The sequence below is a fragment of the Arachis hypogaea genome, chromosome 16, assembly GCF_003086295.3.
Source record: "Arachis hypogaea cultivar Tifrunner chromosome 16, arahy.Tifrunner.gnm2.J5K5, whole genome shotgun sequence".
In the NCBI taxonomy this organism is placed as follows: Eukaryota; Viridiplantae; Streptophyta; class Magnoliopsida; order Fabales; family Fabaceae; genus Arachis; species Arachis hypogaea.
In genome coordinates, this window is record NC_092051.1 from 104,587,420 (window position 1) to 104,731,598 (window position 144,179).

General features: G+C 37.0%; 1 protein-coding gene, 1 long non-coding RNA gene, 3 other non-coding genes and 1 pseudogene across 21 annotated transcripts; 2 read left to right on the plus strand and 4 right to left on the minus strand.

Moving 5' to 3' along the window:
• Positions 1-18,888: 18,888 nt before the first annotated feature.
• Positions 18,889-107,715, minus strand: LOC112754590 (cytokinin riboside 5'-monophosphate phosphoribohydrolase LOG7-like; annotated as a pseudogene).
• Positions 19,497-20,113, minus strand: LOC140180357 (uncharacterized). Its single transcript, XR_011874410.1, has 2 exons — positions 19,937-20,113; positions 19,497-19,827 (listed from the first exon to the last, which is right to left on the minus strand). It is a non-coding gene; the product is annotated as an uncharacterized lncRNA (long non-coding RNA).
• On the minus strand, positions 21,067-25,526 carry LOC112754591 (bifunctional aspartate aminotransferase and glutamate/aspartate-prephenate aminotransferase-like). Of its 17 annotated transcripts, none has more exons than XR_011874408.1 (8): positions 25,148-25,521; positions 24,794-24,890; positions 24,397-24,592; positions 24,236-24,298; positions 24,001-24,114; positions 23,741-23,920; positions 22,117-22,221; positions 21,244-21,458 (listed from the first exon to the last, which is right to left on the minus strand). XR_011874408.1 is itself a non-coding variant. In XM_072220912.1 (4 exons), the coding sequence occupies exons 2-4, from the start codon at positions 24,139-24,141 to the stop codon at positions 21,453-21,455; spliced, it is 252 nt and encodes an 83-aa protein (XP_072077013.1). In that variant the 5' UTR covers positions 24,142-24,298; positions 24,397-25,526; the 3' UTR covers positions 21,244-21,452. The 17 variants fall into 17 exon arrangements, 1 of the variants encoding a protein (XP_072077013.1); XR_011874406.1 differs by having other exon boundaries at positions 24,397-24,644; XR_011874401.1 differs by having other exon boundaries at positions 24,397-24,660; positions 25,148-25,520.
• LOC112760299 (small nucleolar RNA R71) lies at positions 95,716-95,823 on the minus strand. Its single transcript, XR_003180747.1, has one exon. It is a non-coding gene; the product is annotated as a small nucleolar RNA R71 (small nucleolar RNA).
• An 18,773-nt stretch (positions 107,716-126,488) lies between the features above and the next one.
• Positions 126,489-126,596, plus strand: LOC112761385 (small nucleolar RNA R71). Its single transcript, XR_003181782.1, has one exon. It is a non-coding gene; the product is annotated as a small nucleolar RNA R71 (small nucleolar RNA).
• A 10,965-nt stretch (positions 126,597-137,561) lies between these two features.
• On the plus strand, positions 137,562-137,665 carry LOC112760058 (small nucleolar RNA R71). The gene has a single exon (XR_003180515.1). It is a non-coding gene; the product is annotated as a small nucleolar RNA R71 (small nucleolar RNA).
• Positions 137,666-144,179: the final 6,514 nt, after the last annotated feature.

Here is a 144,179-nt window from a genome sequence, read left to right on the forward strand (position 1 = left end):
CAGTGCTAGTGGCACTATAATCATCTCATACAAGGTAATATGTCTCTCTATGACTCATGCATGATAATTCTAGTTGTCCCGAGATAACCACACACTCTGCAGCATCCTCCGAACATGATACACTGAACTCTCTCTGATAGGTTGAATTCATCACTATCCTGATATCGGAAAATTAAATACATACATGAAGCAACTGTTAGATGTTCATAACCTACGAATATGTGCAACATGGATAGAAAACATATTTACGGACTTACATTTGCTTCAACCATATCATCCTCCTCCTAGACCACATCCATGTTCTGCCAATCTGAGGTGGCCGCTGAGGCATCCTGGCTGCCATCAACAAACAAACTGCTGCACTTGCAAGAGTTGTGCCCAGAATTGCCACACTTTTCCCTGGACATCACTGCACGTTGACCGCATCCTTTGTGCCTTGCGCGTAAAGGATCTCTAATACCAAGCTTTTCACCCACGTCGACAGTCTCGGCTCGTAAGTGATGCTTCTCTCTTAAAGCTGCCCTTTCATTTGCAATCTTAGTCTTCAGCTCAAAATAATCTTCAAAGTATCAACATGACAATCTAATTAGGTCTCTGCAATCGTCAAGCATTGCTGCATGCATGCTCATGTAAGCAGCGTCCAGAATCTCTCCCACACGTGTAACAATGTTTAGCGTCGGTTGTTTAGCTCTCGTTGATCACCTTTCCATTATGAGCTTAGCAGGGATAATGGTAATGTTTAGATACACCAAAAAACCTACTATGTGAATGCATGGAATGCCAAAAGACTCCATGCGCAAGCATGAGCAAGTAAATTCCTCTTCCATTTCCTCCCAAGCAACATTCCAACAACTTTGCTGGCAGTACATCGCAACTTCTAGTGTTTAAATATGGAAGAATTGATGAATCCATATTTGACGATAATTTTTTATTAGAATTGAGTGGATTTCATCATATAAACCTACACTTATTCCCTTAAATAGCATGCTTTTGAGTTTTCCTCCTAAATTATGCTTGATTATGAAAACATGCTCTTTTATGCTTAATTTAATCAAGTTTATCCAATTTGCATTCCATTCGATACCTTGATGTTGTTTGTGAGTGATTTCAGATGTAAAAGGTAGGAATGACTTGGTGAGAATGGAAGAAGAGCATGCAAGAGGGAGGAAGCATGAAGAAACAAAAGAGAAAAGCATTGAGAAGTGTGCGTACGCACAGCCTAAGAATTCGGCCAAGTGTGCGTAAGCACACACCTGTGCGTACGCACAGGTACCAGCGCGTGACTTCATTAAAAAGTCACGTGGCTTGCGTTTTGGGGCTTTTGGAGGCCCAAATATGATGGCTAGAGCTCATATTGGAGAGGCAACACTTGGAGAAACATAAGATATCATTAGAAGTAGTTTTTAGATAGTAGTAAGAGGCTTTAGGTTTAGTTTTTATTTAAGTTTTCTCTCAACTCTATTAGGGTTTCCATTAGGGTTTACATTTCAAGTGCTATTTCCATTTTTTATCTTGGATTTTTGCTTGCCTCCATTGTAAGTATTTCTTAATTACTTCCTTTTATAGCTACAATTTTGATACTCTTTTTGTAGTTAAAATATATATATATACTTCTTTGCAATTTTGATTTCTTGTTGATGATTTTGATGATTGATGATTGTTATATGCTTGTTTGAGTTGGTATTGTTGATTTTGATCATTTGTTGCTCATAGTTTCAAGCATTTTCTTAATTTTCCCATGTTTAATGTTTATGCCCACCAAGTGTTTGTGGAAATGTCAATTTTGATTATGGGCCAAATTTTCACCTCTTGACTTAGGGAAAATGAGCTCATGGGCTACTAGAGTTGTAATATCTAACATTTAGTGATAATTCATGGATTGTTAATTGCTCTTGTTTCCACTAATGCTAACATTTTGTTAAGGCAATTAGCAAATGAGTTAGGATTTGTGGATTAGGAACACTTATGCTCACTTGACTTACTCTTCGATGCTAAGAGTTGACTATGTGAGATTAATCCATCATAATTGTCATAGTTGTGGTTACAAGAAGGAAAGAATCACATAGCTCATCCCAAGCCAAGATTCCACTTATGCTTTGAGTCACATACACACATACGTCAATCACTTTCATATCTTACTTGTTCATATTACATAGCTAGTTCTTTAATTCCTTCATTAGTTTATTAATTACAATTTTGGATTGTTCGTTTGTTCTTTAATTTCTTGTTTCTTTATTGAAAATACTCTTTCCTTTCACAACCGAAATCGTACACTTGTGGTCGCTAATCCTTGGGAGACGACTCGGGATCCTACTCTCGGAATTAATTGGTTTAAATTGTGACACATCTACTCTAAACTTTGGTTGTGAGTCGCCTTATCGGTTGGAACTATACATGCAACGTTAAATTCCATCTTTCCTCCCCTTTTTGGAAGAAAGAGATTTCCTAACCGACGATCCAGGGAGCACCAACCTCTAACCAAATTCTTTTTCAAAAGTTTAGAAATTTGAAACATGCTAGCATGTCCCAATTTCTTATGTCATAACCATTTTTTAGATTCAATGGAAGTAAAACAAGCTACATTTTGTTCTTTCAGTTCCTCCAAGGTGAGTCTATACACATTATTGCATCTTTTAACTACAAACAAAGTTTCACCAAAATTTTCACACACAATTATGCATTCCAATTTTTTGAAAATAACTAAATAACCTAAATCATATAATTGGTTAATGCTTAGAAGATTATGTTTCAATCCATCAACCAAGAAAACAACATTAATGAAGGTGGAGAAACTCTTACCAACCTTACCTATGGCCACAATATTTTTCCTTTCCATTGTCACCGAAAGTCATAAAGCCTCCTTCATATTTGTCAAGCTTGATAAAGAATGTGGACTTTCCGGTCATGTACCTAGAGCATCCACTATCAAAGTACCACATGTCATTCTTCTTCTTGGATGCTAGGCAAAACTGCACAATATTTTTAAGTGATCTTAGGTATCTAAATCATTTTGGATCCTTTAATGTTAAACCTTCTTGGTTACCCAAGAACATTGTACTTGCCAATTACTTTGTAAACACTATCACCAAAAATCTTTTTTCAAAAATGAAACATTGAATGGGCAAATGACCAAACCAATTGTATGAATGACAGAAATTTTTGCTTGCTGATTTTTCAAATTGATTTAAGTTTTGAAAGATTTTGTTTTTGGAAGTTGAGGCCTCATTTTCAAAACATGATTTTTCAAAAATAGATTCAGATTTTTCTTGATACCCTAACCCATCCTTCACAAAAAAGAGGTCTTTGACTAGCTAATAATTTATCTAAATTTTCATAACTTTGAGCAAATTTAGCTATGTCTTGATTTAGACCCTTAATCACTTTACGCAACCTTTCATTCTTTTCAATGCAATTCAAATAGGCAACAACAGAATGCTTTCCTTCAAGATTTTTAATTTCAGATCTAAGCCTTTTGTTTTCTTTAATAAGATTAACATTACATTCGGCTTCTTTCATTTTTTCTTTGAGGAAAGTATTTTCAGCCTTTAAAATGTCATTTCAGATTCAAGTTTATGGCATTGATTCAAGAAATTTATGAATTTCTTCGGTAAGATCATCAGTCATAAGATGAAGTTCTTCATTAAAGGGTTGAAGAAAAATTACTGTGGTCATCCATTAAGCATGCTTGAGAATTGTTATCTGACTCTTCATCCTCTTCAGTGTCATTTTTCAAATCTTCCCAAGAAGTCATAAGCCCCTTCTTCTTGTTCTTCCGAGACTTGTCTTCTCTCTTAAGCTTAGGACGATCAAATTTGAAATGTCCAGCTTCTCTGTAGTTGTGACAAATGACCTTGCTTAAGTCCTTCTTTGATTCCTTTAAGTTGCCTCTTCTGCTTCTTCCTTTTAGTACAAACTCATCATCTGATAAACAGTCATTAGATTCATCATCTAATGATTTAGTACAAGATTTAAGAGCCACTCCTTTCTTTTTTGTATCATTTTTATGTGAGTGATTTTATAAGCTAGTTACTTTTCTCCCAGCTCATCATAAGTCATTTGACTCAGGTTACTACTTTCAGAGATAACAGTAACCTAATACCAGGGCATCTTGGCTAGTTTCACAAGCCATTTTTAGTTTGTTTTAGATTAGTTTCATGTATTTCTTAGGCAATAAGTAAGTATTTAGATGAGAATTTCATGCACACCTTGATTCATGCAAACTTGGTTATTTATGTGCTTTTCATAAGATTTTATGCAACTTATGTTTGATGATTTAATGATGCAAAGATCTTGTGAATTATAGCAAACTTTGATGCAAATGTTTGGTTGATGATAGGTGGAAAGGAAGCTAAGAAAAGGAAAGGCAAATAGGCAAAAAGAAGGCCATAAAAGGAGGCAAAGGGAAGCAACGTTGGAGCCAAAGTTGGTGCTCCAACGTTGCTGGAAACGTCGCTCCCCACAGCCTGAAGGGGTAAACTTCCAACAAGAAAAACATGAGCTACAGAGCTCCAAATGAGGTGAATTCAAAAGCATTGGAAGGTAGGAATCGAGAGCTTTCCAAGAATATATGGCACTACATAGTGGACACTAAAATTAAGGGAGAAAACTACCTCGAAAAGTGCATAAACGAACATGGTACCAACCTGTAGTAAGGCCAGCTGACCTCTACATCTTCGATGGAATATAACTCGAGCTGTGGAGCTCCAAATGATGCGCTTCTAACGGAATTGGAAAGTAGACATTCAGAGATTTCCAACAATATATAATAGTATGGGGGTGGACAGCACGTTTGAGCTTCCGAATCTGACAATGTTCCCAACGTTGGTGTGCCAACATTGCCTCCAACGTTGCACACCGACGCCAGCAACCCTATCCCCTTCAAAGGAGTATAACATAAGTTGCAGATGTCCAATTGAGGTAATTCCAGTTGGGTTAGAAAGCTGACATTTAGATCTTTCCAACCATATATAATAGTCTATCGTGGGCATCAAATTGGCAATGTTGACAAGAGGACAAAGTGACATCTCAAGGCTTGATGTGCAACATTCAGATTTGGAATTTGAGAATTTAGCATCCACGTGCACGCGTAGGTGACGCGCACGTGTGGATGTGTGAACGTTGGAGGTCCAACGTTGCCTCTAGCGTCTGTGATAAGATTTCAGAAATGGGAGTTGGGAATTTTGTGTCGACGCGTACACGTGAACATACTTTTTCAGCCCAACCACACGCACGCGTGAAATAGCAAATTTGACCATTCACGCGTATGCGTAGGTCACGCGTATGCGTGAATAGAAAAACGTTGGCCCTCCAACATTGAGTCAAACACCAATGACAGCAAGCAAAACTAAATTTTCAAAGTGGCATTTGATTCAACGTTTGCCCTCAAATGTGATCACCAACGTTAAGGCCAATTCAATTCCAAATTGCACCTATGCCCAATATGAAAGTGAGTTGCCAATGCCCATCACTGGAGAATTGCTCCTAACTGCTTCAACCAAGGCCCACATCCAAATACTTAATCCAATTGAAGATGAGAAGAGGGTTATAAATAGAAGAATTGTTGAAGATTGAAGGAGCTTTCGGGAGGCCCTGAGGGGCTCTGGGAGTTCAGAATTCTGTTATTTCTCTTCTGCAATTTTTTCCTTTTTAGTTTTATGTATTTTATTTTTCTTTTACTTTCTATCTAGGCTTTAATTTTCATGCACTCTTCTTCTTTGTAAATTGAATTGAGCTATGAACAACTAAACCCCTTTCATTGGGTTAGGGAGCTCTATTGTAATTCAATGGATCAATAGTAGTTTTCATCTTCTTCTTCTATCTTTTCTCTTGATTTTTGTTAGAAAGCTTTCGATCTTAATTCAATTGGATAGTTGTCTTGAGAGAGAAGCTATCCATAATTGGAGTTCTTCGGATCCTTGAGAGAGGGATGAAGAATTCATGCTAGAATTGCTTTCTCACATTGGATTAGATTGGGGGTTGGATGGATATAGTGACATGTAATCCTACCAATACTTTGATCTATGAATTTTTGTGGTATAGTCAGTGACCGAACTTCAACTCTTCCCATGAACAATTAAATCAAGACATTGGACAATTGTTCATGCTTAGAGAGATTGGTGAGCCAAGACATTGGGATCCAATCATCTAAGATTGCCAAGCAATGTCAATGAATGCATTGATTGCGGAAGAGATGAAAATGAATTTGATCTAGAGAATTATACATCTCCTGAACCCAATGATTCTCTATCTCTGATCTACCCATTCTATTTACTTTTTGCTCTTTAATTTCATGCTAAACCCCCATTCCCATTTAATTTTCTGCAATTTAAGCTTCTGTCATTTAATGTCTCGCACTTTAAATTTTGTCATTTAATTTCTTACAATTTAAGTTTCCCGCCAATTTTACTTTCTGTAATCCCAAATCAAAATAATTCTTTGATGGAACACCAAACTTAAAATCCTACATTCACCCTTTGATTTCTAGTTCATAGTTGTTTTCTTAATAAAAGCACATGAGGTTCTCTGCATGTATTCAATCTGTTGCATTAGGCAAGGAACTAAGTTTGGTGTTCACACACCAAATTAAGTTCAGAAATTCACAAGCATACATGCATGCTAACTGTTTTTCAGGTGCTTGGAGAACAAGCAACTTCCAATCATTTTTACAGGAATTCAATCAATCTCTTGGAATGACTATACACCATCATCCAAGGAGACAAAGAAGGATGCAAAAGCTATGGATGATGATAACAAGGAAGAAACAAGAAAACAACAAGAGGTTGTGTTGTACTTAACTGTCTCTGATTTGTAGTGCTTAAATTGAAAGTATGATTTAATCCTGTTCTCATGAACATTCATATTCTCCTTGTTTCTCTTTATTGACGTTTTGGGCTGCTAGTCTAAGTAACTGCTTCATTTTTATCTTGCTTGAATTGTATATTGTGTCCTTGAGCTCAATAAAAAGAAGTTTATAAGAATTTACTGTGAAAGACGAGTGAAATCCAATGTGCAGAATTAAGTCCTAGTGTTGTGGTGGTAATTGCTAGCTAAGTTGATTCATCAATAAGGTACAGGGCTAAGATATCTCTTGAATTATGAGCTTGAAGTGCATTCTATGAGACTCAAATGAATTAATAAAGATCCTAAAAAGAGAAAAAGAGAATGAAAAAGAAAGAAAAGAGCAAATAAATCTAGGCACCAATAGTTTGAACTTTAAGGCATGTGTCTGTGGTGTTTCTGTGCAAGGATATGCTTGGATGAGTAAGTTCTTAGGAGTGCTTTATCACTTGATAACTTGGGTTAACTAACCCGGGATTGTCAACTGAGAGTCCACTATCAAGAGCAACCTTGTCATAAAACATTTAGCAACCCAAAGAGGTGCTAGACACCAAGGTGTAAGGAATGAATAATAAACCATGTGCCTGTGGTGTGTGTGTGCTGAGGAGAGACTTGGGTGATTAAGTCCTTAGGGGTGTTTCAACACCTAGCACCTTGAACCAACTGGTTTGGGAGTGTTGGCTAAAAGCCTATCCTAAAGAGTTGTCTTAACACAGAACACTTAGCTATAGAAAGCAATAAGCTCTAAAGAAGAAAAGAAAACAAAAACAAAGAAGTTAAGGATCAAGAATAAGAGTCTCATAGAAGGCAATAGAGTGAGAGTTCAAGAGCATATGAGAGCCTAGAAACCAACATGAACATGAACCTAAGTTGCCATGCATGAAACCCCATGACCAAGGATTTTAATTCTCTGAATAAGGACTTGTATCTCTTGTATTTTCATGTTTTATCACTTGCTTGAGGACAAGCAAGATTTAAGTTTGGTGTTGTGATGCCAGGACATCTTGGCTAGTTTCACAAGCCATTTTTAGTTTGTTTTAGAGTAGTTTCATGCATTTCTTAGGCAATAAGTAAGTATTTGGATGAGAATTTCATGCACACCTTGATTCATGCAAACTTGGTTATTTATGTGCTTTTCATAAGATTTTATGCAACTTGTGTTTGATGATTTAATGATGCAAAGATCTTGTAAATTATAGCAAACTTTGATGCAAATATTTGGTTGATGATAGGTGGAAAGGAAGCTAAGAAAAGGGAAGGCAAAGAGGCAACAAGAAGGCCATGAAAGGAGGCAAAGGGAAGCAACGTTGGAGCCAAAGTTGGTGCTCCAACGTTGCTGGAAATGTCGCTCCCCACAGCCTGAAGGGGTATACTTCCAACAAGAATAACTTAAGATACAGAGCTCCAAATGAGGTGATTCCAAAAGCATTGGAAGGTAGGAATCGAGAGCTTTCCAAGCATATATGGCACTACATGGTGGACACTAAAATTGAGGGAAAAAACTGCCCCGAAAAGTGCATAAACGAACATGGTACCAACCTGTAGTAAGGCCAGCTGACCTCTGCACCTTCGATGGAGTATAACTCGAGCTGTGGAGCTCCAAATGATGCGCTTCTAATGACATTGGAAAGTAGACATTTAGAGCTTTCCAAAAATATATAATAGTATGGGATGGACAATACGTCTGAGCTTCGAAATCTGGAAATGTTCCCAACGTTGGTGTGCCAACGTTGCCTCCAACGTTGCACACCGATGCCAGCGACCCTGTCCCCTTCAAAGGAGTATAGCATGAGTTGCAGATGTCCAATTGAGGTGATTTCAGCTGGGTTAGAAATCTGACATTCAGATCTTTTCAACCATATATAATAGTCTATAGTGAACATCAAATTGGAAACGTTGACAAGAGGACAAAATGACGTCTCAAGGCTTGATGTGCAACATTCAGATTTGGAATTTGAGAATTTAGCATCCACGCGCACGCGTAGGTGACGCGCACGTGTGGATGTGCGAAAGTTGGAGGTCCAACGTTTCCTCAAACGCTGCCTCCAACGTCCGTGATAAGATTTCAGAAATGGGAGTTGGGAATTTTGTGTCGACGCGTACGCGTCAATGACGCGTACGCATGAACATACCTTTTCAGCCCAACCACGCGCACGTGTGAAATGGCAAATTTCACCATTCACACATACGCGTAGGTCACGCGTACACGTGAATAGCAAAACATTGGCCCTCCAACATTGAGTCAAATGCCAATGACAGCATGCAGAACTGAATTTTCAAAGTGGCATTTGATTCAACGTTTGCCCTCAAACGTGATCACCAACGTTAAGGCCAATTCAATTCCAAATTGCACCTATGCCCAATATGAAAGTGAGTTGCCAATGCCCATCACTGAAGAATTGCTCCTAACTGCTTCAACCAAGACCCACATCTAAATACTTGATCCAATTGAAGATGAGAAGAGGGTTATAAATAGAAGAATTATTGAAGATTGAGGGAGCTTTCAGGAGGCCCTGAGGGGCTCTGGGAGTTCAGAATTCTGTTATTTCTCTTCTGCACTTTTTTCCTTTTTAGTTTTATGTATTTTCTTTTTCTTTTACTTTCTATCTAGGCTTTAATTTTCATGCACTCTTCTTCTCTGTAAATTGAATTGAGCTATGAACAACTAAACCCCTTTCATTGGGTTAGGGAGCTCTATTATAATTCAATGGATCAATAGTAGTTTTCATCATCTTCTTCTATCTTTTCTCTTAATTTTTGTTATAAAGCTTTCGGTCTTAATTCAATTGGATAGTTGTCTTGAGAGAGAAGCTATCCATAATTGGAATTCTTCAGATCCTTGAGAGAGGGATGAAGAATTCATGCTAGAATTGCTTTCTCACATTGGATTAGATTGGGGGTTGGATGGATATAGTGACATGTAATCCTACCAATACTTTGATATATGAATTTGTGTGGTATAGTCAGTGACCAAACTTCAACTCTTCCCATGAGCAATTAAATCAAGACATTGGGCAATTGTTCATGCTTAGAGAGATTGGTGAGCCAAGACATTGGGATCCAATCATCTAAGATTGCCAAGCAATGTCAATGAATGCATTGATTGCGGAAGAGATGAAAATGAATTTGATCCAAAGAATTATACATCTCCTGGACCCAATGATTCCCCATCTCTGATCTACCCATTCTATTTACTTTCTGCTCTTTAATTTCATGCTAAACCCCCGTTCCCATTTAATTTCCTACAATTTAAGCTTCTGTCATTTAATTTCTCGCACTTTAAATTTTGTCATTTAATTTCTTGCAATTTAAGTTTCCCACCAATTTTACTTTCTGCAATCCCAAATCAAATTCCGATTTCGCTCAACTAGAACAATTCTTCAATTAACATTGATCAACCAACCAATCCCTGTGGGATTCGACCTCACTCTATAGTGTGTTTTTACTTGATGACAATCCGGTGCACTTGCCGGAGGAAAATTATTGAGAGACAGTTTCCGAGTGAATCATAGCCTTAGTTTACCACTCTTTTATTAGGCTTCTCAAGACTTTTCTCACCAGTACTTGTTCGGAATGAGTAATCCACATAGCATCCAAGCTATTAATGATGATAGAGAACCTCTCAAACATGTCATCAATTGATTCTTCTTCCTTCATAAAAAATATTTCATACTCTTTACTCAGCATGTCAATCATTGTTTCTTTTACTTGTGTGGTACCCTTATGTGTAACTTGGAGCTTATCCCATATTTTCTTTGCTATTTTGCTTCTTGAAATCTTCTGGTATTCCTCAAAGCTGGTTGTACAATTTAGCATCTTAACTGCCTTGGCATTGAGTTCCACTTTTTTCTTATCATCTTCATTCCACTTTGCTTCAAATTTGGGAGTAACAACACCATCAGCACTTGTTTTAGTAGGAATTTGAGGACCATTCATGATTATCTTCCAGAGGTTGTAATCCACAGACTGAACAATGATCTTCATTCTTTCTTTTCAGTATTTGTAATTTTTTTCATTGAAGAATGGAGACCTGTTGCATTGCCCTTCTGTCAGTGTGTAAGCTACTGCATTGGATTCCCATGTTGTTTGCCATCAAGATCTTTTTGCTTATTCACTTAGTATATATAGCTATATAATTCATTTAAATGGTTGAATTTCACATTTTTGTAAATACTCCAAAGATTAGAAGGATACGAGGAAAAACAAGGTGTGCTAAATTTATGCAAGTTGGAAAGAAAGAGAATAGGTGACTTTTTATGGAGGATGATGGATATTAGTGGCTAAGAGAAGGAGGGTTGAATCTTGTCCTATTTTGATTTTTGCTTTCAAACTAGGATTCTGTTAAGATATTTTGAGTAAGAAACAGGAGACACTTTGGTTTTGTCTCTTTATGTGGTAGGAGCCAAAACAGTTATGAGCAAGGTGTATTATAGTGAAGTATAGCTGGATAGAAGAATCAAGAGATACTTTTATTTTGTCTCCTAAAGTGCAAAACCAAAAACAGAGAACAGAAGAAGAAGTAACACGACCACATATCCTAGTTTGGCTACTCAGTGCAATGCAGCCTACGTCCAGTCTCCATCACAACAATGAGAGAATTTCACTATCTTTCAACAAGATTACATTCACCAATTCTCCCTAGGATTCTAACCCATCATATCTAGGACAAATCCAGTTTCTAACCTAAACCAGACTTGACTAGGAACTCACCCTAGATTTTTAACAATAAAGTGCTAATCCAACTTGTAAGAGAATTCCCACATGATCATGACAACAAAATAGAAAAACTTACAAAGAATTTCTGATATAAATATAGAATTTTCTCCAAGTCTAACACTCTTGCATTTTTCCACTCAATGGCTTTTTTATATAATCCTCACTGTATTGCCTTTTTTCATTGAAAATAAAGAAAGTCTGGACTGAAAAAATAAGATATTCAATGAGAACCATGAAGGAGAAGAGGTAATAGCTCTGTAAGCTATAGGAACCCAAATATTGTGCTCTCACTCCTTGTTCCAATCCTTGATCGTTCACTCCTTTAATAGAGGAGTGAAGCTTTCAGGGCTTGAAACTTACTTCAGCACTTGTTTGAATTCTTCTCCCAAAATCAGAAGCAGCAGCAGTGTGACAGAGGAGAAATAGGGTAGAAGCAGTGACCGAATCATACATGCATCCATACCTTCTATCTTCTCTTTCAACTTATTTCATGTTTCTTGTTGAATATGAAGCCTTCATTCTTGCTTTGGCTCTAAGTCAGATTCTTGAATGTTGATTCACAACAGATCTCCATGATCTTCAATATTTTCAACTTTTTACTTCTGTGATTGTAAGAGAGGATTTTTTTTCATCGATCTTTAATGAAACACAAATATGGAATCTTCTTTTTGTGATTTGCCCTTCGGATGTGATCTTTCTTTTTGCCCTAGCCTCTATGACTTACTCTTCTTTGCTTGGATTTAGAAACTTGCTTTTTGTTCTTTCATTTTGCCCTAACTCAGAGCTTTCTCTTTTTCTTACTTTTTCTTCTGAGAAATCACGTGGGTGATGGACAAAGAGAAGAGAGAAATTAGTTTCAATGATACGGTTATGTTCAGATGCAAATGGAAATGAATTACTTAGTTAGCAACTAAGTGAATCGTTGGACTTGGACCACCATTTGGGTTTAAGCTTGTTCTTGGGTTAGATTCTTTCTTTCCTTCTTTTGGCTAGATGCTTAATTTTTGTTTCTTATGGGAAAGATTTGTGATGGTAGCAAATAAATCTCGGGCCATGATTGTGTGTGTGTGGGCCATGATTGTGTGTGTAGACCAGATGCCATTTGGGCTTATTTTATTGTTTCTTGGGCCAGTTTTAATTGAATTTGTTTCTTGCACACTTAGCAATTAAATTAAGCACATAATTGGCTTTTAATCCAATAATAATGTTTAGTCATCATTTTAAAATATTGTTAGTTCTTCAAACTCAATAGAGGACAAGCAGTGGGACCAACTCTAAAAAGAGTGAAGGACTTAACTTACTTTATTGGATCATTGGGAAGGAATAGTAATTTCATAACATTGATATATACTAATTAGAAAGTTGTGCCCCCTCAAAGTCAAAAAACGCATATAGAAATATATTAAGGTAAGTGTTTTCTTGATTTTTGTATATAAATAGATGCAACTATCCTCACTTAAATATGTATGTTTGTATATAAATACCAAGGTTGTGAGAACCAAATCGGTTAATGAACCAGTGGAATAACTGGTTCATAGTTCAGTGGTTCAACCGAAGTTCAATCGAAGTTCAATCATTTTAATTAAATGTAAAATAAAATTATTAAAAATTTAATATATACTTTCAAATATTTAAATTTAATTAATTGTAAGCTAATGAAATTTAAAACTTTTCAATTTCACATAATAAATTATCCATGTATTTCAATAATTTTCTTATTAGCTTTAGCTAAGGCTGTGTATTTCATAAATTGGCACAGCAAGCAAGCTTATCAGTTTTCTCATTCAGAATTTCAACTAAAAACTCTTTTCTAAACACATTCATTCCCATCAAAGTACCATCAATAACTGAGAATATAACCAGAAAAATTAGCAACCAACATATTAGAAATCAAAATCAATATAACAAAACTTAACAATGCAGCACATAAATAATAAACACTTATCTGCCACCCGAAGAAACAACAAACAAACAAGCTTTAAACTTTAACTAATTTGCCAACAACTAATAAATTAACTCAGAATTAGAACAATAGCACAAAAATAACTCAAAAGATTATGAATAATCAACAATAATTAATGCAGAAGTCAGAACAAAACAACAACAATCCAGCCCTGTCAATAACAATGAACAACGAAAAAAAATCAACTCAGAAAACAACAATTAACCCAGAAAAAAATAATCAACAATCAACATATTTGATTCCAAAAAACAACAATTAACTCTTAAAAATGAAACTAAAGAAGTAATGGAGGGATGGAGGCTTACCAATAATGATAGTAAGTGAGCTAGGAGAAAGAGAGAGAGAGAAAGATAACGGAGGCAAAGTAGAAAAACGCCGACGAGAAGCGAATGAGCGTGAGTGAGGGGGATGAGAGAAGTCCACGCCTGAGTTAAGGCATGCCAGTGAGAGCCATAAGCGAACCAAAATTAAAAAAAACAAAAAAATCAGCAACTTAGGTTTGACAATGACAATTGGTTAACAACAAGGACAAAGATAACGACGTTAACAGCTATAAGTAGACCTTCTGGCGACGTCGAGGAGAAAAGGGCCGAGCAGACCTTCGAGAGGTGAAGACGGCAACCACTGGCTATCTCTACCATTTTTTGCCAATTTTTTGCAGGGTGGTTCTGTGCATCAATCGAACCGGCCAAAAAACTTATTCTCAGTTAACCTGATCAAATTGATCAGTCCGATTCGATTTTCAAAACATTGATAGATACATACACCTAAAACTGGTGAGTAGTTTTGGTCTCTGTTATGGATCTGGGGTTGATTAATTAGCTCACTATGAATTCTAATTTCTTTTAACCTTTTAACTTCATTTTGTTATGTGCTCTTTCAAAATCGAAGTTCATTCTTTCAAAAGAAGAAAAAATGTGGGTGATGACTCGTATTCGAGAAGATTAAAAATGTTACAAAACAAAAATCAAGAAAAAACATTTTAACATATTTAACAACATTGAAGATATACTAAAAAAATCGCCCTTCAAATATTTTAAAAGTCTAATTTTAGAAGTTAATTGTATATTGGAATATTCTTTCTTTCAGGTAAATTGTAGAACAAATAATTCTATTTCTTCTTTTGATATTTTTTAAATTTTAGTCATTTTGATGTTTTTGCTTTATTTACATATAACTCTCTTTAATTTTGTTAGATATATACTCTACCTCGTATAAATTCTGAAAATTGTAAAAGGCAACAACATCAGCATCGGCCATATCTATAAGACCCTCCCAAAACATTGTCTTAGATCCAAAAATATTATTATTATAGATTAAAGACAGTTCTTTTTTAATCTGTAGGCAATTATTTTTAAATGTTGTCTCACAGAAAATATTGTAGTGATAGTAAGTATGATATATATGACAAAAGCTAACTTTTTTTTTTATTATATTGACTTTAAATTAATATAATGTAAAATATTTAATAGACATTAGCTAGTCGTGGAAATCCAGTAACTAACCTAGTGGTATGGTGACATATACTCATTTCTCATTTCAACTCCTATATGCAACTAGTATACTACTCACGATTAAGGCTGACATATGGACAAGTTGATTTTTAATTTGTATGATATGATTAATTTTAGTGGACATACATAATTCGATATTAATCTCCAAAATAGATTCAGTTTCGGAACAGCTACTTGACCTAACAAGGAGCCCAACCAAATTTGGGAGAAAGAAGGCGAAGTTTTCTTTTGGAACATCTGACTTTCTTTTTTCAGTCTTACTGATCTCTTTAAAAATGTAAAATATATAAAGAACAAAAGAAAACTAAAAAAAAATAAAAAAATACAAGAAACATCTTGAGAAATAATGGTACATGAATACTCTATCATATGTATGTTTGACGTTAGTATATAATTCATCATACATTATCCTACTAGATTTTTCAGTTGAATTTTATTTTATTTGCTTGTTTGTCAATGAGTTTAAGTTAAGAGTAGTATTATCATGAACAGTATTTATCAAAGAAAAAAAAGATTATTCTGTTTACAATAATATTATATATAATACAAACTCTCCTAAAAATTTTAGTTATAATTTTTATCTTTCACTAAACTTCTCTCTTCATCAAAAAATTCTCTTAGCTTAATTATAAAACAAAATTATGCATTATTTATAGCAGTTGAAATCTTAGAAAGCAGTTTTTTATAATAAATTTTAATAGTATATTTGAGATATTAAATTCCATCAATAATAATGTACCAAAAATATTAACGTCGATCTTTTTTTTAAAGCGTTCAAAACTTTGACATTCTTCCAGGTAGACATCGAACAAGAATGCCATGCATTATATAAATAATTATGATGATAGGATTTCCAAAAGTCATAGGACATGATATAATTATTATTATTGTAAAGGATATTGTACATTGTCAACTATTAAAGAATCTACAAATCTAAATTCCATAATGTGCATAATTACGCAGTTTTCACCAACTTAATTATTATTATTTAAGAATTTTCCAAGCTTTAAGTTAGTGGCATGGATTTATTTGAACATATTCTTGATTGGTTAGTTCAGAGCGACAAATGAAACTGAACTGCCAAGCAAAAAATAAAAATAAGAGAAAAAAATTTACCCAAATGATTCTGCATAATAATAAAGGCTTGAAATAACATAAGAAATAAGTACACGTTAACATTGATTTTATATTAGGGAGCTACTTAGATAAAGATGTCAAAAACGTCTTTTTTAAAGATGCTTTTTAAAAATTAAAATTTAACATATCTAATCAATTAAATTGTATTATTTTTATTAAAATTAGACTGGACAAATCAGTTTAGCAAAAAATTAATAAATTAAATTTTTAAACTGGTATAAATTAATATTTTTTATAAAAAATTACTACAATATCTCTATTATAAAACATAACTAAAATATTCCTATCATATATATATATATATATATAAATTTTGAAAACTTTAAATTCTAACCCTATAACGATAGAGAAGAAAAGGGATAGAATTTAGAATCCTCAAAATTAATATATATAATAAGAGTATTTTAGTCATTTTATATAATAGGGATATTGTGGTCATTTTTTATAAAAAATAATATTAATTTAGACGGATTCAAAATTTGATTCACTATTTTTCGGTCAAATTAATTTATCTGACATAATTTTGACAAAAATAATATAATTTAAGTGATTATATGTGTTAAATTTTAATTATTAAAAAATATCTTTAAAAAAAGACATTTTCTGCGTTTTTATGGGAGCATTCCCTTTATATTAACCGCGTATTTGAAAACTTTTAATAGTATAAAATTGAATTAAATTTTAGTGTTTTGAATAAATTAATAAAATTATAGAATTGAATTGAATTCTAATATTTAAAATTTTTATCAAATGAATTAAAATTTTATAATAAATATTTTATTTTTTATTAATATAATATTATATTTAAATAATAAATATATTTATTTATTAAATTATATGAAATAATTAAATAAATATATTTTTGACTAATTTTTTTTTTCAACTAAAATTTGTTCACCTCTTTTAAAAAAATAAAAATTAGATTAATCTAAAAATATTAAATTTAAAAAATATTATTATTAATTAAAAAAATTAAATAATTTTTCTTGGCTGATTTTAACGACAAACCACCAACAGAAAATAAACATGAACTATCAAGAACCAACTTGTTGAATGGTTTAATCACATAGCAAATAAAAAAAATAAAAACATAGTTATTAAGGATAAATTATAGTAACTAATTCATGTTATTAAAATGGAACAAAATTATGCTACTTTTTATTAGTGTTATAGTTGACACAAGTTCGCTTAAAATGTTAAGACTTATTGATAAACGCTTGGTGTCATTAGTCTAAGTTAAACATATAAAATTTATACATATGGATATTTTTTTTAGATCTATATAATAGATTTTTCAAAAAAAGAAAAATAGCTATATATTATAGGTTTAATTACTCTATTGGTCCCTATAGTTTTGCGAAATTTTCAAATAGGTCTCTATACTTTTTTTCCTTTTAATTGTATTCTTGCACCAAATTTTATTGAGTAAAGTATCGTTTTTGTCCTCAACGTTTGGGGTAAATCCTATTTATGTCCCTAACGTTTAAATCGTCCTATTTGTATTCCTAACGTTTGTAAAAGTGATTCAATGTTATCTTGCTGTCAATTACACATTATGAGCGCTTTAGTTTGAGTTTTAAAAATCTCTTCTTGAAGTTAGAATACAAATGTTTGGGATAGAATTAATGATCTAGTCCGAAAAATAGCTCATCAAATGTTGAAACTAATTCCTACAACATTTACATAATTCACTTTTCTAGGGACATAATTGAATCTAAATACAAATAGTGGGTATAATATTAAAATCGACCACATCCAAATGAGACCTAATTGAGAATGAATACATCCAAGTGAGAATAATTAAAAAATATATTCTGATTTGTTAGTATAATTGATAGTAGGATAACATTGAATCACTTTTATAAACGTTAAGGATACAAATAGGACGATTTAAACGTTAGGGACACAAATAGGACTTACCCCAACGTTAGGGACAAAAACGATACTTTACTCAATTTTATTTTTAATTGGATCCTTATACTTTTTTTTTTCTTTTATTTGGGTCTCTGCACCAATTTTTTTTTTAATTGAGTTTCTATATAATTAAACCAATTACTGTTAAGAAGGATCTAATTGAAAAAAAATTTTGGTGCAGAGACCCAATTAAAAAGAAAAAAAAGTATAGGGACCTAATTGAAAATTTTGCGAAATTATAGGGACCAATAGAGTAATTAAACCTATATTATATTAAGTGAATTGAAAAAAAAAAAAGAAAGGGAAGGGAATTAAGGTAGGGAGAGAAGAGAAAGTATGTGTTAAAAGGTGAGAAGCTTTGAGAAAAAGTGAATGAGAAATATTAAAAATTAATTAAATTATAAAGATATTTTAAACATTTTAAATTTTAAGTGAAATTTTAATAGAATTAAATTTTAAATCAGATCTATTTAAATTGGAATTAATTTTGAGAAAAAATAATAGAATTAAATTGAATTTTATCTAAACTAATTTAAATATTTTTATTTCAAATACCGAAATTGAATTCAATTTTCATAGAAATTAAATTTTAAAAAATTTTCAAATATCCTGTAATTTTTTTTTATCCCACATTTTTTAGCTTCCATCATTTTCCATATACCAACGGTATTTAAAAGAAGGAAAAATATAGGATACCAATATAATATTTACTAATTTATTCTCAACAATAATTAATTATTATATTTTAATTATAATTAGCATTAACATGTATATTTATAAGGAGACACATTCACAAAGATACTTCTATTAATTATAATTATAAAAAAGATATTTTTATTAAATACATCTACAAAGATATTTCTATTAAATACAATCACAAACAAAAATTGAAAGAAATTGGTAGAATCCTTATTAATTAAGTGGCGAAATCGTTAAAAGAAAAAGAAAATACTGTACTGTCTACTGACATCTACGGTCCTGTGCGTATATGTTAGATGACTAATTTATGTACCCAAATTGCTACTAATTAATTAAAATGAGAAACCCCAAAAACGTGGTTTGATCAATCGGCCACAAATTAAAGAGGATGGATCTATTACTATATATTATCACATGGCAACTTCTGATTCGGTCCCGTAATTTAGTCTTTCTTCCCACACCAACTTGGATGCAAACTCATCTTGTTCAGGAATTTGTTCCTGCACACATTCACATTTTCTTATATGACTAGGATCAATGCATAGTAAAGAGCATTGAATATTTGATTATCAACTTGTATTTTACGTTATTTATATCTCCATTTTGCTTTGCTCAAAGGAAAAGGGGTTGTCCTTGAACCACGAAAACATTTGATGAAATGTCCATCATTTTAATATATTGAGTAAACTAGCTAGTAATAATTTGCTTATGAAATGTACATTGTAACGAAAATTTAGTAAATAAATAAAATAAACACGGGATGATACCAAAAAACTGTTTGACAAAGTTGTCCAAAACAAATCTCATTTCCGCCAACCGCAAGCTGATGAGTACATTTTTTAAGAACTAGAAATTGGTTTGAATTTTAGAAGTTAAACTGTGAAAATTTTAGTTTTTGAAAGCTTAATTAGTGAATTAACTAGATTGATCAGATTCTCTTCCTATCTATTCATAAGACAAGATCAATCAAGGAATCCAGAGGCAGGATTTTCTACGGGCTCTATAGGCCTTCACGAATGCGTCTTCTCGTCATAATATGGACGATTCCTAATTCATCGTTAAAACGTTAATTTCTTAGTAATAAGAGAAAGGGCTATGCTATTATCGGGATCTTCATAGCGAAATTAAAGAATTGCCTAAAGATTCAAGTTATTACCAGATCAGCTGGAGAATTGGGTATAGCCTTCCGGGTTGGCTCCCACGTAACCCCTTCATCAAGAACGAAAGACCAAGAATGGCCTCTTTGAAAGAAGACGACAGACATGCTGGGAAGGAAAAGAAAGGAGAGAGAGGAAAAGTAGAAAAAGGAAGGGGGGAGGAGACTCGCCTCAATACTTCCCACTAAAAATTGTTATGTACATATTAAATATTAATTATTATGTATTTTATTATTTATTTTTAATATATGTTATATTTTACTATATATATATATGGTTAGAAGCAATAATGATACCTCTAAGTCTAGCATCAATTGTTTGGCTGTGGGAGCCGAGACGATAATGCGACGTGAAGTTGAGGATATAAAGCCTTCATCAACTGCCTTGTCAATGAAGGACAGCAACGAATTATAGAATCCGTCCACATTCAACAGCCCCACCGGCATGAAACCCAACAACACACATTATGTTATTATATTATTACAACCAATCTTCCATTTACCAACAATTCTGTGTGACATCTCTTCTTTAAAACTTAAGAGCTCTTACCTTTTCTTTATCATTATAAAATACTGCATGCTATGGTATCTATAATTATTGTAGGTATCACTACAACAAATAGCATTTTAACGACGGTTTTTTTAATGCTTGGTGACGGTTTTAACTGTTACTAAATGGCTTTGCGACGGTTAAAGAAAGCGTCACAGATTTGAGCGTCGCCAGCTGACATAGTGACGGTTTTGGACCACCGTTGATAAGGAGTGTCGCTAAATTGTTTGTGACGGTTTTTAAAGTATAAAACCGTCACTAATTTGTAACACTTGTAAAGGTGTTTTTTATACTGTATTTCGCAACATTTTGAAACTGTCGTTAAATTACTAAATTCTGTGACAGTTTTTTCTTATATTTCATGACTATTTTAAACCGTCACTAAGTTACTAGTTCTTATGATAGTTTTTAGACATATTTAGTGATTATTTAAATCGTCACAATATTTTTAGTGACAGTTTTTCTATTTAAAACCGTTACTAAGTTATTTATTCCTGTGACAGTTTTTCCTATATTTAGTGACAGTTTTAAACTGTCATAATCTCTTCAACATCAAAGATTTCTATTATCAAAAGTTAAATTCTAGAAATGATATTGTATTTCAACAAATCAAAATTCAATCCCACAAATTTTACAAAAATAGCAACAATGTATTTCAAAAGTTGAATTCTACAAATTCTAATTACATAGTCATAATCCCACTTAAACTCTCCTTCTTTCTTAGCCTTCTTCTCATCATACCTATAAAAACATAAAAGAAATAAAAGAAAATTATATTACTTAAATCAAAGAATAACAATCATGAATAACAATCATGTATAGGTTCACACTTTAAGAATTTGGTAAAATTAAAAATTGAGATATGATCATTTCCTCTTGCATTAGGGAATAACACTAATTTAGCATCTTCAACAATTTTGAGAAATTTTTTAGGACTTTGATACTTCTTTATTAGCCTTCTTCTCTTCATACCTGTAAAAACATAGTAAAAAATATAATTAAAGAGTTCCATGTTAATAAATGGTGCACACTGCACAGTTTATCAAAGAAATAAAAGAAAAAATAAATATAAATTAAAACGGCACATTTGGTATGACTTGTATACTACTAGTGGTTCATCAAGAAGAAATGTGCTTTAGCAAGACTTAATCAATTTGCTAATTACACAACTTAATCTTTTATCACCAATATTTACTTACAAATTATTCCTTAAAGTTTAGTTCGTCAAGAATTACTCCTAAAAATAATAAAGAATTGATTTGACTCATGTTGGACGCACTCATTTGGGACCTTATCAGTTCATCAAATGAGAGAGTGTGGCTTCACCCTTGAGTGGGACCTACACTACATCCTATCATGATATGGTAATGAACTTTTCAATTTGTCCACATCACTCTTCAATTAAATATGCTATAGGCTTACACGGTTAAATTCTGCTTCACAAAAGGAGACTAAAGTAGGGGAAAAGATGAAAATGAGAACAAACAAACTTGAAGTCGGCAAAACACAATCCAATTGACATAAAAGGTGGTTTCAACTTCTAGCAAGTAAAGTATCTGCATATATAAGTTTTCAACTCATAACCAATTAGACATAAACCAATGGCTGCGTGGCAAGGAAGCATGCTTACCTCCCACGTTGCAGCTGATAGTGTTTCACCGGATTCACTCTCTTTTAGCGGCCTTGTTTCTATCCAAGGGCAATCAATGCTCCCTTCTCCTAACCATGCCAAATACTACCAGGAAAGTAAGCAAAACCCAAAAATAGTGCAATCACAAATCATATGAAATGACCAAAGATTAGATTGAAACCACAAATTCTACCTATGACTAATCCACAATATAAACTCAGAGCCAACTAAAAGCATTGTTAAATACTCAATTGAAGAGCTAATTCACAATATAATATGAACAAAAGTATATATGTAATGTACTATTTTAATATACTATAGTTTTCATCCTTACATGATGAAGCAAACTTAAACTTAATTACCCTCCCACATATAGCTAAAGTCTTCCAAGAAATCATCACGTGATTCCAAAATGTATGTAGTGGTTGATTCACCAAAATAAATGAAAAACATGAGAAGTAAATTACTGTGCTAACACTCATATATCACAGATGAAATAACTAATTCAAACTAATTAAAAGAATATCAAGCATTAAATTACATACACGACTAACAGTTTTTGACTCAACTTCCACATTCCAAAGTTGCTGTTAAGTCAATGAAGGAAGATCACAAAATGATAATGAAGCTCAATGATTGATTTGAAATTTCGAATTCCTTCCCAATTTTGGGGCATAACAAGGAATTAGGACAATATTCATAGCCTAGAAACAGATTAATTAGCAACAAAAACATATGTGACAAGTCTGGAATTTGTTTGAAGCATCTCTACTTTTACATTTTTAAACATTATTACTAAGCAAAATCAATCATAGATGCATGAAAGTAATGAGTAATTAAATTTGCAGAAGCATAATTAAACACATGCTAAGTAAATATAAACCACTTTTCCACATTACTATTGACTAAAACCAATCTTAGATAAATCAAAGTCATCAGTGATGAAGCTCGCAAATGCTGAACCAATCTAATTGACAAATGAACTAACATTTAACCAATCTAACTAAAAAATTAGCTAATTTTTAACCAATCCAACTGATTTCTTCAACTGTGAAATATTACTAGTCTCTCCTTATGCTTCTAACTTTCTATTAATCTAACAGATCCTAAGCTTTTCAGATACTAAACTACTAAACATAAATCACTCAATTTCAGTATTGTTAAATACTCAATTGAAGAGCTAATTCACAATATAATATGAACAAAAGTAAAACATCAAAGCGGAGACTATAATAAACCCTAATGATAAGAGCATTTTTAATGTCAGACTTGTACTACAATAGCAATAGAAATAAGAGAATGCAAAGAAAAAAAATCAAACAAATTTGGTTGAAGCATTTCATCGAACATGTTGAATATTGTAGTTGAAAGAGAAGAAATGGTTACTGAAAAGAGCCCAGAGATTAAAGAGCTCCTGCTGAATTTAATCACACATTGAATTTACATCTCATAAAGAGGCAATATCAAAGCTAATCTAATAAAATAGATCAATGAACAAAGAAATTAGAAAATTTGAATCCATATATGTTAACACATCAAGTCATCAACCATCAATTAATCAAAAAACAAGATCTTGAGAGAGGCACAGAAACTAGATGAGAGCAGATCAGTGGAGAGAACTGACCAAAGGCGAGAGAGTTCAGAGGCAGTGACGGAGACTGAGGGATCAGAGCAGAGAGCAGAGCAGCGGTTGCGAGAGCAGATTTGAAGCAAAAACAGAGCAACGGCGGAAAGCGGCATAAAAGAGCAAAAAAGAGCAGATCGGAGACGAGCTCAGAGGTGGCGAACGACAAATGCTAACTTCCTAGAGATTCAGATTCAGAGTTTACCTGGCCCTTAAATATGTTCCTCAAATAAACAATAAAGGCCATTAAAAGAGTTTACCTGGCCCTTATCCAAAAGATATCGACAAAGGGACTCCGAATCATCAATTCTACCAAATCCTTCAGCTTCTTTTCCATAGTAGTAGCTGAAATCAATGAATAGATAAAATGCCCCCTGCATGTGGGAAGAAAGAGTACACATTTATGAAGCAGAACAACAAACATATTAGGAAGAGACAAAACACAGAGAATAACTATTAGGGAATTAACAAAAACATAATTGAGTTTTCTCAAACCTGGGGTTCTGATATTTTAAGACCCTCAATTTCCCTAAAACTTTTAACCAAGAAATCTCATCCCTACAAGATGAGAAAATTAGAATTTTCTTGGTATGCTAATATTACACATGATAAAAAAAACTGAGAAAAGGGAGTAACAGCATTTGCTGCCAACAGACCTGAACCACAAGAGCTTCACCGAACATCCTGAAATCTGTGGCACAGAGAGGTTCAACTGTTAAACCAAAACCAAAAGAAGAGCCAGCCAAATTGAGTTTCCCTATTCAAAGCTCAAATTTCTCTTCCCTAAGGGCCATTTCGGCAGCCTCTTCCTCCTCATCATCAAGCACAAAGTACTCATTCTTCTCCATAGGCCTAAACATATAGGACATCACCATGTAAAATGCAAGGCTCACGGTCTCCTCGGCTGCATTGCTCACCCACTGGTACTTATAATTAAAAGATTCAGCATAATGCTATTCTTGCTTTTTCAATACTTAGAATAAATACATCAATGGGAGATTATAAAATTAAACAATCTAGAAGAAAAAAATTAATCTGAACAGAATTTGAAACCTTGTCGAAATTTCAGTGTCTTAGTGGATCCTCTTGATGAAGTAAACACATCCTCAATACCAGCGAACTACAACACCTTCTTTGGAACCCTCATACTCTATTGATATAAAAAATTAGGCAAGAATAGAATACAAGGAGACATCTTCAATTATATATAAAAGTCGTGAAACTTCAATGCTAACAAATCCGTACAAGGCATAACAAAGTCATAGTATCCCCTATTTTCAGATTTCAATCATGATTATACAAAAATTTGATCCTCCTGAAACTTAAATTTGCATATTTCCTCCCTGGAGATTACGTGTATCATAGATATAAAAATAAAAAATTGAAAAAGAAAGAAGACAGATATACCGTCGATGGCCTGAGTGATTGATTCGAAATCCATGAAAGTTTTGGTTGCTCTGTCGTGAGAGCTCTGAATTAGAATGATCGGTCGCGATTTGACTGCAGAATGTGAAAAGAACAGAATAGATTAGGGTTTTATACTCGTGAAAGAGGGGAAGAGAAGGACGAGGGGGACGGGGGACGGCGAACGGCGAACGGCGAACGGCAATCGGTAAATGGCAAACGGCGAACGAAGAATGGAGAATGGCGAACGCAAACTGCAGTGCGATGAAGGCTAAGCTGTGGTGATACTTTCTCATGTCCTCTTCTCATATCAAACGAGCATGAATAAGGTGGAAGAAATAGGAAGTAAATGAAAAAGTGTAAGAGGTATAGTCTCAACATAGTGACTAGTGACAGTTAAAAAAATTGATGCAAAAGTGTCACAGTATTGCTAAATAGAGACATTTATTTTAAGTGTCGTAAAATAAGCGTAGCTATATACTTAATTTGTTGTAGTGTATGGTGACTATTTATTTTTAGAAATACTTCAAAATATTATTAAAATTAAAGTAAATATTTTTATTATTTAATAATATTTTTAATTTAAAAATAAAAAATTACTAAAATATAAAAAAAATTAACTTTCGTTTCAATAATATTTTTGAAATATTATTAAAATTATTTAGTTATTGTAACTATCATAATTATAGACACTATAAATTCTACCTTATAAAATAGAATATATATATATATATATATATATATATATATATATATATATATATATATATATATATATATATATATATATATATCTTGTTCAAAAGAAAACCTCTAACTAAACATAATATATATATATATATATATATATATAACAATAAAAATTTGTCTATATATATATATGATCCACGTACGTACAAAACTTTTTATATTCTCTTTGTTTTTCATTTTAGAAAACAGTCAATTAGAAAGTTGTCGACTTTCAGTGTAACAACTTTGTAAATGTCAACATAACATGTCACAACATAAAAAAATCTTTGTTTTGATTTATTTCCATCCATTTTATATATATTGGTTGATAATGCCATGTTTTAATCTGCTCCTACTCATCAAACACGCAAAATAAACTTCATCATATAATGTACAATTAATGAGACATATGTTCATGTGAATCTGAATTAAATAGCCCACATGCATACATTGTATCGTTTCCCTTTGTTGGTTTGAAGCTTCCTAGCTGTTGAACATATATGGATTGCAAGTTGATAAAACAATTTGTTCACTAGACTTAGGAATATTCAGTCTAATAATTAACCCAAAAAAACATGCATATATCTACCTATGGGTATTATACATGTAACACCCTAACTACCAAAACTCACACTTTCGACTGCGCGGCTCAGATAGATTGGACATTACGACGACTTTTATACTATATAATACTAAAATATGAGCCTGTTTAAAATTTTAAACCGCAATACCGATTTAAAAATATTTTCGTTCGATAACGTACATCCATAGATACCATACAACTTACGAAAAAACTCATAAAGAGTACATCCATATATATATATATATATATATATATATATATATATATATATATATATATATATATATATATGGTATTACAAGCATTAGCCAATACCATCTCTATCCCTCTTACAGAATACGTAAAGATAAAGGCGAGGAAACAGTAATAAATAATAATCTAAATCAATACAGAGCATGTCAACGACAACTAAATAAACTCTTCGTGACTTCTGCGCCCATATCCTGAAAGGGGAAAAATGTAGGGGGTGAGAACATCATCCTCGAAAGGGTTCTCAGTAGAGGATTTTTTTGGGAATTACTGTAATAGGATACGTGAAGATAAACCGTACCAGTGATTAATAACCGTCTTATGCCTCTTTTCAAAAACAACGGTTTACAATAAAAGTAAAGTCGAAAATTTTTTCTGAAAGAGGAATCGTTCAATTCTCAAAAACTCAAAAGCCTTTCAAAAAGGTTTATCTATGCTGAACCAAAATAGCCTTTCATATTTTTCCAAACCAGAAACACAAAAACGAAACCAACCATCGGTCCATCACATTTCAACCACGGCCCTAGGTCCAAACACTCCAACCAACAACCAATCACCACAGTCCAACAGAGTCTCAGTCGCAAACACAAATAGGAAGGTTCAAGCACAAACAAACAGTTACAGCAAGTAGAACAAATAGCAGTTAATCACAAGTAATCACAAAGGTAAACCAAGTACAATATGCACACTCAAACAATGTCACATAGATGCATATGATGCATGCCTGTCCTAGTGGCTGATGATATCATCTGTCAGTTATAAAGCCAACCCGACAAGTCCTGGTAACTAACCATTGGACTGTCCCTCTGTCGCGCATCCCCAACTCAATTTATACTCAACATAATCGTGATCATAAACATGATCCATATCCAACACCCTCACTGGTGTATATCCAGGGGGCGAGCTCATCCGGAACTTTCACAGTGTCTGGCCACACTTACGACATAGGGTCAACAGAGTCTCGAGCCTCCACCTGGAATGCATGGTGGCTAGCCACTGCTTTCTTCCAGGGAAACTCATGTCTCAAATAGTGGAAGTGCAACATTCACATTTCATTCAATAGCATATATGCATTCATTCTCAGCCATGGATCAACACCCATCTCAGCCATCCGGCTTAAATTCATAATTCATAGTCAGCCATATGACTCATGACTCATTCGGCAATCAGCCATAATTGAATATCATACACAACCATTCCGACTCATAACAAAATAGCACTTCCACGATTCAACATCATCATTTCGCAAAATCGGCATTTAAGCCATAAATTACTTTTTCTCAATCCACTTTACTTTGAAATAAAAAAAGGATTAAAAAATTAATCCTTTCCAGCCTTGGCTTTAAAATTCTCATTTCTCAAATCATCCCAGGCTCACAAGCCACTTTTACTCAAAGTAAAGTCCTTTTTAAAACAACGCCACTCTCGGCATCCTCTTTCCAAAACTTCTAAAACCATGGAAATTAAAGAGTTATTTGAAAATATTCAAAATCCTCCATCCAACAACTGAATTTTATAACGAAAGTTCCTCGACAGAGTCTCAAGTCTTTAGGGGAGATTAACATAACTCATTTCCTCAAATTCACTTAAATCATTAAAACCTTGGCTTCCTGATTTGAGTAACAAAATAGGATCTAAGCCAAACCAAGTCATGTAATCAATTACTCTTTTCAAAGCCGTTTCCTTTACTTAAACAAAAACCAGCTTCAACCCCATGGAAATTCTAAAGCATTTCAACTGCTCAAAAATTATTTTAGTCTTGCAAACATTCAGAACTCAAAGAGTACTTAAAACTTTTCCCAAAATATTTTAGAATGAAACTTGTCAATAGACGTTTAGGTTCTTTCAAAGTCACTGAAACTTCTCTAATTGAAACCCTCAAATCAATTCAAAGGCATAAACCCCCTTTTTTACATTTAAAATAGCCTTAAAGCATAAGTTTCTTCTAAATGACTTGTTCACAAGGAAAATATAATACTTTTCTTAAGAAAAAAGACTAAATCACAATTTTCTTTTTAATAATTCATTTCAGAAGCATAAGACATCCCTTTCTTAATAATTCAGAAAATATAGTAGAAATCTTTAACTCGTGAGTTTCCGAATAACGTTTTAGTAAAGTCCCAGATTCTACCGGAATTTCGGCAGCACCTCCCCTAAAACTTGGACTTTGTCACCCGGTTCGGGTTCCAACAAAACCGTTGCACAATCCTTTTCAACAGCCCAAAATCTAAAATCAGTTCAAAGGCAAGCCAAATTCAACAGTCACCTCATTTCCATTTTTCAAGGAAACCGTTTCAAAATCAAATCATTATCAGCCAAATAAACTCATTTCTAAAGCTTTAAAGAAACGGTTCAGCAACAATGATTTATCAAAACCAGATCATTTAAAGTAAACCAGGCTGAATACAATGGTGTATTCTATTTTTTACATTCTCAAAAAAATTAACTCAAATCAATTCTCAACGGATTAAACTCGATCTCAAATCTTTAAAAGAGTCAACTTGAAAAGCATTCCGTTTCACAAAACCGCACAACGATCCAGCCAAACAACATTCATAATCATTCGAGACAATCAAACAATACATAACGATGATACAATCACCAAATCATTGTCTCACATCAATATCCATATGTAATAATTCCAATATATAAAAATATAGTTTTCGGAAAGCGCCCTTACCTCAAAACGTAAATCCATAACCCAAACGTCTCACAGAGTCCTTTCCGCCTCAACTCGAAATGACAGCAACCAACAACTCGGCTCCACTTGATTTCTCCACAATCTTAACAACTCTAATCGTAACATACAACAACCGAAACTCAATCTTATAGCAATTAACGCCACAAACCTCAGCGTATGATAGCGGAACAGTAACTAAAGGGCTTTCATATCGAAAATGCTTACCGAACCGAAGGAGGAACGGCTGAACCGAAACAGTAACAGTCTCCGAACCAGTTCGGTGGTAGCCCGACAGCCACCTCAAGTGGCAACGGCGACGAATTCCAATCACGACGACTGAAACCAACAGGCAGTGACCATAGTATCATCGGAATTCAAAAAGACAGATGCTAATGACAAGACCCTTATCGGCAGGATTTTCCGGCGACGGCAGAAGTAGCCAGAAGCTCCGGCAGTGGTCCCGAAAGTCACAGAACCATACCTCGGTAGTCAGAAACACAGAGGCGCAGCTTCCTTCTCTGACAGCGACATCTGCGGTGGTCTGAACCCTTTTCCGGCGGCGGTTTGGGCTTACCATCATCAGCAACAGCGAGCTCAGATGGTGGTAGCAGCGTGAGGCGATGGCATCTTCTCCCCACCAGCGGCAACCCTCGGCGGCAGCGCACGGAACTCCTCCAGTGGCAACGAGGGTGGAGCTTCTTCTCAATCCGTGGCTCGCAGCTCACGGTTCCCCTCTCAACGGCGTTCTTCTTCTGTTCGCGCCTCCAATGGCACCGGCGAAGGCAGCTTCTGTGACAACGGCAAGGAAGCTCGCGACGGTGACAGGCGGTGTCAGACCCTAGCACCGGTGGTGGCACGGCGTAAACCCTCCTCGCGAGGCCTTCCCGCCAGTCTCTTCCCCTCTCGCCTCAGCTCCGATCTGTGACGGAGACGGCCCCGCAAACAACGGCGGCGACCTCAACTGGGCAGGACGCGGTGGCAGAATGTTTCCCCACGTGCAGCAGCTCGGCGTCTCGCTTAGAGGCATCGACGGTGGTGGCGAGACCCAGTGGCGCCGGCGAACATCTCCCTTCTTCCCCTTCCCTCTGCCATTTCATTTCTTTCATTCAAGAAGAAGGGAAAGCAGCGCGTGCTACTGCTGCTGGTGAGGGAACATTTTGAGTGCTATGGCTGGGTCTTGGGGGAAACGGGTTGGTTATGGTTTTCAGGGTTAGGGTTTCATTTTTAAACTTAGGGTTAGGGGCACTTTGGTAAATTCAAATAAAATTGGGAATAATATAGTAATTGAAACCCAAATTAAACCCAACAATAATATCTATAAAGATACTATTTGTTCCTCAATTTCACAAATTACTTTCAATAAAACGTTCAAATCCAATAATTAGGAATAATATAATTAAATCCTTTATTTTCCCAAAACATCAGTATCAATACTTTAAAAATATTAATTATTTAGTCCAAATCATATAAAATCCTTATTATTTCACAACTACCAACTTTATAATTTAAATATAAAAAATAATCTAATAATTGTAAAATTGGATAATAACTATAACTTATTTCAAATTCAATAAATCAAAACTTGCTTTAATTATCTTTAATAAGATAATTTCTGAAATTAAAGCTATAGAAATACTGAATTTGAAATTAGCTCATGATGACCCCTTTTTCAAAGTTCTGGGTCTTACATTCTACCCACCTTATAAAAATTTTCATCCTCGAAAATTGATACAAGACGAAAGAAATTCATAACAGTTCACCCTTGACCACATTTAAGGAAGAAGCAAAAATATCTCATCATATAAACATATATACGGTTTTCAAATACTTAGATTGTCGTATGCTTAAGGATACATAGGGAGAAGTGTGATTGCAAAGTAAACGTTACAAGATAGGCTCAATGCAAAAGATGACACGGTTTAAACATGTGATAGCAAGGCAAGGCGTCGAAGGCTATAAAACAGGATGGGGTTAAAATGATGTGCTCAACATCTGCACACTAATCTCATATCAACCTCAAAGCTTCAACTTTCCAACTCCATCAAGCACTTTACAATCCCCATATTCGATCATAAGCCTAACAACCGCAAATCCGTTCGTAAGGAACAAAACACCCACAACTCATAACGTTGCACACCTACCGCTTCAACTTCTGTATACACATATCACGTCTTAATGAACTAACACATCGTATTACTACGTCTACAAGTCACACGTGATATCAAACAATTCTTGAGTTTACTCAGAAGGATACAAGATTCTAGAAAGGAGAGACAAATGTCAAGGATAATACTCATAGATTTGAGGGAATGCATCCAATTCTAGGTAAACAAGAATTCTCAAGCAATGAAGTTTGCTAGAAATAGTCAACTGATAACTTCAAAAATAACCCTTGGATTAAGGAAATCCAATAGAACCGATAAGAAGAAGAATTAGCACATTAGTTCGAAACAAATTCAAGCTAAGTCAAAGAAGTATGAGGTCTACAGGAAAGAATATCTCAACCCAAGACAAAGCTCACAGAACTTAAGAGCACGATTAAAATACTTCCGAATACATTGTTCATAAAAGAATAAAAAACTTGCAAAAAAATCACTTCACGGTCTGAAAGAGAAGTTAAACAACAAACATCTTTCAAGAGAGTAACAAAAGCATAAACGTGGCTTTGCTTTAATTCAAATTCATGTTGAAGTAGATTATATAGAATGTTAAAAACCAAATGCACACAAGTTTGGCTAAGAGCTAAAATATCTCCTCAAATATGTTAGAAAGATAGTTAGGTGCACCACCTAACCAAAAGCAATCATAAAACTCGGAATAGAAATCAAATGCTTGTTCAAAAATTCCCAAGATCCATATTCAAACAAGCGTGTATAAAAGTTTTAGCAAGGATGAAAGGGAAAGTTAAACTCTATTTAGAAAAAAAAATCCGAGGTAACATTTTCTTATAAATTGATAAAGGAAATAAGTGGTGCATTACGAACGGACAGGTTTCCGATAAATATGGAAGCTTCCCAAAACTTCATTTAAAATGGCGCATGCCAACTTTAAATCAACTTTGTCAAAATTGAACAATGGTTTCAATTACAATCAGGCAACAGAAAAATAAATTTAGTTTAGAACTTCTTCAAAGAGAATTCAAAACTTCAAAAAGTCCGAAACAAGACTCCAAAAGTATACTTGAAATCACCATCTCAGAAGGATATTCAAGAAAATTAGGATGTACTTAGAAAGGAGTCAAGCCATACAAGGAAGGATCTCAAATCAAGGGAGTTCGAACAATATCCACTAGGCATGAGATTCACCAGAGAAGGAAACTAAGATTGGTTGTAGTGCTCACAAGAGATAGAAGAATAATTAAAACAGAATCAAGTATGACATTCATGGAGATGAAAAGCTTAAAAGAGAATGAGTCCGTTGGTAAGAAGAAAGCTATGAGTCCAACATTTTCAAAAGAATAACAATGGCATAAACAATGTAGTATGCTAAACCAAACTCAAGCCAAAAATAAATTAGGTAAAGTTTATCAACGAAAATCAACCAGAATAAAAACTAAAAATCCCTTTCTCTCCAGAATTTTTGAAAAATACCGAAATACATAATCACATAAAGATATGCATTGGAATTGTAGCAAAATTATTAGAAAGTCAAATTTTATTTAAAGTAAGTGCAATCCATAAACCAGTAAAAGTACAGGCGAGGTATTAAAAATAGATAGTTGTTAAACTGTGTAAGTAATCTTCAAAGTTTTATATATACAGATAAGTATATATCTAATTAACAGCAATTTTTATAAAAATCTCAAAATTGGCTGTAATCACTGTCAAATAAGAGAAAAACTAAATCAACAATTTCTCTAAGAATGGACTCAGAATCCGGAGTTAAAAGGCACAGCGCATTAAGACAAGTTCAAAGTTATATCAAAGAATACGTGAGTCAAGAAGAACTCAAACAGAGGAAGATAGATGTAACAAGGACTGCAAACAAGCATATGCAATTAAGATCAAACAATAATGCATATGAATAGAGGAATAGAGTTGAAAAATCAAACTACTTTTCAAAATGATTAGCAAACAAGAACTTCAAGTTAGGATATGAAAGAACAGGTCGACTCGAACAGAATCCAAGATACACAACTGAATAGCCTCGAGAAATAATTTCCAACGTTCCCAAAACCCGCGATTCGTTTTACCCAAAACCCGCATATCATCTATGATAACCCATTAGTGCTTTCATATACATAATTCACTAGTATTAAGCCAGCCAAAATTAATACCAAGAATTATGCAATGCAAGACTAACAGCGTTAATCAATAGATCGTCATGTGCATAAAGCTCTAATTCTCGTCATTCGACAAGACTATTGCATACTCAGATTATGCAACTGAAGCATAGTCAGTCTATTCCTCAGGCTCTACAGGAATGACCGCTCTGATACCATAATGTAACACCCTAACTAACCAAAGCTCACGCTTCCGGCTGTGCGACTCTGATAGATCGGACATTACGACGACTTTTATACTACAGAAATACTGAATTTGAAATTAGCTCATGATGGCCCCTTTTTCAAAGTTCTGGGTCTTACAATATATATCCTAAATATACGTATTACAAAACCATAGGTATGGGTATTATTCCAAGGATTGCCTGAAATGGATGGATTTGGGCCTGAACGTTAGGTCCAAATTCCTTTTAGGACAGCATCCGACTTTACTGATGTCGAGGTGCCGCCGTTCGAGTTTCTTGTGAGGAGGTGGGGGTGATACCTGTAAGGGATTTTGATGCTTATGTTAGCAAGGGTTTAAGCAGGTTTTTTGTAGATTGGGTTCTAAATATACCTGAGTGTGTCACTGTATTTATAGTAGAAAAGATAACCACCTTTTAGAGTAGTTCCTCCTTGAATAGCGGATGATCGTTCCCCTTTTATAGGGAAGTTTCTTAGATCTCCCTTCTAGATGGATAAGAGATATCTTAAGAGTTAGTTATTTATTCAAATAAGTAAGGCTAAACTGCCGTCATCACACCCGACCTTTATGAGGTCGGGTAGGAGTAGATGAAACTACATCCGTCGGGTGGACTTTTATTCCTTTTGGGTCTGGCTATATTTTTTAGGCCAAGATATGAACAGTGCCCCCTATTTGAGTCCGATTTTTACAAGGTCGGGCTCAAGCATTTATAGATCATGCTGATTCCTTGCAGATTTAGCGTATTAGATCGGATAGACTGCCTTTCAAGTATTATATCAGGTACTCGACATATTTTAAATGAAAAGATGTTATGTCTTTTCATATCTTGCGCACGTCACTCTGTGGTTACTTTGGTAATTTCACGCCATAAATGAGGGATCGTAAAATCACCCTTTTGCCCCTAGTGTCTTATAAATACTCAAACTTATTTTTCTTTTTTCTTTTTCGCCTTTCTTTCTGAAACGTTTGCACTTCATCGTCTTCTTTCTTTCAACAAATCCCTTCAACTACTTTTCTTGCATCCATTCTTGCATTAAAGATTTTCTCTATCTTGAGTCTTGGAAAGCTTTGTCTGTACTTTGGAGTGGAACCTTTGTGTCTTGCTATTACAAGTGCCCCTTTTTCCGCTTCGCATTCCTTCAAGTTAGCGTTTTTATTTTTTGAACTTTTGTCTTTGTTTTTATGTTTTGGGTGATGTCGTTGTTATGACTTTTGGCTATGTTTCTTTGTCTGTTGAGAAATTCTTTGGAAAACTTTGCTTCTTTTTCTTTCTTGAATTTGAACATTTGTTACTGCCATCGATCAACCTAAGTGTGGGATTTTTATACTGTTTTGCCCCAAATGGTGCAACTTTATTTGTTGAAGATGGAACCATTTCTGTATCTAATAATGTGATGGTAATTGTTATATTTATGAGAATTTGTAAGAACTATAATCATTTGTTGGTGTTGTTGACGATGACTCGACTTCTTGTGATTGTTACCCGACTTTTTGACTTGTTGTGACGATTTCCTGTTTGTTGCATTATAGGTATAGTTTATATATCTTGGCCAGTTATTCACAACATGTCCTTTAAAATTACATCCGATCTGACCTGGGTAGATATATCTATTCTTACTCCCATCCTTGTTATTGATAGAGAGTATGTCGATATCTTTCGTAGGCACCATAGGTTATATGAAAATCGAGTGGATGAGCGTAGATATGAGATCTTAGTTGCCAGTCCTGAGGAGATGGTGTATTTCCCTCGACTTAGTAACTTGGAACGCCATTTCATATATGTATACTAGTGTTTTTTTTACGAAATTAGGGGTTAGCCTTTTTTTTTACTTCGAATCCGATGTCCTTAGGGTTTGTAAGGTTGTTTCTTCCCAGCTTCATCCCAATTCTTGGGCTTCTTAAAGATTTATCAACTTCTTTGTTGGGAGCTTGACATCCTGCCTTCTCTGAAGGTATTCTTTTATCTTTTTGTCCTTACCAAACCCTTGAACTCCAAGAAACATGGCTAGATCTCCTTCTGAGCTGTTCAAAGGAGGAAGGTTTTCACCATTTTTGATGATTCATTTTATGACTTGAAAATTTACTTTTTTTAAGATCTATTCCGTTGAGGGTGTCCAACCTTTCTTTCTGAATGAAAGGGATGAGCCTATTTTTAGCTTGTAATAGGAGAAGAACCCTGTAGTTGTTAAGTATGGGCTAGATGATTTGGATGAGGTCGAGGAGAGTGTAGTCGCCTGGTGCACAAAATTGTGATCATCAACAATGGCGCCAAAGGACTTGGAGCTCTCAAACGTGAATCACACTTTGTCACAATTCCGCACAACTAACCAGCAAGTGCACTGGGTCGTCCAAGTAATACCTTACGTGAGTAAGGGTCGATCCCACAGAGACTGTCGGCTTGAAGCAAGCTATGGTCACCTTGTAAATCTCAGTCAAGCGAATTCAGATGGTGATGGAGAATTGATAATTAAAAGATAAATAAAACATAAAATAAAGATAGAGATACTTATGTAATTCTTTGGTTGGAATTTCAGATAAGCGTATGAAGATGCTTTGTTCCCCCTGGACTTCTGCTTTCCTATTGCCTTCTTCCAATCATTCATACTCCTTTCCATGGCAAGCTTTATGTTGGGCATCACCGTTGTCAATGGCTACTTCCCGTCCTCTCAGTGAAAATGTTCCAAATGCGCTGTCACCGCACAGCTAATCATCTGTCGGTTCTCGATCATGCTGGAATAGGATCCATTGATCCTTTTGCGTCTGTCACACGCCCAACAATCGCGAGTTTGAAGCTCGTCACAGTCATCCCTTCCCAGATCCTACTCAGAATACCACAGACAAGGTTTAGACGTTCCGGATCTCAGGAATGACTGCCAATAATTCTAGCCTATACCACGAAGGTTCCAATCTTAGATTAGAAACTCAAGAGATACGCATTCAAGCCATTGCTAGTAGAACAGAGGTGGTTGTCAGGCACATGTTCATAGTTGAGAATGATGATGAGTGTCACGGATCATCACATTCATCAAGTTGAAGAACGAATGAATATCTTGGAGAAGAAATAGACTTGAGTTGAATAGAAAAATAATAGTACTTTGTATTAATTCATGGAGAACAGCAGAGCTCCACACCTTAATCTATGGCGTGTAGAAACTCCACCGTTGAAAATACAAAAGTGATAATGGTGGTCATTGGCTTCGGCCCTAGAGGGGGAACCAGAAGAACCAAGATGAAAATACAATAGTAAAAGGTCCTATTTATAGAGGACTAGTAGCCTAGGGTTACAAAAATATGTAATTAATGCAGAAATCTTCTTCCGGGCCCACTTGGTGTGTGCTTGGGCTGAGCATTGAAGCTTCCATGTGTAGAGACTTTTCTTGGAGTTAAACGCCAGCTTTTGTACCAGTTTGGACGTTTAACTCCAGCTTTTGTGTCAGTTTTGGAGTTAAACGCCAGAATTCTTGAGCTGATTTGGAACGCCTGTTTGGGCCATCAAATCTCGGGCAAAGTATGAACTATTATATATTTCTGGAAAGCCCAGGATGTCTACTTTCCAACGCAATTGAGAACGCACCAATTGGGCTTCTGTAGTTCCATAAAATTTACTTTGAGTGCAGGAAGGTCAGAATCCAACAGCATCTGCAGTCCTTTTTCAGCCTCTGAATCAGATTTTTGCTCAGGTCCCTCAATTTCAGCCAGAAAATACCTGAAATCACAGAAAAACACACAAAATCATAGTAAAGTCCAGAAATGTGATTTTTAAATAAAAATTAATAAAAACATAATAAAAACTAACTAAAATATACTAAAAACATACTAAAAACAATGCAAAAAAGCGTATAAATTATCCGCTCATCGCCTTATTCCAGGAATACTATGGCTGAGCTCCTTATCTGGATATCGAAAAATACTTGGGGAATCCGAGCCAAATCCGACTCGAGCTAGGTAGCATTCTTTCTATTTTATAGATATGATTTTGCTGATTTATTTTGGTGGCTAATGTGACCTGACTTTGATATCATACAGAAAAGATGACTCCCAAGTCGGTTGCATAGGAAACTCTTCAGTCTGCCAAAAAAACTGTTGTTGCCCGAACTATCCAATTAAAAGAAGTTAGTGAATATAGCGATCTCTCATCTTTTAAATCGGGCTTAGGCGCGTCAGCCTCGGTAAAAGTTATTGTCGGCCCGACTCCTCAACCGACTCCCCCCTTCTAGCTCGGGAAAGTAAACAACTCTTCCTCCACCTTCCAATCCCGAGCCGAACCATAAAAGGCGTAAGGCTACAAAATCAGTAGGTATTTATGAGCAGAACTTTAATGCAACAGCTTGGAGTGAGAAACACATCCTTCTCCATAGCTATATTAGCATGGATGATGTTTTCGTAAAAAGCCATCTTCAAGTACTTGCCTGGAGCGGAGTTCGGATGGCCGGAGTGTATGCAACTTTGCTGAGGGAATTAGAGAAGACCCCTTGGTGCCACTTAGCGTACTTTGATTGATTTACAAGCTAAGGTGGCATCGTTAAGGGAATCAAAAAAGGAGTTAGAGGGCAAGAAAGAGGTACTTATTTCCGACCTTGGCAAGGCTCAGGAAAGGGTAAAGCAATATGAGGCCGCCTTAACTATGGCGGAGAGCTTAAAAAAGAAGTCCGAGGAGAGTTACACCAGGGTCTTCGGGAAAAAGCTTGAGTTGGTGGATGAGGTCGTCAAGTTTAGGGAAAAATATGTAGAGATGGAAAGGACTATTGTTGAAGGAATGGATGAGTTGGAAGAAAATCTGAAGGTTCAGTTCTGAGTTATAGCTCCCGAGTCTGACCTCTCTCTTATCAGTCCCGACAATATTGTAGCTAATGGGAAGATCGTTCCTGCACCTAATGATGAGGAAGGTGTTCCTATGCCCTATCTGAAGGCCTTAGAAGTTCAAGTTGAAGGCGCTTCTCAGAGCCTTCCTACTCGTATGGACGATGAGCCTACTCCTTCTCAACCAGAAACTCTCCTGACCCTTTCTGCGCAGACCAAAGACGTTTCCAACATGAGTTCTGGTTAACAAATCACTCCTTCGTAATTCAATTTTCAGAATTTGTATGACCCAACTTGTGGGTCTTTTATGAATAATTTGATTTTTTTTTTGTAATAGTTGTAGTGTGAATAATTTGCTTTACTGCTAAAAAAATCTTTTTCCAATACTTGAATATGTGGTGGTTTTTTGCATGAATGAATATTCCTTCATCCTCTATTAGTTGGCGTAGTTCAGTTTTCTGTGACTTAATGATTTTGAGTCACTTGGTAACTTTGGATTCTAATTTTTTAAGTCCCTAAAGACGTCGGTCAAAGTGGCTTGGTCGTTATATTGGATCTTTAATGTTATTTCCCTTAATTGTGTTCCAACTTTAAGTAGTCGGTTTTGTTAAGTTACTTTTGCGATTCGTTTTAGGTCCAACTCTTTCACTTTTATATTTCAAATGAGATCGGACCACGATCTACTTAATTATGTAACTTCTTACACTAATTTGTACCTCGTCGCTTCATTTTGCAGACCATCTAGGTTGGGCAATCATTTTTGTGATTTTTCGAGCTTAAATTAGTGCGTTTGAATGGGAAACTAAATGAAAAAATGAATTATTATTAATAAGAAAAAACAGATTTACATAAGCTTTGTTACTAAGAGTTTTTATTAACCCATTAACCCTTGCTATGGTGCCTCATTGAAATCCCTTTTAGGAAAATCCTTCTCCAGAGAAAACTATGAAGTCGGAAAAAAGAGTACACTAGGGAGAAACGTGCACTTCCTAACTGTGGTATCTTTTTAGATTACATGCGTGCTACGACCTTGGGAGCTCGTTTCCCCTTAAGTCGTTCACTTTATAGTAACCTTTTTCTAGGACTTTGGTGAACTTATAAGGTCCCCTCTGGTTTGCAGCCAGGTTTCCTTCGCCTGACTTCTGTGTTCCGATGTCATTTCGGATTAGTATGAAGTTGTTTGTAGCAAGGCTTCTCCTAATAATTTTATTGTTGTACCTTAAGGTCATTCTTTATTTCAATGCTTCTTCTTTTACCCGAACTTGTTCTTGGACTTTTGGGAGGAGATCAAGTTCTTCCCATTGAGCTCGAATGTTTCCTATCTCATCATAGAATCTAGCCCTTTGAGATTCTTCATTGACTTCTATAGGTATCATGGCCTCTATACCGTAAGCAAGTCGGAAAGGAGATTCTCCTGTTGTTAACCGGGAGGTTATCCGATATGCTCACAAGACTTGAGGAAGCTCCTCTGCCCATGCTCCATTTGCAACTTGTAGTATGCATTTTAACCCGGCCAACACAACTTTGTTCGCAAATTGAGCTAATTGCTCCTATGCTTCTTCTAAGTACTTCTTAATGTTGGGATCTTTAGCCTGATAGGTCCCATTAAATTGAGAGGTTATTATTTGAGAATTAATAAACACAATCAACTTTACTGCCCCAACTTCTTTGGCTAGCCTCAAGCCAACAAATAAGGATTCATACTCGGCTTGATTGTTGGAGGCTAGAAACTCGAATTTCAATAAAAGTTCTATCCGAGTTCCTTCTCGCTCTCCGGAATAACCCCTGCTCCACTTCCAGCTTTGTTGGATGATCTATCTATATATAAGTTATTGGCTGCAGGGCTTCCAAGAGTTTCAGTGTATTCAGCCACGAACTTAGATAGCTCTATTGCCCATTGTAGCATCTGACCTACGTATCCGTTTTTTGTAAGATGTGCTTCATAGACTGATTAGTTCGGACTCTTATAGTATGAGTTTGAAAATAAGGTCAGAGCCTTCCAAATCGGCTTCCTTTATTGAGTATTGAGAACAGGGGTAAAGACTTCAAAGCTGATCCTGCCAAGAATCTAGATAAGGCTACCAGCCTTCCATTTAATTGTTGGACTTCTTTGAGATAGGTCGGGTTTTCATCTCTAATATTGTCTTCCATTTGTTTGGGTTGGTCTCAATACTCCTTTAGGTGAGCATAAAGCCTAAAAGCTTCCCAGTTTCCACTGCAAAGGTACATTTTGAGGGATTTAGTCTCATTCCATGCTTTTTTACTGTGCTGAATACTTCGGTTAAGTCGGACAAGAGATTGGCATCTTTTTTATTCTTGAGAAGCATGTCGTCCACGTATACTTCCATTAATTTTCCAAGGTGAGGTGAGAAAACTTTGTTTATTAATCATTAATATGTGGCTCCAGTATTCTTCAATCCAAAAGGTATGACCACATAACAATAGTTAGCCTTTGAAGTGATGAAAAAGGTCTTTTCCTAGTCCAGCTTGTACATTGGAATTTGGTTGTAACCCAAATACGCATCCATGAAGGAAAGGTATCTATATTCTGAAGCTGAATTTACTAAGGCATCAATGGTTTGGAGGAGATATGGGTTTTTAAGATAAGCTTTGTTGAGGTCAGTATAATCAATGCGCATCTGCCACTTTTCGTTTTGTTTTTTCAAAAGTACCACATTAGCTAGCCACAAAGGGTATTTTACCTCTCTTACGAACCCAGCTTCTAGCAGAGCTTGCACTTGTTCTTCCACGACGTGTGTTCTTTCAGAACTGAGCTTCCACCGCCTTTGTTGAATAGGTCGTGAGCCTGGATAAACAGTGAGCTTATGACACATAAGGTGGTGATGTATACTAGGCATATCAAAGGCTTTCCAAGGAATGAGGTCGGCATTTTGTTATAAGAATTCAACAAGTTTTGCCTTTAATCCTTCATTAAGGTTATCCCCGATGTTTGTTGTCTTCTCTGCCTGATCTTCGTTTTGAACCTCTTCTATTTTTCTGCCGGGTTGTGGTCATAGCTCTTCTCGTGCTTGGACACTGCCGAGTTTAATAGTGTTGACCTCCTTACCCTTTGTATTGTCTCGTAGATTTAGGCTTTCATTATCTCATTTTCTTGCTAACTTTTAATCTTCTTTGACGGTGGCGATCCCTTCTGGGGTCGGGAATTTCATCTATAGGTGAAGTGTAAAAATAACTGCAACTAGCTGATTTAAGGTTGTCCAACCTATTAAGACATTGTAGACTGATGCCATGTTGATCACAATATAGTCAACACTTAAGGTTATTGATTTCATATCCTTACCAAAAGTGGTATGTAATGAGATAAAACCAAGGGGTTGGATAGGTGTATCGCCTAACCTGAAGAGGTTATCCGGGTAAGCCCTCAGCTCCTTTTCATCTAATCCAAGCTTTTTGAAGGCAGTCTTAAACAATATATCGGCCAAACTCCCATGATCTACCATATTTCTGCGGAGGTTTGCATTGGCAAGTGTCATTGTGATCTCAACAGGATCGTCATGACCAGGAGTCACCTCTTGGGCATCTTCCTTAGTGAACGAGGTTATAGGTAAGTTGGGCACTTCATTTTCCTCGCTAACCTGGTAGACTTCTTTTAGATGCCTTTTTCGAGAAGACTTCATTATGTCTTCTCCTGCAAATCCTTCATCAATCATGTGAATGTGTCTGTTAGAGATTTGTGATGGCTGATCTAGTTGATTCCCGTCTTTATCACCTATCTTCCTTTTCCCTGGATTGCCGGACCTATTCGTAAGGTATCTGTCTAACCAACCTTCTCTGGCCAGTTTCTCTATCACATTTTTCAGATCATAGCAATCATTAGTGGAATACCTATATAGTTTGTGGTACTCACAATACTCCGTTGACTTTCAGCTTTCTTGTGCTTAATAGAATGAGGAGATGAAAGTTTTTCAGTGTGACAGATTTTTCTGTAGATGTCAACGAGAGAAACTCAGAGTGTGGTGTAGTTATGATATCTTCGTGGCTTTTCTGAGCTATATTCCTCTTTTTTCTTCGCTTCTTTATCTTTGTCCCGAACTTTGTAGGAGGGTTTTTGATGATTGGAGAATTGACGGTTTAGAATTCACAAATGAATTCTCGTTACAAGTACAGTTTCTAAACCAACAATAATCCTTTCATACAAAAATTTTTGTTTGTCACAAGTAATAAACCCCTAATAATCCTAATAACCAAAGTATTTAAACCTCGGGTCGTCTCTCAAAGGAATTGCAGGGTAGTGTTCTCATTATTGGTTATGAGTTGTATATTTTGGGGTTTTGGATAAGAAACAGGAAAAGTAAATGACAATGGAAATCAAATGACAAAGCGGTCTTGGCAAGGTTTGGTGGTCAAGGATCTATATCCTTATCACTAACCACAACATGAGAATTGGCAAGGATCAATCCCATTAAATCATCCTCTAACTAGTGGTAGAGGAAAGTTAAATGAGCTATATCAATCCAAGTCCATAAGTCCTAACTCTCCACTAATTCAATTAGTGAGAACTAGAGTCAATGGCTCCCAATCATCAATTACTTTGACATTAGTAACTCAAGAATTCCTAAGTTACCATCTCAAGCCAAGAACATAAAATTCTACTCTAACATCCTTCCAAGCATTTCATCAAATACTTAGAAGGCACAAAAGAAAAGCATGATAAATTGACAATAAGAATAGAATCTAACAACTACTAATTGCAAAGAATCAACAATAGAAAAGAAAACAATTATGAAACAACAAAGACATTGAAGAAGAAATGTAGATCTACAAAAGAGAATCCATAAACTACAACTAACAATTCAAAATAATTACAAGAGAAGTAGAAGGCTACAACTATAAGAGAACAATTGAAGATGAAAGAGGAAAATTAAGAGAGAAGAAGTAGTAGATCTAGATCTAAACCTAATCCTAATTCTAGAGAGAACAGAGAGCTTCTCTCTCTAGAAAACCTAACTAAAAGCATGTGAAAACTAAACTAAACTAATTGGTAACTTCTTCATGTGTTTTCTCTTCAATCCTTGGGTTAAATAGCATCAGAAAATGAGTTGGATTGGGCCCAAAATGCTTTAGAATTCGTTGGCCACGAGTTTGCATTTAGTGAATCACATGCAACATCGATGTGTACGCGTACAGTGCACGTACGCATCCCTATACGTGATGCAGTTATGGCAAATCTTATATAGAATCCCTGGATGTTAGCTTTCTAACGCAACTGAAACCGCGTCATTTGGACCTCTGTTGCTCAAGTTATGATCAATTAAGTACGAAGAGGTCGGGCTTGACAGTTTTTTGATTCCTTCATTTCTTCATGAGTTCTCCATCTCTACATGCTTTTTCTTCATTCCCTCAATCCAATCTTTGCCTCCTAAACTTGAAATCACTTAGCAAACACATCAAGGCATCTAATAGAATCAAGGTGAATTAAATTTAGCTATTTTAAGTCCTAAAAAGCATGTTTTCACGCTTAAGCACAATTAAATGAGAATTTACAAAACCATGCTATTTTATTGAATAAATGTGGGAAAAGATGATAAAACTCTCTAAATTCAACACAAAATAAACCCTAAAAATGGGGTTTATCAGTTTTGCCTTGGAATTGGCTCTCTAAGTTGGAATTTCTCCTTCATATTAATGTACTTCTCCGTCCGTTCTTGTACTTCCTACAAAGAGGTCGAATATCGCTTAGATATAGATTGAGAAAATGACCCTTCTCTAAGACTGTTAACCAACCCCATTATTACTAATTTTGGAGGTAAGTTTTGTATTTTCAAGCATGCTTTGTTGAATCTTTCCATATAATCTTGAAGAGTTTTTCCGACTTCTTGTTTAACCCCTAGGAGACTTAGAGCGTGCTTGATTTTGTCCTTCCTCAAAACATGTCACTGTCCTGGGTGGTAAGCTATCAAACCACTTCATTGCTGCTTTGGTTAACGTGGTCGGGAAAGCTTCACAGCGAGTTACATCAAACCCATCAGCTAGGTACATCTGACTTTTAAAATTGCTAATATGGTGCCTTGGGTCAGTCATAGAGATTCATGTTGGGACTTTTGAAGTTTCAAAGAACCCTAGCTCACATGATCTCTTCAATGAATGGATCTTCTCCTCAAAGAGGGCTTTCCCTTGATCAGCCCGAGTTCTAAGGTTGGCCTCTAATTTTGAGAGCTTTTCTTTTAGTTCTCTTCGGCATCGTACCTTCTTTCGCAGATCTCTTTCTACTTCGCGTTGTCGCTCAATCTCCTGTTCGAGTTGCTCCAATTGACCATTGTGCCCGTGTACAAGCCCCGTGATCTTTCGAATGGATTCACCCCAGTGGTGGATTTTCTTATGTACCCTCTCCGACGTTACCCTCTTCGGAGGTAACACGAGTGCTCAGTCATTGTTGTGAGGCTTTGGTTCTGATTCAGATGCTGTATGACCCTCTTCAAATTGATTGTCCGCCATGAGTATGTGTAGACTTCCAAATCCCCAACAACGATGCCAATGTTCCGAGAGTTTTCCGAAACTGATGGATTTGGGCTTGAACGTGAGATCCAGACTCCTTTTAGGGCAGCATCCAACTTTGCTAATGCCGAAGTGCCGCAGTCCAAGCTTAAAGTCAGGAGGTGGGGGTGATACCTGCAACGGACTCCGATGCTTAAGTTAGCAAGGGTTTAAGCAAATTTTTTGTAGATTGGATTCTGAATATACCTGAGTGTGTCACTGTATTTATAGTAGAAAAGATAACCATCTTTTAGAGTAGTTCCTCCTTGAATGGTGGATGGTCGTTTTCCTTTTTTAGGAAAGTTATAACACCCTAACTATCAAAATGTCATGCTTCTGGTTGCGCCACTCTGATAGCTCGGGTATTACGACGATTTTTAAAATTATTTAATACTAAAATATGAGCCTATTTCAAATTTTTTAAACCGTTTAACCGCTCAAGAGGTTACTTATCTGATAACATACAACCACATTTACAAAACAAACCACAATACTTACAAAAGATACATATACATATATCTACATAGAATTAATATTACAAGCAATGCATAATCAGAATCCTATCCCTCTTGTGAAAACTTGTAAAATTAAGGGCGAGGAAAACATAAATGCTAAAACAATACAAAATATCGTGTAAACAGAAATGAGATAGACTCTTCCGAACTTCGTCATCCATATCCTGAAAAGGAAAAACTTGTAGGGGAGTGAGAACATCGTCCTCGCTGGTTCTCACCATAGGGTTAGTGAATTGCTATAATAAGATATGTAAAAACAAAACTGTTTTCATAATACCGTGATCGTTGCTCGTCTTATGAATCATTTTAAAACCAACTATTAATAATCTAAACATTTTCAAGAATCTTTAGTTAAATGGCCAAAATCTGAATTCATATTTGGAATTATCAAACTTACACTGACCCATCACGGCCTCTGGCCCAACAACATATATCACCACCATAATTAACTCACCACCAATACTTAAAACAGAAATTAGTCACAAGCACAAACAAATATAAGGCAAACACACTTAAAGAGCAGTTACAACAAATATCACAGTTATCAGTTAAGCAGAACTTATCAGGTAGGCAAACCAAAACAATTTAAGCACACCCAAACAATGGCAAACAAATGCAGTATGATGCATGCCTGTCCTACTGGCCATGAGCTCACGTGTCGGTTACTTTACCAGAACCTAACACATCTGGTAGCTAACCCAGACATTGGTCTCTAGGTTGCGCATCTCCAAGAGGATCATAAACGAAGGAGAGTGCCTTTCCACCTTCTCCTGGAGGTTTCACGAAGGAGAGTACCTTTCCACATCGAAGGAGTGTGCCTTTTCACCTTGCAACCAGAGAAGAACATGGGGATACAATACGAAGGAGAGTGCCTTTCTACCTTTCCCACATTCACATTACGACAAGAGAGGGAATTTTCACCCTCAACTTGCCATCCAAACATATTTCCAATTTAATACGCAAGCAAGATTACCACCAGACCTTGCCATGCCTCATCATATTCTTAGTAACACCCACAGTCACTCGGACTCAAAATCTTATTTCAAAAATCATTCTTGGCCCACTTTCAAATCACAAACGTATTTAGTTCACATCTTGCCAAGCCAAATTCAAAATCTCTTCTGACAGATCAAAATCACCCGTTTTCAAATCATTCGCTCCATAATTTTGAAATCAAGAGTTATTAATCAACAACTTTGGCAAAGACTCAAGACCCTAGGGAAGAATAACCTGCCTCATTTCTTAAAAATCCTCAGAATCATAGTTACCTAAGTTAAAAACAATTAAATTGAAGATTTAAAATCAAAACCAAAGCATGCAAGCCAAAAGTTCCGAACCAGTTTCAAAACTAAAATTATTTAAGCCCAAAGACCAATTTCTTTTCATTCTTAAATCGGAAACTTTTCCAAAGGCTCGGATTTGTTTAGTTAAAATTTAAAGAATACTTCAAAACATAGACCCCTTCATATTTAAATCAATCGGGAAACATAAACTTTTATTAACCAGCTTAAACTCGAAACACCAATTTCTTAATAAACCAAGAACCACTTCATAGAACCTCTCAAATCCAAATCATTTTCTAAATCACATTTTAAAACAAAATCTAAATTTTTATGAAAATTCGGCAGCATCTCCTCTAAAATTTGGACTTTGCCACCCTTTCGGGTCCCAACCAAACCAATCCTCAACTCTTTTCCAAAGGGTTCAAGACCAAATCAGATTTCAATAGAACCAAATTTAAACTTTAGATATCAAAACCATTTTAAGCCAAATCAATCAGAAATCTCAATTTTAACAAAATTAAATATTATCTCAGTCAAGCAGACAACCATATTCATCCAAAACAAATCAGACGATGCATAAGACTTACATAATCACAAAAAAAAAGTATTTCGCTCGTCATATCAATTTATAACAATTTCACTTTAAGATAAATTAATTTTATAAAAACCCCTACCTTGATAAGCGAAACCACAACCCAAACACGTCTAGGAATTCCTTTCCCCTCGACTCGAAATCAACGGCAACCGAAACCTTAGTTCCGCTTGCTTCCTCAATAGCAGAAACAGCCTCAATCGCAACATGCAAACTCGTTTTCTAATTCCTAAAAACATTAATATCACGGAAATCTTAAAATGCATAACGGAAAACTAATGGCGAGGATTCCGAGATAGAGACACTTACTGGAATAAAAGGAACGATGCAGCAACCACCTCAACATTTAAGCGGCATGCAACAATCAGAACTCGAACCTACGTTATTTATTTTCTTTTATAAGAACTCTAAATAATAAATAAGAATTTACTCAACTTATGATAAAAATTTCTAAAAATATGATCTAAAAAAAATATAATAGATCATAAATATTTAATTAATAACCTTTCAAAATTAGGGATCTTACATAAGTTGCTTAGATCTCCCTTCTAGATGGATAAGAGATATCTTAAGAGTTAGTTATTTATTCAAATAAGTAAGACTGAACTACCGTCGTCATACCCAACCTTTATAAGGGCGGGTAGGAGTAGATGAGACCACCTTTGTTGGATAGACTTTTATTCCTTGTAGACTTGGCTATATTTTTTGGATAAGGGTATGAACAGGTATCATATGGTGAAAGGCTGAAAGCTAATTGAACATAACCTAAGATATAAGGTCAATTTTTTTTAGGAGTGTTTAAGGGTCAGCAAAATTTATTATTTTTTAATCATTATTTTTAGTTATTAATCCAATATTTTTTATTATATTAATCCAATAACATATTTTTATCTTACATATTTAAATATTAATAATTAACTACTAATAAAAAATAATAAATTTTATTGACTTCTCAACCTTCTTTTAATTTTTTCAATTCCGTTAGGTAATCAATAAAGATCTATCCAACAATGAACCAATAAGTATTTTTGAACTATACTTTATATTAATTAATTAGTAATTATTTAAATTTTATTTTAAAAATATAAAATTAATAATTATTAATTATAGTTATTTAAAGTTAGTTGATTAGAAATTGTTGACCTATACTTTTTTTTTAGGTTTAATTACTATATTATATTGGTTCCTATAATTTTGTAAAATTTTTAATTAGATCTTAATACTTTTTTTCTTTTAATTGAGTCCTTGCACCAAAATATTTTTTAATTGAGTACCTACATTTTTTTTCTTTTTATTTGAGTCCTTGTACCAATTTTTTTTAGATGGGTCTCTATACAATTAAGCCAATTACTATCAAAAGAGACCTAATTAAAAAAAAAAATTGGTACAAAGACCCAATTAAAAAGAAAAAAATATAGAGATCTAATAGAAAATTTCATAAAACTATTAAAACCAATAAAATAATTAAACTTTTTTTAAAGTTTTTTTTATCGATCTTATTACCATTTTCTTTTTGCCTTTTTTCCAATTTTAAAGTGAATTCCGTCTAGGACGTCTAACATGACACACCAGTTTTTCATCTGGTTGCAAATCATGCATCCCCTGAAGTAATCAAAGTCAGCAGATTAGTAGATTTGAACCAACTCGCCACAAATAGTGTGCTAAAATTGAAAGAACCCATTAATATTTTTTTTTATGAGTTAAAAAATGCCAATTTGACTCAATTCGTCAAAATAACCAGTTGAATGAATTTGTCCGTTTTATAATTTAGTGTTTTATCTTTTAATATTTATATAACAAAATTTTTTATTTATTTATAATTTTATATATTTTCATTTTAAATTAACTAAAATTAAAAGTTTAGTTAACAAATTATAATAACAAAACTTATATATATATATATATATATATTGTCAAAACAAGACATGTCACAATTTGACAAAAACTAAAAATGGCACAGGATGGGCACAAACATTGGATGACACCGTAACAATCACTTTGACTAGAGTTTATATCTATAGTATTTCGAGTAAATGCTTAAAATGGTTCCTGAATTTCAAATCGCTATTTAATTTAGCCTTTTGACTTTTTAAAATAACCAATTAAATTTTTGAAATTCGAAAAAATACGTCTCTATTAGTCCCTTGTAGAAGTGTCGTCTAAACGTTAATGATGTGGCATTCCAATTATATGCTGATGTGTACCAAATTTGAATTTGATTCAAATTGGTACCCGAAATTATTTAATAATACTCAAATTAGTGCATTTTCAATTATAAAACCCTAATCCTCAAATTATTGTCTTCTCTTCTTCAATTTTTCTGCTGTCTTTTTCTCTTTTTCGACCTCTCCGCTATCTTCCAATTCATATTCATCCTGAACTACAACATCAGTGCACTTACCTAAAAACTATTTTAATTGCAAGTTAACGTGGTTGGATTAATTTTAAGTTCAACACAGATTTAAATTATATGTATTCTTGCAGGTTCGTCCATTAAGCTAAAATATATTTTTCACTTTTAAGAAGGTAACAATGGTCATCATCTTTAAGGTCTTAACATCACTTTCTAAGTTTGTCATCCTCCAATTGAACTCATATAAAATTTTTTGTGGAATGGGTGTCGCACAAACTGGTTCTTCACCGCCATCAACCCAATAGAAAAAATTATAATGAATTTCATACTGCAAAGTAAAAAACACAGGTGAATCCAAACTCAAAGTAAAATCATCTTAACATTTTTAGAGCCCATAATCTTACCTCATAGTTTGGACAACTATAAAATAGTTTATCAGGATTCTCTGTCGTCGTTGAGTACTTCATCATTGTCCAAAGTCTGCAATTATAGAAAACGGCATTCTTACCTTTCCTGTTGCACATTCTTTTGCTGCCATAAGGTCTCCCTGCAGAGTTGTTTCTATTTGAGCTACTTTGCCTTTTCTCTCCACCATCCATCATCACTTATGCAGACGAGAAAATAAGATGAATTGAAAAATAATGAAAAAGTCGAAGAAGAGAAGACAGTAGAAAGATCGAAGAAGAGAAGACAATAATTTAGGGATTAGAGTTTTATAATTAAAAATAGACTAATTTGAGTATTATTAAATAATTTCAGATATCAATTTAAATCAAATTTAAGTTTAGTACACATAAACAAACAACTAAAATATCACATTATTAATGTTTAGACAATACTTCTACAAGAGACTAATAAAAATATATTTTTTTAAATTTTAAAAATTTAACTGATCATTTTTAAAAATTAAAAATTAAATTAAATAACGATTTAAAATTTAGAGATTATTTTAGACATTTATCCATAGGATTTCGTTTCATTATTTGTTACAAGCAAGCGGTATTCCAATAAAGAGGTGGCCAAAAAGATTTTTGAAGTTTGTACAATTGAACTGGGTACAATAAAATACTTCGGTCAACGAAGTTTGTAACTAAAGTCAATTGAATCCTTTGACCAAAAGAAAGTCATTATTGTTATCCAATCCACTATTTAGTGTGTGTTTGAATTACAATTTGTAAATGGGAGTTTGTATAGAATTGATTTTGCAAATTTGATTTTAATAAAAAGTAAGTTTGTGTTAACGTGATTTATGTTTGGCAATCTTTATGTCAAAATGGATTATAGTAAAATAAATGTTGTTTGAATTATACTGTTCAAAATCACTTTTAGATGAAAAATTACTAAAAGAGACATCAATTAAAATAATTTTAAATATTATTATATTATTTTATTTTAGATATTTGAATAAATCTTTTTAATTCATTTTATAATAATGTTAATATTTACTTACTAAATTAAAGTAGCATATAAAAATTGACAATATAAGACTTTTTTGACGTCCAACATTCATAATTTTATTAATACTTATTAATAATTTTTTAATTAATTTGTCTTTTTTTAATGGGATCAATTAATTTATATTATAAAAAAGTTACAATAAAATATAATATATGAGAATTATAATTATAAATTTTATATTGTCGAATAAAAAATAAAAAAGACACTTTACATATTAAACATAAAGAACAGTAAATAATAAAAAAAATTCATATGAACTAAAAAACAATAAGAAATAAAAATATAAAAGGGAGTACTATACATTTTATAATATTAAACAAAAAAAATATTTTATAATTTATTTTAGTGTCATTAGTACTTTTTAATCTAGTGTCATTTTGGACTATAAATTTTTATTATTTATAACTCTTTTGTTACTTATAATTATCACAACCAACAACATATATTATATGAATAAAAAAATTATAATAAAAAGTAAATAAAACTCATATAAAAAAATCAAATAAAAAAAATTTTTTACACACAACGTAAATATAGTACAATAAAAGATAAAAAAATAATTTATATAAACAAAAAATAATAAAAATATCATAAAAATTAATAAAAATAAAAATTTATATCAACAATAGTTGTCATATAAATAAAAAATACAATAAAAATATAACAATAGAAAATTAAAAAATAACATAAAAAAATGATATGAAAAATATTTATCATATAAATAAAAAATATAATAAAAAACATAAAAATCAAAATATGAAAGAAAGAACTAAAAATAATAAAAAAATATTAAAATCTTTACCTTGGCAATGATGAAAATAATTCTGGAAAAAAAATTTGTAACCAAGAACATACAGAAAGTGTGAAATTATGTGGTTATGTGCATCCTTTTTATAGAAGAAATGAAGGGTACAATTGGTAGATATGGAATAAGTTTCTTATCTAATTTCTCCAAGAATAATTAACTTTTCCAACGTGAACGCAGAAGCTTGAATTTTTAGCTTCACCTAAACGTACGTTCAGAGGTGAAAGCACTTCTGGGTTAGGGGTTCCAAAAAGTTGCCAAACATGACAATGGAACGTTCAAGACATTCAAACGGGCTTTTCTATTTCCCAACGTAAACCCAAACACACCCTTAACTGTCCAACCAAGGATTTAATTTTAAAAAATGAGAAATAAAAAAAAGGAACAAAAAGGTGTATGTTAGAACTTATGGGTTCGCTGTGGATTCCAAGCTGAGTCCATGTGATTAGGGATGGTAATAGGCAGGGCAGGATAAGATTTGGACTCTATTCTAATTTTATTCGTGGATTAAATTTTTTTTTTAAATTCTATCTTATTCTATTTGCAGGTTGAGAATCTCGCAACTCTAATCCTACTTGCACCTTAAACTTTTAAACCTTATTCTATCCGACTCTATCCGTAAAAAAATAAAAAAATTTTAAGTAAATATAAAATTTAACCATTTTAAATTTTATATTAATAAAATAAAAAATAAAAAACTAAGTTCAAATTAAAATTAAAAACAATAAAATTTTAAAAAAATCTAACATAAAATTACAAATAATATGATCATCAACTAGTTTAGTGGTTATTTCAAATTTTTATAAGAGGAAGATTGTGAGTTTTTATATATATATATTATTAGGAGTGCGGATAGGATAGGGTAAGGTATACTCTAAACCCGTATCCTGACCTATCCTACTTGCAGATAAATTCGTACTCTATCCTAACATACTCGTTGCGGATAAGATAGACAACCCTACTTAAACAGATTGGTTTAGATTGGATACTTACGAATAGAGTATATATTGCGAACCCCACATGTAATAACTTCCAGCAACTCTTCAAGGGTTCCATAACCTCCTATAAAACATCAAACAAATTTAACCCTTCATATGATTTTCTTTTCTTAATTTTAAGTGTTTTTTTTATTTTCCAAAATATCTAACAATAATGTATATTAGTTAATGATATTAGTTTATCTAGAATGAGAAATATGTTACCAATGAGGGCAATGAAGGCATCAGCTTATTGACGAGCCATCTCAGCTTTCCTTTGATGCATGTTAGCTACCACTCTCACTTCCCCAATTGGATCACCTGTTATCTGCATTAACTTTAATGCATTATATATTTATGATTATCATGTAATATCTCATCACTAATTATGCATTATATATTGGCCATTAAATATTTAAAATAAAGTATTATTTTGACTATTCTAAATCAATTGATAATGTCATCATCATATATCATGGTTAACAATATAGATATAATTTAATTTTCAACTATACTTAGTGTTAAAAAAAATCGAGAACTATTACTAATATAGAATGCATATATCAAAATATAAGAGGCTGATTGGTTTGACTATTTTCATTTTCGTTTTTAAAGGAAAATGAATATAAAATATAAAAATATGTTGGTTGAGTATTTGAACCTTATTTTTTAGCAAAAATATTTTTAAAAAGTACAAAATTAAAAATAATATTTTTACATTTTCAGCTTTTTTAGATAGAAACTATGAAAATATTTTAAATTCTTCTCTTCTATCTTTGTATCTCACATCAAAATTAAATTCTCATTTATTTACAGTGAAAAACACTACTTTTTTTTCTATTTATTTTCATTGCCCTTTTATTCTGACACTTTATTTTATTTAAAAGTAAAAATTTCTGATTATATTTTTTTAATTGAATTTTAATATAGTGTCAAATTTAATTTTTTTTTGTCTATCTTCAATGTCTTTTTAAATATTTTTTTTTATTATTGTGAAGGTGTATTTTTCAATTTAATGGGAATATGATCATTTTTTTCTTTAAACTATTTTCTAAAATGTAAAAAGTTTAAAAATAAAAATCATTAAAAAAAAAAAAAAAATTTCATAAACCAATTAGTCCTTAAAATACATATTAAAAATAAGTTAAATAATATATGTATTTATACCTAAATATTTGATAATTAATTTAATGACTAATTTTTTATGTGTATAAAATATTTTTATTTAATTTTATTACATTGACTAAAAAAATTATACGATCATTCAATTAGATTGATGTATTCAAATAATATTTTAAGTAATGAATATAAAAATTATTTTTTCTTTTGCTAATGTGACAATACACTATTAAATATCTTTCTTATATTGACAAAAATAATTAAAAATAATTAATAAAAAATAATAAATTTATTTTTTATACCATAAAAAAATATATATATAAAAAAATACAAACATGCAATGTATATAGTAAGGGATTTTTTTTCAGAAATAAAAAAATTTCATATTTTTTCAAAAACTATTTTTGAACTTTAATTTCCTAAATATGATTTTTTTTTTTGTTTAGAGTAAGTTTGCCTAACTCCCGGCGAACTCTCTTTAATTTTTTTCAATCCCATGTTTTTAATCCATTATTATCATCTCTATATAGTATATAGATCTACAAATAATATATAGGAGTACACAAAAATACATAAACAATAAGTATGACTTCTTCAAAGATTTTTTTAATTATAAATAGGTTGTCTTAAAACTTCAAAGCTCAAGTAATAAAAGTAAAACAAAAGAAAATGAAAAAATGAAGTGGTTCCAATTGTTGCGCAAAAACTACTTTATAACGTCCTTTTTTTTAAAGAGCCAAAACCCAAGAGGCATTAACTTTCTAGAAACTTCTAACCAGCTGCAAAGGAGGTCATCCTTCTCTACGAAGGATATTAGATAGCTATAGAATTTATTATTTTTGTCATTAATTAGTTATGAATATATATTTAAAAATATAAAATAAAGTATGTTATTGGTTATTATACTAAAAAAATTAAATTAAAAAAATTAAATTAATAATTAAATAATAAACAAAAATAATAAATTTTAATAGTTTCTAACATTTTTTTTTAAATTATTAGTATGTATATGTATATTACTCTTTCACTGTACTTTTGAATTTTTGTTTTTCAACAAATAACAATAAAAAGAACTCAGATAATGGTACAGAAGCCACAGATACGGGTAATTTACTTTACGTCGCACGAGTTAAAAATTTCTGTTTTTGGTTTCGATTTTTTTTTTTAATTTTTTTGGATTGTCACTTTTTATGTTAATAAAATGTAAATAGATTTATTTATTCTATCACTACTCCAAATATATAAGTATCCTTTCTTAACTTCTCATAGTTGTAACACCCTACCATACAGAGTCTTATACTTAAGTCATAATTCAGAGATGGCAAGGTATTACGACCTCTAAAACAAAAATTTAGTACGTATAGTAGTACGAATAATTGATTATAACTAGGAGCCTTGTGGAAAAAGGGGTAAACAAAAACCGTAACTCGAAAACGCAACACTCTGATCGATAACGTAACAAACAGGGACAAGCTAACGCAAGATTATATATATACAAAAGAGTGTCAAAAATAGGAATATCAAGACTCAAAATCCGGTTGCGAAGATAACCGGTCCGAGCATAGCAATATATACATATAATAAAATAAGGAAACCCCAAAGGAAACCCAAAGGGACACAAATACAGAAAACCTATTCTCCAAAAATCCCCTCTAGAAGGAGTCATCACAGTTTGTATTATTTAATGGAGATAAAAGTATCTAAACAAGATATATAAACCAAAACAGAGCCCCGAGAACAAAGATCTTCGCTAATCCGGAAGTCTCCAGCATGCCTCAACGAGAAGCCTCGCGTTCTGCATCTGAAAACCACAAAATCCGCATGGGTGAGAACCAGAGGTCCCCAGCACGGTAACAGCTTCCACATATATAGTACATAATAATAGAGGAAAGCTGAAGGCAATCCTAGAACTTCCTCCAGATAATATCAAAGCTTATAAACAAGCTAAACCGTAAGTGGCAACTGACTAAAGATTCTTCAGTCTAACTAATACTTCCCTTTCCAATTCCTTCAGACCTCCCAACCACCAGCAGGAGTATAATATAGCAAACACAGTTATATCAGACAGGAGATATACAAATAAGAATAATTAAGGCATTTAGACAAATAGCAAGTAATATGCAGTCAAATAGGCAATCTCAAACAATTCATGTAGTATGCTTATGATGCATGCCTGTCCCTAGTGGCTGATGATATCATCTGTCGGTTATAGAGCCAACCCGACAAGTCCTGGTAGCTAACCATTGGACTGTCCCTCTGTCGTGCATCCCCAACTCGAGTTATACTCATCATAAACTTGATCATAATCATGATCCATATCCATCACCCTCACTAGTGAATATTTATCCATCACCATCACTGGTGAATATTTATGGGGGCGAGCTCATCCGGGCCTTTCACAGTGCCCGTCCACACTTACGACATAGGGTCAAAAGAGCTTCGAGTCTCAACCTGGAGCACGTGGTGGCTAGCCACTGCTTCCTCCCAGGGAAACCCTCATCTCCGATGGTGGAAGTGCAAACATTCACAATTCATTCAACAGCATATATGCATTTATACTTAGCCATAATCATGGCTCCGCCGTAACACGGCAATAATCTAGCCATCCGGCATACGGTTAAATCCATAACCAGCCAATTCATTAACAATTACGGCCCTTCGGCCCATGGCACATCAAGCACTTCCACCGCCATTATCCGCATCTCACATAATCATCTTTGATCCTCATTGATCATTCATTTTTCCCTTGCTTCACTCGCAAGTTACCACATTCACTAGCCCTTTTCCTCATGCTAGGCATATCATAATGATTTAAGATATAAGTGGTGAGATCGGAGGCTTAGAAGTATGAAATTTGGCTTTTAAAACTCAAAAATCAACTTTGGGATGAAAACAGGTCCACGCATACGCGCACTCCACGCGCACGCGTGGATGGCCTTAAAACTCATCGACGCGCAAGCGTCACACGCGCGAACGCGTGGGTTGAAAATTAGCCAAACGACGCGCACGCGTCAGCCACGCATACGCGCGAATACATTGTGCCCCAGGCACAAAACTGGCACAACTCTAGCACAACTCTCTGGAAAATGGCTGGGCATTCGATGCAGCGTATCGACGCACCCGCGCACACCACGCGCACGCGTGGATGATGCTTTCTCGAAGAACGGCACGTACGCGCCAAGTGCGCCTACGCGCAAGGGGTCATTCTGCTAAAAATTTTCTAAGTTAAAAGCTGCAGAATTCACAGATTCAACCCCCAATATTTCGACGGTCATAACTCTCTCATTTTAAATCATTTTTCACCCGTTTTTCGAACGGCATGGACATTCCGGATCCAATTTCATTTCTAAACAGATTTGGCACAAATCAAAGATCCGTAGTCCAAGTTATGTCCTGTAAAAGTATGCCCAAAAACCATATTTTCATTCAAAACCACAAAGTGCCATTTTCAAAACAAGCCACTTTCAACTCTTTTCAAGATCAATCAAAACATGCCAATTTCAACCCTTCTCTTTGAAATCATTCAAAATGTACCAAAATCAACAACAAGCCATCCTCAACTCACACATTGACATTTTACCAAAATTCCCAAAATCACATCCAACCATTCTAACACTTCTCAATCAAATGGCTAAAGGATAAACACAATATCATGTCATACATCCTTCTCATCCCAATTTCCAATAATATCATTCCCAATCAACCATCATTATACATAATCATCATCATACTCACCATCAACATGGTACCACCCATCAATTCAACCTCAATCATCCATCAAGCATATATCACAACATGCATTTCTCATATATCACACAATCAATGCATCAATATTCATAATCACATATATGAACACATCATATATCTCAACTATTCAACAACACCAACAATTCAATGCCTATCTTAGGGCCTCTAGCCTAAGTATTTCCTACCACATTACATATTAGATACGGGAAACCGAAACCATACCTTAGCCGATTTCTCAAGCTCAACCGGAGCACTTCCAAACCACTTGTCCACAAGCTCTCAAGGTATCAACACCTCCAAGAACAGATTTTATCACACAAAACCCTCTTCCAAGCTTTCCAAAATCACCAATCAAGCTCCAATATTCACATATACACAACCTAAGCCACAATCATTATATCCATACACAACATCTCAATACCCAAACATCATAGAACAACAATTTACACTAGGGTTGAGAATCTTACCACACCCAAGGTCCAAGGAGACAAGATTAACCTTCTCCTTCAAGAGAGTTGGGTCCTATAACATCAAAGAACCCAAAATCTCAACATTTTTGCTCATGAAACTCGAAATCAAGGGCTGGAATTTCGAACAGTAAAACGTGGCTTACCTCAAGATTAATTGTATGAGTTTTGTAGAGCTCTCCGCGGTGAACGCGTGGCCGCAAACGGAGCGACAATCGGAGCTCTAGATCAAAAGTTATGGTGGTTTGAAGATCAAGTGAGAGATAGAACTTGAGAGAGAGTTCTTCCCTTCCCCTCCACCATTTCAGCGTGTTTGAGTGTATTGTGAGGAGAGAGAGTGCTGAAAACTAGGGTTTTGGTTTTGTTATGTTGGGCCAAGGGCCCACTTTGGGTCCGGTTGGTCCGGTTTGGCCCGTTCGGTCCAATCTTGGTCCGATTTCTATAAAATTGGTACCGAAATTCTCGTCTCAATCTCCTCTATCACATTTAGCCATAAAAATAACATTTTTGGCTTTCTAGAATAAATTCTCATTTATGGGTTAATTAGTCGTTAATTAACCGGGTCTTACATTCTACCCACCTAATTGGGAATTTTGCCCACAAAATTCAAATCAAATTACCTGAGAATAAGTGCGGATAATCCGTACGCATCTCCGACTCAAGTTCCCAAGTGTGTTCCTCAACACCGCCTCGACTCCATGCCACTTTGACTAATGAAACCTCTTTTCCACGCAACCGTTTGATACTAGTATCATCGATTCTGACTGGAGCCACTGGAAGCGTCATATCTTCCCTTGACTGAACCAATTCGGGTTCTAACACATGGCTAGCATCAGGAGTGTACTTCCAAAGCTGCGACACGTGAAACACATCGTGCAGGTTCAAAAGATGAGGTGGTAGAGCCACCCGATACGCCACCGGTCCAATCCTCTCCAGGATCTAAAATGGACCAATGTATCGAGGATTCAACTTCTTTGCTTTAATCGCTCTACCTACTCCTGTGGTCGGAGTAACCTTAAGGAAAACATGATCTCCTGCCTCAAATTCCAAGGGCTTCCGCCTCTGATCGGCGTAACTCTTCTAACGACTCTGCGCCGTAAGCATCCTATCTCGGATTTTCTTGACTTGTTCAGTGGTCTCAGCTATCATCTCTGGCCCCAACAAGCCTTTCTCTCCAGCTTCATACCAACATAGAAGAGATTGACATTTTCTCCCATACAATGTCTCATACGGAGCCATTCCGATGCTCGCATGGTAACTATTATTGTATGCAAACTCCACTAACGGCATATACCGATCCCAACTCGCCGGTTGGTCCAAAACATAAGCTCTCAACATATCCTCTAGTGTTTGGATCGTCCTCTCGGATTGACCATCTGTTTGAGGATGGTAAGCTGTACTCAAGCTTAATCGGGTTCCAAAAGCTTTCTGAAATGCACCCCAGAATCTCGAAGTAAAACGAGGATCTCTATCAGAGATTATAGTAGCAGGTACACCATGAAGTCTCACAATTTCCTTTATGTATAACCGTGCTAACTCCTCAAGGGTGTAAGTCATCCGAATGGGCAAAAAGTGAGCTGACTTGGTCAGTCGGTCCACAATCACCCAGATAGCATCAAAACCAGTCCTAGTCCTTGGCAATCCCGACACAAAGTCCATTGCAATACTTTCCCATTTCCATTACGGAACCTCTAAAGGTTGCAACATCCCGGAAGGTCTTTGATGTTCAATCTTTACCTTTTGACAAGTTAAGCACTTTGAAACATATTCCGCCACATCATTCTTTATACCCGGCCACCAAAACATCGCCTTTAAATCATGGTACATCTTAGTACTTCCCGGGTGCATGGAGAATCCGCTTTTGTGTGCCTCCTTTAAGATATCTTGCCTCAAAGTGCCAACATCTGGCACAATGATTCTACCCTTGAATCTCCATAACCCATCTTTTTCTTCCGACACTCTCCACTGTTTTCCTTGCTCGATAGCCGTAACACCTTCCATAACGCTTCATCGTTTTCATGAGCCTTTAGGAGTTCGGACTTAAAGTCACTTGAGATTTCTAATCGGCTCAAACACAAGGTTCTAGATACTTCTCGAACACCAATTTTTAGACTCTCGAATCCCTTGAGCAACTTCTCCTCTTGAAGCATCATCCAAGACGCATATAACGACTTCCAACTTAACGCATCCGCCACTATATTCGCCTTTCCAGGATGGTAATTTAACTCAAAGTCATAGTCTTTCAACAACTCCATCCACCTCCTTTGGCTCATATTAAGCTCTTTCTGATCAAAGAGGTATTTCAAGCTCTTGTGATTGGAGAAGACTTGGAACTTAACCCCATAGAGATAATGCCTCCACACCTTCAAGGCAAACACGACCGCAGCGAGTTCCAGATCGTGCGTAGGGTAACTAACTTCGTGAGGTCTCAACTGCCGTGAGGCATACGCCACCACATTATGATGCTGCATCAGCACGCATCCTAGACCCTTTAGTGAGGCATCACAGTACACTTCAAATGGTTCGTTCGGCTCAGGTAACACTAACACAAGTGCAGTGGTCAACTTTTTCTTCAATGTCTGAAAGCTCTCCTCGCACTCAGGAGTCCAAACAAACGGGGTATCTTTGCGGGTTAACTTTGTCAACGGCAAGGCTAATTGCGAAAAGCCTTTGATGAACCTTCGGTAATAGCCAGCTAGACCCAGAAAACTCCTTATCTCAGTTACTGTGGTTGGTTGCTTCCAATCCATCACAGCCTCCACCTTAGTTGGATCTACGGCTATTCCCTTCTTACTCACCATGTGACCCAAAAACTTTACCTCACTCTTCCAAAACTCACACTTAGACAGTTTCGCATAGAGTTTCTTCTCCTTTAAAATCTACAACACGGTCCGCAAGTGTTCCGCATGCTCTTCTTCAGTCTTGGAGTAAATTAGTATATCGTCAATGAAGACAACAACGAATTTATCCAGAAACGGACGGAATACTCTATTCATGTAATCCATAAACACTACAGGAGCGTTCGTCAAACCAAAAGACATTACAGTATACTCGTAATGACCATAACGAGTCCTGAAAGCGGTCTTAGGGATATCCTCACCCTTTACCCTTATCTGGTGATAATCGGATCCCAAATCGATCTTAGAGAAAACCCCAGCTCCTTGTAACTGATCCATGAGATCATCAATCCTCGGCAATGGGTACTTATTCTTTATGGTGACCTTGTTCAGCTGCCTGTAATCCACGCAGAGTCGCATACTTCCATCTTTCTTCTTTACCAGTAACACTGGAGCACCCCACGGGGATACACTTGGTCGAATAAAGTTCTTACCCAACAATTCCTCTAACTGAGACTTTAGCTCGGCCATCTCTAACGGTGACATCCTATAAGGAGCACTTGAGATTGGTCCCGCCCCAGGCACCAACTCAATAGCAAACTCGACCTCTCGGTTAGGTGGAAATTCCTCAATATCATCGGGAAACACTTCCGGAAACTCACACACTACCGAAATCTGATCCAACCTTTGATCATCACCCGAAACACCAGCGGTTAACAACAGGATACCCTGACATTCGATTCCAGAACAGTTCACCATCATCGAATTCAAGTAATAATTATTCACCACGACCGGCCCTTCTGTATCCTCTGGCATAAAGTACACCGACTTGGTAGAACAATCAAGCAGGACATGGTTTTTGGATAACCAGTCCAATCCCAAGATAAGATCAAGACCGATCATCGGTAAGCAGATTAAATTATGGACAAAATCACACTGCTTGAACCTAAACGAAACTTTCGGGCATCCTAGCCTAGTTACCATGGCTTCATGGGTAGCATTATACACTTTTAAGTCATAACCTAAGGTTAGGATCTTCAATCCTAATTCATGGGCTTTCTCAAATGCAATAAATGAATGCGATGCTCCCGAATCAAATAAAGCATTTAAAGTTTGACCAGCCATTTCACAGTTACCTCGAATGAGTGTCTCAGATCCTTCTGCACCCATAGCTGAGGTGATGAACACCCGACCAGTCTGTTGTGCTTTCCCAGCACCTTGCTTTTGCTTCTCTGGACAACTTGCGGCTTTATGCCCCGCCTTTCCACAATTGTAGCACAAACCCCATCCGGCCTTGCATGGTACTCCCGGATGGTGACTTCCACACCTAGTACAAGCTTGATCATTCTGAGGCTGCTTCCCAAACCTTTTCCCTTGGGAGTTTTTGTTGTTGGGCCTCCTAAAAGAACCTCCCCTCTTGAAGGGTGGACCTCTAGGTGCAAAGCTCTTCCCTCGGTTCTGTGGAAATGATCCTTTGTGACTTCCTTCACACACTCTTCAGCAACCCTACACTTGTTCACCAATTCGGAGAAAGTCCTAATCTCCATTGGTCCCACTGAACTGAAAATATCGCTCCAGAGTCCTCCTTCGTACTTAACACACTTCCATTCCTCATATTCCACCGGAGTCCCTTGACACATACGAGAGAATCTGAACAGCTCCTCAAACTTGTCAGTATACTCAGATACGGACATAGCACCCTGCTTTAGCTGCAACAATTCAAGCTCCTTGGCTGTCCTAGCAGAAGTCGGAAAGTACTTCTTATAGAACTCCTCTTGGAAGACATCCCAGGTGATATAGTCATCACCCTGCTGCAGGAGGCGTCGGATACCCTGCCACCAATGCGACACTTCACCAGTGAGCAAATAGGTAGCAAACTCAACATGCTGTCCTTCAGGCACCACCTGCGCTTGCAGTGCTCGTTCCATAGCCTGAAACTATGTATCGGCCTCAGTCGGGCTAGTAGTTCCCTTGAACTTCGGGGGATTAACCTTCAAAAAGTTTGCCAGTGTCATCGGGCCTTGAACTCCACCTCCGTCATTACCATGGTTATTCATCTATTGACCAAGAGCCTCAGCAGTGGCTTGCATAGCAGCAGCCATATTCTCCAACGCAGTCATAAAGTTCACCGGATCATTAGGGTTAATCCCTGGCGCACGAGCATTCGTATGACCTCTCCCACGGCCTCTACCGCATCCACGAGGCGCCATCTGGTTCCTATACACACCAAACAATCGATATTAAGTTGATCAGTCTCAATATCGGAAGTTTAGTGCTTCAAAGTCCCAAATGCATACTCATGAACGTTTATGCCCATTATATCAAGCTGATATACTAACAGCACATAACACACATACAGAGAATGCACAGAAGCATAGTCAGTCCATTCCTCAGGCTCTACAGGAACGAACTGCTCTGATACCATAATGTAACACCCTACCATACAGAGTCTTATGCTTAAGTCATAATTCAGAGATGGCAAGGTATTACGACCTCTAAAACAAAAATTTAGTACGTATAGTAGTATGAATAATTGATTATAACTAGGAGCCTTGTGGAAAAAGGGGTAAACAAAAACCGTAACTCGAAAATGCAACACTCTGATCGATAACGTAACAAATAGGGACAAGCTAACGCAAGATTATATATATACAAAAGAGTGTCAAAAATAGGAATATCAAGACTCAAAATCCGGTTGCGAAGATAACCGGTCCGAGCATAGCAATATATACATATAATAAAATAAGGAAACCCCAAAGGAAACCCAAAGGGACACAAATACAGAAAACCTATTCTCCAAAAATCCCCTCTAGAAGGAGTCATCACAGTTTGTATTATTTAATGGAGATAAAAGTATCTAAACAAGATATATAAACCAAAACAGAGCCCCGAGAACAAAGATCTTCGCTAATCCGGAAGTCTCCAGCATGCCTCAACGAGAAGCCTCGCGTTCTGCATCTGAAAACCACAAAATCCGCATGGGTGAGAACCAGAGGTCCCCAGCACGGTAACAGCTTCCACATATATAGTACATAATAATAGAGGAAAGCTGAAGGCAATCCTAGAACTTCCTCCAGATAATATCAAAGCTTATAAACAAGCTAAACCGTAAGTGGCAACTGACTAAAGATTCTTCAGTCTAACTAATACTTCCCTTTCCAATTCCTTCAGACCTCCCAACCACCAGCAGGAGTATAATATAGCAAACACAGTTATATCAGACAGGAGATATACAAATAAGAATAATTAAGGCATTTAGACAAATAGCAAGTAATATGCAGTCAAATAGGCAATCTCAAACAATTCATGTAGTATGCTTATGATGCATGCCTGTCCCTAGTGGCTGATGATATCATCTGTCGGTTATAGAGCCAACCCGACAAGTCCTGGTAGCTAACCATTGGACTGTCCCTCTGTCGTGCATCCCCAACTCGAGTTATACTCATCATAAACTTGATCATAATCATGATCCATATCCGTCACCCTCACTAGTGAATATTTATCCATCACCATCACTGGTGAATATTTATGGGGGCGAGCTCATCCGGGCCTTTCACAGTGCCCGTCCACACTTACGACATAGGGTCAAAAGAGCTTCGAGTCTCAACCTGGAGCACGTGGTGGCTAGCCACTGCTTCCTCCCAGGGAAACCCTCATCTCCGATGGTGGAAGTGCAAACATTCACAATTCATTCAACAGCATATATGCATTTATACTTAGCCATAATCATGGCTCCGCCGTAACACGGCAATAATCTAGCCATCCGGCATACGGTTAAATCCATAACCAGCCAATTCATTAACAATTACGGCCCTTCGGCCCATGGCACATCAAGCACTTCCACCGCCATTATCCGCATCTCACATAATCATCTTTGATCCTCATTGATCATTCATTTTTCCCTTGCTTCACTCGCAAGTTACCACATTCACTAGCCCTTTTCCTCATGCTAGGCATATCATAATGATTTAAGATATAAGTGGTGAGATCGGAGGCTTAGAAGTATGAAATTTGGCTTTTAAAACTCAAAAATCAACTTTGGGATGAAAACAGGTCCACGCATACGCGCACTCCACGCGCACGCGTGGATGGCCTTAAAACTCATCGACGCGCAAGCGTCACACGCGCGAACGCGTGGGTTGAAAATTAGCCAAACGACGCGCACGCGTCAGCCACGCATACGCGCGAATACATTGTGCCCCAGGCACAAAACTGGCACAACTCTGGCACAACTCTCTGGAAAATGGCTGGGCATTCGATGCAGCGTATCGACGCACCCGCGCACACCACGCGCACGCGTGGATGATGCTTTCTCGAAGAACGGCACGTACGCGCCAAGTGCGCCTACGCGCAAGGGGTCATTCTGCTAAAAATTTTCTAAGTTAAAAGCTGCAGAATTCACAGATTCAACCCCCAATCTTTCGACGGTCATAACTCTCTCATTTTAAATCATTTTTCACCCGTTTTTCGAACGGCATGGACATTCCGGATCCAATTTCATTTCTAAACAGATTTGGCACAAATCAAAGATCTGTAGTCCAAGTTATGTCCTGTAAAAGTATGCCCAAAAACCATATTTTCATTCAAAACCACAAAGTGCCATTTTCAAAACAAGCCACTTTCAACTCTTTTCAAGATCAATCAAAACATGCCAATTTCAACCCTTCTCTTTGAAATCATTCAAAATGTACCAAAATCAACAACAAGCCATCCTCAACTCACACATTGACATTTTACCAAAATTCCCAAAATCACATCCAACCATTCTAACACTTCTCAATCAAATGGCTAAAGGATAAATACAATATCATGTCATACATCCTTCTCATCCCAATTTCCAATAATATCATTCCCAATCAACCATCATTATACATAATCATCATCATACTCACCATCAACATGGTACCACCCATCAATTCAACCTCAATCATCCATCAAGCATATATCACAACATGCATTTCTCATATATCACACAATCAAGGCATCAATATTCATAATCACATATATGAACACATCATATATCTCAACTATTCAACAACACCAACAATTCAATGCCTATCTTAGGGCCTCTAGCCTAAGTATTTCCTACCACATTACATATTAGATACGGGAAACCGAAACCATACCTTAGCCGATTTCTCAAGCTCAACCGGAGCACTTCCAAACCACTTGTCCACAAGCTCTCAAGGTATCAACACCTCCAAGAACAGATTTTATCACACAAAACCCTCTTCCAAGCTTTCCAAAATCACCAATCAAGCTCCAATATTCACATATACACAACCTAAGCCACAATCATTATATCCATACACAACATCTCAATACCCAAACATCATAGAACAACAATTTACACTAGGGTTGAGAATCTTACCACACCCAAGGTCCAAGGAGACAAGATTAACCTTCTCCTTCAAGAGAGTTGGGTCCTATAACATCAAAGAACCCAAAATCTCAACATTTTTGCTCATGAAACTCGAAATCAAGGGCTGGAATTTCGAACAGTAAAACGTGGCTTACCTCAAGATTAATTGTATGAGTTTTTTAGAGCTCTCCGCGGTGAACGCGTGGCCGCAAACGGAGCGACAATCGGAGCTCTAGATCAAAAGTTATGGTGGTTTGAAGATCAAGTGAGAGATAGAACTTGAGAGAGAGTTCTTCCCTTCCCCTCCACCATTTCAGCATGTTTGAGTGTATTGTGAGGAGAGAGAGTGCTGAAAACTAGGGTTTTGGTTTAGTTATGTTGGGCCAAGGGCCCACTTTGGGTCCGGTTGGTCCGGTTTGGCCCGTTCGGTCCAATCTTGGTCCGATTTCTATAAAATTGGTACCGAAATTCTCGTCTCAATCTCCTCTATCACATTTAGCCATAAAAATAACATTTTTGGCTTTCTAGAATAAATTCTCATTTATGGGTTAATTAGTCGTTAATTAACCGGGTCTTACAATAGTTTACATAAGTATTCTTATTTTTTGAAACATTTTCATAGTTTGCATAAGTATTTTTACTTTTTGAAACATTCACTTTGATGAGCACTTCTTAGGATTGGCTATAAAGATCCTGCCTCACAATACATTGTATCTTGTGGAACTTCATATATTATGCGCAACAAATACAACTTCAAAATATAAACAACACAATTCAAAAGATAAATATGACTAAAAATCATAACCAATATAATTTATGTATATAAATTTTTTTTATTTATCATGTTAAAATCATTTATATCTTGGATAAAAAATTTATTTTACAAAAATGCAAGTTGTCATTTTTCACTGCTAATAGAGATCTATCAAAAAGAGAGGGTCAAATACACAAAAAGATGAAGAACTTAAGAATTTGAAAAAAAAAAAAATACTATTTTGAACTTTTATTTTGTTTAAATGCTGACTGAAGAAAAAGAAAAAGAGAAAAAGAATGAATATTTGATATCTCTCGTCAAACTTGTTATTTTTCAAGATCAAAAAAAGAAAAAAGAACAATAAATTTAAAGCTTCTTTTGCGCAACTTCAACTCGTTCCTACAAATATCTCAACCACTATTTTTTAATCAAAATCCTAACTTAGATGAGAGAGAATGCACCATAGAGGACATTTTTTTGTTTATCTTTTATTTTTTATTTTTTGCTTTCTCTTTAATTCTTCATTTGGAATATGTGCGACGCACAAACGAAAAACATCTGTTGCCAAAATTTACCATGATGAGTTTCTCTCTTTTACCCAACTGTATGCTCTACTTACCCACTGTATCAAAATATACCATTCTTTATTACAACAAATAACATTTTACTTTAATGACTACACTCTAATATCCAACTATCAATACACATGATGATCAAAAACTAATAAATCTTTGTTATTTATTCACCGAAACAACAGTAGCTGTAGGATCAAGTTTTCAACAATGAAGGATTCAGAGATAACTTAGTGGATCCACGAACATGTTGGCCCAAAACAATCATTTCACCAGAAACAGAAAACTCAAATACTATAGAACAAGTACAATAAAAGTGGAAAAAGGAATATAAGAAATAATAATAGAAGAGATTCATGACATATATTTGACCCTAAGAGAGAAGTACTTTGAACCTATAAATCATAGTCTTCCGAACAGTAGCTTATATCTTGCACCCTTACCAATCAACACAAATTATAGCAAATATCTAATAAATGACAAATGGAATAAAGAGAAAAACACATTTAAATGAAACAAAATTTGAGACCTCGATATAAAAAAAGTAAGGAGAAACACTTCTAAATATAAAAAACAAACAGCCAAAAAAATTTAATAGATTTAGACCACTATAACTCAGATTCATCCACCAAAATTATCTCCATCAAATTTGGGAGAAGCTGACCACTGAAAGTAGAAACAGTCCAAAGTCTAATCACCCTAACTTTGAGGTTCCATACTTCTTTCTCAGGATTTATCTTATTAACCATATCCATGGAAGTTCTCATCTTGAAATGCAATTAAAGGGATGAAAGAGAAAATAGATTTCAGTCAATTAAATAGCAACTAAGAAAAACATACAATAGCACATGAATGTGAAAAAAATGTGACATGATCAATAAATTCATACTTTATTTATAAACACATATCAATTGAGTAATTTGAATTTGAAATCCATAAAATCCTTATTTTGGGAGGGAAAAAAAAGAAGCAAGTAAGATAGAGATTTGAAAGATATTGAGTGACCTTAAAAATCAATCAAAAGATATTTGCGGGCCCACTAAATAATCCTATATATAGGTCCTAAGCTAACAACAATTGATGCACAAATAAGGTGTATAAATGGTAAGCTATAGTAACCCTAAGTTATCCTCTATATAAATTGTAAGGTAATAGCAAGAGAGAGGATTGGATGAGAAGAGGATGAGAGAGAAGAGAAAGATAACAAAGACAACATGAGGTAATACAGAGAAAAGCGAGAACCAAAAATAAAAAGAAAACCTATGCACAAATCCAGGATTAGTAGACTTAGATGAGGACACCTTTTAGTATAGACATCATTATTTTATTAGGTTTCTTATATTATTAGATTTTCAATGAAAAATATATCATATTTCCAATAAAGATACACATAAACTAATTATCTATGTAATTAAATACCAAAAAAACAAAATGACCATTAATCAAGTTCAAAAATTGTGCTCAAAAGAAAAAAAGAAATACAATCAAGGAATGAAGATATAAATAAAAGAGTAACAAATAGTAATAAATTTCTTACTAATTTTATTTAAAAAAATAGGACAACAGAATCAAAAACTCAAATTTCTCAGAAAAAGAATCGACATAAGCTTGATAGCTAAATAGAGCAACTGCTCAGGCCACTCTTCAGGCAGCTCCAAGATTACAAATCTTATTAGCTCCATTGATTCATAAGCTTAAAGTTGTTTGAAGAGTGGTCTGACCAACCCAACAAATTGATCAATCCCATAATCCGAAACTCGAAAACTTCAAAGAAATCATCCAACTAATCTGAGAAGTTATAGTATTTGATTCTCACAACACAATGTTCATTACTCAACAAACAAAGACAACAAAAAAAAATAAAAAAAAAGGTTTGAATTAATATTCTCACAACCATAACAAAATTTTCAGTCAAAAGTATTTATGGCTAAAAAATTAAATAAAAGGAGTATTTCTAAAAATAAAAACCAAGCAAATAAAAACTAAAAAATGAGCGAAACAGACAAAGAACAAAACGCAAAATAGTAACAAAATACATAACGACTTTTCATAAAACAACTTAAGGAAGCTAGCATCTGAAATTGGACCACAAAAAAAATGTATCACTGATCAACATTTTTTAAAATTTTCCAACAGCCCTTTATAGAATAGTACTCTAATTATTTTTCACAATCTAATTATTATACAAACAAAATCTAGTTACCAAAAACACACGAGAAAAAACTAAAAACAAAAAAGGTAGTAAGATAAATTTGACTCTCAATTTCTTTGTGTGGTAGAATTAAAAAAAATGGATATGTGAACAACTCAAATACAATTCAAGCACTGTAGGATAATAAAAAAAGATAAACACTTACTCATTTTATTTCAAAAGAATGGCGAACAAAACCAAGAAATAAAATTAGCAAGTGTTTATTTTTTTTTTTGGTTATAAATCACAACTTTGTAAGAAATACATAATAAGAAAAATGTAAGACCCGGTTAATTAACGGCTAATTAACCCATATATGAGAATTTATTCTAGAAAGCCAAAAATGATATTTTTATGGCTTAATATGATAGAGGAAATTGAGACGAGAATTTCGGTACCAATTTTATAGAATTCGGACCAAGATTGGACCGAACGGGCCAAACCGGTCCAACCGGACCCAAAGTGGGCCCTTGGCCCAACATAACTAAACCAAAACCCTAGTTTTCAGCACTCTCTCTCTCCTCACACAACACCAAACACGCTGAAAAAGAGAGGAAATGGGGGAAGAACACTCTCTCAAACCTCTATCTCTCACTTGATCTTCAAACCACCATAACTTTTGATCTAGAGCTCCGATTGCCGCTCCGTTTGCGGCCACGCGTTCACCGCGGAGAGCTCTACAAAACCCATACAACTAATCTTGAGGTAAGCCACGTGTTTCTGTTCGAAATTCCAGCCCTTATTTTCGAGTTTCATGGGTAAAATGTTGAGATTTTGGGTTCTTTGATGTTATAGGACCCAACTCTCTTGAAAGAGAAGGTTAATCTTGTCTCCTTGGACCTTGGGTGTGGTAAGATTCTCAACCCTAGTGTGATTTTGTTGTTCTATGATGTTTGGGTTTTGAGATGTTGTGTATGAGTATGATGGTTGTGGCTTAGGTTGTGTATGTGTGGGTATTGGAGCTTGATTGGTGACTTTGAAAAGCTTGGAAAGGGTTTGGTGGTGAAAAATCTGTTCTTGGAGGTGTTGAGGCCTTGAGAGCTTGTGGATAAGTGGTTTGGAAGTGCTCCGGGGGAGCTTGGGAAAATCGGCTAAGGTATGGTTTCGGTTTCCCGTATCTAATATGTAATGTGGTAGGAAATACTTAGGCTAGAGGCCCTAAGATAGGCATTGAATTGTTGATGTTGTTGAATGATTGAGATATATGATGTGGTCATATATGTGATGATGATTATTAATGCCTTAGTGGTATGATGTATGAGAAATATGCATGTTGTGATATATATACTTGATGACTGGTTATGGTTGAATTGTGGGTTGAACCATGTTGATGGTGAGTATGATGTTGATTGTGTACAATAATAATTTATTGGAATTAGTGTTGTTGAGAATCGGCATGAGGAATAGTATATGATATGTCAATGTGTTTGAGTTTGAGCCACTTGGGTGAAGTGGGGTAAAATGATGAGATAGTGATTTTGGTAATTTGTGGTAATGTGTCAATGTGTGAGTTGAGGAGGCTTGATGTTGAATTTGATATATTTTGATTGATTTCAAAGAAACGGGATGAACTTGGCATGTTTTGATTGGTTTTGAAAAGAGTTGGAAATGGCTTGTTTTGAAATTGGCACTTTGTGGTTTTGTATGAAAATATGGTTTTTGGGCACACTTTGGCGGGACATAACTTGGACTACGGATCTCCGTTTTGTACCAAATCTGTTTAGAAATGAAATTGGATCCGGGATGTCCATGCCGTTCAAAGAACGGGTGAAAGACGATTTAAAATGAGGAAGTTATGTCCGTTGGAAGATTGGGGTTTAAATCTGTGAATTCTGCAGCTTTTAACTTAGAAAATTTTTAGCAGAATGACCCCTTGCGCGTGGGCGTACCTGGCGCGTACGTGCCGATCTTCCAGAAAGCGCCATCCACGCGTGCGTGTGATGTGCGCGGGCGCGCCGATTGTGCTGCACCCAATGCCCAGCCATTTTCCAGAGAGTTATGCCAGAACTGTGCCAGTGTTGTGCCTGGGGCACGAGAACACCCGCGCGTACGCGTGGTTGGCGCGTGCGCGTCGATTGGCAAATCTTTAATCCACGCGTTAGCGTGCATGACGCTTGCACGTCGATGAGTTTTTGAGGCCATCCACGCGTGCGCGTGGAGTGCGCGTACGCGTGGCCCTGTTTTCATCCCAAAGTTGATTTTTGAGTTTTAAAAGCCAAATCTCATACTTCTAAGCCTCCGATCTCACCATTTATGTCTTAAATCATTATGACATGCCTAGCTATTAAAAAGGGGCTAGTGAATGAGGTAACTTGCGAGTGAAGCAAGGGAAAAATGAATGATCAATGAGGATCAAGATGATTATGTGAGATGCGGAGGATGGTGGTGGAAGTGCTTGTTAAGCCATGGGCCGAAAGGCTGTAATTGCTAATGAAACGGCTGGTTATGGATTTAACCATGAGCTGGAAAGGCTGTGTATAATATGAATATTGGCTGGTTCTGGACTGAACCGTGAGCCGGATGGCTGATATGGATGTTGATCCATGGATGAGAATTTATGCATGCTTATGCTGAATTATTGATAATTGAGATTTGCACTTCCACTATCAGAGGCACGAGATCCCTGGGAGGAAGCAGTGGCTAGCCACCACGTGCTCCAGGTGGAGGCTCGAGACTCTGTTGACCCTATGTCGTAAGTGTGGCCGGGCACTGTGAAAGACCCGGATGAGCTCGCCCCCGAAATATTCACCAGTGAGGGTGATGGATATGGATCATGTTTATGATCAAGTTTATAACGAGTATAACTCGAGTTGGGGATGCGCGACAGAGGGACAGTCCAATGGTTAGCTACCAGGACTTGTCGGGTTGGCTCTATAACCGACAGATGATATCATCAGCCACTAGGGACAGGCATTCATCATATGCATACTATGTGAATTGTTTGAGATTGCCTATTTGACTGCATATTACTTGCTAATTGTCTAAATGTCTTAACTGCTCCTATTTGTATATTCTTTGTCTGATATAATTGTGTTTGCTATTATATACTCCTGCTGGTGGTTGGGAGGTTTGAAGGAATTGGAAAGGGAAGTATTAGTTAGACTGAAGAATCTTTAGTCAGATACCCTTATATGGTTTAGCTTGTTTATAAGCTTTGATATTATCTGGAGGAAGTTCTAGGATTGCCTTTGGCTTTCCTCTATTATTATGTATTATATATGTGGAAGCTGTTACCGTGCTGGGGACCTCTGGTTCTCACCCATGCGGATTTTGTGGTTTTCAGATGCAGGACGCGAGGCTTCTCGTTGAGGCATGCTGGAGACTTCTGGATTAGCGAAGATCCTTTGTTCTTGGGACTCTGTTTTGGTTTATATATCTTGTTTAGATACTTTTATCTCCATTAAATAATACAAACTGTGATGACTCCTTCTAGAGGGGATTTTGGAGAATAGGTTGTATGTATTTGTGTCCCTTTGGGTTTCCTTTGGGGTTTCCTTATTTTATTATATGTATATATTATTATGCTCGGACCGGTTATCTTCGCAGCCGGATTTTGAGTCTTGATATTCCCGTTTTTGACACTCTTTATATATATGATCTTGCGTTAGCTTATCCTTTGCTCGTTACGTTATCGATCGGAGAGTTGCGCGTTCGAGTTACGGTTTTTGTTTACCCCTTTTTCTACAAAGGCTCCTAGTTATAATCAATTATTCATACTACTATACGTACTAAATTTTTGTTTTAGAGGTCGTAATACCTTGCCATCTCTGAATTATGACTTAAGCATAAGACTCTGTATGGTAGGGTGTTACAAAAAAAATAAAAAATAAAAAAGGTAGATAGTTAAATTTGACTTTAATTCCATTGTGTTGAATAATTCAAAAAAATAGACATGTGAAAAATTGAATTATAATTCAAGCTCTGTAGGATAATTAAAAAGAAAAAGATAAATACTTACTCATCTTATTTTAAAAGAATGTCAAACAAAACCAAGAAATAAAATTAGCAAGTGCTTATCTTTTCTTCATATAAAAGAGAAATTGCAATGTATAGAATTTCATAGGTTTTCACAGGTTTACCAACTTTTTTCACCAAAATTTTTTTATTATTTAATTGCATAAAATTATATCATTTAAGATTGAGAAAAATAAGTTTTAAAATTATGAAATATGTCATTCGTAATAAAAATATTAAAAACTGATTTAGTATCAACAGTGAAAATAAAATAAATATCTAGAGAAGATAAAAACTTAAAAAAATAGGAGTCTTTCTAAAATAAATAACCAAGCAGATAAGATCTTCAACATGAGACGAACCAAAAAAAATAAAATAAATAATATAACAAAATGCAACTTTTCAAAATACAACTTAACGAATGAAACAACTAAAATTGGACCCTATAATTTGGGAAAAAATATTTCTTCCCGAAATGAGAGAAGCATAAAGAGAAAATCTGCACCAAATCGATTTATACAGAATTTTTCACTATTTAAAACTATGCTTTCTGAAAAGACATGCATAAAAATGTATCACACATCAAAATTTTTCAACAGTTTTTTCAGAACAATATTCTAATTATTTTTAATACACTTATGAACTCTCACGTATCAGAAAAAAAATTATATAACCACATAAGAGAAAACAAAAACATAATTTATGTAAAATTAAGCAAGGAGAATTATTAGTTAACTTCATCAAGTAGCTTTATTTTCAAAATCAACAGCTCCTCGACAATTAAAGAAGACATGAGCAAAAAATAATAAAGTATTCTAAATAGCATCCAAATAAAACTCAAGTTGTGTAAACTTGTATATAAATAAGGGACAAAGATAAATTTGACTATCAAGAAAAAGGAAAAAAAGGGTACAAAGTAAAATTTGACTCTCAATTTTTTCATGTGCAAGAACTCAAAAGGATGAATATGTGAACAACTCAAGTTCAATTCAAGTACTGCAGAGTAAGAAAAAAAAGAGAAGCACTTACTAATCTTAGTTTAGAAAACAGGCAAACAAACATGCATTCATAAAATAAATGCTCGATAAATGATTACAACTCAAATAACACTAAATTCGTATGCATTTTGAAGAAAATAAAAAGGCACCTAATTAATTAATTAGTTCAATACCCAAGAAGAAATAAGGCTGAAATAATTATAGCATAAAAATCCGATGATGAGTGGTGTAAAACCCGGTTAATTAATGGCCAATTAACCCATAAATGAGAATTTATTCTAGAAAGCAAAAAAAAATGTGATTTTTATTGCTAAATATGATAGAGGAGATTGAGACGAGAATTTCGGTACCAATTTTATAGAAATTGGACCAAGATTGGACCGAACAGGCCAAACCGGGCCAACCGGACCCAAAGTGGGCCCTTGGCCCAACTAAACTAAACCTAATACACTCATTTCAGTACTCTCTCTCCTCACTACATGCAAGAAACACGCTGAAATGGAGGCCATGGAGGGAAGAATACTATCTCAAGTTCTTTCTTTTATTTGATCTTCAAACCACCATAACTTTTGATCTAGAGCTCCGATTGCCGCACCGTTTATGGCCACGCGTTTACCACGGAGAGCTCTACAAAACATATACAATCAATCTTGAGGTAAGCCACGTTTTGCTCTTCGAATGTCCAGCTTTGATTTCGAGTTTCATGAGCAAAAATGTTGAGATTTTAGGCTCTTTGATGTTATAGGACCCAACTCTCTTGAAGGAGAAGGTTAATCTTGTCTTCTTGGACCTTAGGTGTGGTAAGATTCTCAATCCTAGTATAATTTGTTGTTCTATGATGTTTGGGTATTGAGATGTTGTGTATGGGTATGATGATTGTGGCTTAGGTTGTGTATATGTGAATATTGGGGCTTGATTGAGACCTTGGAAAGCTTGAAAAGGGATTTGTGGTGGTAAAAATCTATTCTTGGAGGTGTTGAGACCTAGAAGACTTGGGGACAAGTGGTTTGGAAGTGCTCCGGTTGAGCTTGGAAAATCGGCTAAGGTATGGTCTCGGTTTCTCGTATCTAATATGTAATGTGGTAGGAAATACTTAGGCTAGAGGCCCTAAGAAAGGCATTGAATTGTTGATATTGTTGAATGGTTGGGATATATGATGTGGTCATATATGTGATGATGATTATTGATGCCTTGATGGTATGACGTATGAGAAATATGCATGTTGTGATATATGCTTGATGAGTAATTGAGGTTGAATTGTGGGTGACACCATGTTGATGGTGAGTATGATATTGAGTATGTGTAATGATGGTTAATTGAAAGTGGTATCATGGGAAATTGGAATGAGAAAGTATGTATGACATGTTTATGTGTTGTCTCTTAGCCATTTGATTGAGAAGTGTTAAATTAGTGGGATGATGTTTTGCGAATTGTGGTGAAGTGTTGATGTGTGAGTTGAGGAGGCTTGATGTTAATTTTGGTACATTTTAATTGATTTAAAAAAGGGTTGAAATTGGCATGTTTTGGTTGATTTTGAAAAGAGTTGAAAATGGCTTGTTTTGAAAATGGCACCTTGTAGTTTTGTATGAAAACATGGTTTTTGGGAATATTTTGACAGGATATAACTCGGACTACGGATCCCCGTCTTGTACAAAACTTGTTTAGAAATGAAATTGGATCCGGGATGTCCACACCGCTGGAAGAACGGATAGAAAACGATCTAAAATGAGAAAGTTATGTCCGTCGGAAGATTGGGGGTTGAATCTGTGAATTCTGCAGCTTTTAACTTAGAAAATTTTTAGTAGAATGACCCTCCGCGCATAGGCGCACTTGGCGCGTACGCGCCGTTCTTCAAGAAAGCACCATCCATGCGTGCGCATGGTGTGCGCGGGCGCGTCGATGCGCTGCACCAAATGCCCAGCTATTTTCCCGAGAGTTGTGCCAGTTTTGTGCCTGGGGCGCAAGAGCACCCACGCGTACGCGTGGCTGACGCTTGCGCGTCATTTGGCTATTTTTCAATCCACGCGTCCGCGCGTATGACGCTTGCGCGTCAATGAGTTTTGTGGCCATCCACGCGTGCGCGTGGAGTGCTCGTACGCGTGGTCCTGTTTTCATCCCAAAGTTGATTTTTGAGTTTTAAAAGCCAAATTTCATACTTCTAAGCCCCCGATCTCACCACTTATGTCTTAAATCATTATGATATGCCTAGGAATAAGACAAGGAGCTAGTGAATGTGGTAACTTGCGAGTGAAGCAAGGGAAAAATGAGTGATCAATGAGGATCAAAGATGATTATGTGAAATGCGGAGGATGGTGGTGGAAGTGCTTGTTATGCCACGGGTCGAAGGGCCGTAATTGTTAATGAATTGGCTGGTTTTGGATTTAACCGTGAGCCGGATGGCTGGATTATTGCCGTGTTACGGCGGAGCCATGATTATGGCTAAGTATAAATGCATATATGCTGTTGAATGAATTGTGAATGTTTGCATTTCCACTATCGGAGATGAGAGTTTCCCTGAGAGGAAGCAGTGGCTAGCCACCATGTTCTCCAGGTTGAGACTCGAAGCTCTTTTGACCTTATGTCGTCAGGGTGGCCGGGCACTGTGAAAGCCCCAGATGAGCTCACCCCCATAAATATTCACGAGTGAAGGTGATGGATATGGATCATGATTATGATCAAATTTATATTGAGTATAACTCGAGTTGGGGAGACACGACAGAGGGACAGTTCAATAGTTAGCTACCAGGACTTGTCGGGTTGGCTCTATAACCGACAGATGATATCATCAGCCCTTAGGGATAGGCATTCATCATATGCATACTATGTGAATTGTTTGTGATTGCCTATTTGACTGCATATTACTTGCTATCTGTCTAAATGCCTTATTTGTTCCTATTTGTATATCTCTTGTCTGATATAACTGTGTTCGCTATATTATACTCCTGATGGTGGTTGGAAGGTCTGAAAGAATTGGAAAGGGAAGTATTAGTTAGACTGAAGGATCTTTAGTCAAATGCCCTTTATGGTTTAGCTTGTTTATAAGCTTTGATTTTTATCTGGAGAAAGTTCTAGGATTGCCTTTGGCTTTTCTCTATTATTACATGTTATATATGGGGAACTGTTACCATGCTGGGGACCTCTGGTTCTCACCCATGCGGATTTTGTGGTTTCCAGATGCAGGACGTAAGGTTTCTCGCTGAAGCATGCTGGAGACTTCTGGATTAGCGAAGATCCTTTGTTCTCGGGACTTTGTTTTGATTTTATGATTTCTCTTAGATACTTTTATCTCCATTGAATAATACAAACTGTGATGACTCCTCTTATAGGAGATTTTAGAGGATAGGTTCTCTGTTTTTATGTCCCTTTGGGTTTTCTTTGGGGTTTTCCTTATTTTAATATATGTATATATTGCTATGCTCGGACCGGTTATCTTCGCAACCAGATTTTGAGTTTTGATATTCCCATTTTGACACTCTTTCGTATCTATATAATCTCGCATTGGTTTATTCTTGTTCGGCATGTTATCGATCGGAGTGTTGCGCTTTTCGAGTCACGATTTTTGTTTACCCCTTTTTTCTTCAAAGGCTCCTAGTTATAAACATCATTCATACTAATATACGTACTTTTTTTTATTTTTATTTTAGAGGTCGTAATACCTTGCCATCTCTGAATTATGACTTAAGCATAAGACTTTGTATTGTAGGATGTTACATTATGGTATCAGAGCAGTTCGGTCCTGTAGAGCCTGAGGGATGGACTGACTATGCTTCTATGCATTCTCTGTATGTGTGTTATATGCTATTAGTATATCTACTTGATATAATTGGCATAAACATTCATGAGCATACATTTGGGACTTGAAGCACTAGACTTCTGATATTGAGACTGATTAACTTAATATCGAATGTTTGGTGTGTATAGGAACCAGATGGCGCCTCGTGGACACGGTAGAGGCCGTGGGAGAGGTCATATGAATGCTCGTGCGCCAGAGATTAACCCTAACGACCCGGTGAACCTTATGACTGCGTTGGAGAACATGGCTACTGCTATGCAAGCCACTGCTGAGGCTCTTGGTCAACAGATGAACAACCATGGCAATGACAGAAATGGAGCTCAGGGACCAATGGAGATCAGAACTTTCGCTGTGTTGGTGAACAAGTGTAGGGTTGCTGAAGAGTGTGTGAAGAAGGCAGCTGCTGAGAGAGGGAGTCACAAAGGATCATTCCTACAGAACCGAGGGAAGAGCTTTGCACCTAGAGGTCCACCTTTCAAGAGGGGAGGTTCTTTTAGGAGGCCCAACAACAACAACTCCTGAGGAAAAAGGTTTGGAAAGCAGCCTCAGAATGAGCAAGCTTGTGCTAGGTGTGGAAGTCACCATCCGGGAGCCCCGTGCAAGGCCGGGTGGGGCTTGTGCTATTACTGTGGTAAGGCGGGACATAAGGTCCCAAACTGTCCGGAGAAGCAAAAACAAGGTGCCAGGAAGGCGCAACAGACTGGTCGGGTGTTCACCACTTCAACTATAGGTGCTGAGGGATCTGAGGCACTTATCCGAGGTAACTGTGAAATAGCTGGTCGAACTTTAAATGCTTTATTTGATTCGGGAGCATCACATTCATCCATTGCATTTGAGAAAGCCCATGAGTTAGGATTGAAGATCGTAACCTTAGGTTATGACCTAAAAGTGTATAATGCTACCCATGAGGCCATGGTAACTAGGCTAGGATGCCCGAAAGTTTCGTTTAGGTTCAAGTAGTGTGATTTTGTCCATAATTTAATCTGCTTACCGATGATCGGTCTTGACCTTATCTTGGGATTGGACTGGTTATCTGAGAACCATGTCCTGCTTGATTGTTCTACAAAGTCGGTGTACTTTATGCCGGAAGATACAGGAGGACCGGTCGTGGTGAATAATTATTACTTGAATTCGATGATGGTGAACTGTTCCGGAATCGAATGTTAGGGTATCCTGTTGTTAACCGCGGGTGTTTCGGGTGATGATCAAAGGTTGGAAAAGATTCCGATGGTGTGTGAGTTTCCGAAAGTGTTTCCCAATGACATTGATTAATTTCCACCTAACCGAGAGGTCGAGTTTGCTATTGAATTGGTGCTTGGGGTGGGACCAATCTCAAGTGCTCCTTATAGAATGTCACCGTTAGAGATGGCCGAGCTAAAGTCTCAGTTAGAGGATTTGTTGGGTAAGAACTTTATCCGACCAAGTGTTTCCCCGTGGGGTGCTCCAGTGTTACTAGTAAAGAAGAAAGATGGAAGTATGCGGCTCTGTGTGGATTACAGGTAGCTGAACAAGGTCACGATAAAGAATAAGTACCCATTGCCAAGGATTGATGATCTCATGGATCAGTTACATGGAGCTGGGGTTTTCTCTAAGATCGATTTGCGATCCGGTTATCACCAGATAAGGGTGAGGGGTGAGGATATCCCTAAGACCGCTTTCAGGACTCGTTATGGTCATTACGAGTACACTGTAATGTCCTTTGGGTTGACGAACGCTCCTGCAGTATTCATGGATTATATGAATAGAGTGTTCTGTCCGTTTCTGGATAAATTCGTTGTTGTCTTCATTGACGACATACTGATTTACTCCAAAAGTGAAGAAGAGCATGCGGAACACTTAAGGACCGTGTTGCAGATTCTAAAGGAGAAGAAACTCTATGCGAAACTGTCTAAGTGTGATTTTTGGAAGAGTGAGGTGAAGTTTTTGGGTCACGTGGTGAGTAAGAAGGGAATAGCCGTAGATTCAGCCAAGGTGGAGGCTGTGATGGATTAGAAGCAACCAACCACAGTAACTGAGATAAGGAGTTTTCTAGGCTTAGCTGGCTACTACCGAAGGTTCATCAAAGGCTTTTCGTAATTCGCCTTGCCGTTGACAAAGTTAACCCGCAAAGACACACCATTTGTTTGGACTCCTGAGTGTGAGAAGAGCTTTCAGGCGTTGAAGAAAAAGTTGACCACTGCACCTGTGTTGGTGTTACCTAAGCCGAACGAACCGTTTGAGGTGTACTGTGATGCCTCACTAAAGGGTCTAGGATGCGTGCTGATGCAGCATCATAATGTGGTGGCGTATGCCTCATGCCAGTTGAGACCGCATGAAGTTAGTTACCCTACGCATGATTTGGAACTCGCTGCGGTCGTGTTTGCGCTAAAGGTGTGGAGGCATTACCTCTATGGATTTAAGTTCCAAGTTTTCTCCGATCACAAGAGCTTGAAATATCTCTTTGATCAGAAAGAGCTTAATATGAGGCAGAGAAGGTGGATGGAATTATTGAAGGACTACGACTTTGAGTTGAATTACCATCTGGGAAAGGCGAATGTAGTGGCGGATGCGTTTAGTCGGAAGTCGTTATATGCGGCTTGGATGATGCTTCAAGAGGAGAAGTTGCTCAAGGGATTCAAGAGTCTAAAAAAATTGGTGCTCAAGAAGTATCTGAAACTTTGTGTTTGAGCCAATTAGAGATCTCAAGTGACTTTAAGTCTGAACTCCTAAAGGCCCATGAGAATGATGAAGCGTTATGGAAGGTGTTACCGGCTATTGAGCAAGGGAAACAATGGAGAGTGTCAGAAGAAAAAGATGGGTTATGAAGATTCAAGGGTAAGATCATTGTGCCGGAAATTGGCACTTTGAGGCAAGATATCTTAAAGGAGGCACACAAAAGCGGATTCTCCATTCACCCGGGAAGTACTAAGATGTACCATGATTTAAAGGCAATGTTTTGGTGGCCGGGTATGAAGAATGATGTGGCGGAATATGTTTCAAAGTGCTTAACCTGTCAAAAGGTAAAGATTGAACATCAAAGACCTTCCGAAATGTTTCAACCTTTAGAGGTTCTGCAATGGAAGTGGGAAAGTATTGCAATGGACTTTGTGTCAGGATTGCCAAGGACTAGGACTGGTTTTGATGCTATTTGGGTGATTGTGGACCGACTGACGAAATCAGCCCACTTTTTACCCATTCGGATGACTTACACCCTTGAGGAACTAGCACGGGTGTACATAAAGGAGATTGTGAGACTTCATGGCGTACCGGCTACTATAATCACTGATAGAGATCCTCGCTTCACTTCGAGATTTTGGGGTGCATTTCAAAAAGCTTTCGGAACCTGACTAAGCTTGAGTACGGCTTACCATCCTCAAACAGATGGTCAATCCGAGAGGACAATCCAAACGCTAGAGGATATGTTGAGAGCTTGTGTTTTGGACCAATCGGCGAGTTGGGATCGGTATATGCCGTTAGTGAAGTTTGCATACAATAATAGTTACCATGCGAGCATTGGAATGGCTCCGTATGAGGCTTTGTATGGGAGGAAATGTCAATCTCCGCTGTGTTGGTATGAAGCGGGAGAGAAAGGCTTGTTGGGGCCGGAGATGATAGCTTAAACCATTGAACAAGTCAAGAAAATCCAAGATAGGATGCTTACGGCGCAGAGTCGCCAGAAGAGTTATGCTGATCAGAGGCGGAAGCACTTGGAATTTAAGGAAGGAGACCATGTTTTCCTTAAGGTTACTCCAACCACAGGAGTAGGTAGGGCGATTAAAGCAAAGAAGTTGAATCCTAGATACATCGGTCCGTTTTAAATCCTGGAGAGGGTTGGACCGGTGGCGTATCGGATGGCTCTACCACCTGATCTTTCGAACCTGCACGACGTATTTCACGTGTCGCAGCTTCGGAAGTACACTCCTGATGCTAGCCATGTGTTAGAACCTGAATCGGTTCAGTTAAGAGAAGATTTGACGCTTCCAGTGGCTCCAGTCAGAATTGATGATACTAGTATCAAACGGTTGCGTGGAAAAGAGGTTTCATTAGTCAAAGTGGCATGGAGTTGAGGCGGTGTTGAGGAACACACTTGGGAACTTGAGTCGGAGATGCGAACGGATTATCCGCACTTATTCTCAGGTATTTGAATTTGAATTTTGTGGGCAAAATTCCTAATTAGGTGGGTAGAATGTAAAACCCGGTTAATTAATGACCAATTAACCCATAAATGAGAATTTATTCTAGAAAGCCAAAAAAATGTGATTTTTATGGCTAAATATGATAGAGGAGATTGAGATGAGAATTTCAGTACCAATTTTATAGAAATCGGACCAAGATTGGACCGAACGGGCCAAACCGGGCTAACCGGACCCAAAGTGGGCCCTTGGCCCAACTAAACTAAACCTAATACACTCATTTCAGCACTCTCTCTCCTCACTACACTCAAGAAACACGCTGAAATGGAGGACATGGAGGGAAGAACACTCTCTCAAGTTCTTTCTTTCATTTGATCTTCAAACCACCATAACTTTTGATCTAGAGCTCCGATTGCCGCACCATTTGCGACCACGCATTCACCACCGAGAGCTCTACAAAACCCATACAATCAATCTTGAGGTAAGCCACGTTTTGCTCTTTGAATATCCAGCTTTGATTTCGAGTTTCATGAGCAAAAATGTTGAGATTTTGGGCTCTTTGATGTTATAGGACCGAACTCTCTTGAAGGAGAAGGTTAATCTTATCTTCTTGGACCTTGGGTGTGGTAAGATTCTCAACCCTAGTGTAATTTGTTGTTCTATGATGTTTGGGTATTGAGATGTTGTGTATGGGTATGATGATTGTGGCTTAGGTTGTGTATATGTGAATATTGGGGATTGATTAAGACCTTGGAAAGCTTGAAAAAGGATTTTTGATGGTAAAAATCTATTGTTGGAGGTGTTGAGACCTAGAGGACTTGTGGACAAGTGGTTTGGAAGTGCTCCGGTTGAGCTTGGGAAATCGGCTAAGGTATGGTCTCAGTTTCTTGTATCTAATATATAATGTGGTAGGAAATACTTAGGCTAGAGGCCCTAAGATAGGCATTGAATTGTTGATGTTGTTGAATAGTTGGGATATATGATGTGGTCATATATGTGATGATGATTATTGATGCCTTGATGGTATGACGTATGAGAAATATGCATGTTGTGATATATGCTTGATGAGTAATTGAGGTTGAATTGTGGGTGACACCATGTTGATGGTGAGTATGATATTGAGTATGTGTAATGATGGTTAATTGAAAGTGGTATCATGGAAAATTGGAATGAGAAAGTATGTATGACATGTTTATGTGTTGTCTCTTAGCCATTTAATTGAGAAGTGTTAAATTAGTGGGATGATGTTTTGTGAATTGTGGTGAAGTGTTGATGTGTGAGTTGAGGAGGCTTGATGTTGATTTTGGTACATTTTGATTGATTTCAAAAAGGGTTGAAATTGGCATGTTTTGGTTGATTTTGAAAAGAGTTGAAAATGACTTGTTTTGAAAATGGCACCTTGTGGTTTTGTATGAAAACATGGTTTTTGGGCATATTTTGAAGGGACATAACTCGGACTACAGATCCTCGTTTTGTACCAAACTTGTTTAGAAATGAAATTGGATCCGGGATGTCCACGCCGCTGGAAGAAAGTGCGAAAAACGATTTAAAATGAGAAAGTTATGTCCATCGGAAGATTGGGGGTTGAATATGTGAATTCTGCAGCTTTTAACTTAGAAAATTTTTAGCAGAATGACCCTCCGCGCGTAGGCGCACTTGCGCATACGCGCCGTTCTTCAAGAAAGCACCATCCTCGCGTGCGCATGGTGTGCGCGGGCACGTCGATCCGCTGCACTAAATTCCCAACTATTTTCCCGAGAGTTGTGCCAGAGTTGTGCCAATTTTGTGCCTGGGGCGCAAGAGCACCCACGCGTACGCGTGGCTAACGCTTGCGCGTCATTTGGCTATTTTTCAATCCGCGCGTCCGCGCGTATGACGCTTGCGCGTCAATGAGTTTTGTGGCCATCCACGCGTGCGCGTGGAGTGCGTGTACGCGTGGCTCTGTTTTCATCCCAAAGTTGATTTTTGAGTTTTAAAAGCCAAGTTTCATACTTCTAAGCCTCCGATCTCACCACTTATGTCTTAAATCATTATGGCCTAGCAATGAGACAAGGAGCTAGTGAATGTGGTAACTTGCAAGTGAAGCAAGGGAAAAATGAGTGATCAATGAGGATCAAAGATGATTATGTGAAATGCGGAGGATGGCGGTGGAAGTGCTTGTTAATGCCACGGGCCGAAGGGCCGTAATTGTTAATGAATTGGCTGGTTATGGATTTAACTGTGAGCCGGATGGCTAGATTATTGCCGTGTTACGGCGGAGCCATGATTATGGCTAAGTATAAATGCATATATGCTGTTGAATGAGTTGTGAATGTTTGCACTTCCACTATCGGAGATGAGAGTTTCCCTGGGAGGAAGCAGTGGCTAGCCACCACGTGCTCCAGGTTGAAACTCGAAGCTCTTTTGACCCTATGTCGTCAGGGTGGCCGGGCACTGTGAAAGCCCTGGATGAGCTCACCCCCATAAATATTCACCAGTGAAGGTGATGGATATGGATCATGATTATGATCAAATTTATATTGAGTATAACTCGAGTTGGGGAGACACGACAGAGGGACAGTCCAATGGTTAGCTACCAGGACTTGTCGGGTTGGCTCTATAACCGACAGATGATATCATCAGCCCTTAGGGATATGCATTCATCATATGCATACTATGTGAATTGTTTCAGATTGCCTATTTGACTGCATATTACTTGCTATCTTTCTAAATGCCTTATTTGTTCCTATTTGTATATCTCTTGTCTGATATAACTGTGTTCGCTATATTATACTCCTGCTGGTGGTTGGGAGGTCTGAAAGAATTGGAAAGGGAAGTATTAGTTAGACTGAAGGATCTTTAGTCAGATGCCCTTTATGGTTTATCTTGTTTATAAGATTATCTGGAGAAATTTCTAGGATTTCCTTTGGCTTTCCTCTATTATTACATGTTATATATGGGGAACTGTTACCATGCTGGGGACCTCTGGTTCTCACCCATGCGGATTTTGTGGTTTCCAGATGCAGGACGTGAGGTTTCTCGCTGAAGCATGCTGGAGACTTCTGGATTAGCGAAGATCCTTTGTTCTAGGGACTCTGTTTTGATTTTATGATTTCTCTTAGATACTTTTATCTCCATTGAATAATACAAGCTGTGATGACTCCTCTTATAGGAGATTTTGGAGGATAGGTTCTCTGTTTTTATGTCCCTTTGGGTTTTCTTTGGGGTTTTCCTTATTTTAATATATGTATCTATTGCTATGCTCGGACCGGTTATCCTCGCAACCGAATTTTGAGTTTTGATATTCCCATTTTGACACTCTTTCGTATATATATAATCTCGTGTTGGTTTATTCTTGTTCGGTACGTTATCGATCGGAGTGTTGCGCTTTTCGAGTCACGATTTTTGTTTACCCATTTTTCCTTCAAAGGCTCCTAGTTATAAACATCATTCATACTACTATACATACTTTTTTTTTATTTTTATTTTAGAGGTCGTAATACCTTGCCATCTCTGAATTATGGCTTAAGCATAAGACTCTGTATGGTAGGTGTTACAAGTGGTGTACAGTTATACATAAATAATGCACAAAGAAAAATTTGACTTTCAAGAGAACACCATAAAAAAGGCACAAAGATGAATTTGAAACTCAATTTGGTTGTGACAAAAAAAAAAAAAAAAACAAACAGAAATAACAAAAATAAAAAGTAATAAAGAAACAGGTAACGACTTCTCAAGATACAAAATAAGGACGGCAGCCGTTGGAATTGAACCATATCAAATTTTATAGTTTTTCTCACTTTTACATTCTTCACTGTTGACCACATATTATTTTTGAAATTTAGTGAATAAAAATGTGTCACTCGTCAAAATTCTTAAAAATTGTCCAAAAGTTTTGCGTAAAACAATATTCTAATTGTTTTTAATACACCTATGAACCTTCCCATATCTGAAAAAAAGTTATTGTAAAACCACACAAAATAAAACAAAAATATAATTTAAGTAAAAATATGTAAGGAGAAATATCACTTAACTTCATCAATCAGCTCTTTTTTCCAAGCCAACAGCTCTTTGACAATCAAAGAAGAGAGGATAAAAAATAAAAAAAAGTATTTTAAATAGCTTTAAAATAACACTCAATTGGTGTACACTTATGTATAAATAAGGCACAAAGATAATTTTGACTCTCAAGAGAAAAAAAAGCACAAAGGTGAATTTGACACTCAATTTGGTGGTGAAAAATGACAAACAGAAAAAAAAAAGAAAATAAACAGTAGTAAAGAAACAGGTAACAACTTCTCAACATAACAAAATGAGGAAGGCAGCAATTGAAATTGAATGGTATCAACTTTTATAGGTTTTTTGTGCATAAGATTATATCTTTTAAAGATCGAGAAATATAAGGCTCAAAATTAAGAAATATGGCATCAGTAATTCAAAGATTAAAAAGTGATTTAATATCACAAGTGAAACTAAAATAAATTTCTGGTTTTCTATTAAAGTGAAACTAAAATAAAATTTGATGAGTATCTTTAAAATAAAAAACCAAGCAGATAAAAACATAAAAATGAGAGGAACAGACAGAGAACAAAACAAAGAATAGTAATAAAACTTTTTAACGACTTTTTAACATACAACTCAACGAAGTTAGCAGATAAAATTGGCCCCTATAAATTGGGATAAAATATTTCTCACAGAAATTAGAGAAAATTACATTGGATAACGTGTACCGGTTTGGTTTACATAGCATTTTCAATTGTTGACCACATTTGCTTTCTGAAAATAAGTGAATAAAAATGTATCAATCGTAAAAAATGTAACAAAATATACCAATTAAGAAAAATATTGTAATTATTTTTTAGCATACCAAAAAAAAATATAAATAAGCAAGGAGAAGTATCACCTAACTTATGAAGCAACTTCATTTTGCAAGCCAAGAAAATAAAGACCAAAAGTTTAGAGAAACAACAAAAAATAAACACACTTTTTTACCACAATAGTTTTTTAAAATTGAATGCATAAAAAAGTATTATTCAATAGTTAGAAATATAAAAGATAAATAGCTCCAATCTGAAGCAAATGAGAAAGCTAACAACTGAAATTGAACCATATCAAATTTTATAGGTTTTTCCACTTTTTACAATAAAAGTACTTTATCATTCAAGTGCATAAAATTATATCTTTTAATATTGAGAAATATAACAGTCAAAATTAAGGAATATGGGATTAGTAATCCAAAGATTAAAAAATGATTTATTATCTTCAGCGAGACTAAATTAAATATCTCGTTTTCTATTAAAGTTAAAAATTTCATTTGTGAGATACCAGCTTAAAAATACACGTTTCACAGGTTAAAAATACAAAATGAGGAAGGCAGCAATTGAAATTGAACCGTATCAACCTTTATAGATTTTTTCACTTTTTACAACAAAAGTATTTTATTATTCAAATGCATAAAATCATATCTTTTAAAAATCGAAAAATATAAGACTTAAAATTGAGAAATATGGCATCGGTAATCTAAAGATTAAAAAGTGATTTAATATCACCAGTGAAACTAAAATAAATATCTGATTTTCTATTAAAGTTAAAAATTTAATTTGTGAAACATGAGAATATTTTTAAACAAAAAATAAACACTTCCTAACCAATATCAGAAAAAGAAGAAAAAAACTTCAATAAATTATGACTATCTTTAAAGTACAAAATCAAGCAGATAAAACTATAAAAATGAGAGGAACAGACAGAGAACAAAACAAAAAAAACTTTAGTAAGCAAGGTGAAGTATCAGTTAACTTCATGAAGCAGCTTCATTTTGCAAGCCAAGAGGTCATCGACAATTGAAGAAGAGGTGAACACAAATTGAAAAAAGTATTTTAAATAGCTTCTGAATAAAAATCAAGTGGTGTACACTTATATATAAATAATAAGGCACAAAGTTGAAAAATAAAATGAAAAATAACAAAAAAAATAGTAACATGAATAAAGAGTCATAACCAGCAGTGCTACCGCCGCCGCCACCGCCACTGCAAATAGCAGAGTGGACCAACAAAAATAAATCGTCATCCATCATGCCTATCACTCTTAACTTGTAAGAAAAGAGGGAAAATAAATAACACAATCATGAGAAAAATGAATCTAAGTAAATTCCCCTTGATTTTCTTTATCAAATAACACAAATTCACATTCGATTTAATATTTCCACCACTAAATGATTTCAATTTTTATGTTCGTAGAAAATTTAAGGGAATCCATATTAAACCTATAATCTTAAGGTATATTTTCAATGAACAAAAATAATACTCTATATTATTCTATTTGCAATTTGTATGTAATTATGATATGAATTTTACATTAATTGTTAAAGGGGTACTCTATATTGTTAAAGCTGTACTCTATGTTATTCTATTTGCAATTTGTATATAATTGTGATATGAATTTTACATTAATTATTAAAGAGGTACTCTATATTGTTAAGGCTCCATATACAAACAAATCACAATATACCACAGTTTATACACAAATATATCAGAAGAAAAATTATTTTAATTAATTTTTCTAAAAATTTTCTTACCTAATTTTTGTCTACAGTAGGACTGTGCTGCAAATTCAGATCCGAAACCAGCAACAACCTTAATTGAACTCTTATACATCTACACCTACCAACACAAAACAACACAAAAAATAGTGAATTAGAATTCAAATGCACGCAACTATCTTTGGTACATAGCATAACTCTAAAGGAAAAAATTTGCCTCCTTCATAATACAAACACAATAATTTTTTCAATGCATAAAATTACCAAAAATATCAATTTTAAAATACAAATATCTCACTTTTTAAAAATTTTATGTATCAACATACAATCCCAAACCCACCCTAAAAATACTACGACATCACTGCACTTGCTGAAAGCACAAATATTTCTTTCTTCTTCATGCACTTCCCAAATCAGACAATTCATTTAATAGATTTGAAATAAAGGTAACAAATACAACATTGATCGGAGTAATAATAAAAAAGTTATCAATTTAAACTATTAAAATATGAATTATCTCAAATAACAAATAAATATTATAAAACCACAGAAAATAACAAATTAAACATAATTCATATAAAAAAAGCAAAAAGAAAATATTTTTAACTTAACTTTCTTGCAGACTTTCTCACTCTATTTTTGTTACTAGTAGAACTGTGTTGCAATCTCATATTTGAGTCTGTCAAAGATCCTCAATGGATCTTTTAAAAACCCTAAATTATATACCAACAGATCACAGTAAAAAAATAATAATAAATTAACATTTATTTTTTTTCACACAACATAAGATCCAAAAAGACAGGATAAAAGGTACCTTGTTCTATTGCATTTTGTGCTCTCAACGGTTTCTCCTTCTTTGAATACCAATTTGAAGGCTTCCAATTTAGACTTTGCCATTTCAACCATTTATTCCTTGTGATGTTATCATCGCTCATATTTACTTTCTTGCACACAAGTCATAATAATGCAATTAAAAGGAAGCACAAATACAAAATAAGTACTTTTCCCAAATACACATTTGGGTTACAAAATAAGCACAAATAACTTACAACAGAACAATAATCCACCCCACTTACCTGAATTGAGTATGTTCAACTGGCCTTTCTAATTTCTGACTCTGACAACATGAGCTGCAACCAACCACCAACCACCAACCAAATTAAAACCCTCACCCACTTCGAATCAGAGTGCGATAACAAGGAAGATTTAAGGATAGACGCAACTTCAAATTGCAGAAAATTCTAGCAACCGCAGATAAGAAAACCAATCTACTTCAAATTGATGAGAATCAACCATCAGAACAACTCAAAGATTTGAGAAACAAAAAAAAAAATACCAAATTCCAAATCAAAGACCGCCAACCCACAATGAAAATTCAAAATCAACGACATTAAACCTGCAGTAACAGACAAAGAAAGATATCGGCAGAATACCTGCACGAGGAGAGCGACGGTTGAGATCCCACTGAACATGTCTCACCAAAGTTCTTCACTTCCGTGAATGTATTAAGCACCCAATAGAGATCATAGTTGCTCATTATCGTGAGCATCTCTCCGGCTGAAACTCACAATCGCCATCGCCTTTATCGTTCTCTCAGATGAATAATCCACTTAGCTCGGTTGGTTAGGGTTTTCAAATAGGGGTTGAGAGAGTTGTTCTTCGGGAATTGGGGTATCAAACTACTCGGTGAGAGAGACAGAAGGAGCGTGAATAGCCAGAGAGGATATCGACTGTAAGGATGGAGTGGGTTATCGAGGAGAGAACGAAGAGAAAGATGGGATTTAAGGTTTTCAAGGAGATAGAGGAGGAGACGGGTTGAAGTGAAACGCACATAGGGGAGAAGATTAGATGGAAGAATGTAACGTGTTTGCGTTACTCCCCGTTTCATTTTTTTATTCTGGTTAATTGAGAGAATGACGCGTGGCTTAATGAGCCACGACTATTATACAAGTAATAGATTCATTCATAATATCTACTCTAAATGGTCCCTTTTATTTGGACCAATATTTGCAATCCAATTAAGTTGTGAGCACCATTGATTAATGATTAGTATACTATATTCTTAGAAAATTGATTACTATTGAAACAATACACTTACACAAACATAGAAAGATGCAACAGAAATTAAAGAATTGAAGTTGGTGAATGGTGAGAAAGAGAGAGAGAGAGAGTGATAAGATATGAGAATTGAGAATTACAAACCCTAAAACATGGTGACCACCATCATGAACAGCCTGAGATACGAGACTGATGAGCGGATAATTTATACGCTTTTTGGCATTGTTTTTAATATGTTTTTAGTAGGATCTAGTTACTTTTAGGGATGTTTTCATTAGTTTTTATGTTAAATTCACATTTCTGGACTTTACTATGAGTTTGTGTGTTTTTCTGTGATTTTAGGTATTTTCTGGCTGAAATTGAGGGACTTGAGCAGAAATCAGATTTAGAGGTTGAAGAAGGACTGCTGATGCTGTTGGATTCTGACCTCCCTGCACTCAAAGTGGATTTTCTGGAGCTACAGAAATCGAAATGGCGCGCTTCCAATTGCATTGGAAAGTAGACATACAGGGCTTTCCAGCAATATATAATAGTCCATAATTTGGCCAAGAATAGACGACGCAAACTGACAGTCAACGCCAGCTCTCTGCCCAATTCTGGCGTCCAGCGCCAGAAAAGGATCCAAAACCAGAGTTGAACGCCAGAAATGGATCAAAACCTGGCATTCAACTCCACAAATGGCCTCTGCACGTGGAAAGTTAAAGCTCAGCCCAAGCACATACCAAGTGGGCCCCGGAAGTGAATTTATGCATCAATTACTTACTCATGTAAACCCTAGTGACTAGTTTATTATAAATAGGACCTTTTACTATTGTATTAGACATCTTTGGACGCCTAGTTCTTAGATCAGGGGGGCTGGCCATCTCGGCCATGCCTGGACCTTTCACTTATGTAATTTTAACGGTAGAGTTTCTACACTCCATAGATTAAGGTGTAGAGCTCTGCTGTTCCTCAAAGATTAATGCAAAGTACTACTGTTTTCTATTCAATTCATCTTATTTCGCTTCCAAGATATTCATTCGCACTTCAACCTGAATGTGATGAACGTGACAATCATCATCATTCCCTATGAACGCGTGCCTGACAACCACTTCCGTTCTACCTTCGACTGAATGAGTATCTCTTAGATCTCTTAATCAGAATCTTCGTGGTGTAAGCTAGAATGATGGCGGCATTCAAGAGAATCCGGAAGGTCTAAACCTTGTCTGTGGTATTCCGAGTAGGATTCAATGAATGAATGACTGTGACGAGCTCCAAACTCGCGATTGCTGGGCGTAGTGACAGACGCAAAAGGATAGTAAATCCTATTCCAGCATGATCGAGAACCGACAGATGAATAGCCGTGCCATGACAGGGTGCGTTGATCATTTTCACTGAGAGGATAAGATGAAACCATTGACAAGGGTGATGCCTCCAGACGATTAGCCGTGCCGTGACAGGGAATTTGGATCATTTTCCCGAGAGAAGACCGAAAGTAGCCATTGGCAATGGTGATGTATCACATAAAGCCAGCCATGGAAAGGAGTAAGACTGATTAGATGAAGATAGCAGGAAAGTAGAGGTTTAGAGGAACAAAAGCATCTCTATTCGCTTATCTGAAATTCTCACCAATGATTTACATAAGTATTTCTATCCCTATTTTATTTAATTAATTTCGAAAACCCCATTACTATTTTATATCCGCCTGACTGAGATTTACAAGGTGACCATAGCTTGCTTCATACCAACAATCTCCGTGGGATTCGACCCTTACTCACGTAAGGTATTACTTGGACGACCCAGTGCACTTGCTGGTTAGTTGTGCGAAGTTGTGAACCATGGTATTGGCATCATGTTTTTGGCGCCATTACCAGGGAAAGAAAGAGCGATGAATTTTACATAATCAAAGTGTAATCACAATTTCTGCGCACCAAGTTTTTGGCGCCGTTGCCGGGGATTGTTCGAGTTTGGACAACTGACGGTTCATCTTATTGCTCAGATTAGGTAATTTTCTTTTTGTTTTATTTTCAAAAATTTTTCAAAATCTTTCAAAAATTTCTCTTTTGTTTTCGAAAAATTTCAACAAAAAAAAAATTGTTTTCAAAAATATATTTTTTTCAAAATTTTTAAGAATGAATTCTAGTGTTTCATATAACATGTTTTAGCTTGGCTGGCTATTAAGCCATGTCTAACTCCCAGGATTTTGATTGAGGACTTTGAATTCATTGCTTCCTTTTTCCCAAATATTTTTCGAAAAAAATTAAAAGAAAATACAAAAAAATTTATAAAATCATAAAAATCAAAAATATTTTGTGTTTCTTGTTTGAGTCTTGAGTCATGTTACAAGTTTGGTGTCAATTGCATGTGCATCTTGCATTTTTCGAAAATTTCATGCATTCATAGTGTTCTTCATGATCTTCAAGTTGTTCTTGGTAAGTCTTCTTGTTTGATCTTTGCATTTGCATGTTTGGTGTCTTTTCTTATTTTTCATATGCATTCTTGAATTCTTAGTGTCTAAGCATTAAAGAATTCTAAGTTTGGTGTCTTGCATGTTTTCTTTGCATTAAAAATTTTTCAAAAATGTGTTCTTGATGTTCATCATGATCTTCATAGTGTTCTTGGTGTTCATCTTGACATTCATAGCATTCTTGCATGCATTCATGATTTTGATCCATAACTTTCATGCATTGCATCATTTTTCTTGTTTTTCTCTCTCATCATAAAAATTCAAAAATAAAAAAAATATCTTTCCCTTTTTCTCTCTCATAAATTCGAAAATTAGATTTGACTTTTTCAAAAATTTTTAAAATCAAGTTGTTTCTTATGAGTCAAATCAAATTTTCAATTTGAAAATCTTATCTTTTTCAAAATCTTTTTCAAAAATCAAATCTTTTTTAAATTTCTTAGTTATTTTCGAAAATTCCAAAAATATTTTTCAAAAATCTTTTTCTTAATTTTTATATCAAATTTTCGAAAATAACATAATCAATTAATGTTTTGATTCAAAAATTTCAAGTTTGTTACTTACTTGTTAAGAAAGATTCAAACTTTAAATTCTAGAATCATATCTTGTGATTTCTTGTGAATCAAGTCATTAATTGTGATTTTCAAAATCAAATCTTTTTCAAAAACTAATTTCTATCATATCTTTTCAAAAATATCTTCTCATCATATCTTTCTCAAAAATTTGATTTCAAAATATCTTTTCTAACTTCCTAACTTCTTATCTTTTCAAAATTGATTTTCAAAATTTGTTTCAACTAACTAACTAACTTTTTGTTTGTTTCTTATCTTTTTCAAAACTACCTAACTAACTCTCTCTCTAACTTTCGAAAATATCTCCCTCCCTTTTTCAAAATTTCTTTTTTTAACTAATTATTTTAAATTTTTATTTTAATTTTTGAAAATTACTAACCTTTTTCAAAAACTATTTTCGAAAATCACTAACTCTTTTTTTCAAAAATAATTTTCGAAAATTCTCTTCTCTCTCATCTCCTTCTATTTGTTTATTCATCTACTAACATCTCTCCCTCACTCACAAAAAAAAAGGATCTCTATTATTATTATTTTTCTGTGCCCTCTTCTTTGTCATATGAGCAGAAGCAAGGACAAGAATATTCTTGTTGAAGCAGATCCAGAACCTGAAAGGACTCTGAAGAGAAAACTAAAAGAAGCTGAATTACAACAAACCAACAAGCACCTGTCAGAAACTATCAAACAGGAAAAGGAGATGGCAGCTGAAAATAATAATAATGCAAGGAGAATGCTTGGTGACTTTACTGCACCTAATTCCAATTTACATGGAAGAAGCATCTCCATCCCTACCATTGGAGCAAACAATTTTGAGCTGAAACCTCAATTAGTTTCTCTGATGCAGCAGAACTGCAAGTTTCATGGACTTCCATCTGAAGATCCTTTTCAGTTCTTAACTGAATTCTTGCAGATCTGTGACACTGTTAAGACTAATGGAGTAGATCCTGAAGTCTACAGGCTCATGCTTTTCCCTTTTGCTGTAAGAGACAGAGCTAGAGTGTGGTTGGATTCTCAACCCAAGGATAGCCTGAACTCTTGGGATAAGCTGGTCAAGGCTTTCTTAGCCAAGTTCTTTCCTCCTCAAAAGCTGAGCAAGCTTAGAGTGGATGTTCAAACCTTCAGACAGAAAGAAGGTGAATCCCTCTATGAAGCTTGGGAGAGATACAAAGAACTGACCAAAAAGTGTCCTTCTGACATGCTTTCAGAATGGACCATCCTGGATATATTCTATGATGGTTTATCTGAGTTATCAAAGATGTCATTGGATACTTCTGCAGGTGGATCCATTCACCTAAAGAAAACGCCTGCAGAAGCTCAAAAACTCATTGACATGGTTGCAAATAACCAGTTCATGTACACTTCTGAAAGGAATCCTGTGAATAATGGGACGCCTATAAAGAAGGGAGTTCTTGAGATTGACACTCTGAATGCCATATTGGCTCAGAATAAAATATTGACTCAGCAAGTCAATATGATCTCTCAGAGTCTGAATGGAATGCAAGCTGCATCCAACAGTACTCAAGAGGCTTCTTATGAAGAAGAAGCTTATGATCCTGAAAACCCTACAATAGCAGAGGTGAATTACTTAGGTGAACCTTATGGAAACACCTATAACTCATCATGGAGAAATCATCCAAATTTCTCATGGAAGGATCAAAAGCCTCAACAAGGCTTTAATTATGGTGGAAGAAACAGGTTTAACAATAGTAAACCTTTTCCATCATCCACTCAGCAACAGACAGAGAATTCTGAGCAGAATCCATCTAGCTTAGCAAACTTAGTCTCTGATCTATCTAAGGCCACTGTGAGTTTCATGAATGAAACAAGGTCCTCCATTAGAAATTTGGAGGCACAAGTGGGCCAGCTGAGTAAAAAGATCACTGAAATCCCTCCCAGTACTCTCCCAAGCAATACAGAAAAAAATCCAAAGAGAGAGTGCAAGGCCATTGATATTACCAAAATGGCCGAACCCAAAGAGGGAGAGGAGGACGTGAATCCCAGTGAGGAAGACCTCCTGGGACGTCCAGTGATCAATAAGGAGTTTCCCTCTGAAGAACCAAAGGAATCTGAGGCTCATCTAGAGACCATAGAGATTCTATTGAACCTCCTTATGTCCTTCATGAGCTCTGATGAGTATTCCTCTTCTGAAGAGAATGAGGATGTCACTGAAGAGCAAGCTACCAAGTTCCTTGGTGCAATCATGAAGCTGAATGCCAAATTATTTGGCATTGAAACTTGGGAAGATGAACCTCCCTTGTTCACCAATGAACTAAGTGATCTGGATCAACTGACATTGCCTCAGAAGAGACAGGATCCCGGAAAGTTCATAATACCTTGTACCATAGGCACCATGATCTTTAGGGCTCTGTGTGACCTTGGTTCAGGGATAAACCTCATGCCCCTCTCTGTAATAGAGAAACTGGGAATCTATGGGGTGCAAGCTGCTAAAATCTCATTAGAGATGGCAGACAATTCAAGAAAACAGGCATATGGACAAGTAGAGGACATGTTAGTAAACGTTGAAGGCCTTTACATCCCTGCTAATTTCATAGTCCTGGATACTGGAAAGGAAGAGGATGAATCCATCATCCTAGGAAGACCTTTCCTAGCCACAGCAAGAGCTGTGATTGATGTGGACAGAGGAGAATTGATCCTTCAATTAAATAAGGACAACCTTGTGTTTACAACTCAAGGATCTCTCTCTGCATCCATGGAGAGGAAGCAGGAAAAGCTTCTCTCAAAGCAGAGTCAAACAAAGCCCCCACAGTCAAACTCTAAGTTTGGTGTTGGGAGGCCACAACCAAACTCTAAGTTTGGTGTTGAACTCCCACAACCAAACTCTAAGTTTGGTGTTGGAGAGTCTCAACAAAGCTCTGCAGATCTGTGAGGCTCCATGAGAGCCCACTGTCAAGCTACTGACATTAAAGAAGCGCTTGTTGGGAGGTAACCCAATTTTTTATCTAACTATATTTTTCTTAGTTATATGTCTTTATAGGTTCATGATCATGTGGAGTCACAAAATAAATATAAAAATTGAAAACGGAATCAAAAACAGCAGAAGAAAAATCACACCCTGGAGGAAGCATCTGCCTGGCGTTCAACGCCAGAACAGAGCATGGTTCTGGCGCTGAACGCCCAAAATGGGCAGCATCCTGGCACTGAACGCCCAGAACAAGCATGGTTTTGGCGTTCAACGCCAAGAAATGGCAACAAATGGGCGTTGAACGCCCAAAATGGGCACCAACCTGGCGCTGAACGCCTAGAGTTGTGTGCAAAGGCATTTTACATGCCTAATGGGTGCAGGGATGTAAATCCTTGACACCTCAGGATCTGTGGACCCCACAGGATCATCTCAGGATCTGTGGACCCCACAGGATCCCCACCTACCTCCACTCAACTCTTCTCATCCCTCACCACTCTCTTTCACACAATCCCATACACACTCTTCCCCAAAAACCCTTCACCAATCACCTCAATCTCTCTTTCCCATCACCTCTTCACCACTCACATCCATCCACTCTTCCCCATAAACCTACCTCATAAACTCCACCTACCTTCAAAAATTCAAAACCAATTTCCCACCCAAACCCACCCATATGGCCGAACTTTAACCCCCCCTCCCTTCCCTATATAAAGCCCTCCATTCTTCATCAAATTCACACAACACACCCCTCTACACCCTTCTTGGCCGAAACACTTCCCACTCTCCCTCTCATCCATATCTTCTTCTTCTTCTATTCTTTCTTCTTTTGCTCGAGGGCGAGCAACATTCTAAGTTTGGTGTGGTAAAAGCATAGCTTTTTGTTTTTTTCCATAACCATTGATGGCACCTAAGACCGGAGAATCCTCTAGAAAGGGGAAGGGGAAGACAAAAGCTTCCACCTCCAAGTCATGGGAGATGGAAAGGTTCATCTCTAAAGCCCATCAAGACCACTTCTATGATGTTGTGGCCAAGAAGAAGGTGATCCCCGAGGTCCCTTTCAAACTCAAAAGAAATGAGTATCCGGAGATCCGACATGAAATTCAAAGAAGAGGTTGGGAAGTTCTAACAAATCCCATCCAACAAGTCGGCATCCTAATGGTTCAAGAGTTCTATGCCAATGCATGGATCACCAAGAACCATGATCAAAGTAAGAACCCGGATCCAAAGAACTATGTTACAATGGTTCGGGGGAAATACTTGGATTTTAGTCCAGAAAATGTGAGGTTGGCGTTTAACTTGCCCATGATGCAAGGAGATGAACGCCCCTACACTAGAAGGGTCAACTTTAATCAAAGGTTGGACCAAGTCCTTATGGACATATGTGTAGAAGGAGCTCAATGGAAGATTGACTCCAAAGGCAAGCCGGTTCAACTAAGAAGATTGGACCTCAAGCCTGTAGCTAGAGGATGGTTGGAGTTCATTCAATGCTCAATCATTCCCACTAGCAACCAGTCTGAAGTTACTATAGACCGGGCCATCATGATCTATAGCATCATGATTGGAGAAGAGGTGGAAGTTCATGAGATTATACCTCAAGAACTCTACAAGGTGGCTGACAAGTCCTCCACTATGGCAAGGTTAGCCTTTCCTCACCTCATCTGCTACCTATGCAATTCGGCTGGGATTGACATAGAGGGAGATATCCTCATTAAAGAGGACAAGCCCATCACTAAGAAGAAGATGGAGCAAGCAAGAGAGCCCATTCATGGAGCTCAAGAGGCGTATGAAGCTCATCACCATGAGATCCCGGAGATGCCTCAAATGCACTTTCCTCCACAAAACTATTGGGAGCAAATCAACACCTCCCTAGGAGAATTGAGTTCCAATATGGGACAACTAAGGGTGGAACATCAAGAGCACTCTATCATGCTTCATGAAATAAGAGAAGATCAAAAAGTAATGAGGGAGGAGCAACAAAGACAAGGAAGAGACATAGAAGAGCTCAAGGACATCATTGGTTCCTCAAGAAGGAAACGCCACCATCACTAAGGTGAATTCATTCTTTGTTCTTGTTTCTTCTATTTTTTGTTTCTATATTATGTGCTTATTTGTGTTTGTGTCTTCATTACATGATCATTAGTAGTTAGTAACTGTGTCTTAAAGTTATAAATGTCCTATGAATCCATCACCTCTCTTAAATGAAAAATGTTTTAATTCAAAAGAACAAGAAGTACATGAGTTTCGAATTTATCCTTGAACTTAGTTTAATTATATTAATGTGGTGACAATGCTTCTTGTTTTCTGAATGAATGCTTGAACAGTGCATATGTCTTTTGAAATTGTTGTTTAAGAATGTTAAATATGTTCGCTCTTGAAAGAATGATGACTAAGAGACATGTTATTTGATAATCTGAAAAATCATAAAAATGATTCTTGAAGCAAGAAAAAGCAGCAAAGAACAAGGCTTGCAGAAAAAAAAATAGGCGAAAAAAAATAGAAAGAAAAAGAAAAAGCAAGCAGAAAAAGCCAAAGCTCTTAAAACCAAGAGGCAAAAGCAAAAAGCCAATAACCCTTAAAACCAAAAGGCAAGGGTAAATAAAAAGGATCCCAAGGCTTTGAGCATCAGTGGATAGGAGGGCCTAAAGGAATAAAATCTTGGTCTAAGCGGCTAAACCAAGCTGTCCCTAACCATGTGCTTGTGGCGTGAAGGTGTCAAGTGAAAACTTGAGACTGAGCGGTTAAAGTCAAGGTCCAAAGCAAAAAAAAAAAGAGTGTGCTTAAGAACCCTGGACACCTCTAATTGGGGAGTTTAGCAAAGCTGAGTCACAATCTGAAAAGGTTCACCCAATTATGTGTCTGTGGCATTTATGTATCCGGTGGTAATACTGGAAAACAAAGTGCTTAGGGCCACGGCCAAGACTCATAAAATAGCTGTGTTCAATAATCATCATACTGAACTAGGAGAGTCAATAACACTATCTAAACTCTGAGTTCCTATAGAAGCCAATCATTCTGAACTTCAATGGATAAAGTGAGATGCCAAAACTATTCAAGAGGCAAAAAGCTACAAGTCCCGCTCATTTGATTGGAGCTATGTTTCATTGATAGTTTGGAATTTATAGTATATTCTCTTCTTTTTATCCTATTTGATTTTCAGTTGCTTGGGGACAAGCAACAATTTAAGTTTGGTGTTGTGATGAGCGGATAATTTATACGCTTTTTGGCATTGTTTTTAGTATGTTTTTAGTAGGATCTAGTTACTTTTAGGGATGTTTTCATTAGTTTTTATGTTAAATTCACATTTCTGGACTTTACTATGAGTTTGTGTGTTTTTCTGTGATTTCAGGTATTTTCTGGCTGAAATTGAGGGACTTGAGCAGAAATCAGATTCAGAGGTTGAAGAAGGACTGCTGATGCTGTTGGATTCTGACCTCCCTTCACTCAAAGTGGATTTTCTGGAGCTACAAAAATCAAAAAGGCGCGCTTCCAATTGCATTGGAAAGTAGACATCCAGGGCTTTCCAGCAATACATAATAGTCTATACTTTGGCCAAGAATAGATGACGCAAACTTGCGTTCAACTCTAGCTCTCTGCCCAATTCTGGCGTCCAGCGCCAGAAAAGGATCCAAAACCAGAGTTGAATGCCAGAAATGGATCAAAACCTGGTGTTCAACTCCACAAATGGCCTCTGCACGTGGAAAGTTAAAGCTCAGCCCAAGCACACACCAAGTGGGCCCCGGAAGTGAATTTATGCGTCAATTACTTACTCATGTAAACCCTAGTGACTAGTTTATTATAAATAGGACCTTTTACTATTGTATTAGATATCTTTGGACGCCTAGTTCTTAGATCAGGGGGGCTGGCCATCTCGGCCATGCCTGGACCTTTCACTTATGTAATTTTAACGGTAGAGTTTCTACACTCCATAGATTAAGGTGTAGAGCTCTGCTGTTCCTCAAAGATTAATGCAAAGTACTACTGTTTTCTATTCAATTCATCTTATTTCACTTCCAAGATATTCATTCGCACTTCAACCTGAATGTGATGAACGTGACAATCATCATCATTCCCTATGAACGCGTGCCTGACAACCACTTTCGTTCTACCTTCGACTGAATGAGTATCTCTTAGATCTCTTAATCAGAATCTTTGTGGTGTAAGCTAGAATGATGGCGGCATTCAAGAGAATCCGGAAGGTCTAAACCTTGTCTGTGGTATTCTGAGTAGGATTCAATGAATGAATGACTGTGACGAGCTCCAAACTCGCGATTACTGGGCGTAGTGACAGACGCAAAAGGATAGTAAATCCTATTCCAGCATGATCGAGAACCGACAGATGAATAGCCATGCCATGACAGGGTGCGTTGATCATTTTCACTGAGAGGATAAGATGAAACCATTGACAAGGGTGATGCCTCCAGACGATTAGCCGTGCCGTGACAGGGCATTTGGATCATTTTCCCGAGAGAAGACCGAAAGTAGCCATTGGCAATGGTGATGTATCACATAAAGCCAGCCATGGAAAGGAGTAAGACTGATTAGATGAAGATAGCAGGAAAGCAGAGGTTTAGAGGAACGAAAGCATCTCTATTCGCTTATCTGAAATTCTCACCAATGATTTACATAAGTATTTCTATCCCTATTTTATTTAATTAATTTCGAAAACCCTATTACTATTTTATATCCGCCTGACTGAGATTTACAAGGTGACCATAGCTTGCTTCATACCAACAATCTCCGTGGGATTCGACCCTTACTCACGTAAGGTATTACTTGGACGACCCAGTGCACTTGCTGGTTAGTTGTGCGAAGTTGTGAACCATGGTATTGGCATCATGTTTTTGGCGCCATTACCAGGGAAAGAAAGAGCGATGAATTTTACATAATCAAAGTGTAATCACAATTTCTGCGCACTAGAGACCCATCAATCCCACGCTCCCACCTTCATACACCAAATCAATCCTTCTCTCCACCTTCATCAAAACAAGATTAAAAATTACACTTAGGGGGAAATCACAGAGAACCCCAAAGGCTATATATCTATAAGGACACGCTTCTCCATACAGTAATCATACATTCATACTTAGGTACGTAGCACGTTTCAGTGGAAGCCACTTGAGTGCTTCTGCTCATTTAATTTAATAAATGATGTATATCAAGGAATTGCCAATTGAGTGCATGTTTGGAGCGTTTTAATTAATTATTTCAAAATAAAATAGAGTATATATTATAGTATATTATATGTATGTATAGGGGAAAACTAAGCAAACTAAAGGTCATGCAAGAATGCTGCTTAACTGACCACCCAGATTACAGCTAGCAATTCTCTCTCTCATGCCAAACTTAAACCCTAAACCATCCATCAGTTGATCCTTCATTCTATTTTCCCATCTGTTTTAAGAAACAGGGATCGAAAGAGTTGGAAGAGAAAACTGAAGAAAATCTCATGTCCTAAGTTGTTCAAGCTGTGATGTTGATGGTTTGATGAACCAGAAGGGATTAAGAGAGGGAGAGAAATAAATTCTTCTCATTGTTGAAGAGAATGAAAAATCTTCTTTTTGAAAATATTTGTTGAGTTGTTACACCTTATATACTATGTACTCTTTATGTACTCTCACTAAAAAAATAATTACAATGGTAAGCCTATTATTGATAAAGAAATAATCTAGGTAATACCCTCCCACAAGCTAGAATTGTGTAAATCTAAATCCTAGCTTGGAAACATTTGCAAGAAAAGGACCCGGTGGCAGAGCTTTGGTAAGAAAATCAGCAAGTTGATCCTTGGAACGAACTGGCATAAGATGAATGAGACCAGACAAATACTTTTCACGAATAATGTGGCAGTCCACTTCAATATGTTTGGTTCTTTCATGAAAGATGGGATTATTGGCAATGTGAATGGCTGAATGGTTGTCACAGAATAGAGTGATAGACTTTTGAAGCGGCAAACCAATAAAATTCATTAAGAAAGATAACCAACTAACTTCACAAGTTGCAACAGCAAGAGACCTATATTCAGCTTCTGCAGAGGACTTGGCAACTGTGGTTTGCTTCTTACTCTTCCAGCTAATGAGAGAGTTCCCAAGCATGAAGTAATAACCGGAAACAGAATGACGAGTATCGGCACAGGTAGCCCAGTTAGCGTTGGCATATCCAGTGAGATGCAGATTAGAAGTAGAGGAGAAGAAGAGACCAGTTGCAGGTCGGCCTTTTAAATATCGAAGTACGCAAAAAATAGTCTGTAGGTGAGAACTGGTTGCACAGTCCAAAAATTGGCTCAAACGTCCCAGAGCATAAGAGATATCAGGTCTAGTGTTTGTGAGGTAAAGGAGTCGGCCGATGAGCTGTCTGTAAATAGTGTTGTCTGTTAAAATGGTACCTGATTCATTTGAGAGTTTCTGACTATAATCAAATGGGGTAGAGAGAAACTAGAAATCTAGATAACTAAAATACCTGAGAAGGTCCATGGTGTACTTCCGCTGATAAATGTGAATTCCAGAGTTAGAGCATGCTACTTCCATTCCCAAGAAGTATTTGAGATCACCAAGATCCTTTATTTTGAATTTGTCATCCAAATTTTGCTTGATGGAATTGATTTCACTAATGTCATTCCTAGTTAAAACCAAGTCATCAACATATACTAGAATGGCAGTGAAGCTTTCAGACTGTTTCTTGATGAAGAGTGAATGATCATAAAAAACTACTTATAACCAGCATCCACAAGAGTCTGAGTGAGCTTAATGTTCTATTGCCTGCTTGCTTGCTTAAGCCCATATAGAGATTTTTGTAATTTACAAACCAAACCTGGTTGTGACACAGCAAAACCGGGTGGTATCTTCATATAAACTTCCTTGTCCAAATCTCCATGAAGGAAGGCAGTGTTGATGTTCAGCTGTTTCAAATACCATTTCTTTGCCGCTGCTAATGCTAACATTACTCGTAGGGTAGTCATTTTGACAACTAGACTAAAGGTATCACCATAATCTACTCCTTGCACTTGAGTGAATCCTTTTGCAACTAGTCTCGCTTTGTACCTCTCTATGGTGCCATCGGGATTGAATTTTACCCGAAAAACCCATTTGCAACCCACAGCCTTCTTGCCTTTTGGGTGTTCAGTGAGACACCAAGTTCTGTTCTGATCTAGAGCTGTCAATTCATCTTGTATTGCCTTTCTCCAACATTCATGTGCAGTCGCTTCCTCATAAGTGCTAGGTTCTTGATTTGAGGTGATGGCTAGAGACAGTGACTTATATTTTGGGGTTAGTTTATCATATGATAAGTGTTATGAGATAGGATATAAAGAGTTAGAGTTGGCAAAGTTGCTAGAGTAAGCTGTGTGGGTTGTCATACAATGATAGTCCTTCAAATAAGCAGGTGGTTTCTTGATTCTTTCAGACTTTCTAGTAATGCAGTCATGTGTGATGTCAGAGTGTTGTGATGCAGGTGCATTGTTAGTGTGTGGTGTGGTAATGGGTGCAATGGTATGTGAGGAAATTAGTGAGTGCATTAAGCTTTAGAAATGTTCATTTGAATCTGTGAGTGTGGTATGTGTGGGTGATGGCAAATGATGTGTGGATGGTGTATCATATTGAAAAAGATCAATGCATTGTGGAGGACGAATGGGTACTACAGAAATGTCAGTGCTAGTGAAATGTAAAAATGAAAAATGAGTTTCATAAAAAGTTACATTTCTGGATATGAAAATTTTCTTTGATTTTAAATCAATAAGTAGAAAACCCTTTGTTCCTAATTTAAAACCAAGAAAAGCTGTTTTTCTAGCTCTTGGGTCTATTTTGTTCTTGAATTTGTTAATGTGGAGGCATATGCAAGAGAACCAAATACTCTTAAATATGAAAGGTCAGGTAAGTTACCATACAAAATCTTGTAAGGACTAGCATTATCCAGGTTAGTGCTGGGCAGCCTATTAATTAGGTAAATGGCATGAGCAACTGCGTATTGCCAAAAAAAATGTGGAATTCCTGATTGAAATAGCAGTACTCTAGCAACACCTAAAATATGCTGGTGTTTTTTCTCTACAATCCCATTTTGCTCTGGTGTTTCTACACAAGAAGTTTGGTGTAAAATTCCAGTTGATGCAAAAAAGGATTTTAGAGTGAACTCTGACCCATTGTCAGTCCTTATAAACTTAACTTGTTTCTCAAATTGTACTTTGACAAAATTCACAAAATTAATAACCAATTGTGATGCTTTAGATTTGGTTTTCGTAAAAAAAAATCCAAGTAAATCTGCTCTTACCATCCACCACAGTAAAAAGATACCTATGTCCTTCATTGGAAAGGACAGAAATAGGACCCCAGATATCCATATGAACTAAGTCAAAACAATCTTTTATTTTAGTTGTACTAAGATTAAAAGATAATTTCTTTTGTTTTGCAAAATGACATGAATCACAAGGAAGTTTTGAAGCAATACAATCTATAAAAGGATAATACTTCTTCAGAAAAATCAATTTATGCATAGGTATGTGTCCTAATCTAAGATGCCAAATATTGTTGTGCTCACTGTGTGAAGGTGTGGTGGGATGAGTAGTAGTCATAGTTGCCACAAATGAAGCTTGCTTTGTTGGAAGAGGGGAAAAGTGAGAGAATTATGGTTCTCTACTCATTGTATATAACCCTTCTATACACTCAGCAATACCAATAATCTTTGATGTGGATCTATCTTATATCTCAAAACACTTATCATTGATTAACAGTTGACAATGTAAGTTTGAGGTTAACTTTGACACAGATATCAGTTTAAAATCAAAAGAAGGAATGTATAAAATATTTTTGAGAAAATTTTTTTTAGAGAATGTGATTGTGCCAATGATGGAGCTAACAGTTTTGGTCCCATTTGGAAATATCACATTGATTGGAGCAATATTTTGAAAACTTGCAAAATCTTTTAAGTCAAAAGTCACATGATCTGTTGCACCGAAATCAATGACCCATAATGCGGATTTTAGAGTGATAATACTCATAATTCTCGCATTAAAATGTAATGCAATGATTTTACCTGGAGTGGAAGTCTGAATGGAATTAGTCAAAATTTGATTTGCATTATGAGGTTGTTGCTGCACACTTTTGTCTTTGAACAACTCTAACAAGGCAAATCTTTGCTCTGGAGTGAACCTAGATCTTGATATTCCAGTGTTCTCTTGGAAACAATTGAGCTGTGATTGTTTGTCACTGAGTATATCATCATGCCCCTCAGTGATCACGTGATTGATGGTGGTGTTATGTTGCTGCCGTTGATAGAAATGGGAGGATTACCCGTGCTTCTTATAGCATACATCTTCTGTGTGCCCTTGCTTGTTGCAATGAGAGCAAGCCAATGTATCTCCACGACCTCTACAATGGGAGGATCTGTTTGCCATATTCGCCATTTTGAGAAATTAATGAATCACAGAGTAATAAGGATTTAGATCTTCTTCCTTCCAACTCATTGATCGAAACAACTATGTTCACAAAGAAAGAATCTTGCGAAATAGGCTCTCATCAAATTCTATTGGATGAGTTTGAAGGAAGAGGTAAGAATGGGGGAAAGAAAAATTAGGGATAGAAAGAAAATGGCAAAATTGGATTGATCTTAATTCACAACTTTTTTTTTAATTTGATTCACAGCTTGGTTGCTCTCCACGCTCACCACACCATGAAGAAAATTTCATGCCCTAAGCTGTTCAAGCTGTGATGTTGATGGTTTGATGAACCAGAAGGGATTAAGAGAGGGAGAGAAATAAATTCTTCTCATTGTTGAAGAGAATGAAAAATCTCCTTTTTGAAAATATTTGTTGAGTTGTTACACCTTATATACTATGTACTCTTTATGTACTCTCACTAAAAAAATAATTACAATGGTAAGCCTATTATTGATAAAGAAATAATCTAGGTAACAAAAACGAAAGAAATTGCGTGGAATTCCAGATTGAAAAAGAGTCAGAAGGAATTACGGTAAATGAACCTAATAAATAATAAGAAAAGTATATGAATTTGATAAAAAAAATAGTGGCATTGTGTATGCTAAACCCAAAATTTGGAAGAGATACATATTAAAGAGTACCAGCTGGTTGGCAAGTTGTAGAGCAGCTTCTCGGTAGGTAGGTTTGTTCCCTGAACTGCTGCCACAGAAGATGCAAATGTGGTTGAACCTGGATTTGGCCTCTTCCATTTATATGAAAACAAGGTGATAATTTGTTAATGCATATATATGAATGTATGTGGGAAAATGAGTATAATGTATAAATACTCTGCCCCTCAAATCCACATCTCATGTGGTATTTAAAAAGAAAAATGTTAATCAAGTGGTTGGAGAGGAGGTCGTAGGGTTTCATTTTTATTTTAAATATATTGTCTGACAGTTTTACTTTTACCTATTGAAATGCCTATAAGCGAGGAATTAATCACCTACTTTTAATAGGATGATATAGTCTTTTTTTATTTTTGAAAAAGAAAAAAAACGTTAATTATTATAACAATTTTTTATCATTCCAAAAGAGTTTAGATGCGGACATTAGCCACTGCCAAGTGATCTTGCGTACACAGAAATGTTAATTTCAAAGTATGCGTACGCGACTTGTAACATGCGACGCAGGGATTCTCTTTCGTTTGGGACTCTCGCGTACGCGGGTGAGGTGTTGTGTACGCGTTCATCCGTTTTTTCCATTGTGCGTACGTGGGACAGGGACATGTGTACGCATGACCCTTATTTTACTGAAAACTTGTTTATTTTATTTTTCTATTGTTTCTTTAGCTTTCTAATCTTCTCTAATTCTTATTTAAGGTTCATAACAAGTGATTGGGCTTTGAGCACTGAGGATTGATTATAATTTTCACTTTTCGAACCTCACCTATTCTATCCTTAAACTTAGAAATTATTTTGATGTAATGCAATTCGATTTTTCCGACTGTATAACGGTTTTATGCATGCTTTAGGTTAATTGTGCACCTGAATATCTTTCCAAATATTTGAAGAAACATTTTTGCTCTTACCTTTCTTAAACTTTACATAATTTACTTTAACGTGAGTTTGTATTAAAATATTTCCATAATTATGCTTTTGTCATTCTTTTACAACATGTTTGTTGCATACCCTTTTCTTTTGGAAGTAAAATAACTTTCTTAAGTTTGTCATTCCTTATGAGCAATGCATTCGAAAGTATTTTTAATTATACTTGAGTTTTGTGAGCTTGGTCTTTGATTTTAGATATTCTCCTTCTATAAACCTCATATTTCTTTGGCTCAACTTGATTTTATTTAAACTACTGCACTGCTTTTCCTTTTATTGTTCCTATTAGTTTTCTATGATTCGAGAGTCTTTCTTGAGGTTGCCAAACTGATTTTCTTTCCGGCTCTTCAATGCTTGTACCTCCTTGTTTACTTGTAGTTTCAACAATTCTTTCAAACTTTTGTGGATACTATCTTTGTTGTTTGTCCATATTTTCCAAGGTCTTTTATCCTTCTGAATAAATTTGAGAATTGCTTTAATGTCACGTGTGACATTTAGGTATAATAAGCGATACGTTAGTTCCTTTAGGATGCTGTCCGTGGACGTAGAAGGGGAAGTTTATAAGTGTGCAGTATCACCGGAAGCTATGGAGCTTTAGTTTTCACACGAAAGAGTTTTGTTGGTCTTAGACTGGTGACCGGTAGTGGGTGTGTGAAGTGATTGATGAGGTTGAGAACTCCCGGACCAGTTGCTTGATAAAGCATGGTTGGGAATGGTGAAGATATGTCTTGATGGAGTTAGAAGGTTGAAGCTTTGACGTTGGTACGAGATCTGTGTGTGAACATTATCCCACCCTGTTTTTCAACATTTGGCCACCTTAACTACCACCTTATTTTTGCAAACATCTATCTTGAACAATTGCATCTTCTTGTGTTTCAATTTTTAATTTGATAAAGTATTAACCCCATGTAACTTCTTTGTTTTGAGCCTATCATGTAACTTTTACTTTACACCACACATTTTTCTTATATATATAAGTAGTGTAGTTTATCCGGTATTTGAAAAATTATATATATGCCAAGACTTCTTGCTTTTCTAAAGTATTCAAAAGTAAAATATTAAAACTATGTATTATCTTATGTATTATTTTAATTTTCAAGAACGAAAAATTTTATAAGGTGGATAGAAATGTAAGACCCAGAACTTTGGGAAAAAATTTTATTATGAACTAATTTCAAATCATTTATTTATTGATAGCTTTAATTTTAGAAATTATTTTATTAAAGATAATTAAAAGCAGTTTTGATTAATTGAATTTGAAATAAATTATGATTTTTATTCAAACTCTACAACTATTGAGTATTTTTTCTATTTACAACTTAAAGTTTTAGAAATTCGAAAATAATGAAGTTTGACTATTTAAATTAGAATGTTTATCTAACTTTACAATTATCGAATTATTTTCTATATTTAAATTATAAAGTTAGTAGTTATAAAATAATAAGAATTTATATGACTGATAAACTGCTATTTTACAGTTTATTTTGTACTGAATTGAGTGAATTTTATCCATTATTCTCACACTTCTTCATAGAATTCGCATGTTTTTACATTTTTCTTCCTAATTTTGTGCTATGATTGAAAACATGCTTCTATGAGAGACGACCCGAGGTTTAAATACTTCGGTTAATTTTATTGGGTTTGCTTAAGTGACAAACAATTTACATATTGATTGAGGTTTAATTGTCGGTTTAGAACTATACTTGCAATGCGTATTTTTCTGAAAATCTTTACTGACATTTTTTCTCCCATCAATTTTTAGCGCCGTTGCCGGAGAATTGCAAATGTGTGCATTATTATTGGTTATTGTGAATATTGTGAATATGTTTGCCTTTTGTTTCTTTGTTAGTTGTTTCTAGTTTTAGGAGTTTATTTTCATTATTTTTTATTAGTTTTTGTTTTTATTTTCTTTTGTTACCATGAATTCTCACCCCTTTGGTAATGAGTGTGGTTACAATTATGTTGTAGGAAGTGGAGATTACAATGAAGGCTTGCGTCAAGGATGGGACAATCAAAGATGGGAGGAGCAACAAGGCTTTGATCAACCCTCTTGGCAACAACCACCTCCAATGTACTATGAGCAACAACCATTCCATGATGCATACCAAGACAATGGTTATGGTGGACTTCTTCGTGATAATCAACAACCACCACCATATACATATAAACCCCCTCCTCAATATAGCCCTGAACCACCATACTCACAAGCCCCGTTTTACCAAACACCTTCATATGATCATAATCCTTACCCACCATACCAACCAACTTATGAGCCAAATGAACCATACATAGAGCCATCCCAATTCCAACCCAAGTACTCCCAAGAACCACCACCTCAATATACACTACCTCCAATGTGTGCAAACTTTCAACCACAATATGATCCTAATTATGTTAGCCAAGCGGAACAAGAGCCACGGGATCATTTTAAGAAAAAAATGGATCGACTTCAACCAACCATCCATCAGATGGAGCGAGAGCAAAGCTGAAAAGTACACGAAGCTCTCATGGCTCACAAATCTCAACTTGAGAACGAGGGACTGGAGTATGTTGTGCAACAAGTGGAAAAGATGGAGAGTGTTGAACCACCACATCCTTATCATGATGAACCATCTTCCTATTGTGATTCTTTTCTCCCATATAATGAACCCTCTTATCCACCCCAAGCCCTAATAGATGATTCTCTCACTTCACTACTTCAAGAGCAAAGAGATATGCAGTAGACGACACTAGAGTTCATAGCTACCTTGACCGAGGTAGTAGATAATTTAGCTTCACTGCACTTTAACACTCAAAGTACTCCCATGGACGTATGCGGAGAATCTAATGAGGAGCGTAGCATGAGAGAGAGATTAGGAACTCCGGTGGAAAGTGAGGAACGTGACTTTGTATTGGAACAATTGGAGGAAGCCGTAAATATTGAAGAAGAAGAAGTGGTTGAAGACTTAGGAGATGCTGAACCTCCATGGGAATCTAGAATTGTAGAGTACTCCTCTCAGAAGCTTGAAATTAATATTGAGGAGGGTAGTGCACAACCTCCAAGGCATGTTCCTTATGAAGAATTAGACGGGATAGATCAAGAAGCAAGTTTCCTTGGTGATGATGATCATGAATCAAGCCATCCTAGTTATGAATTTGCACCCACAAGTGAACCCCTTGAGTTAGAAGAGCCTTCTCCCGATGACATTAAAAGCAACGTTGAGGTAGATTCCTCTCAACCTCATATTTATGATTTGAGTGACGGAGAAGAGTTGGATAAATTCGGTGAGGAAGAGCTTGAAAGTGGAGAACCTTTTCAAAAGGTGGAAGTCCTTTGGCAAGGTTGGACGGGAGTTGAATATGCTTTGTCAAGATCATTGGAGACTTCTTTACCTAGGTTGCCATCTACTCCCTCATTTGAGTGGATAAAATTTATCTCTATTAGCTTTACTGTCCCACTTGAGTATGGTATGCTTGAAACGGATGGCCAACTTAGGAGGCTTTGTGGCATTAAGCGTAAGAGAAGGGCGTTTAGTGGTTAGAGTTGCAAATCAAGACTCATCAAGGTTGAGATTTCAAGAGCTAGATGCAAGGGTTGGACTAGTGATCAATTGGTTGGATCTAAGAGAAGAGTATGGTACTTCATTGAGAATTTGGATTGCTTGCCACCCGGTTGGAACAATGATGATCCACTTAAAGACAAGTGTAGAAACAAGATTTGAGATCCCAGCATATAAGGGGATCAACTTTGGGAGCTCAAAGCTTGTGAAGAACTTCATTAAGGCTTGGTGAATTCACTTGGAAATGGAGCTTATTGGAAGTCCAAGCGTTGGTGGAAGTTTCAAGATGAGTTCAAGCACAAGCCACCATGACAAGGAGCTCACCAAATGTCCAACTTAAGGACTTTAACTAAAAGTGCTAGGTGGGAGACACCCCACCAAGGTAAATTCTTCCGTTTTTCCTCTTTTATTCATATTGGTAATAAGTTCAATTTTCATTTTTAGTTTGGTTTGTTTAGTTTACAGTGCAATTTCGCTTGTTTATTAATGTTTGACATTACTTTGGTAGCCTGTTAAATAAAAAAAGAGGGGCTGTCACGCGTGTGCGTGACTGACGTGTGTGCGTCGACGCCCATATTTGGTTTGAGCCCAGACCGTGCCAGAACGGCGCGACAGCGTGGCCTGGACAGAGAGTTGTGCCAGGACCGCACTGGTGGGGTGCTAGACGCATAGCCAGCCCCACATGTGCGCGTCACTGACGCGTACGCGTCATTTGTGTTTTTTACCACCCACGTGTAGGCGTGGACGACGCGTACGCGTCAATGCCAATTTCGCACTCTGGTACATTTTCCCGAGAGTTGGGCTGCCCATGTGCGAGTGTTATGTGCATAGCACAATTCACATTCACGCGTACACGTGGCCGACGTGTACGCGTCACCTACACATTCTGCAACTCACGCGTACGCGTGGGCGACACTTACGCGTTGCGTCCTTGATAAACCCCTATTTTATGATTCATCTTGTGCTCAATTAAGTGTTTTTATCAATTCTTCACCCACTTATTCATAAGATTTGCATGGTTTTACAATTCCTTCCTCATTCCATGATATATGTGAAAACATGTTTCCTATGCCTTAAAAATGTTAATTTTAATTATCCTTTATTACCATTCGTTGCCGTGATCCGTGTGTTGAGTATTTTCAGGCTTTATAGGGTAGGAATGGCTTAGAGGATATAAAAGAAACACGCAAAAATGGAAGGAATGCATAAAAATGGAGTTTTGAAGAAAATGGCAGTGACGCGCATGCATGGACGACGCGGACGCGTGCTAGTGCAAAATGGCAGTGACGCGCACGCATGGACGACGCGGACGCGTGCCTAGCGTAGAACACAATCGACGCGTATGCGTGACTGATGTGTACGCGTGACAAGGAAAATCTCCAATGACGTGCACGCGTGACCCACGCGCACGCGTGACGGACGCCACGTGCAGAAAATTGCAGAAGTCGCCCCCAGTGATTTCTGGGCTGTTTTTGACCCAGTTTTTGGCCCAAAAATACAGATTAGAGGCTATAAAGTGGGAGAATCCATTCATTCAGATCGAACATTCATAATTCACAATTTTAGGTTTTAGATGTAGTTTTCTAGAGAGAGAGGCTCTCTCCTCTCTCTTAGGATTTAGGATTTAGGATTCCTCCTAATTTTAGGATTGTTTCTTCATTCTAGGTTCAATGTTCCTTTTATTTAAGTTATCTTCTACTTTTATTCACTTTATCACTTAGTTTATTTACTTTCCCAATTTGATTTATGAACTTTCCCATGTTAGAATTGATATCTTTATTTAATATAATTTGAGGTATTTCAGACTTATGAATATTTTCTTTAATTTATGTTATTGATGCTTCCAATTGATCAAGGCACTTTTATTCGAGTAGATTTTCTTCTCTTTTAGCTTTGGTTAAGTAATTGGTGACACTTTAGTTGTCAAACTCAGCGGTTGATTGAGAATTGGAAATTGCTGATTGATTTGGATCCCTCTAAAGCTAGTCTTTCCACAGGAGTTGACTAGGACTTGAGGAATCAAGTTGATCAGTCCACTTGACTTTCCTTTATTTAGTAAGGGTTAATTAAGTGGGAGTAATAAACAATTCTCATCACCCCTGATAAGGATAACTAGGATGAGATTTCCAGTTCTCATACCTTGCCAAGAGTTTTCTTAATTATTAATTTATTTTTCTTGTCATTTAATTTACTTTTTCTTTAATTCAAAAATCCAAAATATACCTTTTTCCATAACCAATAACAAATCATACTTCCCTGCAATTCCTTGAGAGATGACCCGAGGTTTAAATACTTCGGTTATAAATTTTATTGGGTTTTGTTACTTGTGACAACCAAATTTTTGTACGAAAGGATTCTTTGTTGGTTTAGAAACTATACTAGCAACGTGATTATTCTTATAATTTTTTTTACCGACAGAAAATCTAATAGTCAAAATGGCGCCGTTGCCGGGGAATTGCAATTGTGTGCCTTATTATTGGTTATTGTAAATATTTTCTTTTGCTTGTTTATTTGTTCTTATTTTTGTTTTTAATTTTTAATTTTTATTAGCTACTATGAGTTCTCATCCCCGTCGCTTTTAGTTTGGTTCTAATATTGTTGTAAGGAATGGAAGCTATAACAGGAACATGCATCAAGGTCGGAACAATCAAAGATGGAAGGAGCCACGAGGATCTGATCAACCCTTTCGGCAACAACACTTTCCAAAGTACCAGGGACAACGACCATTCTACGATGAACACCCAGACAATAGTTATGGTGGACCCTTTCGTGACAAACCACCTCCACCAAATTACTATGGTCAAGAGCCATTCCAAGGTGTATGCCAAGATGATAGATATGGTAGACCCCCCTTGTGGTTACCAATAAGCCCCATCATACGCCTATACACCACCTCTTCAACATAGCTTCGAACCACCATACTCACAAGCCAACCACCACCATTCACCTCCATATGACCCTAACTCTTATCCATTCCAACTCCAATCTAACTACTCCCAAGAACCACCACTTCCATATGCACCATATCCATGTCCATCGAACCAAGAATCAAAGGATTGTCTCAAGGAAACAGTGAACCAATTTCATGCAACCCTTCATCGATTGGAGCAAGCGATAAATCGATTAACCCCCTGTACGAAGTAAACACTAGAAGCTCCGGTGGACAATAGGGAGCATGACTTTGTACTGGAACAAGTAGAGGAAGCAGCAATTATCGAAGAAGAAGAATTGGTTGAAGACTTAGGAGACGCTGAACCTCCATGGAAATCAAGAATTGTAGAGAATCCCGCCAAGGAATTTTCAATTGATGCTAAAGAGGATAGTGCACAATCCCCAACGCATGTATCTTATGAAAAACTGGACGGAACAGATCAAGAAGCAAGTTTTCTTGGTAGTGATGATCATGAACCAAGCTCTCCTAATGGTGACCTTACAGTCACAATTGAACTCTTTGAGCTAGAAGATTCTTCCCCAAGTGAATATGAGGATGGTGTGGAGGTAGACTTTTCTCAACCTCTAACTTATGACTTGAGTGATGAGGAAGAAATCGAAGACTTTGATCAAGACGAGGTTGCAATTGAAGAAGTCTGTCAGGAGATGGAAGAATTCACAGAGGAGTACAAGGAAGTGGAGCTTGCAGAACCACCGGAAACACCTCTCCCAAGGTCATTATCACCTAATAAAAACTTCAAGTGGGTAAAATCTTTAGCCTTTATCTTTACCTTTCCACTTGAATATGGTTTGCTCGAGACCGATGGCCAGCTTAGAGCTCTTTGTGGCTTTAAGAATAAGAGGGAAATGATTAGTAATAGAAGTTGGCAGGTAAGGTTCAATACGGTTCCACACTCCAAATGGAAGTGCAAGGATTGGTATAGAGGTCGATTGAATGAATTTCGGAAGAAGTTTGGGTATCTCAGTGGAAATTCAGGTTGTGTACCGCCCGGTTGGAATAATGAAGATAGAAGCGAAGACGGGTTCAAAAGCAAGCTTTGGGATCCTGGGATTCATTCTGATAATCAATACTCCTGGAGACTGAAAACCTGCTTTAACTTGCTTAACGACTTTACATGCCTAGTATGGGACCTCGGAGGCTATTGGAATTGCGAACGTCGGTGGAGATTCATGGATGAGTTCAAGCACAAGCCACCATAACAGGAAGCTATTCAAATGTCCAACTTAAGGACTTTAACTAAAAGTGCTTGGTGGGAGACAACCCACAATGGTATGATCGTTCCTTTTCAAATTTTAATTTTATTTTGTTTTGTTTATTTTTAGTTTCATTTTATTTTTATTTTATTTTCCCTAGAATCATTCATAACATCAGCATCTGCATTCTGCATACTGCATAAAAAAAAATCACCCGACGTATGCGCATGGGCCACGCGTGGGCGTCGACTCAAAATTGACGTCACAATCCAACGCCCAGAAAGTTGGGCTGGTGATGAGCGGATAATTTATACACTTTTTGACATTGTTTTTAGTATATTTTTAGTAGGATCTAGTTACTTTTAGGGATGTTTTCATTAGTTTTTATGTTAAATTCACATTTCTGGACTTTACTATGAGTTTGTGTATTTTTCTGTGATTTCAGGCATTTTCTGACTGAAATTGAGGGACTTGAGCAAAAATCAGATTCAGAGGTTGAAGAAGGACTGCTGATGCTGTTGGATTCTGACCTCCCTGCACTCAAAATGGATTTTCTGGAGCTACAGAACTCAAAATGGCGTGCTTCCAATTGCATTGGAAAGTAGACATCCAGGGCTTTCCAGAAATATATAATAGTCCAAACTTTGTCCAAGTTTAGACGATGCAAACTGGCGTTCAACGCCAGCTCTCTGCCCAATTCTGGCGTCCAGCGCCAGAAACAAGCTGCAAAGTGGAGTTCAACGCCCAAACTGGCACAAAAGCTGGCGTTCAACTCCAAGAAGGACCTCTACACGTGCAACATTCAAGCTCAGCCCAAGCACACACCAAGTGGGCCCCGGAAGTAGATTTATGCATCAATTACTTACTTCTGTAAACCCTAGTAGCTAGTTTATTATAAATAGGACTTTTTACTATTGTATTAGACATCTTTGAATCTTTTGATCATCTTTGGATGCTTGGTTCTTAGATCAGAGGGGCTGGCCATTCGGCCATGCCTGGACCTTTCACTTATGTATTTTCAACGGTAGAGTTTCTGCACTCCATAGATTAAGGTGTGGAGCTCTGCTGTTCCTCAAAGATTAATGCAAAGTACTACTGTTTTCTATTCAATTCAACTTATTCCACTTCTAAGATATTCATTCGCACTTCAACCTGAATGTGATGAACGTGACAATCATCATCATTCCCTATGAACGCGTGCCTGACAACCACTCCCGTTCTACCTTCGCTTGAACGAGTATCTCTTAGATTACTAATACAGGGGACCGAGTCCGAGATATTGGGATCTTCATGGTATAAGCTAGATTGATGGCGGCATTCATGAGAATCCGGAAAGTCTAAACCTTGTCCGTGGTATTCCGAGTAGGATTCTGGGATTGAATGACTGTGACGAGCTTCAAACTCGCGAGTGCTGGGCGTAGTGACAGACGCAAAAGGATAGTAAATCCTATTCCAGTATGATCGAGAACCTCCAGATGATTAGCCATGCAGTGACAGCGCATCGGACCATTTTCACAGGGAGGAATAGGATGCAACCAATGACAAAGGTGATGCCTCCAGACGATTAGCCGTGCTGTGACAGAGCATTTGGATCATTTTCCCGAGAGAGATCGAAAGTAGCCATTGGCACCGGTGACATCCTTACATAAAGCTAGCCATAGAAAGGAGTAAGATTGATTGGATGAAGGTAGCAGGAAAGCAGAGGTTCAGAGGAACGAAAGCATCTCTACACACTTATCTGAAACTCTCACCAATGATCTACATAAGTATTTCTATCCTTCTTTTATTATTTAATTTCGAAAACTCCATAATCAATTATTATCTGCCTAACTGAGATTTACAAGGTGACCATAGCTTGCTTCATACCAACAATCTCCGTGGGATTCGACCCTTACTCACGTAAGGTATTACTTGGACGACCCAGTGCACTTGCTGGTTAGTTGTGCGAAGTTGTGAACCATGGTATTGGCATCATGTTTTTGGCGCCATTGCCAGGGAAAGAAAGAGCAATGAATTTTACATAATCAAAGTGTAATCACAATTTCTGCGCACCAGCTAGAATCGTGCGGCTGGTATGCGTTAGGCACAATTGGGCCACGCGTGCACGTCAATGACGTGTACGCATCACTTCCACTTCACACACACCACGCGTAAGCGTGGGCGACGCGTACACGTCGCGTGGAAATCTTAGCCCCCTTAATTGAAACAGAGAGTTGCGCCAAAACGACGCTGAAATTGTGCGTTTAGCACAATTCTGGGCGACGCGTACGCGTGCTTCACGTGAACGCGTCATTTTCATTATCCCACGCTCCCGCGTTCGCATCAATGACGCGTTTGTGTCGTTGTGTTCCTGCCTCATCCACGCGTACGCGTGACCCACGCGTCCACGTGGATTTGAATCCACTTAACCCCTGACACGGAACCCTAGCCCCTCGCATCAACCCTTTTCCCTCCTCCCCTCTCTGTAATCGTTTCTTCTCCCCCTCCCTCCTTCAACCACCCAACACCACCGCCGACCATCCGCCCTGCCGCTCCCCCATCATCGCCGAACCATCCTCACCCCTCCCTCTTCTCTTCTTCTCCTTCCTCTTCTTCCTCTCCCCCCTCTCTCCCCACCGATCCACCACCCCTACCGCCGGCCACTACCCCCCAACACCACTACCCAGACCGCCCCCTCGCTTCTCTTCCTCTCCCTCTCTCATCCCCTGCCCCCACCTTAACCACCGCTCGCACTCTCAGCACCATTGTGCCGCCTTCCAGCACTGCTGTGCCGCCCACCAGCACCACCACACCACCACCCTCTCTCTGCATCCAATTACTGCTACTGCACACACCAGGTTCCACTGTGCTCCGATCCCATTCCCATTCCAGTTAGTTAGTTTGCATATTTTTCAATTCCGTTCAAATTAGGATAGTTAGATATGCATGTTCGTAGTGGATTTTAGGTGGTTAGGTAGCTAGGATGTGGTTAGTGGATTTAGGTATGATAATTATGCCGTTCTTGCTACTTGTTTTATCTATTTCGCAATTCTGAAATTGCTGTACTATTGATGCTACTAATATGCTATTCATTACTGTTTAATGCTGTTTTGAATTACAATTCTTGCTGCCGATTGTGTTTGTTTTTTTTTCTAAATTCATGTGACTTGCTATTTGTTACTCTTTTATGAACTACTTTAATGTCATATGAACTGATTTCTGTTGCTGTTTATTACCCGGGAACATCCAAATTATAGCCGAAATGCTGCCCGATTTTTTTCCACAAATTTTTTCACTCAACTCCCATTCATGAATTGGTTTTCGTACTTTCGAATTTTGCACTAATTGGTTTCAACCAAGCCAATTCATGGACGAATGGGCTAGCACTCTTATTCATTCTGGTTCCCTTATTAGTTAAATCGCATTATTGATGATTTCATTCTTTTTTGCACTTCTTCTATTTATATGATTTATCATCAATAAACTGAAATCTCTGCTTGAATGTGAGTTGCTTGTTCTTCATGTTTGCGCAATTTTTGTTAATTAGGAAATACAATACTGGTATGCGAAATTGTTACTCAGGTTGTGAATTACTGTTCGAAATTGATTCCCTGGCGATGTCACCAAAAAAAAACGGATGCATAGAACCATGGTCTAAACATATCTTCACAACTTCGCATAACTAACCAGCAAGTGCACTGGGTCGTCCAAGTAATAAACCTTACGTGAGTAAGGGTCGATCCCAAGGAGATTGTTGGTATGAAGCAAGCTATGGTCACCTTGTAAATCTCAGTCAGGCGGATATAAAATAGTTATGGAGTTTTCGAAATTAATACTAAAATAAGGATAGAAATACTTATGTAAATCATTGGTGAGAATTTCAGATAAGCGTATGGAGATGCATTCATTCCTCTGAACCTCTGCTTTTCTGCTGTCTTCATCCAATCCGTCTTACTCCTTTCTATGGCTGACTTTATGTAAGGATGTCACCGGTGCCAATGGCTACTTTCAATCCTCTCGGGAAAATGGTCCAAATGTTCTGTCATAGCACGGCAAATCGTCTGGAGGCATCACCCTTGTCGTTGGTTGCATCCTATTCCTCTCTGTGAAAATGGTCCGATGCGCTGTCACTGCATGGCTAATCATCTTGGAGGTTCTCGATCATACTGGAATAGAATTTACTATCCTTTTGCGTCTGTCACTACGCCCAGCACTCGCGAGTTTGGAGTTCATCACAGTCATTCAATCCCAGAGTCCTACTCGGAATACCACGGACAAGGTTTAGACTTTCCGGACTCTCATGAATGCCGCCATCAATCTAGCTTATACCACGAAGATTCTGATTAAGAGATCTAAGAGATACTCATTCAATTTAATGTAGAACGGAAGTGGTTGTCAGGCACGCGTTCATAGAGAATGATGATGATTGTCACGTTCATCACATTCAGGTTGAAGTGCGAATGAATATCTTAGAAGTGAAATAAGATGAATTGAATAGAAAACAGTAGTACTTTGCATTAATCTTTGAGGAACAGTAGAGCTCCACACCTTAATCTATGGAGTGCAGAAACTCTACTGTTGAAAGTACATAAGTAATGAAGGTCCAGGCATGGCCGAATGGCCAGCCCCCAAACGTGATCAATAGATCAAAAGATAATCCAAAGATGATTCCAAAGATGTTTCCAAAGATGTCTAATACAATAGTAAAAGGTCCTATTTATAATAAACTAGCTACTAGGGTTTACAGAAGTAAGTAATTGATGCATAAATCCACTTTCGGGGCCCACTTGGTGTGTGCTTGGGCTGAGATTGAAGTCTACACATGGAGAGGTTATTCTTGGAGTTGAACGCCAGCTTTTGTGCCAGTTTGGGCGTTGAACTCCACTTTGCAACTTGTTTCTGGCGCTGGACGCCAGAATTGGGCAGAGAGTTGGCGTTGAATGCCAGTTTGCATCGTCTAAACTTGGGCAAAGTATGGACTATTATATATTTATGGAAAGCCCTGGATGTCTACTTTTCAATGCAACTGGAAGCGCGCCATTTTGAGTTTTGTAGCTCCAGAAAATCTATTTTGAGTGAAGGGAGGTCAGAATCCAACAGCATCAGCAGTCCTTCTTCAACCTCTGAATCTGATTTTTGCTCAAGTCCCTCAATTTCAGCCAGAAAATACCTGAAATCACAGAAAAACACACAAACTCATAGTAAAGTCCAGAAATGTGAATTTAACATAAAAACTAATGAAAACATCCCTAAAAGTAACTAGATTCTACTAAAAACATACTAAAAACAATGCCAAAAAGCGTATAAATTATCCGCTCATCACAACACCAAACTTAAATTGTTGCTTGTCCCCAAGCAACTGAAAATCAAATGGGATAAAAAGAAGAGAATATACTATAAATTCCAAACTATCAATGAAACATAGCTCCAATCAGATGAGTGGGACTTGTAGCTTTTTGCCTCTTGAATAGTTTTGGCATCTCACTTTATCCATTGAAGTTTAGAATGATTGGCTTCTATAGGAACTCAGAGTTTAGATAGTGTTATTGACTCTCCTAGTTCAGTATGATGATTCTTGAACACAACTATTTTATGAGTCTTGGCCGTGGCCCTAAGCACTTTGTTTTCCAGTATTACCACCGGATACATAAATGCCACAGACACATAATTGGGTGAACCTTTTCAGATTGTGACTCAGCTTTGCTAAAGTCCCCAATTAGAGGTGTCCAGGGTTCTTAAGCACACTTTTTTTTTCTTTGGACCTTGACTTTAACCGCTCAGTCTCAAGTTTTCACTTGACACCTACACGCCACGAGCACATGGTTAGGGACAGCTTGGTTTAGCCGCTTAGGCCAGGATTGTATTCCTTTAGGCCCTCCTATCCACTGATGCTCAAAGCCTTGGGATCCTTTTTATTTACCCTTGCCTTTTGGTTTTAAGGGTTATTGGCTTTTTGCTCTTGCCTCTTGGTTTTAAGAGCTTTTGGCTTTTTCTGCTTGCTTTTTCTTTCTATTTTTTTTTCGCCTATTTTATTTTTTTTTCTGCAAGCTTTGTTCTTTGCTGCTTTTTCTTGCTTCAAGAATCATTTTATGATTTTTCAGATTATCAAATAACATGTCTCCTAGTCATTATTCTTTCAAGAGCCAACATATTTAACATTCTTAAACAACAACTTCAAAAGACATATGCACTGTTCAAGCATACATTCAGAAAACAAAAAGCATTGTCACCACATCAATATAATTAAACTAAGTTCAAGGATAAATTCAAAACTCATGTACTTTTTGTTCTTTTGAATTAAAACATTTTTCATTTAAGAGAGGTGATGGATTCATAGGACATTCATAACTTTAAGACAAAGTTACTAACTACTAATGATCATGTAATGAAGACACAAACATAGATAAGCACTTAACATAGAGAAAATGAAAAACAGAGAAAGTAAGAACAAGGAATGAGTCCACCTTAGTGATGGTGGCGTTTCCTTCTTGAGGAACCAATGATTTCCTTGAGCTCTTCTATGTCTCTTCCTTGTCTTTGTTGCTCCTCCCTCATTGCTTTTTGATCTTCTCTTATTTCATGAAGGATGATGGAGTGCTCTTGATGTTCCACCCTTAGTTGTCCCATGTTGGAACTTAATTCTCCTAGGGAGGTGTTGATTTGCTCCCAATAGTTTTGTGGAGGAAAATGCATATGAGGCATCTCCGGGATCTCATGGTGATGAGCTTCCTACGCCTCTTGAGCTCCATGAATGGGCTCTCTTGCTTGCTCCATCTTTTTCTTAGTGATGGGCTTCTCTTCCTCAATGTGAATGTCTCCTTCTATGGAAGCTCCAGCTGAGTAACATAGATGGCAGATAAGATGAGGAAAAGCTAGCCTTGCCCCAGGAGAGGGCTTTTCGGCTATTTTGTAGAGTTCAAGGGAGATGACTTCATGAACCTCTACTTCTTCTCCAATCATGATGCTATAGATCATGATGGCCCGATCCACAGTAACTTCAGATCGGTTGCTAGTGGGGATGATGGAGCGTTGGATGAACTCCAACCATCCTCTAGCCACAGGCTTGAGGTCCAATCTTCTTAGTTGAACCGGCTTGCCTTTGGAGTCAATCTTCCATTGAGCTCCTTCCACACATATGTCCATGAGGACTTGGTCCAACCTTTGATTAGAGTTGACCCTTCTAGTGTAGGGGCGTTCATCTCCTTGCATCATAGGCAAGTTAAACGCCAACCTCACATTTTCCGGACTAAAATCCAAGTATTTCCCCCGAACCATTGTAGCATAGTTCTTTGGATCCGGGTTCTTACTTTGATCATGGTTCTTGGTGATCCATGCATTGGCATAGAACTCTTGAACCATTAGGATGCCGACTTGTTGGATGGGATTTGTTAGAACTTCCCAACCTCTTCTTTGAATTTCATGTCGGATCTCCAGATACTCATTTCTTTTGAGTTTGAAAGGGACCTCGGGGATCACCTTTTTCTTGGCCACAACATCATAGAAGTGGTCTTGATGAGCTTTGGAGATGAATCTTTCCATCTCCCATGACTCGGAGGTGGAACTTTTTGTCTTCCCTTTCCCTTTTCTAGAGGATTCTCTGGTCTTAGGTGCCATCAATGGTAATGGAAAAACAAAAAGCTTATGCCTTTACCATACCAAACTTAGAATATTGCTCGCCCTCGAGCAAGAAAATAAAGAATTAGATGAAGAAGAAGAAGAAAAGATGGAGAAGAGGGGGGAGGTGTGTTTCGGCCAAGAAGAGAAGAGAGGGTTGTGTTGTGTGAAAATGAGGAAGAATGGAAGGCTTTATATAGGGAAGGGAGGGGGGTTAAGGTTCGGCCATATGGGTGGGTTTGGGTGGGAAATTGATTTGAATTTTGAAGGTAGGTGGAGTTTATTGGGTAGGTCTATGGGGAAGAGTGGGTGGATGTGAGTGGTGAAGGGTTAATAGGGAAGAGAGATGGAGGTGATAGGTGAAGGGTTTTGGGGAAGAGTGTTTATTGGGAATAGAGGATGATTGAGAAGAGAGAAGAGAGTGAGTGGAGGTAGGTGGGGATCCTGTGGGGTCCACAGATCCTGAGATGATCCTGTGGAGTCCACAGATCCTGAGGTGTTCAAGGATTTACAACCTTGCACCAAATTAGGCATGTAAAATGTACTTGCACACAACTCTGGGCGTTCAGCGCCAGGTTGGTGCCCATTTTGGGCGTTTAACGCCCATTTGTTGCCCATTTCTGGCATTGAACGCCAGAACCATGCTTGTTCTGGGCGTTCAGCGCCAGCTCTTCTCCATAGTGCAATTCTGGCGTTCAGCGCCCAGATGCTGCCCATTTTGGGCGTTCAGCGCCAGAACCATGCTCTATTCTGGCGTTGAACGCCAGACATGTGCTTCCTCCAGGGTGTGATTTTTCTTCCGCTGTTTTTGATTCTGTTTCTAAATTTTTCGTTTATTTTGTGACTCCACATGATCATGAACCAAAGAAAACATGAAAAATAAAAAATAAAATTAGATAAATAAACATTAGGTTGCCTCCCAACAAGCGCTTCTTTAATGTCAATAGCTTGACAGTGGGCTCTCATGCAGCCTCACAGATGTGCAGAGCTTTGTTGAGACCTCCCAACACCAAACTTAGAGTTTGGATATGGGGGTTTGACACCAAACTTAGAGTTTGGTTGTGGCCTCCCAACACCAAACTTAGAGTTTGACTGTGGGGGCTTTGGTTGACTCTACTTTGAGAGAAGCTTTTTCTGCTTCCTCTCCATGGATACAGAGAGAGATCCTTGAGTTGTAAACACAAGGTTGTCCTTATTTAATTGAAGGATCAATTCTCCTCTGTCCACATCAATCACAGCTCTTGCTGTGGCTAGGAAAGGTCTTCCTAGGATGATGGATTCATCCTCTTCCTTTCCAGTATCCAGGACTATGAAATCAGCAGGGATGTAAAGGCCTTCAACCTTTACTAACACGTCCTCTACTTGTCCATAAGCCTGTTTTCTTGAATTGTCTGCCATCTCTAATGAGATTTTAGCAGCTTGCACCCCATAGATTCCCAGTTTCTCTATTACAAAGAGGGACATGAGGTTTATTCCTGAACCAAGGTCACACAGAGCTTTAAAGATCATGGTGCCTATGGTACAAGGTATTATGAACTTTCCAGGATCCTGTCTCTTCTGAGGCAATGTCAGTTGATCCAGATCACTTAGTTCATTGGTGAACAAGGGAGGTTCATCTTCCCAAGTTTCAATACCAAATAATTTGGCATTTAGCTTCATGATTGCACCAAGGAACTTGGCAGCTTGCTCTTCAGTAACATCCTCATTCTCTTCAGAAGAGGAATACTCATCAGAGCTCATGAATGGCATAAGGAGGTTCAATGGAATCTCTATGGTCTCTAGATGAGTCTCAGATTCCTTAGGTTCCTCAGAGGGAAGCTCCTTATTGATCACTGGACATCCCAGGAGGTCTTCCTCCTTGGGATTCACGTCCTTCTCCTCTCTTGTGGGTTCGGCCATGGTAATTAATTCAATGGCCTTGCACTCTCCTTTTGGATTCTCTTCTGTATTACTTGGAAGAGTACTAGGAGGGATTTTAGTGATCCGTTTACTCAGCTAGCCCACTTGTGCTTCTAAATTTCTAATGGAAGACCTTGTTTCATTCATGAAACTCACAGTGGCCTTAGATAGATCAGAGACTAAATTTGCTAAGCTAGATGGATTCTGCTCAGAATTCTCTGTCTGTTGCTGAGTGGATGATGGAAAAGGCTTGCTATTGCTAAACCTGTTTCTTCCACCATTATTAAAGCCTTGTTGAGGCTTTTGATCCTTCCATGAGAGATTTGGGTGATTTCTCCATGATGAATTGTAGGTGTTTCCATATGGTTCACCCATGTATTTTAACTCTGCTATTGCAGGGTTCTCAGGATCATAAGCTTCTTCCTCAGAAGACTCCTCTTGAGTACTGTTGGATGCAGCTTGCATTCCATTCAGACTCTGAGAAATCATATTGACTTGCTGAGTCAATATTTTATTCTGAGCCAATATGGCATTCAGAATATCAATTTCAAGAACTCCCTTCTTCATAGGCGTTCCATTACTCACAGGATTCCTCTCAGAAGTGTACATAAACTGGTTATTAGCAACCATGTCTATGAGTTCTTGAGCTTCTGCAGGCGTTTTCTTTAGGTGAATGGATCCACCTGCAGAAGTATCCAATGACATTTTTGATAGCTCAGATAAACCATCATAGAATATATCCAGGATGGTCCATTCTGAAAGCATGTCAGAAGGACACTTTTTGGTCAGCTGCTTGTATCTTTCCCAAGCTTCATAGAGGGATTCACCTTCTTTCTGTCTGAAGGTTTGAACATCAGCTCTAAGTTTGCTCAGCTTTTGAGGAGGAAAGTACTTGGCTAAGAAAGCCGTGACCAGCTTATCCCAAGAGTTCAGGCTGTCTTTGGGTTGAGAGTCCAACCATATTCTAGCTCTGTCTCTTACAGCAAAAGGGAAAAGCATGAGCCTATAGACTTCAGGATCTACTCCATTAGTCTTAACAGTATCACAGATCTGCAAGAATTCAGTTAAGAACTGAAAAGGATCTTCAGATGGAAGTCCATGAAACTTGAAGTTTTGCTGCATCAGAGAAACTAGCTGAGGTTTCAGCTCAAAATTGTTTGCTCCAATGGTAGGAATGGAGATGCTCCTTCCATGTAAATTGGAATTAGGTGCAGTAAAGTCACCAAGCATTCTCCTTGCATTATTATTGTTGGGTTCGGCTGCCATCTCCTTTACTTGTTCAAAATTTTCAATAAGGTTGTCTCTGGATTGTTGTAATTTAGCTTCTCTTAGTTTTCTCTTCAGAGTCCTTTTAGGTTCTGGATCAGCTTCAACAAGAATGCCTTTTTCTTTGTCCCTGCTCATAAGAAAGATAAGAGAAAAAGAAAAGAAGAGGAATCCTCTATGTCACAGTAAAGAGGTTCCTTATTGTTAGTAGAAGAAGAAAAGGAATAGGGGTGAAGAAGAATGAAGAATCCAAACACAAAGGTGATGATAGGAGCAGAGATGTGAGATGAAGAGAAGTGTTAGTAGATGAATAAATAAATAGAAGGGGATGAGAGGAGGAGAGAATTTTCGAAAATAATTTTTGAAAAAGAGTTAGTGATTTTCGAAAATAGTTTTTGAAAAAGGTTAGTAGTTTTTTGAAAATTCAAATAAAAAATAAAATAATTAGTCTAATTAAAAAGAAATTTTGAAAAAGAGGGAAGATTTTTTCGAAAATTAGAGAGAGAGAGTTAGTTAGGTAGTTTTGAAAAAGGTAAGAAACAAACAAAAAGTTAGTTAGTTAGTTGAAACAAATTTTGAAAAGATAAGAAGTTAGGAAGTTAGAAAAGATATTTTGCAATCACTTTTTTGAAAAAGGTAAGATAAGAAGATATTTTTGAAAAGATATGATAGAAATTAGTTTTTGAAAAAGATTTGATTTTTAAAATCTCAATTAATGACTTGATTCACAAGAAATCACAAGATATGATTCTAGAACTTAAAGTTTGAATCTTTCTTAACAAGAAAGTAACAAACTTGAAATTTTTGAATCAAAACATTAATTGATGATGTTATTTTCGAAAATATGATGTAAAATTAAGAAAAAGATTTTTGAAAAAGATTTTTGAAATTTTCGAAAATAACTAAAAAAAATTGAAAAATGATTTGATTTTTGAAAAATATTTTGAAAAAGATAAGATTTTTTTAAATTGAAAATTTGATTTGACTCATAAAAACAACTAGATTTTAAAAATTTTTGAAAAAGTCAAATCTAATTTTCGAAATTTTAAGAGAGAAAAAGGGAAAGATATTTTTTTGATTTTTGAATTTTTATGATGAGAGAGAAAAACAAGAAAAATGATGCAATGCATGAAAGTTATGGATCAAAACAATGAATGCATGCAAGAATGCTATGAATGTCAAGATGAACACCAAGAACACTATGAAGATCATGATGAACATCAAGAACACATTTTTGAAAAATTTTTAATGCAAAGAAAACATGCAAGACACCAAACTTAGAATTATTTAATGCTTAGACATAAAGAATTCAGGAATGCATATGAAAAACAAGAAAAGACACAAAACATGCAAATGCAAAGATTAAACAAGAAGACTTACCAAGAACAACTTGAAGATCATGAAGAACACTATGAATGCATGAATTTTTTTCGAAGAATGCAAAATGAACATGCAATTGACACCAAACTTATAACATGACTCAAGACTCAAACAAGAAACACAAAAAATATTTTTGATTTTTATGATTTTCTAATTTTTTTGTATTTTTTTTCGAAAATTATTTGAAAAACAAAAATAAGGATTCCAAAATTTTTAATATGAATTCCAGGAATCTAGCATTCTTAGTCTAAAGCTCCAATCTGAGGGTTAGGCATGGCTTAATAGCCAGCCAAGCTTTAGCATATAACATCAGAGAATATACTGCTCATTACTTATCAAAGTAACTTGCCTCTATGCTGATGGTTTGGAAGCCTCAGTCCAAAAGAATTTAGACATGGCTTTATAGCTAGTCAGGCTTCAACATGCTTCATGAAACACTAGAATTCATTCTTAAAAATTTTGAATAAAAATATATTTTTGAAAACATTTTTTTTTCGAAAACAAAGGAGAAATTTTTGAAAGATTTTTGAAAACTTTTTGAAAAGAAAACAAAAAGAAAGTTACCTAATCTGAGCAACAAGATGAACCGTCAGTTGTCCAAACTCGAACAATCCCCGGCAACGGCGCCAAAAACTTGGTATGCGAAATTGTTACTCAGGTTGTGAATTACTGTTCGAAATTGATTCCCTGGCGATGGCACAAAAAAAAAACGAATGCACAGAACCATGGTCTAAACATATATTCACAACTTCGCATAACTAACCAGCAAGTGCACTGAGTCGTCCAAGTAATAAACCTTACGTGAGTAAGGGTCGATCCCATGGAGATTGTTGGTATGAAACAAGCTATGGTCACCTTGTAAATCTCAGTCAGGCGGATATAAAATAGTTATGGAGTTTTCAAAATTAATACTAAAATAAGGATAGAAATACTTATGTAAATCATTGGTGAGAATTTCAGATAAGCGTATGGAGATGCATTCATTCCTCTGAACCTCTGCTTTCCTGCTGTCTTCATCCAATCCGTCTTACTCCTTTCTATGGCTGGATTTATGTAAGGATGTCACCGGTGCCAATGGCTACTTTCAATCCTCTCGGGAAAATGGTCCAAATGCTCTGTCACAGCACGGCTAATCGTCTGGAGGCATCACCCTTGTCGTTGGTTGCATCCTATTCCTCTCTGTGAAAATGGTCCGATGCGCTGTCACTGCATGGCTAATCATCTTGGAGGTTCTCGATCATATTGGAATAGAATTTACTATCCTTTTGCGTCTGTCACTACGCCCAGCTGATGCACGGAAAACTTGTCTCTCAACAAATCTCCCTTCGGCAAGTGTACCGAATTTGTCATCAAGTAAAAACTCACAATAGAGTGAGGTCGAATCCCACAGGGATTGATTGATCAAGCAACTTTAATTAGAAGAATGTTCTAGTTGAGCGAATCCAGAATTTGGGTTGAGAGTTGCAGAAAATAAAATGGCGGGAATGTAAATAACAGAAAAGTAAATGCTAGAATTAAAGGACTGGAAGTAAATGACTGAAAATAAATTGCAGAATTGTAAATGGGAATGTGGGATTTGCTCATAAAAGTAAATGGCAGAAATTAAAGAGAATGGGTAAGATCAGAGATGGGGAGTTCATTGGGCTTAGGAGATGTTGCAATTCTCTGGATCAAGTTCATTTTCATCTCTTCCTCAATCAATGCACTTATTGATCTCCTTGGCAATCTTAAGTGATTGAATTACAATTTCTTGCAATTCAATCTCTCAAATCTTGATCAATAGCCAATTCCTTGGTCAATTGCTCATGAGAAGAGATGAAGTATGGTCACTGATTATACCACATGCATTTCCCAAATCAAGTATTGAGAGGGTTATAGTCACATACCCATCCATAACCCAATTTGGTCCACCATGAGAAAGCATTTCAAGCTTGATCTCTTCATTCCTCTTTCAAGGTTCAAAAGAGATCCAAGTTTGAATAGCTTCTCTTCCAAGATAACTACTCAATTGGATGAAGATCGAAAGCTTTCAAGTAAAATCAAGAGGAAAGATAGAAGAAGAATAATGAAAATTAGTATTGATCCATCAAATTACAACAGAGCTCCCTAACCCAATGAAAGGGGTTTAGTTGTTCATAGCTCTTGAAAATGAAAACAAAGATGGAGAATACATCATAAAACTAGAAATTGCAAAGAAAGTAAAATACAGAGAGTAGTTCTCTTTTTCCCAGCCTCCAGAGCTCTTCTCAATTCAAAGCTACTCCTATATATACTACTCTTCTCAGCTTCTAGTGTGATTCTTCAAGTCTTGGGCCTTTGGATCTTGAGTTTGAAGCAGTTCCTTTCATTATTTGGGCTTGGCTTTACTTGCAGACAGAAAGTGCAAAGTGGGCGGAGACTTTAGTTCAGGACGTTAGGGGTGTTAATATTTAGTGAGAATATAAGTTCGAGAACGTTAGTGACACTTAACATTATCACTAACGTTCCAATGCACCCCTTTGCCTGACGTTAAAACCCACATTAACTAGGTTAACGTGGCTTTTAACGTTGCCTTGTTAACCTTCGAGAACGTTAGTGACACTTAACATTGTCACTAACGTTCCAGTGTGCCCCTTCTTGCTTCACGTTAAAGCCCACGTTAACTAGGTTAACGTGGCTTCTCACGTGGCCCTTGCCATCCTTCGAGAACGTTAGTGACATTCAACATTATCACTAACGTTCCAATGTGCCCCTAGGTCTCACGTTAGAGTCCACGTTAACTAGGTTAACGTGGCTTCTAACGTGGCCATCTTTAGCCATCCCAACATTAGTGACAATGTTGAGTGTCACTAACGTTGGCTCATCCTTCATTCCTCATCGTTAGCTTCCACGTTAACCAAGTTAACGTGGAAGTTAACGTGACTCTTGGGGGTTGTGTGGTTGCTTCAATGTTAGTGACAATGTTGAGTGTCACTAACGTTGTCGACAACTCTTCATCCCTTATGTTAGTTCCCACGTTAACCAAGTTAACGTGGGAGTTAACGTGGTACTTTGCACCATAGGCCAACGTTAGTGACAATGTTGAGTGTCACTAACGTTGGCTTCTCTTCCCCCCTTAACATTAGAGGCCACGTTAACTAGGTTAACGTGGCTTCTAACGTGGCCACTTATGAGTAATTGCCAACGTTAGTGACAATGTTAAGTGTCACTAACGTTGGCTCAACTTCTCTTCTCCACGTTAGAGTTCACGTTAACTTAGTTAACGTGACTCTCTAACGTGGGCATTGATGGCTTTTTTTGAAAGTGTTATTGGCAATCACTTTTCTCATTAACCTTGCAAGTTACCTCCCCTTTTCTTGCTTCCTTTTGGTCCTGAAATCAAGCAATAAAGTGCATCAAAGCTCTAGTCCAAGTCATGAGTAATGCAACATAATATTTGTCACTAAACATATGCAAAATCCTCATGAAATTATGTAAAATGCACAATGTATGATTGAATCAAGGCATAAGTGAATATCTACCCAAAACTAGCTTATTTCCTAAAGAAATGCATGAAACTAACCTAAAAACAGTAAAGAAAAGGTTAGTGAAACTGGCCAAGATGCCCTGGCATCACAACACCAAACTTAAAGCTTGCTTGTCCCTAAGCAAGTACTGGAACAAGAGAATGATGAAAGGACTATCCAGAGGAATGAGTCATTCTTGTGGAAGTTATGTTACTGATTTTATGGTGGTTTCATACATAGCAATTTAGGTTCATTCCATTACTGGCTTTCAGACCTTTATCATGTCCTAAAACACCCACTTTGTTTATATCCCATGAGACTTTTATTCATTGATCCTTTTATTGTTATTTTAAGGGTTGTTTGTGTTATTTAGGCTAAGTGCTCTGTAAGGGGGCAACTCTTTAAGATAAGCTTTCAGCCAACACTCCCGAACCAGTTGGTTCAAGGTGCTAGGTGTTGAGACACCCCTAAGGACTTACTCCCTCAAGCCTATCCCCCATACATACACACTACAGGCATTTAGTTTATTTATTTTCTTTTCTTGAGACCTTGGTGTCCAGCACCTCTTTGGGTTACTAAGTGTTCTGTAGTGAAGGTTACTCTTGATAGTGGACTTTCAGCTGATAATCCCGAGTTAGTTAACCCAAGTTACCAAGTGATAAGGCACCCCTAAGAGCTTATTCATCCATGTAGATCCCTCACACAGGAGCACCACAGATACTTGCCACAAGATTAAAACCATTGATGCCTAGCCTTATTGCTTACTCTTTTTCTTTTGTTTTTCACTTCCATTGTTCTTTCCCTTTTCTCTTCTTAGGATCTTGTTATTAACTTAGTCTCATGAGTGTATCCAAAGCAAAGTATTCAGGCCAGATAATTGTCATCCCAGCCTTGTGGTTGAACCAACTTAGCTAACTTATGACTTCCCCAAAGATTCATGAATGCACTTCCACAATATGAACTCTACTCTGGTCTTTTAAAAACATAATCATTCTCTTCTTCAATTTGATTTAAAATGGACAAGCTTACAAGTAAATAAGGGAATGATGCAGTGACATTTAAACCAGAAATCATGGACCTATTCAGAAGGAAAACTTAAAAGACAGAATTTTAAAAAGTTTAAACATAACATGGAAGCAGGTTCTATTTCATACAAGATCTTCCTTATTTAAAGCATAGAAAACGATGGACTAAAAAGAACTCCACCACCTTTCATTCATGTGGATGTCCATGCTCCCATCCTTGTTTGTCCTCATTGTGTCTCTCTTGAGTGCTTGTACTTCCACTTCCCTTGCCTTTTCCAAGAAGCTTCCTCCAGAAACCACTATCTTCCATCTTCTTCTTGAGTGTCTCCTTTTGCTGTTTCACTTTCCTCTCTTCTTGTTCTACAAATTCTTTTTGGACCTCATCATATGTAGGGATGGCATAGTGTAGCTGATGCATATTACTGGTCATGTAGTTCAACTCGGCTTGAGTGTTTACATAGAACTCCTCCCTATGTAGTTGCCTTCCTTCATTGAGTACACTGAACTCATTGAAAGTTTTCATTTGGGCTATCTGCCACTGGTTGAGTTCTTGCAAGTGCTTCTCTTGAATCTCTTGCCTCTCATTCACTTGGTTGATGGCTTGAGTGAGCTGGGAGTATTGTTCCTGCTGCTGCTCCATTTGTTATTTTTGCCATGCTTCCTGTTGGCTCAACCGGTTCAGTATTTGCTCTTGTCCTTCCATATGTCTCTGTCCCAAATCTTCAATGGCTCTTAGAAGGTGAGTCATATTCAAGTTGGCTGGGTCATGATGCTCTTCTTGTTGATATTCTTCCTGATGATATTCCTCTTGATGAGCTTCTTCCTGGGCCCTTTGCCTTCCTATATGTGGCCTTCTTAGTTGCTGAGCCGGTGTGGTATAGACCATTCGCTCGAGTGTGACTGGCCTCCCTGGGTTCACCCAGTCTGAGCTGCTGTCCTCAAATATTACCTTGGCCTTGTTGCACAAGCGGAGAATGGTGCTGGGGTACCAAAGTCTGGCACCTGAGTCAGCTTTCTCAGCTGACTCTTGAATCCCTTCGGCAATGAGCTCATGCACTTTGATTTGCCCACCTTGTACTAAGCATTGTACCATAGTGGCTTGATTGATGTTAACCTCTGAATTATTAGCAGCTGGTAGGATGGACCTCCTTATAAGCTCAAACCACCCTTTGGCTTCAGGGTGAAGGTCTCCCCTTTTTATGAATTTTGGTCTCCCATCTGAGTACCTCTCTCAGTTAGCGGCTATGACACAGATATCTGATGCTATCTCTGAGAGCTCATCCTTATCGGGGCTTCTACTTATCCTTGCCTGATAACTCTCCTCATCAAAATGAGGTGATTTCAAGTGAAGAGCTCTTGTTATGGCACTTGGGCTGAAGTCCACCTCCCTTCCTCTCACATAGCTTTTGAAGGTTGGGGCTTTGGTCTTATCCTCTCTAACTGTATTTGCATAGAATTCTTTGATGAGGTTTCCATTGATCTTCCCCTCTGGACTGGTGAGCAATTGCCACCCCCTCTGTTCGATTTTTCTCCAAATCTGTGGTGATTCATTGGCATTGATTTGGAAGATTAACTCTGGCAATATCTTTCTGGCCCTTATCCGCTCAAATTCATGCTCATGAAAGGCAGTCTTGAATCTCTTGTCATCAAAAGGAGCACTCTCCATAGGTTCCTTCCTCTTTTGCCTCTTTGAGCTTGATGATGCCATGACTTGAGTTGTTGTTTGAGGGGGTTTGAGGCTTCAGATAGATAAAGAGTGGGTTGGTTAAAGCAATGTGTGATGAAGGGTTTAGTGTGCCAACAGAAGTGTGGAGAGTGGGGATTTGAATGTGAGGAGTGAGCATGCACTAAGGTTCACTTATATAAGAAAATCATGAGTAAATGAAGGGTGTGGATTGCATGAATGTTTACTAGATGGACGGATGGGGTTGTTTATGAAGGAAAGACAAGGATCATCATTTAATGAGAGTGATTGGTTTGGTCTTCAAGGGTCTTCTTTCTCCAATGTTGCATGGCAGCGTTTCCCCATGCGTTCCCTCTTGAGACATGTGTGTAGTGCTCTTCATTAAGTGGCGAAATCTCCCCCATTTAATTTTCCAATCAATCCCTTTTCATGCTTCTTTTCCTTTCCTATAAAGATTTGAAATAAGGAAATTAATATCATAAAAAAAATTTAAACTCTACGGCTAGAATAAAACGAAAGAAAGGATTTGATTGTTTATTTATGAATTCCAACTAACTAACTAACTATTGGTGGGTCCTTATATGCATTTTGGTGGCACCATGAGGTGACACCAAACTTAGTTTGGATTACTGTGATGGAGGTTTTGTGTTCAAAGCTCCCAAGACTAGCATGCATCTTGGTTTGCTTTGAACACCAAACTTGTTCCTCACTATATTCTGCATAAGAAGATTTTCACCAATTGTTTGTCAAGTTTGGATTGAAGCTTATAAAGATTGACTTATTCATTATCATCTGAAAGCATATAAAACATGGGTTGCCTCCCATGAAGCGCTTCTTTAGCATCACTAGCTTGACGTTTTTCCTTCATCATGGTGGTTGGTAGTGCTTAAAGTCCTCCCCTCTTGCTGTGGACTTGTATCCATTGGTTGGATCAATGATCTCCACATGTTCCAGGGAAAGAACTCTGTTGATAGTGAAGACCTTAGGTAATTGAGATGGCACAGTAGGGAGATTAGGGGGAATATCTGGGAAGTAAGCTGAGACAACTCTATCCCCTGGAGAGAAGTCTTCCGTAGGGATCTTCTTGTTCCTCCATCTCCTTGGTACCTTCTTCTTTGTTTCTTTTGAGGTTGCCTTCCCCTTGGTGACCTCTTTTCTCCAAGGAGTTGTGATGCTGTCTTCACCTGCCTTTAGAGGTTTGGGTTCCTCCAACTTTTTCTTGAGCTGTGGCAATTGTTATTTTCCTTGTTTGTCAGTTAAGGGGGTCTCAGAATGAGCTGGCTGTACTTCAGTGCTTTTTTTTTCTTTCAGTGTCTCATTATCATCTGTACTCAGTTCCTTGTCCTCTTGATCTGTTTCTTGTGAGAGTTTGAAGACATTAAAGCTGAGTCGTTCATCATGGATTCTCAATATTAGCTCCCCTTTCTCTACATCGATAAGTGCTCTGGCCGTAGCTAGGAATGGTCTTCCTAATATGATTGGGTGAGTGTGACTGTCTTCCATGTCCAGAATGATAAAGTCTGTTGGGAGAAAGTATTTCCCAACCTTTAGCAACACATTTTCCACCACTCCTATTGCTTGCTTTTGAGTTTTGTCAGCCAGTCTGATGATTACATCTGTAGGCATTATCTCATTAATCTGTAGCCTCTTCACCAGGGATAAAGGCAGTAAGTTGATGCTGGCCCCCAAATCACCTAGTGCACTATCGAACATAGTTTCACCTATGGCACAAGGGATATGAAAACTTCCTGGATCTCTTCTTTTTGTAGGCAACTCAGGTTGAATAAGGGCACTAAATTCCTTGTTCATCACTATAGTCTGCCCTCCCTTGAGTGAGCTTTTCCTGGGAAGAAGTTCCTTCATATACTTGATGAATGCAGGCATTTGTTGAATTGCCTTGATGAATGGTATGTTCACATGCAGAGATGCAAACAAGTCTAGGAACCTTGAGTATATTCTTTTTCCCACAGTACCATTGAGCAGTTGAGGGAATGGTGCATAGAGCTTCAGCAGCTCTTGTTGTGAGATTTCTGGTTCTTTGTGATCTCTATCCTCCTCCTTTGTTGAGTTGTCTTCAGGTTGTTTGCACATTTTGCCTTGCTTGCCTTCAATCTCTTGATCACTTGTAGTGACCATTTTGCAATCTTCCCATCTTACTTTCTTTGCTTCTCCCTTGGGGTTTTTCTCCGTGTCACTTGGGAAGCTATCAGTAGGTTTGGGAATCTTCTCAGCTAAATATCCCACCTGGAATTCCAGCTTCCTAATGGTCTCTCCCTGGTTCTTACTATTGGCTCGCACCTCCTCTTTGAACACCTTATTTTCTTGAATCTATTGGCATATTCCTTCAAGTAAGGCTTCAATCTTAGAGAGCTTGTCATCAATTGATGAGTGATTCGGAGCAGATGTGCTATTTTGGTTTTGATAAGTGTGTGGAGACGTGTTGTTGTGGGGGTGTTGAGATGCCCTCTGGGTGAATTGCTGGTGAGCTGCATTGTTGTTGGAGTTGTAACGTCTCTGGTCTTGGTTTTGATCTTGCTCACTTCCCCACCCAAAGTTTGGGTGGTTTCTCCATCCAGGGTTGTAAGTCTTGGAGTATGGATCATAGTTTTTCCTTGGTGAATTCCCAATGTAGTTGGCTTGCTCCTGACTCCCCTCTGCTTCTTCATTCACTCCTTCTTAGATTGTTGATGAAGATGAGATTGCTGCTACTTGGTTCCTCTCCATCTTCTTGGTGAGGTCAGCCAGCTACTGGGTAATGAGCTTGTTTTGGGCCAACAGAGCATCTACATTGTTTAGCTCCATCACTCCTCTTGTGTTCCCTCTTTCGGAAGCATAGAAGTAGTCGTTTTCTGCTACTGTTTCAATAACATCTATGGCTTCCTCAATGGTCTTCTTCTTGTTCAAGGATCCTCCAGATGAATGGTCTACGGCCTTCTTTGACTCATAAGAGAGCCCTTCATAGAAAATGTGCAGCTGGACCCATTCATTGAACATGTCAGGTGGACACCTCCTTGTTAAGTCCTTGAACCTCTCCCATGCTTCATATAGAGTCTCACCATCTTGTTGCCTGAAAGTTTGAACCTCAGCTCTCAGCCTATTGATTCATTGAGGAGGGTAGAATCTTGCTAAGAATTTATTCACCACATCCTCCCAAGTTGTCAAGCTCTCCCTTGGGAAGGATTCCAGCCACTTGGCTGCCTTGTCCCTGAGTGAGAAGGGAAATAAGAGCAGTTTATAGGCGTCAGGATGAACACCATTAGATTTCACTGTGTCACATATTCTCAGGAAGGTGGTCAAATGTTGATTGGGGTCTTCTTGAACACCTCCTCCAAACGAACAGTTGTTCTGAACAAGGGTGATGAGCGGTGGTTTAAGTTCAAAGTTGTTGGCATGGATTGTTGGCTTTTGGATGCTACTTCCACAATTTCCTGGGTTTGGATTGATGTAAGAGCCCAAAACTCTTCTATCCTCCCCAGCATGATTTGCTCCACCTCCTCTGCCATGGTTGTGAGTCTCTTCTTCATGATGATTTTCCATGTTTTCTTCCATGTTAGGTTCAAAGTATTCCTCAAAGTGTTCCTCCTCTTCTTCAGCACCAACTACACGTTTTTCTTTTGCCTCCCTCCTTAGTCTAAGGAAGGTTCTCTCAGGTTCAGAATCAAAGGAAGTTGAAGCCCCGCTTCTTCTCCCTGTCATACAACCAACAAGTACAAGCAAAGAAAATAGGTGCAGACAATATTTGTGTTAGAATTGCTGTTAGTTATGGGTGATGCAATATATCAAACAGTTAGTGGGTTAGCAAACAGAATTGAAAATAACAAAGAAAAACAAAAGAGTAGAGGGGGAAGGGAAGAAGTTTAACTAAAACAAAAAGTAAATCACTCAAACAGAAAAATGAAATTCACAAAATAAAAATGCTCAATCTAGTGATCTTCCAATTTAATCATTGTTGATGCACAATCAATCCCCGGCAACGGCGCCATAAACTTGATGCACGGAAAACTTGTCTCTCAACAAATCTCCCTTCGGCAAGTGTACCGAATTTGTCATCAAGTAAAAACTCACAATAGAGTGAGGTCGAATCCCACAGGGATTGATTGATCAAGCAACTTTAATTAGAAGAATGTTCTAGTTGAGCGAATCCAGAATTTGGGTTGAGAGTTGCAGAAAATAAAATGGCGGGAATGTAAATAACAGAAAAGTAAATGTTAGAATTAAAGGACTGGAAGTAAATGACTGAAAATAAATTGCAGAATTGTAAATGGGAATGGGGGATTTGCTCATAGAAGTAAATGGTAGAAATTAAAGAGAATGGGTAAGATCAGAGATAGGGTGTTCATTGGGCTTAGGAGATGTTGCAATTCTCCGGATAAAGTTCATTTTCATCTCTTCCTCAATCAATGCACTCATTGATCTCCTTGGCAATCTTAAGTGATTGAATTACAATTTCTTGCAATTCAATCTCTCAAATCTTGATCAATAGCCAATTCCTTGGTCAATTGCTCATGAGAAGAGATGAAGTATGGTCACTGATTATACCACATGTATTTCCCAAATCAAGTATTGAGAGGGTTATAGTAACATACCCATCCAAACCCAATTTGGTCCAGCATGAGAAAGCATTTCTAGCTTGATCTCTTCATTCCTCTTTCAAGGTTCAAAAGAGATCCAAGTTTGAATAGCTTCTCTTCCAAGATAACTACTCAATTGGATGAAGATCGAAAGCTTTCAAGTAAAATCAAGAGGAAAGATAGAAGAAGAATAATAAAAATTAGTATTGATCAATCAAATTACAACAGAGCTCCCTAACCCAATGAAAGGGGTTTAGTTGTTCATAGCTCTTGAAAATGAAAACAAAGATGGAGAATACATCATAAAACTAGAAATTGCAAAGAAAGTAAAATACAGAGAGTAGTTCTCTTTTTCCCAGCCTCCAGAGCTCTTCTCAATTCAAAGCTACTCCTATATATACTACTCTTCTCAGCTTCTAGTGTGATTCTTCAAGTCTTGGGCCTATGGATCTTGAGTTTGAAGCAGTTCCTTTCTTTATTTGGGCTTGGCTTTACTTGCAGAAAGAAAGTGCGAAGTGGGCGGAGACTTTAGTTCAGGACGTTAGGGGTGTTAATATTTAGTGAGAATATAAGTTCGAGAACGTTAGTGACACTTAACATTATCACTAACGTTCCAATGCACCCCTTTGCCTCACGTTAAAACCCACGTTAACTAGGTTAACGTGGCTTTGAACGTTGCCTTGTTAACCTTCGAGAACGTTAGTGACACTCAACATTGTCACTAACGTTCCAGTGTGCCCTTTCTTGCTTCACGTTAAAGCCCACGTTAACTAGGTTAACGTGGCTTCTCACGTGGCCCTTGCCATCCTTCGAGACTGTTAGTGACATTCAACATTGTCACTAACGTTCCAATGTGCCCCTAGGTCTCACGTTAGAGTCCACGTTAACTAGGTTAACGTGTCTTCTTACGTGGCCATTTTTAGCCATCCCAACGTTAGTGACAATGTTGAGTGTCACTAACGTTGGCTCATCCTTCATTCCTCATCGTTAGCTTCTACGTTAACCAAGTTAACGTGGAAGTTAACGTGACTCTTGGGGGTTGTGTGGTTGCTTCAACGTTAGTGACAATGTTGAGTGTCACTAACGTTGTCGACAACTCTTCATCCCTTACGTTAGTTCCCACGTTAACCAAGTTAACGTGGGAGTTAACGTGGTACTTTGCACCATAGGCCAACGTTAGTGACAATGTTGAGTGTCACTAACGTTGGCTTCTCTTCCCCCCTTAACGTTAGAGGCCACGTTAACGCCACGTTAACTAGATTAACGTGGCTTCTAACGTGGCCACTTATGAGTAATTGCCAACGTTAGTGACAATGTTAAGTGTCACTAACGTTGGCTCAACTTCTCTTCTCCACGTTAGAGTTCACGTTAACTTAGTTAACGTGACTCTCTAACGTGGGCATTGATGGCTTTTTTTGAGAGTGTTATTGGCAATCACTTTTCTCATTAACCTTGCAAGTTACCTCCCCTTTTCTTGCTTCCTTTTGGTCCTGAAATCAAGCAATAAAGTGCATCAAAGCTCTAGTCCAAGTCATGAGTAATACAACATAATATTTGTCACTAAACTTATGCAAAATCCTCATGAAATTATGTAAAATGCACAATGTATGCTTGAACAAGGCATAAGTGAATATCTACCTAAAACTAGCTTATTTTCTAAAGAAATGCATGAAACTAACCTAAAAACAGTAAAGAAAAGGTCACTAAAACTGGCCAAGATGCCCTGGTATCACCAGCACTCGCGAGTTTGGAGTTTGTCACAGTCATTCAATCCCAGAGTCCTACTCGGAATACCATGGACAAGGTTTAGACTTTCCGGACTCTCATGAATGCCGCCATCAATCTAGATTATACCACGAAGATTCTGATTAAGAGATCTAAGAGATACTCATTCAATCTAATGTAGAACGGAAGTGGTTGTCAGGCACGCGTTCATAGGGAATGATGATGATTGTCACGTTCATCACATTCAGGTTGAAGTGCAAATGAATATCTTAGAAGCGAAATAAGATGAATTGAATAGAAAATAGTAGTACTTTGCATTAATCTTTGAGGAATAGCAGAGCTCCACACCTTAATCTATGGAGTGCAGAAACTCTACCGTTGAAAGTACATAAGTAATGAAGGTCCAGGCATGGCCGAATGGCCAGCCCCCAAACATGATCAATAGATCAAAAGATAATCCAAAGATGATTCCAAAGATGTTTCCAAAGATGTCTAATACAATAGTAAAAGGTCCTATTTATAATAAACTAGCTACTAGGGTTTACAAAAGTAAGTAATTGATGCATAAATCCACTTTTGGGGCCCACTTGGTGTGTGCTTGGGCTGAGCTTGAAGTCTACACGTGGAGAGGTCATTCTTGGAGTTGAACGCCAGCTTTTGTGCCAGTTTGGGCGTTGAACTCCACTTTGCAACTTGTTTCTGGCGCTGGACGCCAGAATTGGGCAGAGAGCTGGCGTTGAACGCCAGTTTGCGTCGTCTAAACTTGGGCAAAGTATGAACTATTATATATTACTGGAAATCCCTAGATGTCTACTTTCCAATGCAATTAAAAGCGTGCCATTTTGAGTTTTGTAGCTCCAGAAAATCTATTTTGAGTGAAGGGAGGTCAGAATCCAACAGCATCAGTAGTCCTTCTTCAACCTCTGAATCTGATTTTTGCTCAAGTCCCTCAATTTCAGCCAGAAAATACCTGAAATCACAGAAAAACACACAAACTCATAGTAAAGTCCAGAAATGTGAATTTATCATAAAAACTAATGAAAACATCCCTAAAAGTAACTAGATTCTACTAAAAACATACTAAAAACAATGCCAAAAAGCGTATAAATTATCCGCTCATCAAATACCATGCCACTTGCTTTAACTTCACTTTTTATCTCTTGACTGCATTAACTTTCTAACTTTTCTCTTAGTTTTCAACTAACTTCTTTCAACCTATTTCAAGGCATGATTATTGTTATTCCTGATAGACAAGCATTCCACATATCATAGATCTTGGATTGTGATTTTTATTTCAATTTTTTGACTTTTAGCTTTGCATACAGTCCAAAATCCTACATCTATCTAACTCACTTCATGCTTATATTGCTATTCTATTCCTCTTTTGCCCCTCTATGCTTATACTGCTCAAATACTATTTGCTTACCTGTTTTGTTACTTTAGTTTAATAAACTATATCCTGAAACCTATGCTTTTCAGGATGTCTGACCCAAAAGGCAAAGGAAAAGCCAAAACAGGCACAGACAAGAGAAAAAGAGGAGAATCCTCTTCCACTATTTTGGATATCCTCCATGATGATTCCTGGCGAGAGAAGAATTTTACTCCGCAGGAAAAGGCTAATCAGTTAGTGCCTGCCACAGACCCAGTCAAGTTTGCCAACCGATACTGTGAACTGAAGTATCCGGTCTTTGCAACTTCAAGGAACCTATATCAAGAAAAGACCCTCTGCATTCCAACCAAATTACTACAGTACACCACAGACCAAATCAAACAGAGAGGCTGGTACTTTCTGGAGAGGAACTTGACTGAGGTCAATGCATCCTGGGTCAGAAAATTTTACTGCAACTACTTTAAAACAACCCTGGATGCCGTGCAGCTCAGAGGCAAACAAATTCTAGTTACTGAGGAGGCAATTGAAGACATCCTCCAACTCCACCTAAATCAGATAAACCAGATGGTTACCAACAGGCTGAGGAGGATATGAGATTTATGATGTTTGATTGGGAAGCAGTGAAGCGCACCATAGCTATTGACCCTGCTGTCCCATGGGTTATGGGTAAGACAACAACAACCCCAAAGGGAATAAAAATTATTTATGTGAATGATGAGGCTTGGCTATGGCAGCAGATTCTGAGCAATTATGTGATGCCGAGCACTCACGAGACTGAGGTGCCAACTGCCATGATTACACTTATCTGGTGCGTGATGGAGGGCAAGGACCTGTACCTTCCCCGATTTATCCGGTACTACATGTCCAGGGTCCATGTCCGAGGCACTCTGCCCTTCCCCTATTTGATTACTCAGCTGGGCCACCGAGCTGAGGTGCCCTGGGAGCTTGTGGATGAGAAGCCACCCGCCGCCGACTGCAAGAAGATCATCCCGCATGGCAGGAAGTTCCAGGATTTGGGCTACAGACCACCCTTTCTCACTGCCTCTGCCGATGCAGCCACATCTTCTGCTGTCCCTTCAGCACCTGCTGCCCCAGCCACCACCACAGCACCCCCACCTGCTCCCGAGCCTATCTACCACGTAGTGCACTGACTCTTCGTGCGCTTGGATCGGATGGAGCGCCACGACAAGTGGAGTTATGAGCATCTGAAGCTGATGATCCGGTCAGGCAACCCTGACATCCCCTCCGAGCCTGACACACCATCGGAGCCATCTGAGGAGGAGGCGGATGATCATGAGGAGGAGGCACGTGCAGAGCACCAGCAGGCAGCATCCCAGCAGGCAGAGCCCTAGCATGAGGAGCCTCCGCAGACACAGCCATCAGACCCACAGGCACCGATACAGGCAGAGCCTCAGGCACTATCACTACCAGAGACCACAAAGACACCAGCAGCACATCCTTCCAGAGATGACACTTCTTCACACCCTGTTTGATTGAGCATCGAGGAGGATGCTATTATTTAAGTGTGGGGAGGTCACCATCTCTAGCAAACTTTATATTGGTGAACTACTTTCAGACTCTTTATCCTATTTTGTTTATTTTCTATACTTTTTTATTTTATCTTATCTTATTTGTCTTTCAGTACTTGCACATTTTCTTTTGCTGTATTTCTACTTTATTTTTGCATTTTTGCACTTTGGGCTGTATATATATCTTAGATATTTAGCTTAATTTGCATTCTTAGCTTATTAGTTGTGATATAGAAAATATGGATTATTTATTTTAGTTTACCCTTTTTGCATATGAGAATTTTGTTTAATTGAAAAGAAAAGAGTAAACTAGAAATTTTAGTTTTTCAGAATCACAACAATCCACCCACCATATATATATAGCAATAAATGTTGGTAAATTGACAACATTTTTC

Excerpts from the sequence above, each read along its gene's own strand:
- LOC112754591 (XM_072220912.1), bottom strand. The coding sequence starts at position 24,141 with ATGTGTACTCTTTCTTCCCACATGCAGGGGGCATTTTATCTATTCATT. Across the intron at positions 22,222-24,000 it reads ATCTTTTGGATAAGGGCCAG|TATTTGGCATGGTTAGGAGA; the intron begins GTAAACTCTTTT and ends CTTTCCTGGTAG.